General features: G+C 40.2%; 2 protein-coding genes across 4 annotated transcripts; one reads left to right on the forward strand and one right to left on the reverse strand.

Annotated features, from left to right (window-relative positions):
- Nucleotides 1–24,776: 24,776 nt before the first annotated feature.
- RBIS (ribosomal biogenesis factor) lies at nucleotides 24,777–31,162 on the forward strand. The gene is made up of 4 exons (XM_003269508.4): nucleotides 24,777–24,902; nucleotides 27,691–27,807; nucleotides 30,170–30,286; nucleotides 30,579–31,162. Exons 2-4 carry the CDS (start codon nucleotides 27,694–27,696, stop codon nucleotides 30,648–30,650), a joined length of 303 nt encoding a protein of 100 aa, XP_003269556.2. The 5' UTR covers nucleotides 24,777–24,902; nucleotides 27,691–27,693; the 3' UTR covers nucleotides 30,651–31,162.
- E2F5 (E2F transcription factor 5) lies at nucleotides 30,695–76,582 on the reverse strand. 3 transcript variants are annotated; one of them, XM_012496128.2, is made up of 8 exons: nucleotides 76,089–76,582; nucleotides 42,903–43,012; nucleotides 41,900–42,061; nucleotides 39,266–39,309; nucleotides 37,993–38,057; nucleotides 36,089–36,356; nucleotides 32,992–33,036; nucleotides 30,695–31,462 (listed from the first exon to the last, which is right to left on the reverse strand). In XM_012496128.2, exons 1-8 carry the CDS (start codon nucleotides 76,320–76,322, stop codon nucleotides 31,353–31,355), a joined length of 1,038 nt encoding a protein of 345 aa, XP_012351582.2. In that variant the 5' UTR covers nucleotides 76,323–76,582; the 3' UTR covers nucleotides 30,695–31,352. The 3 variants fall into 3 exon arrangements, with proteins under 3 accessions (XP_012351582.2, XP_003269554.3, XP_030651059.1); XM_003269506.4 differs by having other exon boundaries at nucleotides 32,992–33,039; XM_030795199.1 differs by having other exon boundaries at nucleotides 32,992–33,039; nucleotides 36,089–36,218; nucleotides 76,089–76,543.
- Between the last annotated feature and the right edge of the window lie 31,272 nt (nucleotides 76,583–107,854).

Below are 107,854 nucleotides of genomic sequence, written 5' to 3' on the forward strand. Positions count from 1 at the left end.
ATACCCAATAATAGTGGTTACATGAATGGATGAATGACTGAATAGACCAAAATTGTTAAATTTTGGTCGGTGGGTTTCAAATACTTCCCAAATTGTTACTTTTATTGCTTTGGGTACACACTTTGTAACCACCCAATGGCTTTACCTTGCCCGCTGTGAAGACACAGCTGATTTATCAAGACAGGGGAATTGCAATACATAAAGGGTAATTCATGTAGAGCCAGCTGTGCAGGAGACTGGAGTTTTATTACTACACAAATGAGTCTCCACAAACATCGGGGGCTCAAAGTTTTTAAGGACAATTTGGTGGGTGTGGGAGAGCCAGCAAGTTAGGAGACCTGATTGTTTGGGTCAGAGGTGAAATCATAGGGAGTCAAAGCTGTCTTGCACTAAGTCAGTTCCTGGGTGGGGGCATGGGATCAGATGAGCCAGTTTATCGATCTGGGTGGTGCCTGTTGATCCATCAAGTGCAGGGGCTGCAACATATCTCAAGCACTGGTCTTAGGCTTTACAATAGTGATGTTATTCCCAGGAGCAATTTGGGGAGGGTCAGAATCATACAGCCTCCAGCTGTATTACTCCTAAACTATAATTTCTAATCTTTTGGCTAATTTGTTAGTCCTACAAAGGTGGTCTAGTCCCCAGGCAAGAAGGTTTGTTTTGGGAAAGGGCTGCTATTTTCTTTGTTCTAAACTATATACTATGTTCCTCCTCAACGTTATTTCAGCCTATGCCTAGGAATGAATAAGGACAGCTTGGAAGTTAGAAATGAGATGGAGTTGGTTAGGTCTGATCTCTTTCACTGTCTCAATTATAATTTTGCAGTAGTGGTTTCAAGTTCCTTCTTGTTTAAGTTCATAGCGCAGTCTATATAATTTTCTAAAACAGCAACCTAAGTATTGGCAACAATCAAATTACCTTTCATAGGAAACTAGTTAGATCATCTGTAGAGCATTCATCATTCAATGGACTTCTTTTTTTCTTTTTTTTTTTTTGAGATGGAATTTTCCTCTTGTTGCCCAGGCTGGAGCGCAGTGGTGCGATCTCAGCTCACTGCAACCTCCGCCTCCCGGGTTCAAGCAATTCTCCTGCCTCAGCCTCCTGAGTAGCTGGGACTACAGGCATGCGCTACTACGCCCGGCTAATTTTTGTATTTTTAGTAGAGATGGGGTTTCACCATGTTGGTCAGGCTGGTCTCCAACTCCTGACCTCAGGTGATCCACCCACCTCGGCCTCCCAAAGTGCTGGGATTATGGACATGAGCCACCGCGCCCAGCTGCCATTCAATGGACTATTGTCTGTTTATAAAAAGAATGAAGATCTCCATGAGCAGAGCAGATGTAAAGTGAGTCCTGGGATGTATTGAGGATGCAGGGGCGGGGGAAGCAAAGGAGCAAAAGAGTGTATATAGTAGACTGCATGTTTAAGAAAAAAATAGAAATAAGAAACTGCACACATATTTTCAGATTTTTACCAAAAAAGTAGAGAATAAGCCATAAATTAATAAAAATGGTTCCTTATAGAGGATGAGTGTGAATGGGGTGGAAGTGTCAGAGGCAATGGAACCACAGCAACTCCATTCAAAGCTCAGTATATGCTAATTATAATGCATTCACATGCTAAAAGACACTCCCACCAGCCCCATGACAGTTTACAAATACCATGACAACATTTGGAAATTACCCTATATGATCTAAAAGTGGGAGGAGCCCTCAGTTCTAGGAAATTCCCACCCTTTTCCCAGAAAACTCATGAATAATCCACCCCTTGTTTAGCATGTAATCAAGAAATAACCATAAAAAGTAGCCAATCAGTTGCCCTTAGGGCTACTCTGTCTATGGAGTAGCCATTCTTTTGTTTCTTTTTTTTTTTTTTTTTTTTGAGATGGAGTCTCTCTCTGTCACCCAGGCTGGAGAGCAGTGGCACTATCTCAGCTCACTGCAAACTCCACCTCCTAGGTTCAAGCGATTTTTCTGCCTCAGCCTCTGGAGTAGCTGGGACTATAGGCACACCACCACACCCGGCTAATTGTTGTATTTTTAGTAGAGACGGGGTTTCACCATGTTGACCAGGCTGGTCTTGAACTCCTGACCTTGTGATCCACCCACCTCGGCTTCCCAAAATGCTGGGATTACAGGCGTGAGCCACCGCACCAGCCCCTTTTGTTTTTTTACTTCTCTAATAAACCTGCCTTTACTCTGTGGACTCACCCCAAATTCTTTCTTGCATGAGATCCAAGAACCCTCTCTTGGGGTCTGGATTGGGACCTCTTTCCAATAACAGAGGGATAGGGATGAGTGAAACTTCTCAGTGTATCTTTTTGACTTTTAATCATAAATATCATTAAATTAACTTTAGCCTAAAGCTGCCTCCTTACATATTTTAGTTCAGCTTGAAGTTTTCTCTGTATGTAGTGAACTCTAACCTAACTAGATGTGTAAATAGACGGTAGCCCACTCTTGTGCCAATCATTGAGTGTTGGCCAATCAAAGGCAGCCAACTGTTCAAACCCTGTTCAAATAAGGTAAACTTTGAGCTGTAACCAAACCAGCTGTTTCTGTACCTGACTTCCATTTTCTGTCCATCACTTTCCTTTCTCTGTCCATCAATCTAACCACACAGAAGTGCCGGAGTCTCTCTGAACCTATTCTGATTGGAGACGCTGCCCAATTTGCAAATTGTTCTTCACACAATTAAACTCTGTTCAATTTAATTTGTCTAAGATTTTTCTTTTAACATTGTTCTGCATTTTTAAAAAATAAAATTAAATCAAAGAGAATAAAAAAGCAACCCTGAAATTGAATTCAAACAGAAACAATTAAAATTAATTGTATATTGAATTGATAATGTAACCATAAAGAAAAAGTTAAATAGCATTCGAATATAGTACTTTTGCTATATATCCTTAGTAGGACATATAACATATTAAGAAGAAATGCGAGAAAATCTTGAACATTACTAGTAGGTTTGCTTTTGGTAGGATATTGGTGTTATGCTTCTGAAACCATTTTTTATTGGTTTGTTTGTTTGTTTGTTCTGAGATGTTGTTTCATTCTGCCACCCAGGCTGGATTGCAGTGGTGCGATCTCGGCTCACTGCAACCTCCACCTCCCGGGTTCAAGGGATTCTCCTGCCTCAGCCTCCCAAGTAGCTGGGATTAAAGGCACCCGCCCCCATGCCCTGGTAATTTTGTGTTTTTAGTGGAGACGGGGTTTAACCATGTTGGCCAGGCTGGTCTGGAACTCCTGACAAGTGATCCACCAACTTCGGCCTCCCAAAGTGCTGGGATTACAGGCATGAGCCATTGCGCCTGGCTGGAAACCACTTGTGTGAAAATCGTAAGATAGAGCAAATGAACAAATATATTGATAATCTCTGGAAGCATGATTTTCATTCTGGTTTATACAAAAATAGGTAATGACAGAAGCTAAGAAATAAACCCGTGGTGTTGCATTTGAACATTCTCTTCACTGAAAGATCCCCAAAACAATAATATCCCAATAATAATGAAGCTAATAAACCTTAAAATCTATAGCCCTTCACTGAGGGACCACTTCTAAAGCCATATACTAATTTTATAATTGTAACTTTGCGTTCCTTTTCTTTAAAAAAAAAAAAAGTCCCAAAATTGTAGTAGCTTCAGGTGCTACAAATCTGAATCTACCCCTTGCTATGAGACACTGAAACTGCTGAATGGATTCATCTTGCCCATTTCCTAGGCAGATCTAATTATTGATGAAGACGGGGGAATTGCAATAGAGCCAGCTAAATGAGGGACTGGAGCTTTTTTGTTTGGGTTGGTTTTTTGAGACAGGGTCTCATTCTGTCACCTAGGCTGGAGTGCAGTGGTGCAATCATGGCTCACTGCAGCCTCCACCTCTCAGGCTAAAGCCTCCTCCTGCGTCAGTCTCCCACGTAGCTGGGATTGCAGGCGTGTGCCACCATGCCTGGCTAACTTTTTTTTTGTAGTGGGGAGAGACATGGTCTCACTTTGTTGCCCAGGCTGGTGTCAAACTCCTGGGCTCAAGCAATCCTCCTGCCTTAGCCTCCTCCCAAAGTGCTGAAATTACAGGTGTGAGCCACCGTGCCCTACTCAAAGTTTTATTATTACACAAATCAGCCTCCCACCAAATTCCAAGGTTAGGGTTTTTCAAGAATAGTTTGACAGGCAGGGGGCTAGGGAATGGCTGATGCTGATTCGTTGGAAATGCAATTATAGGGGTGTAGAAAATGGTCCTCATGGGCCGGGCGCGGTGGCTCACGCTTGTAATCCCAGCACTTTGGGAGGCCGAGGCGGGCGGATCACGAGGTCAGGAGATCGAGACCACGGTGAAACTCTGTCTCTACTAAAAATACAAAAAATTAGCCGGGCGTGGTGGCGGGCGCCTGTAGTCCCAGCTACTTGGAGAGGCTGAGGCAGGAGAATGGCGTGAACCCGGGAGGCGGAGCTTGCAGTGAGCCGAGATCGCGCCACTGCACTCCAGCCTGGGCGACAGAGCGAGACTCCGTCTCAAAAAAAAAAAAAAAAAAAAAAGAAAATGGTCCTCATGAGCTGAGTCCACTTTTGGGTGGGGGCCACAGAGGAGTTGCTGGTCTGGGTGGGGCCATCTGGTCATCATAAATACAAAAGCCTGAAAAAACATCTCAAAAGGTCAATCTTAGGTTCTACAATGGTGATGTTATTTATGGGAGTAATTGGGGAAGTTGCAAATGTCCTGATCTCCAGAACAAATGGCTTTGGGAGGGGTTATTACCATTTAAATTATAAACTAAATTTCTCCCAAAGTTAGCTTGGGTCACACCCAGAAATGATCAAGGGCAGTTTGGAGGTGAAAGGCAAGATGAAGTTGGTTAGGTCAGACCTCTTTCACTGTTATAATTTTCTCACCATTACGATTTTTGCAAAGGTGATTTAAACACTAGCACCCAGATCTTGTTTCCTAAACACCATTCCCCATTCGAAGGAACCAGGGCTACTTGGAGAAGTGACTAGTTTTGTTAGCAGCTGCGAACCTGTACAGCTCTACAGCAACCTCAACTCTTGCCTCCTCAGAAGAAAGAATTTGACCAAGGGGCTAGGGCAGAATGAAAGACGAAGGCAAGTTTTAGAGCAGGAATGAAAGTTCGCTAACAAGTTTAGAGGGAACAAAAGGAAGTAAAGTACACCTGGAAGAGGGCCAAGCCAGCAACTTGAGAGACTGAAGTGCACTGTTTGACCTTTGACTTGGGGTCTTATACAGTGGCATGCTTCTGAGGTCTTGCAATCCTTCTTCCCTGATTCTTCTTTGGGGTAGGCTGTCCACAGGCATAGTGGACTGCCAGCACTTGAAAGGGGCTGTATGCACAGTGTGTTTACCAAAACTGTGCACATGCTCACTTGAGGGGTTTTTCCCTTACCAGTTGAGTGTTCCTAGAGGAAGGTCATATACCAGTTAAACTCTGCCATTTGCCTCTTAGTATGCATGCTTGAGACCACTCCACCAACTCCTGAGATCCTATCGGGAAGCTGCTGATCACCAACTTTAAGTGTTTCTATCTATTGGGAGACTGCCTTTTCCTGATGCCAGCTGCAACCAATTATTATTTTAGAGAAACAGTTTAATAACCACCTGACCATCACCTGGTAGTTGTCTGACATTCTTGGTTGGGGGGCAATAGGGGTTCTCCTGCCCTGCTTATGTCTGCCTGACTACATACATAACAGTTTCAGGTCTAGAGCAGAGAAAGACTAAGATGAGGCCGGGCGCGGTGGCTCACGCTTGTAATCCCAGCACTTTGGGAGGCCGAGGCGGGCGGATCACGAGGTCAGGAGATTGAGACCACGGTGAAACCCCGTCTCTACTAAAAATACAAAAAATTAGCCTGGCGTGGTGGCGGGCGCCTGTAGTCCCAGCCACTCGGAGAGGCTGAGGCAGGAGAATGGCGTGAACCAGGGAGGCGGAGCTTGCAGTGAGCCGAGATTGCGCCACTGCACTCTAGCCTGGGCGACAGAGCGAGACTCTGTCTCAAAAAAAAAAAAAAAAAAAGACTAAGATGAGCCTAGAACATATTTCTTATGCCAGAAAGCTAGAAAGCATTCAAACACACACACACACACATTCACACACACACACATACACAGATACGCACAAATAAGCTAGCTTGAAGGAGGATCTGCTGACAAATTCGGGATAATTTGATCATCAAAAGAAATAATGATAGTAATAGATTATAACTCCCCACCCACCAAATATCCATCAGTGCATAGTGATGCTGAGAGAGCATGAGAGATCTTCTTTATGTCCACTAGTAAATACAGATGAAATGATAAAATTTTAAAACCACCATTTTTGCAAGGCCTATATAATCTCTGTATAATCTCTGATTCAGGCAAGGATCAGTAATGGGTACTAAAACTTCTGGATGAAAGGTTATTGGGGAATAGGATATTCACACGGTCTAGGATTAAAAGAGACAAAAGACATGTAACAACCAAATGCAATGTAAGACACTTAATTAGATTCTAGGTTACATAAAAGCTGTAATAAATGTTTGGGGGACATTTGGAGAAATTTAAATATGGACAGCATCTATGTGATATGTGATATTATTAATTGATACTAATTCTCTCAGGTGTGATAATGGTACTGAGAATGATTTAAGAGTTCAACACTAAAGCTACAGAGCTGAAGTACTTTTTTTTTTTTTTTTTTTTTTGAGACTGAGTCTCGCTCTGTTGCCCAGGCTGGAATGCAGTGGCGCAGTCTCGGCTCACTGCAACCTCCGCCTCCCTGGTTCAAGCAATTCTGTCTCAGCCTCCTGAGTATCTGGGACTACAGGCACACACCACCATGCCCCACTAATTTTTGTATTTTTAGTAGAGACGGGCTTCACCATATTGGTCAGGATGGTCTTGAACCCCTGACCTTAGGTGATCCACCTCCTTCGGCCTCCTAAACTCCTGGGGCTGAATGTCTTGATGTCTGAAACTGACTTCCAAATGTCTCAGTAAATAATTGATTAATCTAGCTGAAGGATATTTGGGAGCTCATGATACTATTCTTACTATTTTTCTGTAGGTTTGAAATTTTTTCAAAAAAAAAAAAACTGAGGAAACAAAAATCTTTTACTTCTTCAAATCAATGAATCCATTAACTTACTAAATAACCTTTCATAACTATTTGTGTGGTTTCTCCTTAACAAGGAGTCTCTGTCTCCAGGCTCACAACCATTAAGTGTAATCAAGTAAAAGAAGACTAACACTGGTTGGGCACACCTGTAATCCCAGCACTTTGAGAGGCTAAGGCAGGAGGATTGCCTGAGCCCAGGAGTCCAAGACCAGCCTGGGCCACACAGTGAGACCCTGTCTCTGCAAAAAAAAAAAAAAATTAGCCAAGTATGGTGGCACCCACCTGTGGTCCCAGCTACTTGGGAGGCTGAGGTAGAAGAATCACTTGAGTCTGGGAGGTAGAGGCTGCAGTGAATTGCTTGAGCCCGGGAGACGGAGGTTGCAGTGAGCTGTGATCATGCCACTGCACTTCAGCCTGAGTGACAGAGTGAGACCCTGTCTCAAACAAAAAACAAAAATAAAAAGACTAACACTAACCAAATAACCCAGAAATGCTGACCCACGATATGGTCATCATCTCCATCTCAATCTTTTTTTGGTCGGTGGAGGTGTGTGTGTTTTTTTTTTCACTTCACTTTTGAACTGGTTAGATCCAATTTAAACTCCTTTAAGGAACAAAATGTGCCAAAGTCCACTGTCCTCTTCAATGACACTGTGTGTCATAATAAAGCAGCACTTGTAAATTACAAATGTAGCCATAAAAATATTTAATTAACACAGTAACATATTAAGGAAATATCAGAGTATAAGTTCATATTGTTTTATTAGGGCATGTATACAGAGTCTCCCTGAGACGCACATTTTTCCAGGTATTCTTTTTTTTTTTTTTTTTGAGACAGAGTCTTGCTGTGTTGGCCAGGCTGGAGTGCTGGAGTGCACCCTCTTGGCTCACTGCAACCTCCTTCTCCTGGGCTCAAGCAATTCTTCTGCCTCAGCCTCCCGAGTAGCTGGGATTACAGGCATGTGCCACCATGCCCGGATAATTTTTGTATTTTTAGTAGAGATGGGGTTTCACCATGTTGGCCAGGGTGGTCTCAAACTCCTGACCTCAGGTAATCTGCGTGCGTCGGCCTCCCAAAGTGCTGGGATTACAGGCATGAGCCACCGCACCCAGCCCCCAGTTATTATTTTTAAACTCTAAATGTGAACCACAGTAGCTATTATCATCTGATTTTTACCAAGCACGAAACTTAGATGAGCGAGGTTCCCCAGTCCCCTAGAGAGGCAAGCCACACGGTCAGGGACATAGCACCAGTCTGCAGAGTCCCAAGTCCAAGGTGCTCTCCAATTTGTGCCCAGCTTCCTTTATTCATTGAGTCCTGTGCTTTGTACAACCAGGACGTATTACCTACAAGAATGTCTTATCACTTGATATCTTGTGGAGATTGTTGACTTTATGGAGCTGATACTATATGGGGTTTCGATTTCTTTATCTTCTTATTCCTAAGGTTATCCTAAGGTTAGGCTTGTGTAATGCAATCTCCCAAAGAGGAATTTGAGACCCAAAAGGGTTAAAGGACTTTCTCAGGTGACCAAGGTTTCACGCCAAGATGAGGATTCTCAGATCAAAATTGAAAGGATAACTTCAATAAATCTCTTCTCCAGTCACCTCTCCAATGATAGCTTTCGGAAACTAGAGCCGAACATTTCTTTGTCCTATATTGTCAGATAAGAACACATTGCTGAAACCCAATTTCTACATTTTTGTTCTTTTGTTTAATTTTATACAGTTTTCGAATTGAAATTTATCTACACCCTATTCTGTAGTGTTTCATATCTTATTTGCGCATATTACAAAAGCAGGTAAAGTGTGAAAGAGAAAAAGGAAGCATTGAGACTATTTAAAAGGAAATACACTTGTATAAACATCAGATCAGTATTGAAAAGTCCTGATAATTCATGCCAAATTAATTCAGCTGTTGAAGAATTTTAGTAGTTCCTTGGCCTAGAATGAATAAGTCAACATCATTCTATTGCTGTCAACTCTTTGAAATATAACCACAGAGCGATATTAGGGGCGTGATGGCATTCTGTCATCAGCTCTTGTAAGGTTTATCTATTCCTTTCTGTCCTCTAGAAAAGGAAGGTTTGTTCTTTTTTTTTTTTTTTTTTTTTGAGACAGAGTCTCACTCTGTTGCCCGGGCTGCTGGAGTATAGTGGCACAATCTCAGCTCACCACAATCCCCACTTCCTGGGTTCAAGCGATTCTCCTGCCTCAGCCTCCTGAGTAGCTGGGACTGCAAGCATGGACCACTACACCGAGCTAATTTTTGTATTTTTAGTAGAGATGGGGTTTCACCACGTTGGCTTTGATCTCCTGACCTCAGGTGATCCGCCTGTCTTGGCCTCTCAAAGTGCTGGGGTTACAGGTGTGAGCCACCGTGCCCCTGGCCAGACAGTTTGTTCTATGAAGAGCAGTACCCATATCCCCATCTCGCCACCGAGGAAGGTGTGATTTACCCTCATTCCAAGAAGTTCTGACCTGGATGCCACCATTTCACTACTGAAAGCTTGCTGCACTAGCCCTATGTGCCTAGCAAAACCTTGCACTCTTGCCAAACATATACTATTTTATCCTTTATAGCCTCCATTGCCAACTCCATTCACTCTTCTTCATTATTGCCATCAGCATACTAACATGTTCTGGAATTTCTTCTCATTAGCAGGAAACCTTCTTCCTGAATTTACATTTTCCATTTGCTACCCACCCATGCTCTATGGAATTCCTTGGGTTCTTCTTTCTATACTCAACTATATTATGTGTTAGTCAGGGTTCTCCAAAACCATGCATAGGTATTGAGGGAGAAAATGAGATTTATTATTAAAAATGGCTCACTTCATTATGAAGCCTGACAAGTCCCAAGATCTTCAGAGTGAGTAGGCGAGCTGGAGGCTGGAGTCCCAGGAGAGCTGATGGTGTAGTTTCAGTCCAGAGCCCAGCAGGCTCAAGACCCCAGGTAAAGCCATTGTTTCAGTTTGAATTCTAGAGTAGGAAAAAGCCAATGCCCTATCCCAAAGACAATCAGGCAGAAGGAAGTTTTCCTTACTTGGAAGAGGGTCAGCTTTTTTTTTTTCTATTCAGGCTTTCACTGATTAGATGAGGCCCAGCTCCTTAGGGAGGCAGTCTGCCTTAGTCCGTCTACTGGTTGAAATGTTAATGTCCTCCAAAAACACCCTCATGTAAACATCCAGAATACTGTTCTACCAAATATCCGAGCACCTCATGGCCCAAACTGACACGTACAATTAATCATCACACCAACCTGTAAATTTGGGGGTTTGGGGCTTTCTACTAGAATCTCTCCTCTCTCTACACTCTCTTCCTAGGCCCTTCCATCAGTTCTTATGGAAGTAATCTACCTAGCTTAGACATCTATTCCAGAACTGTCCAAGTGCTAAGCATATATGTTACTTAAATTTTTGACTAGGTACACTTTAAAAACTAAAAAGGAAAGTGAAATTATTCTTAATGATATATATTATTTAACCTAATACATCAAAAATATCATTTCAACAGTAGTCAATATAAAAACAAATTAATGAACTCATGCCTGTAATCCCAGCAGTTTGGGAGGCCAAGGCAGGCGGATTGCCTGAGCTCAGGAATTCGAAACCAGCCTGGGCCACATGGCGAAACCCCATCTCTATTAAAAATACAAAAAATTAGCTGGGCATGGTGGTCGGTGCCTCTAATCCCAGCTACTTGGGAGGCTGAGGCAGGAGAATCGCTTGAACCCGGGAGGTGAAGGTTGCAGTGAGCTGAGATCACGCCACTGCACTCCAGCCTGGGTGACAGAGCGAGACTCCGTCTCAAAAAAAATAAAATAAATAAAAATTAATGAGTGCTTCAGTTACCAATTTATTGTCTTTCACGTCTAATTTTACCCTGCATTACCAGCTCTGTGATAACGAAGCTTTAAGCATTTCTTTTTCGCAGCAAGCATAATGTTAAGCTTTCTTCAGTGGAAGGTCATTGCTGGAGAAAGGAACTTCTCTTCCTAGTTCCTGCATGCTGTGTTTTTTGTTTTATTCTTGTTCCTGCTGGGCTGTTCTCAGCAGCCACATGTGGCCGTGTACAGAGACATCTGGGCACTCTGGTCCAGCAGCACACTCAGAGTATGCAGTCTCTCAGCAAGCTGACAACCCTAACCCTAACCCAGTGACCACCTCACTGCCCCTCCCAAAACAAATGCCACATACTCCAGGCCTCTTGCCACCCTATTGGCAAGCAGATGCCCCAACTTCCTCTGCATACCTGCCCACCAGCCTTAGTCTGCCTGCACCCCAAACTATGTTTCCCATGGCCTCCTGACATGACATTGTCCACTCTAGGCTATGCATCTGTCAGCCAGAGTTGTTCCCAATGCTTTGAGTCCCTCTGCACACCTGCAGTCTTGCACACCAGTCTTAGTCCACCTGTACCCTGTTTCTTGCTTGTCTAGTAACTGTGGACCAGCTTAGACCTGGACAACCCAGCAAGCTTCTCTGTTATCCACTGGGTTGCAACTGTATCTTCTCCAGCGATCTGAATCCTTTTGGAAAGGAGGCTGGCAACCAAGTTTGTCCCTCATTAGAAAATTACTTAGCCTTGGGATATTGTTTAGAGATATCTTTTACATCTTTACAGTTGCCCCATTATACTTAATAATTCTTTATAGTAAACTTTCCCTGTTCAAATTACTGTGTGATTTGTCTCCTGATTGGATCTTAACTGATACTATCATATGTTTTACCTTCTTTGTTCTTACAAAGAGTTCCAAATCCGGCGTATATTTTATTCTGACAGCACATCTCAATTCAGGGTAGCCACATTACAAGAGCTCAATAACCACATGAGGCTAGTGGCTACTATGCTGGCAGCACAGCTCTAGATCTACTGAATTATATCCAATGACTTCAACTTAAATTGTTCACATGGAATTATATACTTTTTCCCTGTCCCAACTTCCCTGTCACATTTCTATCTCATCCAATGGTACCTCCATCCACCAGATGCACAAACCAGAAACTTCATAGTCATATTAATTTCTGATTTTCTCTTTTTCTCTTCACCTCTAAATTTTGTCAGTTTTAACTCCTAAGCAATCAGTTAATTTCACACACACAAAAAAACACTCCACTATACTATAAGCCTAAAACAAAATTCAAAAGATGTATAATTTTAAAACAATCTGTATGCCCTTTCCTCCTAATCAAATTTTTTCTGCTTCTAAAAAAGTATCAGGCTGGGCACGGTGGCTCATGCCTGTAATCCCAGCACTTTGGGAGGCCGAGGCGGGTGGATCACTTGAGCCTGGGAATTTGAGAACAGCCTGGGCAACATGGTGAAACCCTGTCTCTAAAAAAAAAAAAAAAATACAAAAATTAGTTGGGTGTGATGGCACAATCCTGTGGCCCCAGCTACTCACTGAGGCATGAGGATCACTTGAACCCAGGAGATGGAGGCTTCAGTAAGCAGTGATCTCACCAGTGCACTCCAGCCTGGGCAACAAAGCGAGCAAGATCCTGTCTCAAAAAAAAGAAAAAGAAAAAAAAAAAAAAAGACTGGCCAGGTGCGGCGGTGGCTCACGTCTGTAATCTCAGCACTTTGGGAGGCCAAGGCAAGTGGATTACCTGAGGTCAGGCATTCGAGACCGGCCTGGCCAACAAGGTGAAACCCCATCTCTACTAAAAATACAAAAATTAGCTGGGTGTGCTGGTACGTGCCTGTAGTCCCAGTTACTCGGGAGGGTGAGGCAGGAGAATAGCTTGAACCCGGGAGGCGGAGGTTGCAGTGAGCCAAGATTGCACCACTGCACTCCAGACTGGGTGACAGAGCAAGACTCCATCTCAAAAAAAAAAAAAAAAAACACCAAAAATGTATAAACAATTTGTGTTAATGAGAATATGGCGAAACAGGCATGTTCATACACTATTGGTAGAATGTAGAATATATGATCTTTTGGAAAAAAATTGGCAATTTAAATCAAGAATTTTAAGTGTATTCATAACTTTAGATCCTATTGATAGACATGCTGCCTGAGAAAATATTAAGATATTCTGTCAAAGATTATGCAAAAGGATGTTAATTACAGTGTATTTATAACAGAAAAAAGATCTAGAAATAACAGAAGTAATGATAAGAAAAGAGTTGAAACAACTTATGTATATCAAAATGATAAAATTTTTGAAAGACATTAAATACCATATTTCCAAACCACTTATTAATGTGTATATATAGATATATAGATTATAAAATTGTATCTACACAGAAATTTTAATTTTAATAAGCAATATAGTATATATGCCTAGAAAAAAAAGATTGTAAAGAAATATATCAAAAAAGCTGGGTGCAGTGGCTCACACCTGTAATCTCAGCACTTTGGGAGGCCAAGGCAGGTGGACCACCTGAGGTCAGGAGTTCGAGACGAGCCTTGCCAACATGAAGAAATTCCGTCTCTACCAAAAATACAAAAGTCAGTGTGACATGGTAGTGCATGCCTGTAGTCCCAGCTACACAGGAGGCTGAGGCAGGAGAATTGCTTGAACCTGGGAGGCGGAGTTTGCAGTGAGTCGAGATCGCACCACTGCACTTCAGCCTGGGCAACAGAGTGAGACTCTGCCTCAAAAATTAATAATAATAATAATTAAAGAAAGAAAGAATGGGCCGGGTGTAGTGGCTCATGCCTGTAATCTTAGCACTTTGGGTGGCCAAGGCGTGCCGATCATGAGGTCAGGAGATCGAGACCATCCTGGCTAACATGGTGAAACCCGTCTCTACTAAAATACAAAAAAATTAGCCGGGTGTGGTGGCAGGCGCCTATAGTCCTAGCTACCCAGGAGGCTGAGGCAGGAGAATGGCGTGAACCCAGGAGGCAGAGCTTGCAGTGAGCCTAGATTGCGCCACTGCACTCCAGCCTGGGCGACAGAGCAAGACTCCATCTCAAAAACAAAAACAAAAGAATGATTTGAATTAATGAAAGCAAAGTACTTGCAAAGACCTGCAGAACCCTATGTGACCCCCTTCAGCCGTGCTGCTCTCTGTTCATTAATCATGCCATGCTCTCTCCTGCTCTTGGCCTTTCTGCCTGGAGCACCCTCCCACTAAATATCTGCAAGACCCACTCCTTCACCTCTTTCAAGTATTCTCTCAGTTTTTGACTGTCTGCTTTGGTCTGTGTAAACTCTGAAAATAACACTTTCAAATGAAACACAAGATCATAGTTGAGACTTAGATAGCTGAGAGTTTACATTATCAATTAAACTTGATAATTACAAAGCACTGCATCCTTTCATTTTTTAAAATTTAATAGCACACTACCTTCTTTGCCTTTGCCAACTTTCTGAGTTTTAAATATGCACCTGCTAAATATTTCACAGTTCCTCTAATTTTTAACCATTACTTGCATTTTAACCAAGTATCATAAAGAGTGAAAAAGTATGACGCATGCCCTTGGAATATTTTTATTGTCTTTGTGACATGTATTTGACCATTCTTAACCCTTGAATATTTCAAATGCAAGCCCTTCTTTGCGACTGTAATTAGTTCAGGTTCAAGATCCCTCGGCATTTGGCCAGGAGATTATTCTAAATCAAATTTGCTTAATTAAATTAATAGTATATTTGTGGAGCACCTATCACATCCAAGAAGCAGTGCTACACGAAGACAAAAAGTGTTCTTCTAGGTATATCTTGGCTGTGCTAACACTGATAGTGCTTTACAATAATTTTTAGTGTATGGCTACAAATCCTTGCCTATTTTTACATTTCAGGAAGTTTTATTTCATTCAGCAAATGCTTCTTTCACACCTCCTATGTCACAGAAGTATGTATTCATGAATGGAAATCCAAGGTGACTTTTTTTTTCTGGGCCCCGAAAAGAGCACGAGAGAAAAGCATGCATAAAAGTAACATGGCATTTGAATACAGAAACCATACCATGAAAAGATAAAGCCTGTGAGTCACCTCTTGCAGCTTCATAGCAATCTACTGATGCGAGTCACTTTTCCTTCACTGCAAAGCATTAACCATCTCTTTTCATTAACTGGTTCTTACCCTCCAGATAGTTCCAGGAATTTGACCTAGATAGAAAGGTGGTGGATCCTGTTTATTCTGCTGCATTTTCTTATATAGGCTGTGTCATAAATTTTCATTTATAGTCTAGAAATGAATGCTCCTGTCATTAGGGGGTTAAAAAAAGATTCCCCATTTCCACAGTCAATCATGAAAATGTTCATCTGATTGGTTCCTCATAAGAAATGTAGATTTCTCTTCCTTCTTTCCTTCCTTCCTTCCTTCCTTCCTTCCTTCCTTCCTTCCCTCCCTCCCTCCCTCCCTCTTTTTTCTTTCATTATTTTGAGGCAGGGTCTTGCTCTGTCACCCACGTTGGAGTGCAGTGACACAATCATGGCTTGCTGCTGCCTCGACCTCCCAAGCTCAGCTTCCTCCCACCTCAGCTTCCTGAGGAGCTGAGACTACAGGTGCACACTACCGTGTCCAACGAATTTTGTATTTTTGGTAGAAACAAGGTGTTGATATGTTGCCCAGCCTGGTCTCCAACTCCTGGGCTCAAGTGATCCTCCTGCCTTGGCCTCCAAAAGTGCTGGGATTACAGGCATGAGCCACTGTGCCTGGCCAAGAAATAAAAATTTCATTGGAAAGTAGCTCTAATATTTATTTGACCCATGAAGAAACTACACAGAAATGCAGACTGCATATAATTTTTATTGACTGTCATGCATTGGCTGCTCAGAGGAGCCATAGTGGGTGCACAGTCATCTAAGGATCTCTATCTCCTCGTTAGGCTTCATCACTTATTTCCTGAACCACTGCTCCCCTGCCTGCAACCATTCCTTCTTCTAAGCTACTTTCATGCAGCTAACAAAATTATTCCCTACAATAAGCAATCTCATGTGTGTTTTGGGGGTGGGTGTGGAGAGGAGGACAAGTCCTTCATTGCCTATAGAATAAAATCTCAAACTCTGCTATCTGCTTGTCTGCCTCCCTCCCTCTCTCTATTCCTTTTTCCTTCCTTCTTCAGTCTAAAAGACATTAGGTCTTATAAGGAGGAGAGAGACGGCATCAGCCCACGGAAAGCGAGAGCCTGAACAGGGTGGGGAAACCACCTATTCAGGTGGCAGCACGTGAAGATGGCAGCAGCCCAGGTGGATGATGAGAGTCCCTGGGGGTGAGGAGGACACCTGCATGTCATGGAGGTAGGGGAAGTAGGTGGCAACAGTGAAAGAAGACTGGTTACATACAGGAAGATGAACCAAATGAGTACATATATTTCAACTAAGGGAGCCAGGAAAAAATGACAAACATGGAAAGGTAGAAGACTAAAACCTTTGGTATTCAAATGAAATTAGAGCTATCAGCATGAACTCATGGTGTGTACATATAGAAATAAATACAGTTGGTGTGCTGTGTGAATACTGATAGATAGGTAGATAGACAAATAGTACATACATACATGCATGTATTTCCTAGCTATGCTAACTGCAAAGACATGGAAGCATCAACTTCCCAGATCTTGGTTTCTTTTCTTTTTTTTTCTTTTTTTTTTTTGAGATGAAGTTTCACTCTTGTCACCCAGGCTGGAGTGCAATGGCATGATCTCGGCTCACTGCAACCTCTGTCTCCTGGGTTTAAGTTATTCTCCTACCTCAGCCTCCCGAATAGCTGGGATTACAGGCGCCTGCCACCATGCCTGCTAATTTTTTTTGTATTTTAGTAGAGACAGGGTTTCACCATGTTGGCCAGGCTGGTCTCGAACTCCAAACCTCAGATGATCCACCCACCTCGGCCTCCCAAAGTGCTGGGATTACAGACGTGAGCCACTACACCCAGCCCAGATCTTGGTTTCTTTTCTTTTTCTTGTCTTTTTTTTTTTTTTTTTTTAGACAGAGTCTCACTCTCTCAGGCTAGAGTGCAGTGGTGTGATCTCTGCTCACTGCAACCTCCGTCTCCTGGGTTCAAGTGATTCTCGTGCCTCAGCCTCCCAAGTAGCTGGGATTACAAGTATGTGCCGCCACACCTGGTTAACTTTAATGTTTTTAGGGTTTTGCCATGTTGGCCAGGCTGGTCTTGAACTCCTGGCCTCAAGCGATCCACCTGCCTTGGCCTCCCAAAAAGTGCTGGGATTATAGGAGTGAGCCACCATGCCTGGCCCCAGATCTTGGTTTCTAAGTATCATTTATCACCTAAAGGAACCAGGGCTCTGTGGAGAAATGACTGATTCTAAGATTGGCGAAGCATAGGTCCAAAATGAGCCTGGAATGCTTTGTTGTCCCAGAAAGTAAGGAAGTGGTCAAAGAAGCGTAGGGATGGATCAAAATAGTGGGGAAGGTGAAGGAGCACTCACTGTCCAAATCTGGGTAATGTGAACATCAAAATAAATTATGATAATAAAAGACTATAGTGTGAGGCCAGGCATGGTGGCTCACCTCTGTAATCCCAGCACATTGGGAGGCTGAGGTGGGCAGATCACTTGAGGTCAGGAGTTCGAGACCAACCTGGCCAATATGGTGAAATCCTGTCTCTGCCAAAAATACAAAAATTAGCAGGCATGGTGGCACATGCCTGTAGTCCCAGCTACTCGGGAGGCGGAGGCAGGAGAATTGTTTGAGCCCGGGAGGCAGAGATTGCAGTGAGCAGAGACTGAGCCACTGCATTCCAGCCTGGGTGACAGAAGTAGACTCTGTCTCAAAAAAAAAAAAAAAAAAAAAAAGACTATAATCTGTTGAATAAGATGGCAACCTATGAGCTCATACTGATCTCAATAAATACATAGGTGGAGGAGAAAGCTTTTACTAGCAATAAAATGTCAACTGATGACTGCAGAAAAGAAGATGGGAATACAAAAATTAAAATTTGGCAATCATTATAGTTAACAATTCAGCCAAGAAACATCAGTGTGTACCAAAACTAGTATATGAAAGTTTGATGAATAATGGGATATTTACATAGTTTAAATTGGCTCCTAAAAAAATACTTACTGATTAAAAGAGGAGTAACTTTCTGGTTTTCTTTTTTTTTTTTTTGGAAATGGAGTCTCGCTCTTGTTGCCCAGGCTAGAGTGCAGTGGTGCGATCTCAGCTCACTGCAACCTCCACCTCCTGGGTTCAAGTGATTCTCTTGCCTCAGCCTCCCGAGTATCTGGGACTAAGGCACGCACCACCATGCCTGGCTAATTTTTGTATTGTTTTTAGCAGAGATGGGGTTTCACCATGTTAGCCAGGCTGGTCTCGAACTCCCGACCTCAGGTGATCCACCTGCCTCAGCCTTCCAAAGTGCTAGTATTACAGGTGTGAGCCACTGTGCCCGGCCTGAGAAAGGACAACTTCATGGGAGAGAAACCTGATAGATGTTGTCTTAATGCAGTGATCAAAATTCATATTTCCCTGTAAAGGGACAAATAAAATCATGTACCAAGTAGTAGGATGCAATGAAAGATCACAGCACTACTTCTCTGGTATTTTTGTCTCTCTTTCTCCCCATCACCCAAAACAGTATATACTAAATCTAATCATGAGAAAACAACAGAAAAAAAAAAATTATAAAACATTTCAAAAAATGATCGAGCGGTTATTTTCAAAAGCGTCAAGCCGGGAAAGCCAAGGAAAGATTGAGGTTCTATTCAAGTAAGAGGTACCTAAAGAGACATGACAACCTGATGCAACACTTTATCTTGAATAGGATTCTTTTGTTATAAAAGATGTTATTGGGGTAATTGATGGACTCTGAATGACAATTATGGATTAGATAGCAGTAATCTGTCAGTATCCATTTTTTGAGTTTTGATGGCTGCATTGTGGTTATGAGGGAGAATATCCTTATTTTTTGGAAATACTAAAGTATTTTAAAATACTAAAGTGAAATGAACCCTTCCTAGTTAAGGCCCTTCATTAGTTTATCTTACAGTCTCATCTTCAATAGCATCTCCACAACCCCATCCTCCGCCCATATTAGACCTTTCCCACAATCATAGCATGTCCATCTCTGGGTCTAGGGCTTGCTCATGTTATGCTGTATGTATATGTGTATGTACACAGATACATGTATACATCTTTTTTATTTTTATTTATTTATTGAGATAGAGTTTTGCTCTTGTTGCCCAGGTTGGAGTGCAATGGCATGATCTCAGCTCACTGCAGCCTCTGCCTCGCGGGTTCAAGCAATTCTCCTGACTCAGCCTCCCAAGTAGCTGGGATTACAGGCATGCGCCGCCAAGCCCGGCTAATTTTGTATTTTTAGTAGAGATGGGGTTTTTCCATGTTGGTCAGGCTGGTCTTGAACTCCTGACCTCAGGTGATCTGACCGCCTCGGCCTCGGCCTCCCAAGATGCTGGGATTACAGGTGTGAGCCACCACGGCCGGCCATATGTATGTATATCTACAAGGCCTTACAGTGCCATTTTTGCCAGTTAAAATGCTTGAGTTTAAGAAACATCATTGTGGGCATGATGACTCATGCTTGTAATCTCAGCACTTTGGGAGATCAAGGCAGGAAGACTGCTTGAGCCCAGGAGTTCCAGGCCAGCCTGAGCAACATAGTAAGACCTCATCTCTACAAAAAATAAAATTAGCTGGGCATGGTGGCACGCGTCTTTAATCTGAGCTACTCAGGAGGAGGGGTGGGAGGATCATCTGAGCCCAGGAGGCGGAGGTTGCAGTAAGCCTGTGTGTCTCCAAAAAGAGGATCATCATAACACTTCAATACTTGAGTATAAGTGTGCTAGAAACATCATAAAACTTAAAATTTTAGATAAAATTAAATCTGACTCTGATTTTCCCTTCTTAATTTGGCATAAAAATGTGATCTCAGTCTCAAGTATATGGAAGCGGGTGGCTTATCCAGTGCCCAGAAAATAGGAAACTTTCTCTGGTCTTCAATTCATCACAGCGGCTGCTGAGATGCTCAATGCCAAAGTCCAGATTACATTTAAAGGCAGAAAGCTCCATCCCTTCTGTGACATTTATTGGTGCAAGGATCTTATGCTATTGTTCCTAGGGCTGTGGTAGGGGGTGCCACAGGGATAGTCTCAAGCACTTGCAGAAAGCCCTTAACCGCCCTATCCCCAATAATTTCTCCAGTCTTATCTTCTCCTCTAGGATTAAGCCATTTCCTGTTTCCGCTTTCTAAGACAGATCCAGATGGAAATATCTTCTACATAACTGGGAGCTTCCATTTCTAGCCCGGAAGAATGTAAATTATTGATAACCATCAGATGAAAAGGAACCCAAATTCATGACATTAAGGTTTTTCTACCTTCTTGAAATGCTGGGAGGAAAAATTCATTTAAGCTGCCTATGTATTTGAGTATAAAATAGCAATATTCTGAATAATACCACCATGCTGCTCAACTCTAATATAGGGATTGGCAATGTTTTAAAGTTTTAAGTTGGTGGCTGGGTGTGGTGGCTTACACCTGTAACCCCAGAATCTGGGATGCCAAGGAGGGTGGATCACATGAGCTTAGGAATGCAAGGCCAGCCTGGGCAACATGGTGAAACCATGTCTCTGCAAAAAATACAAAAATTAGCCAAGCATGGTGGTGTGCACCTGTAGTCCCAGCTACTTGGGGGGTTGAGGTGGGAGGATTGCTTGAGTCCGGGAGGTGGAGGCTGCAGTGAGCAGTGTTCGCGCCATTGCACTCCACTATAGGTGACAGAGTGAGACCCTGTTTAAAAAAAAATTAGGGCTGGGTGCAGTGGCTCACGCCTGTAATCCCAGCACTTTGGGAGGCTGAGGCGGGTGGATCACCTGAGGTCGGGAGTTCGAGACCAGCCTGACCAACATGGAGAAACCCTATCTCTACTAAAAATACAAAATTAGCTGGGCATGGTAGTGCATGCCCGTAATCCTAGCTACTCAGGAGGCTGAGGCAGGAGAATCGCTTGAACCCGGGAGGCAGAGGTTGTGGTGAGCCAAGATTGAGCCACACTGCACTCCAGCCTGGGCAACAAGAGCAAAATTCTGTCTCAAAAAAAAAAAATTAAATTGGTCAAGGCCTAGGTAATAAATGTTTTAGGCTTTCCAGGCTATGCGGTTTCTGTCGCAAGTACTCAGCATTATCGTTACAGCATGACAGCAGCCAGATAAGATTGTAAACAAATGAGCATGGCTGTGCTGCAGTGACACTTTGTGGACACAGAAACATGAATTTAATAGAATATGCATGTGTTGCTATGTATCATTCTTATGTTGAGTTTCTCCCCATCTTAAGATGTAACTTCATTCTTAGCTCGTGGGCTATACAAAAATAAGTAGTGGGCTGGATCTGGCCCTTGGGCTGAAGTCTGCCGATTTCTGCTCTGAGACAATCAAATGAGAGCTTTAACATGAATGTTTCTGGAATTCGGAATTATCTCCACCCATAAATAGCATATTTTGTGCATTTATCATAGTTCTTACCATTTTCTGTCAAGAATCATTGCTCCCTGTGCATTTACAATCCAGACGATTGTGCCCTGAGAGATAGAAATGTGGTATGTACTTCCTTTGAGCACCTACAGAGCCTAGGTGTCCAAACTATTTTGACTTAATGAAACTGTGTGGAGAGAAGAGACGGAGGTTGAATAAGTAAGAGAAATTATGGAGTATCATCTATACAAGGCTGGCTGTGTTCCCTTAGAGGACTATGAGTTTTGTTATAGATGGTTTGTAATTTATGTGGTGTTCTCATTTTCTTCTTCTCCTTAATTATCTTTGTTTACTTGTTGAATTGCTTCCAAGACAATTATTTGAGGTCCAGGTCTGTATAAAGAACTCTGCATTGCTGAGTCTATCCCAGGAAAACTAAGGTTCCTGAAAGATTATTTTTCTTTTTATGATTTTATTCATCTTTAAGATTGTTAGAAAAACTGGAAATTTAATTTTTGCATGTATTTTTAAAGATGAAAAATCTTTAAGCTATTTTCTTTATGTATGGTTCATTTGGAACATGGGTAAATATGGCTCTTAGAAAATTAACATGATCCTTTCTTTTGTTTTAGTAACACTTTATGCTTTCATGTTTTATATTTCACTAACTCTGCACAATAATCCTGTGAAGTAGGTAGGACAGGAGTGGAGTCAAGACTCTTTCAGGTAAAAGTGACTAAAAAATAAAATAAAAACAACCCAAAGTAGTTTAAGCTCAAAGAAGGTAATATTTTAGCTCAGGTACTTGAAAAATGAAGGGATGGATCTTTCTTCCATCTGAGGCTGAATCCAAGGACTCAAATGATTCTGTTTTCTTGTGTGTGTTGCTTTCATTGTAGGAAGACTTCTTCCAAGTTGCTGGAGGAGATGGCCACTAATAGCCTTGATTTTATATCATCCCAGCACAAAGACACCAAATGCAAGAGACAGCATTTTCCACCAGCTCTAGCTGGAAAATCCTTAGAGGAGGACTGCAGTTTGATCAGCCCAACCAGGACCACTTGATCAGAGAAGAGTGGTTATCCAAAAAGGGATGCTGAGCAGATAATCAATGTTCTCTGAAGTGGGTATAATGACCATCTACATGCGTATGGGAAAGGGAGGCACAGAGAAATGAAGTAACTTTTCCAAGGTCACACTGTTGGTTGGTGGGAGAGGTAAACCAAAAACCCAGGCCTCCTCACTCAGACCTCTGCTCTTGCCTGGATAACCATGTTATTTCGCCACTTCAAAATAAAAGTGAGACCTACCAGTTTTCATAAGCACTGTAATGTCGTTCTGTTACATCTATTTCTTTGCTTTCTGTATATACATCAATAGCCTCACATTCAAAGAACCAAATAATTATACTCAACTTATTCACCTCAGTATTTGCGAATAACTCTGGCCTTATAAAAAAGTCTAACGGTTTTCTGTTTTTGTTTTGCTCTTACACTTTATGGGCATTTTATACCAGCATTTTTAGGTGTTTTTAACAGGTGGATCGTCAGAAAGAATATAAAAGTTTGAATAAACATACATTGGCAAGCAATTATTCCTCTCCCCTTAGTATATTCTATTCCTTAATTTTTTTGTGATGGGCATAAACATAATTAAATGATTTATTGCAAAAATTGCTTATCTTTCTGTAAGCAGGCAAGTGCCTGGTTTGTTGGAAACAGGACTTGACCAAGTGCTAACCAATGTGGATTTGCGAATTACTAAGTTTACAAAACCTTTTTAAAAATTGTTTTAAAAAAAGGCTTAGTTTTACAAAACCCTCTGGCTTTGTCAATTTCTAGTTAGTTGTGTGGCTGCCAGCAAACGGCTTAAACTCTGAACCTTAGCAGTATCATCACTTGCAAAAGAGGAGTGGTTTTATCACCTTATTTTGAGCATAGTATAGGCTGAAATCTTTTGTAAGCTACAAAATGGCATATAAATGTCAGTTTTACTGACAGAGCAGGAGCACCGTCATCTCGGACAAACACCGCCACTTTTAAGTTCCAGCTCCCTTTCTAGCCTCATGAATTTCAAGGAAATCACTTCTCTTCTAATTACAAGCAGATAGAAAGAGCAGTCAGTAAAACACAGATAAGACAGCTCAGGCACAGAGTGAAGTAGGGGGAAAGTCTCTTGGGTAACTACCAAACCTCACCCTCATACAATGGGCCCCAGTGAAACAGTGGGCCTTAATAAGCACATTCCTTTCCCTTCAGGTGTACTAAGATAGGGAAGCTAAAAGCAGACTTTTAGCTGCGGGTATGCCTGCAGCTGCAGACAGATGTATGGGAACAGACACGCAACTCTCCCTCCCAGATAAGCACAGCAAAGAGACACAGAAGCAGTCCAAGCCTCTGTTAAACTCTCCCACCCTGAATCCTTAAAAACTCTTAGTCTGTAAGACTGTGGCTCTGACCTAACTTGGCCAGCCGCCAGTCTCAGGTTTATTTAAAATAAACCTGTCCCTGTTGACTATAAAGCCACAGTTCGTGCTTCTCTCCTCTATTTAATTCTTACATCTACGTTTGTTTGAAATCCAGCTTTTCCTATGACCTCAACAAAATAAATAGAGGCACATGTGAAAACTTAGCTTTAACAGGGTTATTCTCTTGGAAGAATTGAGTCAATTTCCTTAAAGCAGAAAAACCTAGACGACGTTATGGGTTGAATGTTTTAAGTTCCTTGGTGCCTGTTTTATTTGTATATTTTATACCGTGCCTGGTTTCTTGTGCCTTTGCAGTGCTGTCAAAAATTCTCTTTTTGAAACAAGGAAGCTGCAATGAGAAAAGCATTTCTAACTTGCAGTGCATCACAAATCTTCCTTTCGGAGATTATAGCTCTAGATCTTTTCCAACCTCAAGTTTCCCTCTACCGCCAGCCGAGCCCTGGAAACCACCCAGAGGTGCACAGCGCCTCCTCCTGGGAGAGTGGCAGAGTCAGCCGGAGTCCGCGGCGGAGCGCTGACCTCCAGTGCAGCGGTCTTCACTGTGCAGTCTCAGAAGCACCTCGGGAAGTTTCTGCACAAGTACCCACGCCAGGAAGGGGAGACTTGGCTGGCTCTATAACGCCCCAAACTCGCTTGAGCTGAGGATAAGTCTGCAATACCGCGGAAGACAACGGATGCTAATGAGACTGGACTTCCGAACCTCGCTCTATGGGTGGGGCTTCGCTTTTTCATTGCACCTTGCCCCTTAGAGTTGGCTCTATGGGCGGGACTACGCCAGGTGGGTGGGAACGCGCTCTATGGGCGGGACTTCCGCCTGTGGACGGGGCTCCGTTCGGTGGGCGGGGCTACGGCTCGTGAGCGGAATCCTGACTGGTTCATTCTCCCCGGAACTTCCTAGACGCCGTACGTGCCAGATGGTGTCACTTGGAGCTTAAAAAGCTGCACGCAAGTATTAAATTTCTGGTGAGAGTTTAATAAATTAAGTTTTCTGGAGGGCTGGCGTGAAGTTTGCAGGGGTCGGGGTTGGATTGGGCCGGTCTCGTACCGTTGTGGCCCGTAGGCTCGGTTCCGTCGCGCTCTGCCTCAGGCAGCCCTACTGGGTAGCAGGCCCGAAACCCCGGTGCTTGTTGGGCTTTCATTTTGGGCTGTGTCTTTCATGATCAGTTTCTACGTGGTTTTCAGAGAATTTCCCTCCACTCGCACACCCCCACTAGTGTATTACTTTCTCCACGAACCTTGCTCAGGTCTACAGCTCTAGTAAACCTCTCCTCCACTTGAAGACTGTTCATGGTCCATGTGTGTATTATAGGTAGTGTCATGTACAATATACCTATCATGTCTGTGTATGTTCCGTATATATACTGTCATTATTTATGTTCCATATATATTTTTGTGTATAAAATATAAGTTCTCTACCATACCTGGCATATAGCAATTGATTAATATATACTAGATGAATGATTGGATTTTGGTTACTATTGTAATGATTTTAATTTTTATTTATTTATTTATTTTTGAGACTGAGTCTCAGTCTGTCGCTCAGGCTGGTGTGCAGTGGCGCGATCTCGGCTCACTGAACCTCCGCCTCCTCGTGTCTCAGCCTCTCGAGTAGCTGGGATTGCAGGCGCGCGTCACCACGCCCGGCTAATATTTATTTTTTTTAGTGGAAACGGGGTTTCATCTTGTTGGCCAGGGTGGTCTCGAACTCCTGACCTCAAGTGATCTGTCCGCCTCGGCCGGCCAAAGTGCTGGGATTACAGGCATGAGCCTCCGCGCCTGGCCTGGAATGATTTTAGATTACTTCATTTGAGGGGTTTTATTATGTGTGTTTTATTTTTTGCATCTTCTGTAATAACCATGTATTTTCTACTGCATTCTTTTTTAAGTAGGAGGAATACTGTTGGGGTTCAAAAGCATTGCTTTTTCAGTTAAGTAGTTCCTTAATTACTTACAGTGTTGTAAGACTACATTGAAGGAAGATATAAATTTCAGTCAAGGCTACGACTGAGCAAAGGAAAAAAAAGGAAGAATGTTCAAGGTGTCTGTGCAAGAGAACAATTAGACCAGGCTGGCTAGAGCAGTGTTTATAGAGACGCAACAGGAGATACGTGTGGCAGATTTAGGGTAGATTCAGCGTGCCAGTAATATGCCAAGCCAAGGCACGTTGCCCCTTATACATTGGGAAAACTGTTGAAAGTTTTTAACATTGGGAAGGTCGATCGCATAGCTTGGTGCCAGATAGCCACTGTGCAGATGGCTTAAGCCAGGGGTTGGCAGACTTTCTGTTAAAGGTAGGACACTAAATATTTTGGAGTTTGTGGGTCATAGTTATAGCAGGAAAGCAGCCATATCAGCACATGATTGAATGGACATAACTGTATTCCAATTAAACTTTATTTTTTAATTAATTAATTTTTTTGAGACAGAGTCTTGCTCTGTCACTCAGGCTGGAGTGCACTGGTGCAATCTTGGCTCACTGCAACCTCCGCCTTCCGGATTCAAGCGATTCTCCTTCCTCAGTCTCCCGGGTAGCTGGGATCACAGGCATGTGCCACCACACCCAGCTAATTTTTGTATTTGTAGTAGAGACAAGGTTTCGCCATGGTGAGGCTGGTCTCTGCCTTTGCCTCCCAAAGTGCTGGAATTATAGGTGTGAGCCACTGCGCCTGCACTTGGCCTCCAATTAAACTTTACTTACAAGGACAGGTGCTTGGCCTGATTTGGTCCATGGGCATAGTTTGACAAACAGTGGTTTGAACAAATGGACCTAGGGACTTCAGCGGTAACCCAGTCCTGAACTAAGCAATACTATACCATGTTGTTGTATAGCTTTTATATTTATACATGAAGTGCAATACCACATAACGTTAGCTCTGATGTAGTCTGCCTGGCTGTAAGTCCTGGCATCTCCTGGTTATTGACAGTGTGACATTGGGCAAATTAACTTCTCTTTGCGTCAGTTTTTTAATTTTAATCTTTAAAATGGGGATAATAGTACTTCTTACAAAAGGTTGTTGTAAGGAATAAATGAGTTAAAGCACATTAGTGTAGTGCTTGTACATATAATAAAAGCTCAATACATGTTAACTTAATATTTTAAAAATTATTCCTCATATACATTATTAAATGCAGATCTGAGAGATGTTTTAAGGTAGAATTTACTGGCTTAATGCATCTCTAGCTACGGAGGAAAGACAGTATCCAACATTTCAAGGCAAGGGCCATTCACATAGAGGTAATACGGAAGTCATAAAAGTAAATTAAGGGAGAGAGGGAGGTAGGAAATGGAGGATTAAGGACTGATTTTGATGGGATGCACAGGAGAGAAAGTGGGGAGAGTAAAAAGGAATAAAAAAGAAGTCAAGAAGGAGGCAGAATCAGTCTCTAAAGTATGATAGGAACCAGAATAGCATAGTAGTATATAGACTAACAGAAGGATGGGTGGTGAGGTACTGCTGAGAATAACAGTTATTGTGTTGATGATATTAGTGAATTCAACCAGCAGATATTAATTGGATGCCTCCTATGGGCCCATTACTGGGGATACAGGGAAGAATTACATATATAACTGTACTCAAAGAGCAGAAAATCTACTAGGAGTGAAAGACATGGAAATAATGTATGCACCAACTTTAAAAATAATCAAGAGTAAGATGGAATTTTTTAGATTTAATTGGTACCTTTAAAAACTTAAAATTGACTTACGGTTCATAAATGTGGGCAATTTAATTGAATTTATTTTCTTTTCTAGACAATGGCCAAGAACAAATTAAGAGGGCCGAAGTCCAGGAACGTATTTCACATAGCCAGCCAAAAAAACTTTAAGGCTAAAAACAAAGCAAAACCAGTTACCACTAATCTTAAGAAGGTGAGTATTAGTTAAGCACTCTGACTTTATTGTTTACAAGCAAAGTGTCCTTGTAAGCTGCTGAACAACTGTATGCTATTACTTTTTAAAAAGGTTCTTCATTTTTCCTAGAAAGGTAAGGATGGTTTCAAGCATTTGTCTAAAAAAAAATATAAAAAAAAGGAGGAAAAATAACCTCCCTTTCTTGAAAACAAATGTTGAAAAGAAATAGACATTTTAACTATAAATGTGTGAAACTTCAATTTAATAGTTTTACTGAAGCATATAACTCATTTAAAAACCATAGTATGGGAAACAGTTCTTATCTCTGAACTCAAATATAAGAATGTATTAATAGAGGCAAGACATGGGATGTCAGTGAGCACCCATTCTTTTTCTCCTCAGTAATTCTTGTCTCTTTGAAAACATCTGCAATTCAAACAAAAACCTGTAAAATGAAGATAAAAAATATTTATTGAAATGCACAATTTGAAAGGGGTTTCTTTTCTTTGTTTATATTTAAAAATACCTGAGAAATTTCTTAAAGATTAACTAAGTTCTTCTAAGAAAAATTTTTAAGAAAATGTTTTCAAGTTTCAGTAGTAGATGGAGTCAGCTGTCCAGGACTATTTAATTATAATAGTCCATAGAAATCTAACATTTCATCTTTCAACTTTCATGAGCTAGCTGAGTTAAGCTTTTTGGTTGAATAGTTTTATGATTTTATAAATGCTAAGAATGAAATTAAGCAGATGATGGGGGTTTTGGGGATGACAGTTTATATAGGATGGTCTTCATAGTTGACACATTGAAACCAAGACTAGAATGATAAAGAGCTAGCAATGCAAAGAGCTAGGAAGTGTTGGGAGTGGTGGGTTCGAGGCAGAGAAAATAGCAAGTGCAGAGGCCCTGAGCTAGGGAAAAGCTTGGTGTATTTAAGGAAGATTATTTTATTTGGACAGGAGGTACTAGAAGTTTTATATATGCCACCAGGTAAGATCTAAGAGAGAGATCTATGGGTAGGCAGCATAAGGTGCAAAGGAGATAAGGGTTTTGAAGGAGAAATTGTTTGGCAGCAGCAGTGAAGAACAAGAGCACCACCCCTACCTCTGTTAGACTCAAAAGAGGAGGACTGCAAGGGAAGCTGTCATCAGGGGTCTTCCATTAAGACAAGAAGGTCCAGGAAGGGTTCAGAGATGTACTGTTATGTTAGAAGGGACTAAAAGTATTTGATCCAGATTTCTTGTATAGAAGCGGGATGACAGCACTGTAGCCTAGAAAGATTTTGGACACTGTAAGGATACAGGAAAAAAGCAACTCTAGTTCTTATTCTAACTCTCATATGGTCACTCAGCACTTCCAATGCTAGATTTGTGGGGCGGTTTCCCCCACACCTAACAATTCTGCAGATGAATCTTCAGCAGGCAGCAGCTGGGTGTCCTTTAATTCAAATCTGACACTGCTGACCTGGAGATAGTGTCAGATTCCACAGGTTGAGAGTTGAGTCCTAAGCCTCTCCCCAACTTCCAGTGACAATCACAAGCCCCAGATGTTTTACCTGTGCTTCTCACCAACCAGCTATAAGTAAGTGTTCCCATGACCCCCTCCTTGGGTTTGATTAATTTGCTAGAGCAGCTCACAGAACCCAGGAAAATACTTTTACCAGTTTATTATAAAGGATATTACAAAGGAGACAGATGCGTAGCCAGATGGAAGAGGTGCAGGGGGCAAGGTACATGGGAAGGGGCATGGAGCTTCCTTGCTCTCTCTGGGCATGCCACTTTCTAGGAGCCCCCATGTGTTCAGCTATCCAGAAGTTCTTTGAACCCAGTTCTTTTGTAGATTTACGGAGGCTTCATTATGTAGGCATAATTCATTAAATCGTTGGCCATTAGTGATGGGCTTAACCTTTATCCCCACTCCTCTCTCTGGAGCAGAAAGTCCTAATCCTCCAACCCTGTATTTTTTATCTGACTAGCCCTCCTCCTGAAGCTATCTAGAGACTCCCAGCTACCAGCCATCTCATTAGCATTCAAAAGACACTCTTATCCCTCTTAATACAATAATTTAAAAAGCTGTATGACAGGAAATGAGGACAAAGACCAAATATATATATATCTTATTATGAATCACAATATCACAGTCACATATTTTGGCCTTCTGTACCATAAATGTGAGGCATAGCCACATAAATCTCATTTTTTAAAAACCAACAGTTTTTGTCTGTAATTTCCCAATAAGACTATAAGAATTTTTGAGTGAATTATCCCTAATTTGTTGGTAAGAGTTTTTAGATTTTAGATTTAATGGGTTAAGGTTGAATATATCTTATCTTTAATGGTTATGAGATCATAGATTAATGCTTTTTTTTCTTTTTTAAAAGATAAACATTATGAATGAGGAAAAAGTTAACCGAGTAAATAAAGCTTTTGTAAATGTACAAAAGGAACTTGCACATTTCTCAAAAAGCACTTCACTTGAACCTCTACAGAAAGAACTGGTAAGCAGAAATCATTTGCTTTTTTTTATGGCTAACAAATTGAGGCTAATAAATTAAACTCCAAGTTTTCAAAGCCTGTAAGTTGAGTGTAATTTTTAGTACTTGGCTCTCTAGTACTAGGCTCTGTAGTATAAATAGAATATTCAGACTCTAAAACATTGTCTGAATATACAGATTTATTGTTCTGCTTCCAAAGATATGACTAGAAAAATTAAATTGAATAGCAGCTTATGTAAGTCATTTGTCTGCTATTGTTGTCTACGTTTTTAAATATGATACTTTCTCCTTTCAGATTCCTCAGCAGCGTCATGAAAGCAAACCAGTTAATGTTGATGAAGCTACAAGATTAATGGCTCTGTTGTAATATAGTGGTGATGCATCTAATTCTCCACAAAGACCAATAAATTAAATGTTTTATACAATTTTATTTTTAAAAATCTTGTTAATGTACAGGCATTGGCACATTTTAAAAACAAACTACATAAACAGATCTTTCCTATAACCTAGGAAAGTGGAATGTCAGAAGTCAACAAAATGTGATAAACTTAAAGTGCTAAAACAGAAGGCACTTCACAAAATCTGTTCACTGAAACAGTTATATATCCTCGTTTACATCCTTCACTTTACAAGTGGCAGTGAATGTCTGTTTGGATAGAAGGACATACAGAAATACAGGCAGTTTAGTGGCAGTAAAAATATAAGACAAACAAGTAATGAGTCCTTGGCCAACATGTTTTTGATGACCTGTAGTGTCCTTTAACTTTCCTCTTGTAAGAAGAAAAAACAGAAGGATTCACAATTAGAAGAAAAGTTGAAATCCAGAATATAGTTACTTTTGGGAGTGGGGAGGTTTGTGGATATTAAATTACTTATCCCCTAAAGCAATCAGAGCCCTTTGTTTTTATGGTTGAAGTTTTGTGAAGTAAAGAAAGTATTAGGGAAGAACACTTCAGAATCAGTGAACTAAAAAAGGTGTTACATTCATTATTTTAAATACTTAGGTTATTAAGAAGTCTAAAATGTTACACAGTTAGAGGTAGATAACAGTCCCAAGTTTCCATGGAATCTAATAATTTAGTATCTGGACATCAAACAGATCACAAACTCCTTCATTATCATCTAAATTAAAGTTGTAGTCATCTGCCGGAGTAGGAGAAAGCCTTAAGAGAGGAAACACTGCAAACCAAAAACAAATTCAGTGTTAAAGATGGTTTCTACATACGGTTAATGATCTTTAACAAAATACTCTCAAATACATCATTCCAAATTAAAGACTTGTGTAATATGTATTTTGAAAGATTCTCATTTAGTAACAATTTATACATTGATTATTGATACTAGATTGAGAAATAGAAGTTAATTTTTTCTTTCTTTTTTTTTTTTTTTTTTTTAAGATGGAGTCTCCCTGTGTCGTCCAGGCTGGAGTGCAGTGGCTCTATCTCGGCTCACTGCAAGCTCCGCCTCCCAGGTTCATGCCATTCTCCTGCCTCAGCCTCCCGAGTAGCTGGGACTACAGGCGCCCGCCACCACGCCCAGCTCATTTTTTGTATTTTTTAATAGAGATGGGGTTTCACCATGTTAGCCAGGATGGTCTCAATCTCCTGACCTCGTGATTCACCTGCCTTGGCCTCCCAAAGTGCTGGGATTACAGGCATGAGCCACCGTGCCTGGCTTAGAATTTAAATTTTTTATTGGTTGAACTTATCAATAAGGTAATATAACTAAAAGGCAGTAATGAGGCCAGGTGCAGTGGCTTATGCCTGTAATCCCAACACTTTGGGAGGCTGAGGCAGGTGGATCACCTGAGGCCAGGAGTTCGAGACCAGCCTGGCCAACATGGTGAAACCCCGTCTCTACTAAAAATACAAAAAGTAGCCAGGTGTGGTGGCAGGTGCCTGTCATCCCAGCTACTCAGGAGGCTGAGCCAGGAGAATCACTTGAACCTGGGAGGTGGAGGTTGCAGTGAGCTGAGATCGTGCCACTGCACTCCAGCCTGGATGACAGAGGGAGACTCTGCCTAGAAAAAAAAAAAACACAACAGAACACTAATGAAAGTGTTTTTCCACTTTGCAAACAGAAGAATGAACTGGACTTACAAAGTCTGCTGATGTTCTCTGCTTCTACATATATGTTTAGTACATCTCTAGTTACTATAACATTTGCTAACTTAACTGCTACCACTTCGTAGGTTTCTACTATATTTGTTAGGAACTAGGACTCTGATCCAAAAGAAGGAGAGAAATTATTAAAGTAATTAGCATATTGTAGCTAACTGATATTTAATAATTTTTCAGGTTAGATGACAACATGGTTAATACTAATTCAGTGACTTCACATTGGCAGCTTGAAATTGGCCCAGGTAGGGGTATTTACAAAAGCAGGTGTTCAAATCACTTGCTGATTTAGACAAGTTATTTTATTCTTCTTGGACCAGATCCTTCAGGAGTGGAAAAGGCTAACAGTTTATTTTCAATGAAGGTGAGAAGTATCCCCATATGGATTCCTTTCCCTCAAAATGCAAGCAGAGAAAGATAAATTCTGAAGGATGCCTATTACTTACTGTAAGTGTTAAGGGAGAATTTACATGAATCTTCATAGTAAAGCAGGTAGCAAATATATGTTCATTTCTTTTAAATCATGTTTCACTTATAAATTCCACAAAAGCATTACTGATATATGAGTTAGTAAAATTTTAACCTACTTACCATCAGAAGACATTAACTCATCAATGATATCTCCACTAATAGATCCTGCTGGAAACAGTAATAAGGTTTTGTTACATTTCTGTTAACAGTAAAAGATACTTATGTTTAAACACAAGTAGTCACAGCAGCAGCTTGACTGACATGCACATTTATTTAAAGTACTAGTACTTTGTGGACAGGTTGTTTTCATGAGTACCTAGTCTGTGCCTGGCATTACTTTTAAACTTCCAAACTCAAGACGAAGACCGAAAGACTCATCTGTCAGGCGTGGTGGCTCATGCTTATAATTCTAGCACTTTGGGAGGCTGAGTGAGGCGGACGGATCGCTTGAGCTCAGGAGTTCAGACCAGCCTGGGCAACATAGTGAAACCCGTCTTTACAACGAATACAAAAAAATTAGCCAGACACTGGTGGCACATGCCTATAGTCCAAACTACTTGGGAGACTGAGGCGGGAGGATCACTTGGGCCCAGGAGGTTGAGGCTGCAGTGAGCTGAGATCACGCCACTGCATTCCAGCCTGGCTGACAAAGTGAGACCCTGTCAAAAAACAAACAAACAAAAAAAACCTCATCATCGTTCTACCAAAACTGACTCAGTTTTAGTCAGTAGTTTCATAATTCTCCCAGTTATTCAACCTTAAAACTTCAACATCACTTTCCATTCCTCCTGTTATCTCCAGATCTCACACATCAAATGTTATTTTGCCTACAGTGTTTCTCAAATCTGCTCGTTAATTTCTCTTCCCGATCTCACTGTAATCACTGTTTTAGCCTTTTTATTATTTATTTTGAGACAGGATCTCGCTCTGTCACTCAGGCTGGAGTACATTAAGTGCTGTCGTGGCTCACTGCAGCCTTGACCTCCCAGGCTTGCAATCCTCTCACTTTGGCCTCCCTCCCCAGTAGCTGGGACCACAGGCACATGTCACAGTGCCTAGCTAATTTTTAATTTTTTTTTTTTTTTTTTTTTAGAGATAGGGTCTCACTGTATTGCCCAGGTTGGTCTCAAATTCCTGGGCTCAAGCAGTGTACCTGCCCCGGCCTCCCAAAGTGTTGGGATTACAGGCATGGGCCCCACCACATTTGACCCTTGTTTTAGCCCTAATGTTCTCTCAATTGCATAACTGCAAACATCTACAGTTTCCATCGCCTCTGAATTCTGCTTCCCAGGGCCAAAAGCATCTTTCCTAATCATATTACTCCTGTGTACACCATTATAGCTAATTATGCTATTTCCTTGGTCACAGATCTTCACTGGTTTATTGGATAAATGTCCTAACTACTCTGAAATTCAAGGCCTGCTCTAATGTGGCCCAAAATTACTTTCCTTAGTTAGGATTTCCAAATATGAAACCATAAAAACAGAATACTCACTTTTTAAAAACACTTTGTTGAAGCCAGTGTGTTAATTGTGTCAAAGCTAACCCAGGTAAAACCCATGTAAAGCTTGCCTGCTTTATATCCTAATTAGATTGTAAGCTTTTTAAGGACTATATTTTCTTTCTTTTTTTTTTTTTTTTTTTTTTTTTTTGAGACGGAGTCTCGCTCTGTCGCCCAGGCTGGAGTGCAGTGGCGCGATCTCGGCTCACTGCAAGCTCCGCCTCCCGGGTTCACACCATTCTCCTGCCTCAGCCTCTCCAAGTAGCTGGGACTACAGGCGCCCGCCACCACGCCCGGCTAATTTTTTGTATTTTTAGCAGAGACGGGGTTTCACCGTGGTCTCGATCTCCTGACCTCATGATCCGCCCGCCTCGGCCTCCCAAAGTGCTGGGATTACAAGCGTGAGCCACCGCGCCCGGCCTCTTTTTTTTTTAAGATGGAGTCTTTACTCTGTCACCCAGACTGGAGTACAGTGGCACGATCTTGGCTCACTGCAACCTCCAACTCCTGGGTTCAAGCAATTCTCCTGCCTCAGCTTTCCAAGTAGCTGGGACTACAGGTGTGCGCCGCCACGCCCAGCTAATTTTTGTATTTTTTAGTAGAGACAGGGCTTCATTATATGTTGGCCAGGCTGGTCTCGAACCCCTGACCTCAGGTAATCTGCCTGCCTTGGCTTCTGTAAGTGCTGGGATTACAGGTGTGAGCCACCGCGCCCAGCCAGGACTACATTTTCTATTGTGCATCCTAATGGCCTATAGCATAGACATATTTATAGGGGAAGGAAAGGAATAAATGTGGGCAAAAAGAAGCAAAAAAACATTCCACGTCCAGTTAGATCTTGTTAGCGTCACTTTTAACCTGTGAACTCCCATTTTAGCAATGAGACACATCCTAGAGGTAAAATAAACAATTTAGATTATATACAATGTAGTTTTAAGTTATCTGCAATATGATATCTATATTGGCACAATTCATTCATTCATTCATTCACTAGTCACTGAGAGATTGCCTACCATGCTCCCTTTATTTGGAATCAGTAAGGTACTGCCAAATTAAGAGTTGTGCGCTCTACTCCTGATACCCAGTGTGAAACATTTTAGCTTTTTAAAATTTCATAAATGAAACAACTGAGGAAAGTAAGATTTCCTACATAATTGGAGTTGAGACCATTTATCACTTCTATAAAACTAAGCTTCCCAAATAAAAAGTATAACAAAAGAATATGGAGAAACAAGAGGCATAAGTCACTATGGTCTGTACTTAAAGATAGTTGGAACATATTTTCTTAAAGGTAGTTGGAATGTATTTCACTAATTTATCCTAGACTTACTAAGAGAGATAAAAGAACCTTACCAAGTAAACGTCAGGTAAAAGCTGACATCCATATATGCCACAAATGGAAAATTCCACACCTGACCTTGTGATAGGTTGCAGTCAAGCCACAGTCAATACTTTGTTTCATGCAAAAATTAAAACTATTGTATAAAATTATCTTCAGGCTATGTGAATAAGGTGTGTATGAAACAAATGAATATTGCGTTTAGACTTGGGTCCTATCCCGAAGATATCTTATTATGTATATGCAAATTATCCAAAATGTCAAAAGTGCTTGGGACATTTCTGGTCACAAGAAATGTCCCAGGTTGGATAAGAGATAGCCAACCTGTTTTTATATTTCTCCCTCTCTAATTTACAAAAGAAAGGCTCTGAACTCACCTGAAGATATATCTGTAGCTGATGTCTGCTGCAGAGCCTGGCTTCTTTCAGAGACATGTTGCTCAGGCAGATTTTGAGTTGCCATGCTGGATTTCTGTGGAGTCACTGGAGTCAAGGACTGGGAGGAAGGCTGTGTGAGGTCATCAGGTGGGGGAACAGGAAAAACCACGGGCTTAGATGAACTCGACTCTTTATTTATAAGCAGCACATGGATAGGTCCTGAATGACTCTTTAGATTGATCTGGTATTTCTTTTGTCCATTTTGACCCTTTGAAGTTATTGGGTATAAACAAATGTATAATTACTAACATTTCTAGCTAACTTAAAACAGTAAAATAAGACAGGCAAAGCTATTACGGACTTACTAAATTCACATAACACAATAACGTCATTAAGTCAAAACACAAAAGTAGAGACATAGAGTAGAATGTAATTTTGAGGGCTCTAAACCACTAGTTTCTAAAACGTAAGCTTTTCACAAATACTGATCATCAAAAACTCTCTGTTGTAGAATTCTGGCAACCATCCGTTGTTACCATGTGTGACTATATAATAGCTCAGGGCCCAGCAATGCTCCAGGTATTCTCCACATACAGGAACTTTATCCCCTGGAGTTGGCCACCACAGATGTGGTCAGTTCAACATGCTTCACAAATCAAACTCTTTTTTTTTTCCCATCTGCAAGCACAAAGACAACTAATTTTTCCTACAGAGAAATAAACATAACATTCATCCAGCTGAAAAAAGTAATCTGTATCCCGAGGCTTCAGACTCCAGTAATACAAATGCCTAAATGTAAACTTTTTGAATAAGGGGGTGCGGGAAGGAGGTAGATAATATAGTAATCTTTTTCTACTCCCTTTTTTGGTTATTGCTTTCAAATTAATTTGTTTTTAAAAATCTGAATCTGAAAACGAAAATCATGAAACTCATTTATAGAGTCAATAAATGTCTCTGACTTAATAAGCCAGACAATGTTTTGTAAAAGACCTAATTTAAAGGAATTGATTGTTGATACGTACATTGAACTTTTTCCTCAGTGGCAATTTTTATATTAGTTGTAGATGTGGTGTTGTTGTTGTTGTTTTGAGACAAGAGTTTCACTCTTGTTGCCCAGGCTGGAGTGCAATGGCGCGATTTCAGCTCACTGCAACCGCTGCCTCCCGGGTTGAAGCAATTCTCCTGCCTCAGCCTCCCAAGTAGCTGGGATTACAGGCGTGCACCATCATGCCTGGCTAATTTTGTATTTTTAGTAGAGATGGGGTTTCACCATGTTGGTCAGGCTGGTCTTAAACTCCTGACCTCGAGTGATCCACCTGCCTTGGCCTCCCAAAGTGCTGAGATTACAGGCATGAGCCACTGCACCCAGCCCAATGTGGTCATTTTAACTGATTTTTATAGATTATTGGCCATATCATTAGTCATTTCTTGACATCCTCTAACTTAAAAAATCCAAATTTAAAATAATCAAAATGTTAAATCATTTTAAATCATTTGGTTACTTGGGGATAGATATCTTAGGGATTAGGACCCAAGTCTAAACACAATATTCATTTGTTTCATACACACCTTATTCACATAGCCTGAAGATAATTTTGTACAATAGTTTTAATTTTTGTATGAAACAAAAATCACTTGATAAAGCATTCTGATTACTTTTTAAAAATTGACTTTATTTGAGCTAAATGATATCAATCAATGACTAAGGATATAGCCAATAATCTTTAAAATCATTTATGATTCATTTAGTTCTACAATTTTACCAAGGAATTAAAGACATACAAATTCAGGTATCAATAGTTTCAGATAAAAACTTGACTAACAGTGTTTACACAATTAGCTCACATTCAGCTAAAGAAAAGCAGATTCATTTTTCCCACTCATATAAAAGTTATCCTACGTACCATTTCTGGAATGGGTACCTCCAGTTGTGTACCAGAAGGTGCCTGAATGGCCAAAAGTGTATCACCTGGTCAAAAATAAATATAAAAAGTTACATAAAATACTGTTGATCATGGAATACAGTGGCAAGAATGTGGGCTCTGGAATCAGAATGTTTGGTTCAATTCCAAACTAGGTGACCTTGAGCTTTGGTTTTCAATTCTATAAAATCGGGGACACACAACCTACTGCATAGATTTATTTTGAGGATTCAATAAGATAATACACGTATTAGTATTATACATGGGTTAGCTGTATGATTCTCATTAACAAATTCAGCTCAAGTTGATTTTGCTTTCACTAAGACTCCTGTAAAGTCTGAGATTCTTAAAACCATTTAGCCTCAAATAATACTGTTCATTGGACTGAGGATTCTGGAGATTAGGTATGAGACAGTGAAATGTTGAGCTTAAATGATTTTATTATTTTTGAAGCCAAATTCTACAACAAATCTCTGTTGAGTTGCAGATGAACAGAAGTCTCAGCAAACTTCCTTAAAAAACTCAGGAAATACAGTGGTAAAATAGAACAATAGGCCCATACGTATTTCCAACATAGTCTTACATAGAAAGTCAGATTCCGCTTGATGAGGTACTTGGCAGAATCTTTTTAAATAGGTGGATAATACACATAAATTTAAATATGCACAATTTCATTTTACTTGTGCTGTAATTTTGGGAACACACGTCCCCCCATTTTAGTTATATTAATAACCATAATTATTAACATGATATTGTTATTTTAAGGAGAAAACACAGGGGCAGCAAATTGCATAGGAATAGGTTTCCTGGTTATGAGATGGATTCACCTAATTCTTTCCTCATGGTTTCTTTGGGTTTCGTTTGAGACCAGCATACTTCCTGCATGTAGTTTCATAAACAGTGCTGATGAGAACCATGTTCTAGTTTAAGTTTGGTCACTAACTCTGTGACTGTGTGACAATGAAAGTTGCTTAATCCCGCTCTGATTTAGCTTGCCCTCTGTCCCTGTCCCCTTCCCCTCCCACACACAGTTGATCCCTACCAGTGGAGCTAATGAACTGAATGCTGTGAGAAGCAGCTATTCTCACGAAAACAGAAACAAAAGCAGCCTATCAATACATGGCATGGTGGAGTGAGACACAATGTCCACAACTTCTGAAAATAATGACAGGATGAGGACACGGAATTCTGAATCACCCTCCACTAAATAGGCTGATGAGAGGAAGAATGCAAGGAAAAGTCTAATGGTACTTACCATTAAAGCAATTACAGATGTCTTCATGAGTTACATAGGAAAATGTACTGTCATAGGAGTTAAGGAACAACATTTATATCAAGCCGTAGGCATTTAAATTAAGGTAATACATCTGAAGGTCAAACTAACTAAATGACCATATGCACAAAGGGACTGCCACACATGGACAGATAAAAAAAGAAGTCTAGTCTAGAAAGGTAAAGACAATCAAAGGAGTTCCCATCCTTTGCTCTTAGAAGAAGCCATTCTGATTTTTGTGACATTTGAGGACCTTTAGGAGAGAGATGGAAAGCAGTGCACATTCTTCATGGAGGCAAAGGTTTCTGGGGGAAGGGAAAGGATGGGGAAAAGGAGGCCACCAGCAACCATATCAGCTTCCACATCAGGAATTTTCTGTGATCGCTGTTTTTTGTTCTTGTATTAAATGGTCAGGTATGGCCACAAGAGGACACAGAGGAAAAGAAAGGCTCAGAAAAACCAAGTATTATACTCCTAGGTCCTAGTGATGGGAGGCAAGGCAGGCTACTCAGGGCCACGTGGTTAAGACACCAAGGTGGTCAGGAGGCAGAAGTCAGGAGCAAGGGGAAAGCATTAGCCCAGAGCTTTTATTGGGGTTTCCTTGGGAAAAGAAATGCAGGGTGGCCGGGCATGGTGGCTCACGCCACCCAGCACTTTGGGAGGCCGAGGCAGGTGGATCACTTGAGGTCAGGAGTTCAAGACCAGCCTGACCATATGCACAGAGGTGCTGCCACACATGGACAGATAAAAAAAGAAGTCTAGTCTAGAAATGGTGAAACCCGTCTCTACTGAAATACAAAACTTAGCAGGGCATGGTGGCGAGTGCCTGTAATCACAGCTACTCCGGAGGCTGAGGCAGGAGAATTGCTTAAACCCGGCGGGGTGGACGTTGCAATGAGCCAAGATCGCGTCACTGCACTCCAGCCTGGGCAACAGAGCGACTCCATCTCAGGAAAAAAAAAAAAAAAAATGCAGGGCGGGGAGAACACTACAATTAGCTAGTTTGGATAATTTTGTTTTGTTTTGTTTTGAGACGGAGTTTGCTCTATCACCCAAGCTGAAGTGCAGCAGTGTGATCTTGGCTCACTGCAGCCTCTGCCTCCTGGGTTCAAGCAATTCTCCTATGGCCTCCCTGGTAGCTGGGATTACAGATGCACGTTGCCATGCCCAGCTAGTTTTTGTACTTTTAGTAGGGACAAGGTTTCACCCTGTTAGCCAGGCTGGTCTCGAACTCCTGACCTCAGGTGGTCCGTCAACCTTGGCTTCCCAAAGTGCTGGGATTACAGGCATGAGCCACTGCATTTGGCCTAGTTTGGATAATTTTGGTGGGCTCTAAGCTATGCAGGTAGTCCCCTAGTTGTCTGGTACCTGGCCCTGGGATGATTAAGGCAGAGGAATATTGCCACCTGGGGTGTATGGACTGGAGAGAGGAGGTCTGGACTTGGACTAGTTAGTTTATATATCAAAGGGATGCTCCTGGCTGAGCCCATGCTGTTTCTAAGAAGTGGCTAGTCCCAGGATGGGCAGTCTCTCCTCAGCCAGAAAGGTTTATTGAGATGTCAAAATACCATAATATACAGAAAATTGTATATATATCACACATAACCACGGCTGAGGCAATGGGAATGGCCAGCATCTTGTAAAGCAGGGCAGCGAAGTCCAAGATAAAATAGATTAATGGCTTTTGAATTTCAGAGCTCCACAGAACACAGCTTGAAAACTCCCATTGTTCTCAAACTGTTAAGGAGCTCTGATCCATAGAAAGGAAATAACAAATGAGATCATGGACTTGTTCACCAAATACATGAAAACGTGAAAAGTAAATTATATTGTATACATTAGTCAAAATTTCATGAGGTGCTACAAAGTAAAATGTGGTTAGTTTCTTTAAGAGTACAGGTAAGTTCATAAACTAAGAGAATCACAGATATCTAAGAGAAGACAGTGGTTTGTAAGAAACACATGGATATGTGTTTATATATATATATATGATAATGTTTTTATATATTATATATAAATATATATTATATATATATTATATGATGTTATATGTATTATATATAATAACGTTTTTCCCCCAACATATATTGGTGATAGGCACATGCGACTTAGACCCCTGTTCTCCAGTAGGAACTATTTTGGGGTTCATATTAGGCAGAAAGTATCAAGGATTGATTGTGGACACATGATATCTCATCTTTAAATGAAAAATTTTCAAAACTTTGAGAGCTGTTGAATTTTATACTTCAGAACACTGAACATAATTATTTAAAAATACAAATGTACTTAACAATGGCTTCTAATATTCACAGATTTCCTAAGCACACTGGCTAGCATACTGCATTCTATCAATAGGTAGACCAAAAGTCGGCTAATCTCTTTTTCCCCCTCAGTGCAACACAGGAATAACGCTAATGGATCCGTACTATATAACTTAAAAAGGTAACATTTAGAAAATATTAGTATATATTATAAGAATATAATAAAATTAAAATGTTATATTTACTTATAAAACTTAACTGTCTAAAAACAAAGTGAATGATCTTCAGACTGAAATAATTTATACATACATATTCCAAAGCTATACGTATATGCATAACTTATTTAAAAGGATATCTATTATTAATGGAATCGTCCATCACATTTTTGATGCTTTGCTGTAGCCACAACTTCTGCTGATCAAGTTCTCTTTCCTTCAGTTCTAGATCTTCAATTTCAGCTTTAAGATATCTTAATCTATCTATGACTTCTTTAGTATTACAGCCAGCACCTACACCTCTTAAAAACATATGAGAATTAATATCCTCAGTATCAGATTTAGGTTAATATCACTTAATTTTTACTGTAATAAAACTGACTTATTTAGTAATATATTCAAGACAGAAGTCTTTACACTCTTAAAATCAAGCACTAAAATCCTTAAAAATTTTAAACACCATACCTCTTGCTTAGAAAATTTATTGACAAGAACAACCAAATTACAAAAATTCTCAAGCTTCCCTACAGTGTTTTTTTGTCATCTGGAAGGCCAGACTGGTTGGTGACTGGGTACCATAACAGTGTGCTCAGCAGTCACACCTAGCAGTCTCAGGATGTGACTGAGGTGCTGGTAAAATAAATTACAACTTTTTAATGTTTTGGTGGAATTTTGGCTAAAACAAAACAAAACAAAAACTATGGTCAAAGGGGACACATTAGAAGAACAGAAATTGTTACATTCAAACGTATAACCAGGCCACAATTAATGACAACATGCATTTCAATCAATTACTATTTACAAAGTACAAATTCCTGTGAAAGTAAGTTCTTGCTCTCAAGGATGGCTAAAGAGTTAGGAAGAGATTAATAGAAGACAGTATGCAATGTGTGCCAAATGAGTAATAGCTTGAGGGAGAAAGTAAGATTTGAACTTTAAGAGTGAAAACTCAACATCCAAGAGAGCAAGGGAACACCCAACACAGGAGTGACAAAGAGGCCCAGAGAGGTGTGTTCAGGAAAAGCTGAGGGGCCTGGCTGAAATAGAGGATTTGGGAGAGAGAAACATTGGGAAGGTCAAATTTTACAGAGCATTGAGAAGAAAAATAAAGGTTTCAGAAGAGGGTGCTGGTTTGTAACTTACTTCCACTGGATACTGTTTTTTGACTTTTTTTCAATCAAGTCAATTCCCTCTAAGACATTGGTGATATCATAAATTCTCCTTTTTTGCCTCACAGCCAAAGTATCAGCAGCCTGTTTAGCAAAGACAACGAGAACAGTGAAATAAAGGGCAAGTCATATTTTAAAGCCAAAAAGGGTTGATTACTAAGTCCACAGCAAGTCCAGTCTCAAATTTGACCCAGTCAGTTGCTTGGGGACAATAGCTGAGCATGTTCAAAGCATCTCCCAAACACTGCAAATACCAAAGAAATTATTCCATTTAAAAGCTAGCAGATGTTGGAACAGAAAAAGAAATTAAGGTCATGACACAAAGCCTGCAAAAATAAAAGAACACAATAAGAATACTTTGTGTCACCTTATGAACTAATCCTGAGGAGGAGCTACTAATTGCCTATCCATGTCACCTCCTATCTTATTTCTCTGTTCATAAACAGTCTCATCTAAAGATGCATTACTTATTTTTTAAAATTTTAAAGAATTACATCTCAGCAATTTATGTTGGTAATTAAGACACTTGGAAATTCTGAACTATACGCACACTTATAATACCTTGAAATAAATATCTACATTTTTAAACTCATAATGAAAACAGAGGAATGAATCATGCCATCCTAACACAAAGCAAGAAATCAGAATCAATAGCTCAAGATTGCACTAGCAACTATTATACAAAAACTTGGTAGTTGCATTCACATTAGATAAGATCAACCAAAACAATATATGCTATCATGTTATGAATTCAGTAACACTGAACAATTCCTCTGATTAGTTCCAATTCACTTTTTTGATGTTTGTTCCCAAAAGAACAGAGAGAACCTCAAAGAAGTTTTCAGAGTGGATCAGACAATAGCCTATTTTGAATGTGGAGCCACATTTTAAGATTCATGGTAGTTACAAATATTTGTGTCTCTACTGACAATTTTCAGCACATTATCTAAAATATCTAAATGAACAGGATTTAGCTTCGCATAACTGCTAACAGCTCTCCCAGCTTCGCATAATTGCTAACAGCTCTCCCAGAGAGCATCACTACTTTCTTGATTCTGTAAAAACCTAACTCAGCACAGTGTTTGTAATCTGGACCTGCCTTCCCCCTGGAGAAGGTGCCACTGACAGCTATACTCACTGTACAGGCATTTGGGATCTTCTCTCAGACCCATTTTTTTGTATGTGCCACCAAAACCCCCAGGTTACTACTGTTCCATCATTCAGGTCTTCCTCAGGAAGGGGATTCATGCCTCAGTGGACCAGGAGAATAAGCAGGATGTGGCAGAAGAAGGAAAAGCAGGAGAGTGGGGCTCTTTGTTCTCCAACTCTAACTTGGCACTGTCCCTTCTAGAGAACCAGAAAATTAACAGCAGGACTAGCCATGGTTTGTTTCATTGATACCTTCTTCCCTTGTACTTAGCAATTCCCTTCTTGTTTTATCTACCTTCATAGAATTTTTACTCTTGACTTCGAGGCTGTTTTTATGAAGAGTAATACACGACTGCAAAGTTAACGGTACAAATCTGAAGCTGAGGTTTCATTTCTCACTTTCCTCTCTCTAGAGAGCTCCAAGCCATGGCTCTGTGTTATTGGTATCTATGTACTCACACACGAAAGCATTCACAGCCATAGCAACAGCACACTGGTTTTGGTATCAGAACATGTTTGTATGAACCAGACCACAAGATCTAGCTTAGGTCATTAGGCAAAGTGCCATGAGATTTAATTTTTAGCTTAAAGTTTTAAAAAGGTGTCTTGCTTATCATTTATATTTAATACTGCTTAACAATCACAACATTTAACCCCTAGTTTCTAAAACTAAACATTATTTCTCAAATACTTTACTATTTAAGTATGTAAACATATAAATGGCTAACATGTACAGATCATATGTAAAAGAATCTCCAGGAGGCTTTTATTTTAGAAAGTCCCATCATTCTTTTTTTTTTTTTTTTTTTGAGACAGAGTCTCCCTCTCTTGCCCAAGCTAGAGTGCAGTGGTGTGATCTTGGCTCACTGCAACCTCCACCACCCGGATTCTAGTGATTCTCCTGCCTCAGCCTCCCAAGTAGCTGGGACTACAGGTGTGTACCACCATGCCTGGCTAATTTTTGTATTTTTAGTAGAGACGGGGTTTCACCATGTTGGCCAGGCTGGTCTCGAGCTCCTGACCCCCACCTGGACCTCCCAAAGTGCTGAGATTACAGGCGTGAGCCATGGCACCCAGCCAGTCCCATCATTCTTAAGTTCTGAAGCTAAACACACTGAGATCCAATCCTAGGGCTGCCACTTCCTATCTTCAGCTGGCCTCACCATAAGCTCACTAAGCCTCATTTCCTTTTTCATAAAATGGTATAACATATACTGAAAGGAGTATTGTGGGAATTAAACTGGATAATCTTAGCACAATGTCTACTGCATAGTGATTACTTAAATGTTGGCTAGTCAGCCTCATCATCAAATACAGGCTGAAACGGATGGTGGGTAAGACTGTGTTTAAGATTGGTTGAAGTTTATGTGTATACAGACTTACCTTGTTTTATATAGTGTTTGAAAAAAGTTGTGTATGAATTCTTTAAAAACTAATTTGGGGCTTTAATACCTGACAGAATCGTACCATGAATCTCCACCACCGCCACCACCACTATCACCACTACCTTCCTCCATTCATTTAACACCAAAATGTTCCAGGCTTGGTTCTGGGTCTTAAAGATACAGATGTGACAGAACAAAGACCCTGCCCTCAAAGAAGAGAGGGAAGTTAATAATATACAAATACTTATGTTTGCAGAGAATGCAGGCAAGAGGAAGGTGCTATATCAAATAGGATTTTCAGGGAAAGAGCTCTCTGACAAGGTGACATTTGAACATTTGAATGGATTAGGAGACGCCTGTGAATGTTTGGTGGTAGAGCATTCTGGGCAGAGGAAGCAGCAAGCACGAAGGCTCTGAAGTGTGAGGGGTGCTTAGCTTCTTCAAGGAGAGGCAGGCAGGCCAGTGTGGCAGAATGAGAGGGAAAATGGAAAAAGGAGATAAAGACAGGAAAGGAGACCAACAAGAAGGCGATGGCAATAATCCATGCAGGAGATGGTAGTGGCTTGGATGGAGGGGTAGCTATGAAGATGGTGAAAAATGGTAAGATTCTGGATATATTTTGAAGGTATGGCAAGCAGCAGGTCCTAGAGAGGAATCAGAAATGACTTCAGTTTTTGATAAGAGCAATTACAGATAAGGTATACTACAGAAGGAACCAGTTTGGGGCACTGGAAATAAAGAAACTGGCCTTGGACCTTCTGATATCCACAGGGAGAAATCAAGACCACTGGACATGAGAGTGTGTGACTTAGGGGAGAGATCCAACCAAGCTAGAGATATAAATTCAGTAGTCTTCAGCGAATACACATTTTATACCACAAGATGGAATCCACTAGTTTGACATAGGAGGTGAGCATATAAGGGAAGGTTAAGAACCAACTCTGGGGCAGTTTAAGGTCCAGGAAATGAGGGAGCAACCTGCCACTGAAGTCAGAAAAAAATCAGAAAGTGTGGGGTCTTGGAATCCAAGGGAAGAGAGTGTAAGAAAGTGTGACCATATCAAGTACTGCTGTCAGAGCAAGTTAGTGAGAACTGATCAGTGATTTGCCTTTGGAAAGATCATGGGTGACTTTGATCAGAGCTGTTTTGGCAGAGAGGTGGGGCTGAAAGTCTTAATGGAGAAATTTCAAGAAAGAATGGAAAGAAAGCTAGAGTAGACAACTCTTGAAGAGTTCTGCTGCAAAGAGGTAAGGAGAAATGGGGCAATATTTTTAGGGAACTGTGGGGTCTCCAGGAAGTTTTTTTTCCTTTTAAAGATGGGAGCTATTTCAACATGTGAGTATGATGATAGGAACGATCTGGTAAAGAAGAAAGAGGAATCATTAACAATGCAGAAGAGAGAAGGGACGACTGCTAGAGATGGCCGTAAGTAGGCAAGGCAGGGTGTGAATTCAGTAAGTGAGGATTGTCCTTAGATAATAACAGGGCATATTAATAACTGAAGTCCAGCAGAGTACCTGGGTACAGATATAGGTACATTAGTAGACCAGGTAGGGAGAAAGGTTAGACATTTCCTTCTGGTTCATTTTTATTCTCTTATCAGCACTGGGATGGGGGAGAAAGGAAAGGAGCTATTAATGGTTGAGAGGAGAGGAGAAAGTACAAAATACTCATATAAAAAGCAAGACAATAGGTAGCATGGAAGGAATGCTGGACAGCACTACTGGCCCCTTTGTAGTTAGTGATCATGAATTTAAAGTGAGACCTATCAGCATTATTTTGCATTTTCCTCCAGCCCTGGACAGTTGCCTGGGTACAGACAAGGGGTAGGTGGAAAGCAAAGCAAGTCACCATTCCCAACCCATGCTTGCCACTGTAACTGTTGAATAAGTATATGCATTTCTTAATCACATTTACTTTAAAAGGCTACATTTACTCTCATAGGATTTTACCTATACAGCCATAAAGGAAGCATCTAATTGTATCACATTAACTCAGTTTACAGAAAAAAAACAAAAATATTCCTCTGAAAGAATTAGATCTCCCCTCCGAATATTAAATCCTGATCTAAAAATATGATAACCAAAGGTGAACAAAGCAATGTCTATAGGTGGAACAAAATTAAAGTTTGCAATGCTTCTAAGAGGTGCTCAAGACAAATGAACCAGGAAAGCTGAGATAGGTAGTCCATAAGTGCTAAAAACGGCTTTAATAATCATGAGGCCACATCCCTTCATTTGAACAAATGAGTCCACTAAGACCCGGTGTTAACTCTGGATAGGGAGAGACATTATGTGGTAGCTTTATTTGAGTTAGGATTAGCTGAGGCTCATTGGCTCAGGGTTGTTCTTCTGATGGACCATGATGTTGTATTAAAAAGGCTAATATCAAAACAATAATAGGAAACATCCTGTCTTTCAGGTTCTTCACCTGCAAAGCGGGGTACTTTATTTGCTGTCTTCCAGAGTCACAAAAGTCAATACATGTGCACTCAATAGTTTAGCTACTGTGATTCAGAAACGAACACTACGATGAAGCAGGCCAGAATCCCAAAATAAAAAATGTACAACAGAAGTACTATATAAAACCAATCAGTTCCACTTGAAAATAAGATGGGAAGGACCCCAACTGATGCTCCAAAATTGCCTATAGAGTATTTTAATGAGAATTAAAATAAAAACTGAAAGAACTGGCTTTCAACTGAGCCACATGGTACTTTATGTTGATCTATTTCATGATGAGGTTCGGACTAATTATTAGCTAATTTTAAACACTGTTAAAGATAACTTATATCTTTAGATGTTAATGCAGAATGTTTTATTTCAATCCACAATTAAGAGGATTCTTACTTTTATAAGCCAGTAACAGGATAATTGTGTAATAGAATCTTACAGAGACATTATCTAATTTAATGCTCATGGCAGCTTTAGTGTTCTCCCTGTTATATTGGAAACAGATTCACAAAGCTAATGAATGATCAAGGTGGAATTTAGCATTAACTGCATATTCATAAATACATTTGTGGTAAAACATTTTCAAATGGACTTATATAATTTCAAATGACCTTAAATAAATTTGGTGCACAGCCAAAAGTTTCCAAGTTATATAACTGCATTGAAGAAGCAATTCAAATAACAATGGTCTACAGGAAATTTCATATAAAGTGTATAAAATGGCCTGAAAAAACAGAAAGATCTTAATTTCCACTTATTATTGAAAAATAATAAACAGTAACAAAAAATTGCATACATGTCCAAAGCTCTGGGATTGTGACCAACACTTTATAGAATGAGGTTTAAAAAATGAAATAGTACCTAAAGTAGACAAAATGTTATAAGAGATAGAAAAATGAGAGATTACTTAAGGTGGGAGGAAATAGTTCCTGGAGGAGGCCACTATGTGTTTTCAATGGGTCTGTAGGGGCTACCAAATCAATAAGGAAATTAAATGTAAAAGAATAAATAACTTACTTTAAAGACGCAAAGCGCTCCCTCCAGAAGCCACATGTTTCAATTCCCAGTCACTACTCTACCACAAGGAAATCTCTCCTTAAAAAATCTTCAGGGGTTGTCTTGTCACTCCAAACTAACTGCTACTGTATATGATATTTTTGAAATGCATAAGCTTTAAATTTAAAAAAAAATTTTTAATAAACTTTGTATAAACTTTTAAAAAAGGAAATTCATTTCTATTGTCTTACCAATAGAAATCATCAAAGATGACTCAAATGAAAAAAGATATTTGATAAAGTGCCTATTTAACTAGGACAATAATGCTGAACCTCAGAAACCTATAAATTATTAAGATCTAGAGACTGCTTGCCTACATTTTCAATTGCATACTTTGAAAATTCTCTTGGCCGATGCAGTGGCTCATGCCTGTAATCCTAGCACTTTGAGAGACTGAGGTGTGAGGATTGCTTGTGCCCAGTAGTTCGAGACCAGCCCAGGTAACAGAGAGAGCTCCCCATCTCTACAAAAAAAATTAAAAAAATTAGCCAGACAAGTTGGTACACACCTGCAGTCCCAGCTATTTGGGAGGCTAAAGTTGGAGGATCACTGGAACCCAGGAGGTTGAGGCTGCAGTGGGCCATGACTGCACCACTGCACTCTAGCCTGGGTGACAGAGTGAGACCCTGTCTCAAAAAGGAAAAAAAGAAAAAAATAAATAATAATTCTCTTAAGTATTAACTTCCTAAAACAGGATAAAGATTAAGTGTGAATCTGCTATTTTACTACTGAGATTTGCACCTCCATTTTTTTTTTTTTTTTTGAGACAAGAGTCTTGCTCTGTTGTTCAAGCTGGAGTGCAGTGGCACAATCTCAGCTCACTGCAACCTCTGCCTCCCAGGTGCAAGCGATTCTCCTGCCTCAGCCCCCCGAGTAGCTGGGACTACAGGTGCATGCCACCACACCTGGTTAATTTTTGTATTTTTAATAGAGAGGGGGTTTCACTATGTTGGCCAAGCTGGTCTCAAACTCCTGACCTCATGATCCACCCGCCTCGGCCTCTCAAAATGCTGGGATTACAGATGTGAGCCACCATGCCCGGCCTCCATATTTTAACCTCGCCCTGTCAGTAACACAGCATAAAGCTTAGGAACATGGGCTCTGAGGTAGACCCTACTTATTAGCGGTGTGGCTCGGGGCAAGCTACTTAGCCTCAAATTCCTCATCTGTAAGATAACTATGACGATTTGAGGATTAAATGAATATAATATTTGAAACAGAAGAGTGTCTGGCATAGCCGGGTGTTGTATTAAATTCTACAAAAATTTTAAAAATTAGAAAAAAAAAAAAAAAAAAAAAAAAACAGGGCCAGGCACGGTGGCTCATGCCTGTAATCCCAGCACTTTGGGAGGCTGAGGCGGGTGGACCATGAGGTCAGGAGTTGAAGATCAGCCTGGCCAAGATGGTGAAACCCTGTCTCTACTAAAAGTACAAAAATTAGCCAGGCGCAGTGGCAGGCGCTTGTAATCCCAGCTACTCGGGAGGCTGAGGCAGGAGAATCGCTTGAACCTGGGCGGCAGAGGTTGTGGTGAGCCGAGATTGCACCAATGCACTCCAGCCTGGGTGACAGAGTGAGACTCCGTCTCAAAAAAAAACAAGAAAAAAAAAGAAAGAAAAACAAACAAACAAAAAAACAACAAAGAGATAAATGTATGCTAATCAGAAAACTACGTTATATACAAAACTTCATTGCCTGAAGGATAACAAATGCTGTCAGGAACCCAGACTTGTCATATTCAAGAAAAATGTACTAGACCGAATCTACTAGAATGCACATGGATTTTAAAATAATCTAAAAAATCCTGAAGAAATTATAGTGAATATGAACTATGATTTGAGTTTACCCTAACTTTCATGTTAGCTATCTTCATAACTGCCCAACAGCCCATTCTCAAAACTGATTAAAAACCCCAAAATTACTGGGCACACACATAGACAGACATACATGCACATACAGCAAAATGTCAAAAATTTCCTTCATGGGAACTTATAAATGTTACATATATAGAAGAAATAAAAAGATTTGACTATCTTAATAATTAAAACATATAAAAGAAAATATAAAAACCACAAAATAAAACATTGACAAAAGATAGAACTCACAAAAACAAAAAAAGTTAACATTCTTGAAAAAGTTTTCAAACTTTTAATGAGTTAATAAAGGAATAATAATCAAAGGAATACACATTAAAACATTAAAAATGTGTCTATACGAAGGCTTATACACGAATTCATAACAGCCAAAACTATATATTTAGTAGAGTAAATGTATTCATAAGCAAAGTGTGGTACATCCATAAAACAAAATACCACTTGGGGAGTGGAAGGAATGAACCGCTGGTACATGCAACAACATGAATGAATCTCAAAAACATGCCAAGTGAAAGAAGCTAAGCACAGAGTACATATGGTACAATTTCACTGACATGAAACTCTAGAAAAGAGTATTCTAATTCACAGGAAAGAAAGCAGAGCAATGGTTGCTTGGGATCGAGGATGAAGTTGAGGGCTGACTGGGAGGAGGGAAAAGGGAACTGTTTGGGTGATGGGAATGTTCCACATCTGGTTGAGGTGATGGTCATTCAGGTACAAGTATTTATCAAAACTAATTTAACTGTTTGCTTAAAATAGGAGCATTTTATTGATTGATTGATTGATTGAGATGGAGTCTCTTTCTGTCACTCAGGCTGGAGTGCAGTGGCTTATCTCCACTCACTGCAACCTTCACCTCCTGGGTCCAAGCAATTCTCCTGCCTAAGCCTCCTGAGTAGCTGGATTACAGGCAACCACCACCAGGCCCAGCTAATTTTTTATTTTTAGTAGAGGTGGGGTTTCACCATGTTGGCCAGGCTGGTCTCGAACTCCTGACCTCAAGTGATTTGCCTGCTCGGCCTCCCAAAGTGTTGGGATTACAGGCGTGAGCCACTGCGCCCGGCCAGGAGCATTTTAATATATGTAAATTACATATATGAAGTTGACTGAAAAAAAGGTACTACTCATTACTTTTCAAATTTGCAAAATATGAAAAAATTAGAATACCCAACATTTATTTTATGTATGTATGTATACATGTATGTAACCATAACTCTATGTATCTGTCATTTATCCAACAAACACTTCAATGTAGCATTTACTGTGTGCCAGATGCTGTTTAAGTGCTTTAAAACTAAAAACTCATTTTGATAACTTCTTTAATCATAACCACAGGAGGTAGGTAATATTATTGTCCCATTTTTGCAAATGAGGAAACCAAGGCTGAGTAACTTGCCCAAGGGCATTAAATATTATAAAGTCAGGACATAAACTCAGAGATACCATGCTACTTCTGATGCTGTGAGATGGTTGGTCACAATCCTATGCTGCTATTGCACTGAAAACTAATTTCATCTTTTTGTAATTTGACAACATTAAGTAAAGGACTTAAAAACGGTTATTATGCTCTGCTCCAGTCATTCTTTAGTATAAACTGTCTAAAAGCCCAAAACGTTTTCTGGAACATTAATTACCTCTGTTACTAAAACCAGTGGACACTATAAAGTCCTATTGCATCCTGTGTAGAACTCAACACTGGTTGGCTACTCCCTCTTCCCTAAAACATCATTCCCTGGTCTTGGCGTTACCATACCCTCAGGCTTTTCTCTTACTTTCCCTTTCTTCTGCCCTCTGCTACTGAACTACTAGTGTTTCAGAGTTCCATTCTTGTTCCTCTTTCTGCTAAAAACCATTTTCCTTATATAAACTTCATAAATCAACCATATCCAAGTCAAACAGGAAGCCCTCAACTTTATCTTGGGTTCCAAACCTATAATTCCAGTAGGCTGCCAGAGACCTACTCTAGGATGTCCCACAGGCATCTTATTCATGTCCAGAATTGAATTTACCATTCCTCTCAATTCTTTCTCCCTTTTGATAACTTCTAAGTGAAAATCACCACTATCTACTCCGTTTACCAAGCCAGCAATATGGCAGTCATTGATAATTTTTCCTATTCCCATGGACTCAGCACCAGGTTCCGTCATTTCCACTTTCCTATTCCCATAGACTCAGCACCAGGTTCTGTCACTTCCACAATGTGAAGTCACCAGAATCTCTCCATTTCTTATTGTCCCCGCCTCTGACCTAGTTTAGGCCTGTAAATCTGCCTGCAATCCAATATTCTCTTCATACGACAGTCATCTGGTCTATAGCCTCTCAAATACATTTGTTTTTGTATTTGTTTCTCTGCCTCTTGGCTCTGACATATAACATATACTGTCTTGCTGACTAGGAATGTCCTCTCACTTAACTGAAAACTAATAGCTATTTGTTGAAAGCTTATAATGGACTGGCTGGGTCAGCATTGGTAACACAGAAGACAGTCCCTGGCCTAGAGCGAAACATGGGCAAACAAAGGAATATATAATTCCATATTGTGATAAAGGATAGTAAGGCAAAAACCCAGGTTGCTGAGAAGGAGAATAAGCAGGAACCTACTTTAGTCACTTTAGATTAAGGAAACAGTCAGGAAAGCATCTGTATGCACTGTATTCCCTTAGTTTCCATTGTTAACTGTCACAAATGACCAGAAATGTAGTTGTTTAGGACAAAACAAATTTTTTAAATAAAATTGGCAATTAAAAATTATATATATTTCTTGTTTACAAAATGTTGTTTTGAAATATGTATACATTGTGGAATGGCTAAAGCAAGCCAGTTAACATGCATTATCTCACATACTGATCATTTTTTTTGTGGTGAGAACCCTCAAATTCTATTTTCTTAGCAATTTTCAAGAATGCAATACATTGTTATTAACTATAGTCACCACCATGCCTGTTAGATTTCTCAAATTTATTCTCGTCTAACTGAAATTTTGTATCCTTTGACCAACATCTCCCCAAGCTCCTGGTAACCACCATCCCATTCTTAGATTCTATGAATTTGACTATTTTAGATTCTATATATGAGATCATGTGTCTTTCTGTGCCTGGCTTATTTGCTTAGCAAAATATCCTCCAGGTTCATCTATGGTGTCAAAAACTGACAGGATTTCCTTCTTTTTTTATGGTTGAATAGTAGCACAAATTTATTATCTTATAGTTCTATAGATCAGAAGTCCAAAATGGATCTCACTGAGCTAAAATCAAAATATTGATAAGGCTGTGCTCCTTCTAGATGCTCTAAGGAACAATTGATTTCTTTGACTTTCCAGCTTCTAGTGGCTATCACACTTCCTGGCTCATGACCCCTTCTTCCAACAGCAGAAAGGTCATTTTCAAGCTTCCATCTCTTTGGTTCTCACTCTCTTCTTCCTTCTTCCACTTTTAAGAACTTTTTGATTACAACAGGCACAGCCAGATATTCCAGGAAAAATCTCCACATCTTGGCCGGGTGCGGTGGCTCATGCTTGTAATCCCAGCACTTTAGGAGGTCGAGGCGGGTAGATCACTTGAGGTCAGGAGTTCGAGACCAGCCTGACCAATACGGTGAAACCCCGTCTCTACTAAAAATACAAAAATTAGCTGGGCATGGTGGCAGGCACCTTTAGTCCCAGCTACTTGGGAGGCTGAAACAGGAGAATTGCTTGAACCCAGGAGGCAGACGTTGCAGTGAGCTGAGATCATACCACTGCACTTCAACCTAGGTGACAGAGCAAGACTCTGTCTCAAAAAAAAAAAAAAAAAGAAAGAAAAATCTCCCTATCTTAAAATCAGCTGATTAGCAACTTTGAACTTAGTTCCCCTTTCCTATGTAACTGAACATATTCACAGGTCCTGGAATTAGGACATGAACATCTTTGAGGGACCACTGTTCTGCCTACAAAAACATCTAAAAGAAGGAAAAAAAAACTGACACCAGATGGTTTGGAGAAGTGGCCAGTTGTGTGTTTGTGTATGTGTGGTGCAGTGGTGGTGGTGGTGTGTGCGTGTGTGTTCACACACATGCAAAAGTCCATTTCAGGCAGCAGGAAACACCTGTGCAGCAGCCCTGAGGCGGGAGGAGAGGGCATGTGAGAGTGCTGAAAGAAAGTCAGTGAGACTGGAGTCATCTAAGAGGGAGTGCATAGACGAGGTGGGAGAGGAAGGAGGGCCAGACTAGGCAGGATCTTGTAGGTGTCTGAATGTTGTTCTAAGTAGAGGTGTAATATAACCTTAAATTCTTAAATCTTATATATATTGATGACATCTGACTTTTGAGTCCCGGAGTTCCTAGGTCAGCTCCCAGCTACTTCCTGAAGCCTTTTATGGCTTTTGTATCACCAATCCTCAAGGCTCAGGTAGGTGCTTCCCAACACTCTTCGCAGTGTGAAAAGTGTGGAAGTGCCCACTTCTCTGACTTTTTCTGATAACTATAATCTGGAAGCTACTAAAATAAAGAACAATGGGGCACACATTTGTGAACACATATTGGTTGTATGAAATAGGAAAAAAACATAAAAAATTACATACCTACTAATAAGAATGGTTAATTCTGGGTAATATGAAAGATCAAAATTGTGAAGACATTATAAATCATGTTTACAATTTGGAAAAATAGGTTGGGTGCAGTGGCTCATGCCTACAATCACAGCACTTTCAGAGACTGAGGCGGGTGGATCACTTGGGGCCATGACTTCAAAACCAGCCTGGCCAACACGATGAAACCCCATCTCTACCAAAATACAAAAATTACCCAGGGGTGGTGGTTCACGCCTATAATTCCAGCTACTTGGGTGGCTGAGGCAGGAGACTCACTTCAGCCTGGGTGGTGGAGGTTGCAGTAAGCCAAGATCTCACCACTGCATTCCCGCCTGGCTGACAGAAACTCTGCCTCAAAAATAATAATAATAACATTAATAAGTAGGAATAATAAACATTTGATCTCAGCTATAAAAAGTTGCAAGAAATGGGAAATACTAAAAATTGTTGACAGTGGTTCTCTGTGGTTGCATACTGGGCAAGTTTTACTCTAGACTATATTAACCTTTTCCCCCAAGCTTTCTACTATTTGTATGTTACTTCAGTAATTGTATTTTAGGTTGTAAAAGGAACATCAGAAAGTATATCCTCACTTTCACAAAAATATTAAGATGTAAGAGGAAACTTACGGACTCGTAAGTGAGGACAGTCAGTCTTTACTGGTGAAATTAAAACAATGATTTATTTAGGAAGGGATGGAGCAAGATGGCAGAGTAGGACTCTTCAGCAATTTTCCCCAGCAGAAACATCAATTTGAACAAGTATCCATACTATAACATACCTTCACAAGAGCTAAATAAGCCATATGAGAGATTACACTATCTGGTTGCAGCACAATAATAAGAAAAGTCACATTGAAGAGGGTAAGAAGGGCAGTTTTATATTACCCCGTCATCCCTCCCTCAACCCTAGGAAGCACAGCAAGGAGAGAGACACCATCCCTTTAGCTCCAATGCTAGGATTGCCAAAGTAAAACCCAACACTGGTGAAACCACCACAACCCCATGTTCCAGGCTAGTACCCATGGACTGAAGCTCTAGATCCAGCCTGGTGCCAAGCAGGATCACGTAACCCCAGGCTTCAGGCTTTCAAGGCAAACTCAATCTCTGGGCTGCACCAATGCCAGGCTGATGTCAGCAGTCCAGGGCTCTGGACAGCTTACAACACCACGGATATCTCAGTGAACTTTGGCTTCAGAATGTACCACTCCTGTGCTGGCCACATCTGCCCCAAGCTTCTGGCCTGCCTCAGTGCTCAAAGTGCTGAAAGAAACCCTGCCAGCCAAGAATACCAAACCTCACAAAGCTGTCCTTCAGAAATGAAGAAGAGACAAAGCCTGTTCCAGAAAAACAGACAATGAGGGAGTTCATGACTACCAGAACTGTTTTACAAGAAATGGTAAAGGGAAGTCTTCAAGCTCAAAAAAAAAAAAAAAAAAAAAAAGGATGCTAAGGAGTAACACAAAACAATCTGAAAGTCTAAAACTCACTTAAAAGTAAGTACACTGACTAAAGATATAAGCAATTTATGCAGCATCATCACAGAATTGAAGTATTCTGGATTTTGTGTAAAAGTTAAAAGACAAAACTATTAAAAATCATAATGGCTGCCATAATTTTTAAGCAAGAGACAATATAAAAAGATAAAACTTGTGACATCAAATATTCAAAATGTGAGGAGGGGACTGGAATAAAAGCATAGAGGCTTTTTTGTTGTTAGGTTTTTGTTTGTTTGTTTTTGCAATCAAAGTTGTTATCAGCTTAAAATACTGCATTGTAAGGTATTTTTTTATAAGCCTCACAGTAACAACAAAGCAAAAACCTATAGCAGATACATAAAAAGGCAAGGAATCAAAACATACCACTAGACAACATAATTTAGCCACAAAAGAAGATAGAAAGAAAGGAAGAAAATATCTACGAAACAACTAGAAAACAACAAAATGACAGTATTAACTACTTACCTATGAACGATAACCCTGAATGTAAGTGGATTAAGTTCTCCAATAAAAAGGCAAAGTAGTTAAACTGATTTTTAAAAACACACAACTTATGCTGCCTATAAGAGGCTTGCTTCACCTGTAAGGACATAGACTGAAAATGAAAGAATGGAAAATGATACTCCCTGTAAACAGAAAACAAAAGAAAGCAGGAGTGGCTATTCATATATCAGATTAAATAGATTTTAAGTCAAAAACTATAAAAAGATACAAAGGTCACTATATAATAATAAAAGGGTCAATTCAGCAACATGAGATACAACAGTTGTAAATATGTGTGAACCCAATATTGCAGCACCTAAATATATAAAGAAAACACTAATAAATCTGAAGGAAGAGATAAACAGTAATACAACAATAGTAGGGGATTTCAACAGCCCACTTTCAGTAATGGAAAACAGCCCACTTTCAGTAACGGACAGAATGTAGAGACAGTAAATAAGAAAATATCAAACTTAAACTATACTCTAGATCAAACAAACCTAACATCCATCCAACAGTAGAATACACACGTCTCTCAATTGCACACAGAACATTCTCCAGGTTAGATTATATATGAGGCCAAAAAACAAATCATAACAAATTCTAAAAGACTGAGATAATTACAAGTATCCTTTCTGACCAAAATCATTAACAAGAGAAACTACAGAATATTCGCAAATACATGGAAATTTAAAACCAAAAAACATGCTCTTAAACAACTAATGAATCAATGAAAAAATATAAAGGGAAATTGAAAAATATCTTAACAAATGAAAATGGAAACAATATAACAAAATCTATGGAATACAGCAAAAGCAGTTCTAACTGGGATTTTTTTTTTAATGCTTGGATTGTTAAACTAAGAAGGAATTTATCTATATCTATATCTATATCTATATCTATATCTATATCTATATCTAATCTATCTATATATATACCTTAAGTTCTGGGGTACATGTGCAGAATGTGCAGTTTTGTTACATAGGTATACACGTGCCATGGCGGTTTGCTGCAACCATCAACCCGTCACCTACATTAGGTATATCTGTTAATGCTATCCCTCCCCTAGCCCCACAACCCTGAACAGGCTCCACTGTGTGATGTTCCCCTCCCTGTGTCCATGTGTTCTCCTTGTTCAACTCCCACTTACGAGTGAGAACATGTGGCATTTGGTTTTCTGTTATTGTGATAGTTTGCCAAGAATGATGGTTTCCAGCTTCATCCATGTCCCTGCAAAGGACATGAACTCATCCTTTTTAACGGCTGCATAGTATTCCACGGTGTATTTGTGCCACATTTTCTTTATCCAGTCTATCATTGATGGATATTCGGGTTGGTTCCAAGTCTTTGCTATTGTGAATAGTGCCACAATAAACATATGTGTGCATGTGTCTTTATCGTAGAATGATTTATATTCCTTTGGGTATATGGCCAGTAATGGGATTGCTGGGTCAAATGGTATTTCTAGTTCTAGATCCTTGAGGAATCACCACACTGTCTTCCACAATGGTTGAACTAATTTAAACTCCCACCAACAGTATAAAAGCATTCCTATTTCTCCATATCCTCTCCAGCCTCTGTTGTTTCCTGACTTTTTAATGATCGCCATTGTAACTGGCATGGGATGGTATCTCATTGTGGTTTTGATTCACATTTCTCTAATGACCAGTGATGATGAGCATTTTTTCATATGTTTGTTGGCTGCATAAAAGTCTTATTTTGAGAAGTGTCTGTTCATATCCTTTGCCCACTTTTTGATGGGGTTGTTTTTTCTTGTAAATTTGTTTAAGTTCTTTGTAGATCCTGGATATGAGCTCTTTGTCAGATGGGTAGATTGCAAAGATTTTCTCCCATTCTGTAGGCTGCCTGTTCATTCTGATGATAGTTTCTTTTGCTGTGCAGAAGCTCTTTAGTTTAATTAGATTCCACTGGTCAATTTTGACTTTTGTTGCCATTGCTTTTGGTGTTTTAGACATGAAGTCTTTGCCCATGCCTTTGTCCTGAATGGTATTGCCCAGGTTCTTTTCTAGGATTTTTATGGTTTTAGGTCTTACTTTTAAGTCTTCCACCCATCTTGAGCTGATTTTTGTATAAGGTGTAAGGAAGGGCTCCAGTTTCAGTTTTCTGCATATGGCTAGCCAGTTTTCCAACATCATTTATTAAATAGAGAATCTTTTCCCCATTGCTTGTTTGTGTCAGGTTTGTCAAAGATCAGATGGTTGTAGATGTGTGGTGTTATTTCTGAGGCCTCTGTTCTGTTCCATTGGTTTATATATCTGTTTTGGTACCAGTACCATGCTGTTTTGGTTACTGTAGGCTTGTAGTTTACTTTGAAGTCAGGTAGCATGATGCCTCCAGCTTTGTTATTTTTGCTTAGGATTGTCTTGGCTATTCAGGCTCTTTTTTGGTTCCATATGAAGTTTAAAGTAGTTTTTTCCAATTCTGTGAAGAAAGTCGTTGGTAGCTTGATGGGGATGGCATTGAACCTATAAATTACTTTGGGCAGTATGGCCATGTTCATGATATTGATTCTTCCTATCCATGAGCATGGAATATTTGTCCATTTGTTTGTGTCCTCTCTTATTTCCTTGAGCAGTGGTTTATAGCTCTCCTTGAAGAGGTCCTTCACGTCCCTTGTAAGTTGGATTCCTAGGTATTTTATTCTCTTAGTAGCAACTGTGAATGGGAGTCCACTCATGATTTGGCTCTTTGTCTGTTATTGGTGTATAGGAATGCTTGTGATTTTTGCACACTGATTTTGTATCTTGAGACTTTGCTGAAGTTGCTTATCAGTTTAAGGAGATTTGGGTCTGAGACGATGGGGTTTTCTAAATATACAATCATGTCATCTGCAAACAGAGGCCATTTGACTTCCTCTTTTCCTATTTGAATACCCTTTATTTCTTTCTCTTGCCTGACTGCCCTGGCCAGAACTTCCAATTCTATGCTGAATAGGAGTGGTGAGAGAGGGCATCCTTGTCTTGTACTGGTTTTCAAAGGGAATGCTTCCAGTTTTTGCGCATCCAGTATGATACTGGCTGTGGATTTGTCATAAATAGCTCTTATTATTTTGAGATACGCTCCATTGATACCTAGTTTATTGAGAGTTTTTAGCATGAAGGGCTGTTGAATTTTGTCAAAGACCTTTTTGCATCTATTGAGATAATCATGGGTTTTTGTCATTGATTCTGTTTATGTGATGGATTTATTGATCTGCGTATGTTGAACCAGCCTTGCATCCCAGGCATGAAACCAACTTGATCGTGGTGGATAAGTTTTTTGATGTGCTGCTGGATTTGGTTTGCAGTATTTTATTGAGGATTTTTGCATCGATGTTCATCAGTTATATGGGCCTGAAATTTTCTTTTTTTGTTGTGTCTCTGCCAGGTTTTGGTATCAGGATGATGCCGGCCTCATAAAATTAGTTAGGGAGGATTCTAAGAGTGAATTTTAAAGCAACAAATGCCTACATCAAAAAAGATCTCAAATAACCTAACGTACCTTAACAAATGAAAATGGAAACAACATAACAAAACCTATGGAATACAGCAAAAGCAGGTCTAACAGGATTTTTTTTTTTCTTTAATGCTTGGACTGTTAGAGAAAACTAAGAGGGAATTTCTTAGCAACAAATGTCTACATCAAAAAAGATCTCAAATAACCTAACGTACTTTAAGGAATTAGAAAGACAAGAACAAACTAAGCCCAAAGTTAATAGAAAAAAGAAAATAATAATGATCAGGGCAGGAACAAATGAAATAGAGGCTAGAAAAATGGATCAACAAAACAGTTGTTTTCTGTGTTTGTTTTGAATTTCAATCCTTATTTTAGACAGAGGGGATACATGTGCAGGTTTGTTACATTGGTATACTACATGATGCTGAGGTTTGGGGTACAGATCCTGTCAACCATGCAGTGAGCACGATAACCAACTGGTGGCTTTTCAATCCACACTCTCCTTCCTGCCTCTCCTCTCTAGTGGTATACAGTGTCTATTGGCCCCATCTTTATGTCCATCTGTACTCAATGTTTAGCTCCCATTTATAAATGAGAACATGCCATATTTGGTTTTCTGTTCCTGCATTAATTTACTTAGGATTATGGCCTCTAGCTGCATCCATGTTGCTACAAAAGGGCAGTTTCGTTCTTTTTATGGCTATGTAGTATTCTATGCCATATACACACCACATTTTCTTTATCCATTCCTCCACCTAGGTTGGTTCCATGTCTCTGCTACTGTGAAAAGAGCTGCAATGAACATGTGAGTGCATGTGTCTTTTTGGTAGAACGATTGGTTTTCTTTTGGGTATATACCCAGTAATGGAATTGCTTGGTCAAATGGTAGTTCAATTCTTAGTTCTTTGAGAAATCTCCAAACTGCTTTCCACAGTGGCTGAACTAATTTACACTCCCACCAACAGCGTATGTTTTCTCCACAGCCTTGCCAGTGTCTGTTATTATCTGACTTTATAATAACAGCCATTCTGACTAGTGTGAGACAGTATCTCACTATGGTTTTGATTTGCATGTTTCTGATGATTAGTGATCATAAGCATTTTTTCATGCTTGTTGGCCACTCGTGTATCTTCTTTTGAGAAGTGTCTGTTCATATCTTTTGCTGCTTTTTTTTTTTTTTTTTTTTTTCTGAGACATGGTCTCGCCCTGTTGCCCAGGCTGGGGTGCAGTGGTGCAGTCTTGGCTCACCGCAACCTCCGCCTCCCGCCTTTGCCCATTTTTTTGTGGGGTTATTGTTTTTTGCTGATTTATTTAAGTTCCTTATAGATTCTTTATATGGTTCTTTATAAATTCCTTATAGATCTCACCTTGTCAGATGCATAGTTTGCAAATATTTTCTCCTGTTCTGTAGGTTGCCTGTTTACTCTGTAGGCTGATGGTTTCTTTTGCTGTGCAGAAGCTCTTTAGTTTAATTAGGTCCCAATTGTCAATTTTTCTTTGTGTTGCTATTGCTTTTGGGGACTTAGCTAAAAATTCTTTGCCAAAACCAATGTTGAGAATGGGATTTCCTAGGTTTTCTTCCAGAATTTTTGTAGTTTGACATCTTACATTTAAGTCTTTTATTCATTTTAATTTTTTTATATGGTGAAAGGTAGGGGTCCAATTTCATTCTTTGGCATATGGCTAACCAGTTATCCCAGCACTATTTATTAAATAGAGAATCCTTTCCCAGTTGCTTTCTTTGGTTGGCTTTGTTGAAAATCAGATGGTTGTATGCGTACAGATTTATTTCTGGGTTCTCTATTCTGTTCCATTGGTCTATGTGTCTGTTTTTGTACCAGTACCATGCTGTTTTGATTGCTGTAGCCTTATAGTGTAGTTTGAAGTCAGGTAATGTGATGCTTCCAGCTTTGTTCTTTTTGCTTAGGATTGCTATTTGGGCTCTTTTTTTGGTTCCATATAAATCTCAGAGTAGTTATTGGTAATTCTGTGACATTGGTAGTTTGATAAGAATAGCGCTGAATTTGTAAATTGCCTTAGGTAGCATACCTATTTTAAAGATACTGATTGTTCCAGTCCATGAGCAGGGAATGCTTTTCCATTCACTTGTGTCATCTCTGATGTCTCTCAGCAGTGTTTTGCAGTTCTCCTTGGAGAGATCTTTCACATTATTGATTAGCTATATTCCTAGGTAATTGAATTTTTTGTGGCGATTGTAAACGGGATTGTGTTCTTGAGTCTCAGCTTCAATGTTACTGGTGTACAGAAATGCTACTAATTTTTTTGCATTGATTATTGAATCCTGAAACCCTGCTGAAGTCATTTATCAGTGTTAGGAGCCTTTTGGCAGAATCTTTAGGGCTTTCTAGGTATAGAATCATATCATCAGCAAAGAGAAATACTTTGACTTCTTTTCCTATTTGGATGCCCTGTATTTCTTTCCCTTGCCTGATTTATCTGGCTAGGACTTCTACTACTATGTTAAAAAGGAGGGGTGACAGTGGGCATCCTTGTCTTATTCTGGCTCTCAAGGGGAATGGTTCCAGCTTTTGCCCATTCAGTATGATGTTAGCTGTGAGTCTGTCATAGATGGTTCTTATTATTTTGAGGCATGTTCCTTTGACATCTAATCTGTTGGTTTTTGCCATAAAGGGATGTTGCATTTTCTGGAAAGCTTTTCTCTGTGTCTATTGAGATGATCATATAGTTTTTGCTTTTAATTCTGTTTATGTGATGAATCACATTTACTGATTTGCATATGTTGAACCCACCTAGCACCCTAGGAGTAGAGCCTACTTGATCATGGTGTATTAGCTTTTTGGTGTTCTTTTGGATTTGGTTTGCTAGTATTTTGTTAAAAATCTTTGCATCTATGTTCATCAGGGATATTGGCCTGAAATTTTCTTTTTTCATTGTGTCTCTGCCAGATTTTGGTATCAGGATGATGTTGGCTTCATAGAATGAGTTAGGGAGGAGCCCCTCCTCCTCAGTTTTTCTTCTTCAGTGATCTAACACTGCTAGTGGGGTGTTGAAGTCTGCCACTATTATTGTGTGCCTGTCTTTTTGTAGGTCAAAAAGAACTTGTTTTATGAATTTATGAACTTTTTTTACACATTTCTCAAAAGAAGACATACAGTAAGCCAATATGTATATGAAAAAATGCTTAATATCACTAATAATCAGGGAAATGAAAATTAAAACCACAATGAGATATCACCTCATACCTGTTAGAATGGCTATTATCAAAGACAAAAGATAACAAGTATTGACAAGGATGTGGAGAAAATGGAGCCCTTGCATACTTGAGACGAAAATGGAAATAAGCAGAGCCATTATAAAAACAGTATTGAGGTTCTTAAAAAAACTAAAATTAGAACTGCCATATGCCCCAGCAATCCCACTGCTGAATATATATCCAAGGAAAATGGAATCAGTATTTCAAGGAGATAGCTGCACTCCTGTGTTCACTGCAGCATTATTCAGACTAGCCAAGACATGGAATCAACTTAAAATATCCATCAGTGGATGAATGGAGAAAGAAAATGTGGTACATACAGATATACCTCTTTTTATTGCACTTCTCTTTTTTGTGCTAACAGATACTGTGTTTTGCACCAGTTGGAGTTTTGTGGCAACCCTGCATCAAGCAAGTTTATTGGCACCATTTTTCCAACAGCATGTGCTCACTTCATGTCTTGGTATCACATTCTGGTAATTCTTACAATATTTCAAACTTTTTCACTATTATTATATCTGTTATTGTGATCTGTGATTAGTGATTGTTGATGTTACTATTGTAACTGTTTTGGGGTACCAGAAACTGCACCCGCATAAGACTATGAACTAATCAACAAATGTTGTATATCTTCTGACTGCTCCACTGACCAGCCATTCTGTCTCTCTCTCTGTCTCCATGGGCCTCCCTATTCCCTCAGACAAAACAATATTGAAATTAGGCCAATTAATAACCCTATAATGGCCTCTAGGTGTCCAAGTAAAAGGAAGAGTCATATGTCTTCCATTTTAAATCAAAACCTAGATATGATTAAGTTTAGTGAAGAAGCCATGTCAGAAGCCAAGACAAGCCGAAAGTGAGACCTACTGAAGTAAACACTTATCCAAGTTGTAGATGCAAAGGAATAGTTCTTGAGTGAACTTAAAAGTGCTACTCCAGGTGAACACATGAATGATAAGAACGTGAAAAAGGCATATCGCTGATATGGAGAAAGTTTGAGTGGTCTGAATAGAGATAAAACCAGCCACTACATTCCTGTAAGCCAAGCCTAATCCAGAGGAAGGCTCTAACTCTCTTCAATTCTAAGAAGGCTGAGAGAGATAAGAAAGCTGAAGAAGAGAAGTTGGAAGCTAGCAGAGGTTGGTTCATGAAGTTTAAGGAAGACATTTCCATAACATAAACGTGCAAACCACAAGGGCTGATGTAGTGAAACCACAAGCACTGATGTAAAAGCTGTAGTAAGTTACCTAGAAGATCTAGCTAAGATTATTGATGAGTGGCTGGACTAAACCACAGATTTTCAATGTAGACAAAACAGCCTTCTGTTGGAAGACGATGGCATATAGGACTTTCATAGCTAGAGAGAAGTCAATGCATGGCTTCAAAGCTCCAAAGGACAGGCTGAGTTTCTTGTTAGGGTTGAATGCAGTTGGTGACTTTAAGTTGAAGCCAATGTTCATTTAGCATTCCAAAAATCCTAGGGCCCTTAAGATTGATATTAAATCTCCTTTGCCTGTGCCCTACAAATGGAACAACAAATCCTGGATGACAGTGCATGGTTTACTGAATATTTTCAGCCTGCTGTTAAGATATACTCAGAAAAAAAGATTCCTTTCAAAACATTACCGCTTTTTGACAATGCGCCTGGTCACCCAAGAGGTCTGCCGTAGATGAACAAAGAGATTAATGTTGTTTTCATGCCTGCTAATACAACCTCCATTCTGCAGCCCATGAATGAAGGAGTAATTCTGACTTTCAGGCCTTCTTTTGAAACACATTTTGTAAACCTATAGCTGCCATAGATATTGATTCCTCCGCTGTATCTGGACAAAGTAAAGCTTTCTGGAAAGGATTCACCATTAGAGATACCATTATGAACATTCATAATTCATGGGAGGAAGCAAAAATATCCGCATTAATAGAAGTTTGGGAGAAGTTGATTCCAACCCTCATGAATGACTTTGAGGTGTTCTGGACTTCAGTGGAGGAGGAAACTAAAGATGCAGTTAAGAAAAAAAAAAAGGCAAGAGAACTAGAATTAGAAGTGAAGCCTGAAGATGTGACTGAATTGCTGCAATCTTATGATAAAACTTTAATAGATGAATACTTGCCTGTTATGGATGGGCAAAGGAAGTGGTTTCTTGAGATGGAATTTACTCCTAGTGAAGATGCTGTGAACAATGTTGAAATGACAACAGAGGATTTTAAATATTTCACAAGTTTAGTTGATAAAGCACAAGAAAGCTTGAGAGGGCTGACTCCAATTTTGAAAGAAGTTCTATTGTGGGTAAAATGCTATCAAACGGCATCACATGCTACAGAGAAATCTTTTGTAAAAGGAATAGTCAACTGATGTTGCAAACTTCATTTTTGTCTTCTTTTAAAAAATTGCCACAGCCACCCCAACCTTCAGCAACCATACCCCGACTGGTGAGCAGCCATCAACATTGAGGCAAGATCTCTGCCATCAAAATGATTATGACTTAATGCAGGCTCAGATGATCGTTAACATTTTTAAACAATAAAGGATTTTCTAATTAAGGTACGTACACTTCTTTTTAAGACATGCTACTGCATACTTAATAAAGTATAGTGTAAATGTAACGTTTCTATGCACTGGGAAACAAAAAATCTGTGGGACTCATTTTATTGCAATATTCGTCTTATTGTGGTGGTTTGGAACTGAACCCACTATATCTCCAAGGTATGCCTGTATACACAATGGAATACTATTAAGCCCTTTTAAAAAAAATCTGAAAATTCTGTCATTTGCAACAACATAGACAAACCTAGAGGACATTATGTTAAACAAAATAAATCAGGCACAGAAAGAGAAACACCACATGATCTCCCTTAAATGTGGAATGTAACAATGTTGATTTCATAGAATTAAAGAGTAGCATGATGGTTACCTGGGCCTGGGGTGGGGCAGGGAGGAGTGGTTGGGGAGGTATTGGTCAAAGGATATAAAATTTCATTTAGAAAGAAGTTCAAGCAATCTATTGTAAAACATGGTGAGCGTAGCTCATAACATATTGTATTAGGTTAGTGCAAAAGTAATTGTGGTTTTTGTGATTAAATTGCAAAAACCACAATTACTTTTGCATCAGCCTGTACTGTGCTAAGAAAAATGCGAGATGTTAGCCTCGTCAAATACGGAAGAGAAACAACCTGTAGTCAAAAGGGAGTGATTTGTTAAGTGGTGCCCGTCTATCTCGTAACTAGACATACCAACCAGGGAAGGTCAAAGGATGGAAAGGGGTGACTTTTGTGCTTCCAAAGTAGCTAAGCAGAAGTGGGGAAGCAGTTTAGGAAGCAGTTTAGTCAAATGATCTTTGATTAGGCAAATACTGAGTTTTAAAGAGGCTGTCAAGTTGAGACCACTTGGTCCATTAGCTGCTGCAGCAAGACCACTACTCAACATTTTCACACTGCCACAAGATTGCTCCTCTAATGGAATACTGTCCTAGTTTCTCTGAGATGCTATAAGTGGCATGATGTTACCTAAGGCTTAGACTTAGCTTGATTTCTGGGTCCACTGTATGTGTTCTTAAGATGCCGACCTGTTGCTTTTTTTTTCCATTTAAAAGGATAGTACCTGCTCCCTCTAACCACCTCACCCCATTCTTGAACGATGTTTTATCCTTTGGAAAGAACAAGGCTATGATGTAGTGACTATCGTCTGTGTCTCCTGTGTGTGTCTGTTCTTGCCACAGATGTATTTGGGGACGTTGGATGCATTCATTATCTGTAATAAAGTTTTTTAATCACTCTTCCCAAAAAGTAAAAAAAAAAAAAAAAAAAAGAAAAATGTTGGATGTTAAGTGTTCTCACCACAAAAATCATAACTATGTGAGGTAATGCATATGTTAATTAGCTAGATTTAGTTATTCTCCAATGTATATATACTTCAACACATCATACAGTATATGATATATACAATTTTATCTATCAATTTAAAAAATACAAATAGAAAACAATAAAGAAATATTTTTAAAAATACCAATATTTATCATACTAAAGAAATGGCATAATACAATATACATACCCAGTCAAATATATATGTAAGCACACTGATAGGTATCTCATCCAAACATTTCGTGGCCATGTTCACTGATGGGAAGTGGCAGGATAAGGACCAAAAACTCAGAACTGGTGTCTTAAAGTTTTAAGTCAATTTATCTTGTCCAGAACTAGAAAAATGAGATGGCTGACTCCCTTTCTTCTTTTCTCTATTAAAGTTGTTTTTTCAAATCATGCCAAAACTTCAGGGCTGGGAGCAGTGGCTCACACTTGTAATCCCAGCACTTTGGGAGGCTAAGGTGGGTGGATCATTTGAGGTTGGGAGTTTGAGACCGGCCTGGCCAATATGGTGAAACCCCATCTGTACTAAAAAAAAAAATACAAAAATTAGCCAGGTGTGGTGGCATGCACCTGTAATCCCGGCTACTCAAGAGGCTGAGGTGGGAGAATTGCTTGAACCCAGGAGGCGGAAGTTGCAGAGAGCTGAGATGACACCACTGCACTCCAGCCTGGGTGACAGAGCAAGACTCCATTTCATAAAAAAAAAAAAGAAAAAAAAAAAACTTCAGAGGTTGGTATACCATTTGCTTAGCATGTTGGTTCATGGCATCAATTTTGGCATTAGACTACTGGAGTTTGTATTTCACTTACTGTGGATATCATGTACACCATTTAACTTCTTTATGCCTCGATTTCCTAATCAGAAAATGGAGATGTAATATCTCCTTTATACTTCTGCTATGAGGATTAAATGAACACAAGGAAAGTACCTGGCATAGTGCCAGTCATTTAGTAATAGTATCATATTTTTTACTATTATATAGCTTTTGTCTCCTGAGAATTATTTCTTCCATTTAGCCAAACGCCTTGCATTTGATAGATGTTTAATGATTAGACCCTGGAATAGATGTATCTTTATCTATGTATTTTAATAGGCTTCATATTTTATTTTAGTTCTATTTCCACAGGTAACAAAGGCTTTGTATTTTTAAGCAGTTTTAAATTCCATCAAAATTGACCAAAATGTAGAGAAAGCTCCTATATGCCACGGCCCCTGCTCGTGCACAACCTCCCCCATTATCAACGTCCTGCACCAAAGTGGTACGTTTGTTAAGCTGATGAACCTACATGTGATTATCATCCAAAATCCGTAGTTTACACTAGGGTTAACTCTTGCTGTTTTACACTATGAGTTTTGACAAATGCATAATGACATGTATACATCATTATGGTACCATACAGAATAGCTTCACTACCCTAAACATAGTCTGTGCTCCATCTATTCATCCCCCCCTTCCCTCTATCCTCTGGCAACCAGTGATATTTTACTGTCTCCTTAGTTTTGCCTTTTTCCGAATATCACATAGTTGGAATCATACAGTTCACAGTCTTTTCAGATTGGCTCCTTTCACTTAGTAGTATGCATTTAAAGTTCTTCTATATCTTTTCATGAATAATATTACATCGTCTGGATGTACAACATTTATACTTTTACCTGCTGAAGAGTATCTTGGTTGTTTCCCAAGTTTCAGCAATTATGAATTAAGCTGCTATGAATATCCACGTGTAGGTTTCTGTGTAGTCATGAGTTTTCAACTCTTTTGGATAATACCATGGAACACAATTACTGGATTGTGGATTGTATGGTAACAGTATGTTTAGTTTTCTAAGAAACTGCCAAGTTGTATTCCCAAGTGGCTATACCATTTTGCATCTTCATCATCAATGAATGAGAGTTCCTGTTGCTCCACATCCTTGCTAGCTTTTACTGTTGTCAGTCTTTTGGATTTTCACCATTCTACTCAACATGCAGTGGTATCTCATTATTGATAGTTTGTGGAAAAATACATAAAACATCAAATTTATCATCTTAATCATTTTAAATATACAGTTCAGTAGTATTAAGTACATTCTCAACATTGTACAACCAATCATCAGAACGCTTCATCCTGCAAACCTGAAACTATACACATTGTATTAGTTTGCTAGGGCTGCCAAAACAAAGTGCCAAAGGCTGGGTGGCTTAAACAACAGAAATTTATTTTCTCACCATTCTGGAAGCTAGAAGTCCAAGATCAAGGCATTCATTGGCCCATTTGGTTTCTTCAGAGGCCTCGCTCCTTGGCTTACAGATGATCACCTTCCTGCTGTGTCCTCACATGGTCTTTCCTCTGGGTGGGAGCATCTGAGGTGTCTCTTTGTATATCCAAATTTCCCCTTTCTCATAAGTACCCCAGTCAGATTAGATCAGGCCACAGCTTAATTTTAGCTTAATTATCTTTCAAAGGCCCTATCCCCAAATACAATCACATTCTTTTTTTTTTGGATTTTTAGTAGAGACGAGGTTTCACAGTGGTCTCGATCTCCTGACCTCGTGATCCGCCTGCCTCGGCCTCCCAAAGTGCTGGGATTACAATCACATTCTGATGTATGGAGGTAAGGCCTTCAACATATGAATTTTGGGGGACACATTTCAGCCTATAACATCCATTAAGCAACAAATTCCATTCTGTCTTCCCTCATCCCCTGGTAACCACCCTTCTACTTTCTGTGCCCACGAATTTGACTACTCTAGGTACCTCACATAAGTGGAATCATACAGTGTGTATCTTTTTGTGACTGGCTTATTTCACCTAGCATTATGTCCTCAAAGTTCATCATGTTGCAGCATATGTCAGCATTTTCTTCTTTCTAAGGCTGAAGAATATTCCGTTGTATATATACCACATTTTGTTAAGCTACTCATCTATTGATGGACATTAGTATTACATCCACATTTTGGCTATTATGAATGCTGCTGTTATGAACACAGGGGTATGCATACCTTCTTGAGGCCCTGCTTTCAATTCTTTGGGTATACACCCAGGAGTGGAAGGGTCCTGAGAATTTGTAAGCATGCATTAAAGTTCTCGCTGTCCTATTCACATATCTCTCCTTAGGCTAATTCTACCTTAAAATGTTTGCCTGGTATTACAAACTAGGGTCTATTGTTGTTGTTGTTGTTGCTGTTTTTTGAGACGGAGTCTCGCTCTGTCACCCAGGCTGGAGTGCAGTGGCGTGATCTTGGCTCACTGCAAGCTCCGCCTCCCAGGTTCATGCCATTCTCCTGTCTCAGCCTCCTGAGTAGCTGGGACTACAGGCGCCAGTCATCACACCCGGCTAATTTTTTTGTATTTTTAGTAGAAACGGGGTTTCACCGTGTTAGCCAGGATGGTCTCGATCTCCTGACCTCGTGATCTACCCGCCTCGGCCTCCCAAAGTGCTGGGATTACAGGCGTGAACCACCGGGCCCTGCCAAACTAGGGTCTTAAATTATTTATTTATCCCAGGATGTATCTAAATCAGGCTATCATAAACGGGTATGCATCAGAGACCTGTCAGATAAGACGCACCATACTTTATCACATTAACTCAGGTATAATTCAGGTAATTTATAAGTTAAAGAATTATAATAAAAGAGATATGCAATCTTCATCATGCTTAAAAAAGCTCAAGGTGACACCAAAATGGCAAATAAAATGTATAAATTTAGTTATAACTTACATTTAATAGGAATTTTCAAAACAACATACAGATACATAGTCATGACTATCTTAACAGTTGTTCAAATTCTTAACTGTGAACAAGTGGAATCCTAGTTTAATTTGTGCAATAATATAGAATTTGTCACCAATACCTTCATTTTCAGGAGCACCGTACCTCTCTCTTTTCCACCATGGGCAGAGGAGTAAGAATAATCATGCATTTTTCCACGCCCTTACACAAATGGAAACCTACCTAAATACATTTATTTTTGAAGACTATGGAAAGATGGTATAACATAGAGAATAACAATAAATGGTCTAGTTTCAAATCTTAGCTCTCACTTTCTACTGTACAACATCAGGCAAGTTATCTAACCTATCTTGGCCTACTTAACTAGCAGTTTCTTATGCTGTGAAATGGGGCTGTTTTGCCGAAATGTTCACTGTTGTTAAGAGGATAACATTAGCTAAAAACATGTAAAATGTTTTGCATATGGTAAGCTCTTGATGTATATTAGCTATTAACAGCATAAACTGGCAAACTACATAGCTTGAAATAACCATAATTTCTTATCTCACTGTAATAAAGAAATAATAACTATCCCACTTCCACTATTGTAAATGAGACTATATGGTGTAGGTGAAGCTGCAGAGACAATGAATAAACTTTCCTCATATCACTTTCAATGTCTTTCTATTGCCTCCTAATTGTTAAGTTATACTACAACAGCTTTATTAAAATTGATTTTCTGTGTTGAGCCATGTTTTTTTTTTTTGAGACACAGTTTTGCTCTTGTCGCCCAGGATGGTGTGCAGTGGCGCGATCTTGGCTCACTGCAACCTCCACCTCTTGAGTTCAAGCGATTCTCCTGCCTCAGCCTCCCAAGTAGCTGGGACTACAGGCGCCTGCACCATGCCTGGCTAATTTTTTTGTATTTTTAGTAGAGACGGGGTTTCGCCATGTTGGGCAGGCTGGTCTCGAACTCCTGACCTCAGGTGATCCGCCCGCCTTAGCCTCTCAAAGTGCTAGTATTACAGGCGTGAGCCACCACGCCCAGCCGAGCCATGTTTTCAATTAGTTATATTATTAAGAAGAAATGGCCGGGGGCGGTGGCTCGCGCCTGTAATCCCAGCACTTTGGGAGGCTGAGGTGGGAGGATCATGAGGTCAGGAGATCGAGACCATCCTAACATGGTGAAACCCCACCTCTACTAAAAATACAAAAAAAAACTAGCCGGGCGTGGTGGCAGGCGCCTGTAGTCCCAGCTACGCAGGAGGCTGAGGCAGCAGAATGGCGTGAATCCGGGAGGCAGAGCTTGCAGTGAGTAGAGACTGCGCCACTGCACTCCAGCCTGGGTGACAGAGTGAGACTCCATCTCAAAAAAAAAAAAAACAAAAAAAAAAAGAAGAAATGTGTCACTAAGATACAACCTTACATTCTTATTCTCCAGCAGCATAAGATAGAAAAGAAATAGCATCTATGTGGTCTAGGATACTTTATGATATCCAAAATATTTGGATATTTTACTTGAAGCTTGATATACTTTTTTATTATTTGGGATATTCAAAAACTGTTTCTTCAAGGCCGGATGAGGTGGCTCACGCCTGTAATCCCAGCACTTTGGGAGACCGAGGTAGGCAGATAGCTTTGAGCTCAGGAGTTCGAGACCAGCCTGGGCAACATGGCAAAACCCTGTCTCTACTAAAAATATAAAAATAAGCCAGGCATAATGGTGTACGCCTGTAGTGCCAGCTACTTGGTAGGCTGACGCAGAAGAATCACTTGAGCCCGGGGAAGTGGAGGTTACAATGAGCTGAGATTGTACCACTGCACTCCAGTCTGGGCGACAGAAGGAGACCCTGTCTCAAAAAACAAACAAGCCCAACCAAAAAACCACACATATATAGTTTCTTTAACTGCGTTTAAAAGTCAAGTGTACAACTTAAAAGTTTCAAAAAAATTATGCTGAAATATGCCCCCACCAAAGTAAGAATACAAGAAAAATAGAAAATGTGTCTTTATAATTTCAAATTAGAGGAAATTTATAATTGTCAGTGTGAGTCCATCTTTAATATGTATTATCAAACATGTCTTAATGGGCTGGGTATGGTGGCTCACACCTGTAATCCCAGCACTCTGGGAGGCTGAGGCAAGCAGATCATTTGAGGTTGGGAGTTCGAGACCAGCCTGGCCAACATGGTCAAACCCCATCTCTACTAAACATACAAAAATGAGTCGGGCATGGTGGCAGGCACCTGTAATCCCAGCTACTTGGGAGGCTGAGGCAGGAGAATCACTTGAACCCGGGAGGCGGAGGTTGCAGTGAGCAGAGATCATGCCACTGCACTCCAGCCTGGGTGACAGAGCGAGACTCAGTCTCAAAAAAAAAAAAAAAAAAGCCAAAAGCCTTTACTGATCTTTTACTATGGTGTATAATAAGAAATATCATTGGAAAGATTTCAATGTAAGATTTTTACATACATAAGTGTATATAAATAAATGAAAATATACATAAAATACATAAAACATATGTTTTTCATACATATATATGAAAACTAATGACATTCAAACTCTTTTCTAGGAGTATAAAGTCATTAATATAATGAGACAGCGTTATTGTAGAAACCTTTGAATTTTTAGGAGAGTTCCAGAATGAATAAAGCAATTATTGTTATGAAATATCGAAGTTTACATCCTACTCACTGCCTCTGTGACTTCTGTAGGGCAATTATATAGCCACAGATAAACAGGAGGAAGCTAAAGAATTTCAAGTCAAGAAAGGGCAAAGTTCCACCATATCCTGAGGCAAGCTGAGGGAGAAGCCCTCAAAGTCCAGCCGTCAGAGTTGTTTTATCTGGAAAACCCCAAACTTCCTTGATTTTCTTACACCAAAGTCACAGGCTACAGTTGAATTTCTAGACTTTGAACAGCAGTTTGCCACCCGTGCTTTGTAACATTCCTGGCTTTTTCTGATAACTTCATGACTTCCTGTGAAATTCTTTAAACAGAATCCATTTTAATTCACTACAATTTAAATACTACACATGCCATAAATCACTTTCAGGGAGAGAAAGGAAGAAGGGGCTGTGGTGGAAAAAAAGAGAACAAGGAATTTCCAGAGGTGGGAAAAAATTCCAGGAATAACATTCCAAAAAGAAAATAGTAGAAATTACTTACCAAAATGCAAAATACGTGCAGCATGCCTCAGCTGTATGAAGTTGAACAATTTAGATACTTCAGTTTAACAATCACTGATTGAACACCAACTACATCCAGGGAAAGGAGAGGGCACTGAAAGATCTACTTCCCCTTGGGCTACACGGGAGGAGGGCCTCTAGCAGAAGAGTTGGCCCCTGCAAGTCTTGGTCCTAACATTCAGGGAGCTGCCACTGCTTTATGCAGAGCCTTGAGGATGCAGTGACACTCTCAAGCCAGGTAAGGTGGTCCAGGCACTTCCCTGTGTGCTGGGGCCAATCCTCCAAGTAAGGCCACATTTAGGGAGTCAAAGGGGATTTGCAGTGATTACTGACCGGTTAGTACTTTCTGTTTGTTTCTAAAACTTTGGTTCTTAAACTTCGCGTGCAGAGTGACCACATTCTCATTATCCTGAGCGCTGCTGAATTCTTCCAAATCCTTCCTAGATCGGTTAAGTCATTCTGTATGACAGAACAGCTTTTGATGCCTGCTCCTGTTCGAAAAATCTGAACGCAGTAAAGGACGACGCAGGGAGAGAGTTTACTGAGCACTTCCACCTCTTTGGGTGAAAGTTGTAAAATATCCCCTTTTCGTGTGACAGCAGATCTCACTTTTAGAAACCCATGACACATGCCAAATGAAGTCACAAATCAAATACCCCTCCTAACAGGGTGATGAAAGAAGTGCACAAGGAAGACTTCATACTATTTTATCGGGGAGGGGCGTGGAAAGAAGTACTCTTTTTTTTTCTTTCATCTGGTAGAGATGGCAGACTGGGTTTTGTTTTTCCTCCTTTTTATTTAAACTACAGGAACACGGTTCCAACTGGAATCGCCTATTAAAACCATCCATTCTTAACAGCAAAATCGATATCCACGGTGTCTCCGGGCAAAGCGCCCGTTACCCCGTGAGCCTCTGCCACAGGTGGACGCAAAGCAACAGACACTCGGTTACCCTCAGGTCCCTGCGCCCGGAGACAGAAGCCACGCGGGCGCGCTCGAGGTCCTGGGCTCTTTGTCGAGAGCCCGGCGTGGCGCCGGGCCCCATTGGTTACGCGTCCGCTCGGGGCCATCCTGGTCCCTCGTCCCTCCCCCATCCCGGCGTCCAGGACCCGGGAGCAGGCCACATGGTCCTCGGATTGCCCGGTCCCGGGTCCCCGCAAGGCGCGTCTACACCACGCCGCTATACCCACGCGGCGAGGGGCTGGGCTTCCCCGGGGGCCACGGGTTCCGAAGTCCGCCCCCGTCCCCGCCTCCGGAGCTCACCGCTTTGAGATCCAGAACGCCGTCCTTGGCCTCCTGCAGCAGCGACACGAACTTGGTAGTGAGCAGCCCCAGGCTCTTCTCGTGCCTGCTGCTGCCGCCCCCGGCGCCCCCGAGCTGCGGCGGAGGCGGCGGCTGCGGGGCTTGCGCCTGCGGAGGCTGCGGCGGCGGCCGCTGGCCCTGCCCCTGCCCTGCCGGCGCCTGCTGGCCCGAGCTCGCGGGCTCTGCCGCCGCCATCGCGTCCCGCCCCGCGGTGGTCGGGCCCCCGCGCACTTTCGCTCGCCGGCCCCACCCGCGGCCACCTGCCGGGTCGGCTCCGCTGCGGCCGCTTCCCCGCCCGCCGAGAGCGGTAGTGCGGGTCGCTGGCTGCTGCAAACAACAGGTGTGCGGCGCCCACCGGAGTCTGGGCCGCTTGTCACGCCGGGCCTCCGCCCCCTCCCCAAGCCCGGGGAAGCGTGAATGAGGCCCACGACCGAGGGGGGAGGGGTGAAAACGAGGAGAAGGGGCTGCGAGGGGTGGGGACCTGAGTTTAAATGGCAGGAAGTGACGCCGCCGCCCGCCGTTGCCTAGAAACACATTTTTCTGGAGGAAGGAGGAGCGCAGGAGGAGGAGGAGGGGTGTTGGCGCGTGTGTTTCACACTCGCCTCCCTGGCGTTCGCGAGCTGACCCGAGGAGTGGTAATCTCACGCGGCAAAGCAGGGAGGAAGAAAAAAAGGAGACAAAAGAAAAAAAGTCTTTTATCTGGGCAGAAAGTCACAGTGCCTAGCGGCCAAACGTTTGTGAGCGGTGAAGTTGGTTGACGGCTCAAGTTTGCAGAGCTTTAGCAGTGGGTTACTTTCTCTGGACGGTTTCTGCTATCTTGCTCTTTTGGAGCTATAGCATCGTTTGCAAATATTTCAATGACTTGGACCAAGTGCAAAGTTTTACTTCATAGCTCATCCTTTTAGATTCGGAGTACAGAAAAAGGCATCGTGGAGTTTTAGGGTTGGTTTTCATCAATCCTTTCCAAGGCCTTTGCTTTCTACATGGAGAAACGTGTAGAGGGAGAGGTTGTGAATTGCCAAAGACATGCCGTTAGATTCCAGATCTCCTGTGTTTGACCAAAGTTCTTGACCAAAGTTCTTAATATCTTATTTGAACCAAATTATATTGTATTTGGAATATTGGGTAGCCACAGGCCCTTGGACTTCAGTGATATCCAAACTATTGATGGCAAATGACATTATGGAGATCTGAGTAAAAGAAAGTCGTTGGGATTTTTTCTTCATTATATTACAAACTCTTGAGAATCCAGACTAAATTTTAAATGACTTGGTGTCACACTCAACACTTTGAATATAGTAGACAATAAAGATTAGGCGAATGAGAACAGCCTGTAATCCCAGCACTTTGGGAGGCCGAGGCAGGCAGATCATTTGAGATCAGGAGTTCGAGACCAGCCTGGCCAACATGGTAAAGCCCCGTCTCTACTGAAAATACAAAAATTAGCTGGGCGTGGTGGTGCCCACCTATAGTCCCAGCTACTCCAGAGCCTGAGGCAGGAGAATCTCTTAAACCCAGGAGGCAGACGTTGCAGTGTTGTAGTGAGCCGAGATGGCACCACAGCACTTCAGCCTGGGCAACAAAGCCAGACTCTGTCTCAAAAAAAAAAAAAAAAAAAAAAGATTAGGTGAATGAAAATTCTATGTGGCAGTAATTAATCAAGATTTCATGCAAGAAAGATTTTGCTTAATTTTAAATAACAATAAACTAACAAAAAAGGTCACTGAAGTGACATCAAATACCCCAGCAGCATTAACTAGTAAAGCTGAACACACCATTTATAACACATCATAGGCACAGAACTTTATAACCTTTATTAATAACCTATTCATAATAACCTTTATTTTAATCAAAGAAATCTATAAACAAATCTTAAAATTGAAAATCTGAAGTAAAACATGAAAAATTCAGTTGATACAACCATTTTCCAACAACCTATCTAAGAAAGGCTATCTCTATTTGATTTGACATGGGACACATCGTAGACAAGTTTTGCAAATTTATTTTATTGATTATTGTCAAATAGTATTTTTTAGAACATACTGAATTAGGAAGATTCTAATTTGTTTTTAACTTTATAACAGAACATTCTGTTATATGTGCAGGGACAGGGATTAATAAAACTAAATGTATTGATATTTTTAAAACTTACACTTCTATGGTGTCTTAGTTTGAGAAAGTACCATAAACTGGGTGACTTAAACAACAGAAATTAATTTTCTCACAGTTCTGGAGGCTGCAAGTCCAAGATCAGGAGGCTGCCATGGCTAGGTTGTGGTGAAGGCCCCCTTCTTGGCTCTCAGATTGTGGCTTTGTCATTGTGTCCTCATACGGCAGAGAGGGAGAGAAAGACAGAACAGAGACAGCATAAGCTCTCAGATTTCTTATAAGGGCACTAATTCCATCTGAGGGCTCAATCTTCACGACTTCACCTAAACCTAATCACCTCCCAAAGGCCCCACCTGCAAATAACCATCACATTGAGGGTTAGGGTTTCAACATACAAATTTTGGGGAGATATAGTTCAGCCCATGGCATGTAATCATATTTTATAGTAGCTATCTTGGTAATTTTTAAAAACAATATTTTTTAAATTTCAGCTTTAAAAGGTTTCCTACAAAGCAATTATATTATTAGTGATTCTAAAAGGTCAATTAAAAATTTATTTTGCACTGTTATTTGTGTTTTTCACATGAATTTTTCATCTCTTTAGATTGCCTGGGGTTCAATTAGAAATTATTCACAAATTAGCTACCATTTTAATTAGCATTCAAAATCTTATGTCTGTCTGAAGAGCTAAAAATCGCTTATACCAGTGGTTCCCAGACCTTAGGGTGAAAAATCATCTACAATGTTTGTTAAAAATCTACATGCTTGGATCCAAACCCCAGGGATCAAAATTAGCATTCGATATGAGAATATGACCTGTGAGTCCACATTTTTCACAGTTCAGATAATTTTCATGCACAACATAGTCACTCTTTGAGAAATGCCAAATAGCACAATGAAAAATAATGCAATATATATTTTCCTAAAAATCGACAAAGAACAGAGATTGATAATGCAAAAGTTTTTTAAATATTGCTAAATGTTTAAAAATTCTATTTTTTAAAAAAACTAAGAAATATGATTTTTTAAAAGTTATGATACAAATAATGTTTAAGAACATGATATTGATCAGTTTTGTAATCTAACTTTTATTTCTGTATCCTTTTGACTATAAAGGAGGTAACTCTCAAAAGGCTGTAAATTCCTACATCAGTTCTTTGTGCCATTTCTGACAAAGGCTTAAAAATTATTTCCAACAAAAGTCAAAGCTGGCTGGGTGCTCACGCCTGGCCGGGCACTCACGCCTGTCTGTAATCCTAGCACTTTGGAGGGCTGAGAGAAGAGGATTGCCTGAGCCCAGGAGCTCAGGACCAGCCTGGACAACATGGCAAACCCCATTTCTACAAAAACTACAAAAATTAGCCGGGTGTGGTAGTGCACACTTGTAGTCCCAGCCACTAGAGAGGCTGAGGTGAGAGGATCACTTGAGCCCAAGAGGTCAAGGATGTAGTGACCTGTCATCCTGCCACTGCAATCCAGCCTGGGTGACAGAGTGAGAATCTATCTTAAAAAAAAAAAAGAAATCCAATTGAACTAAACTATATTTCATTGACCTATAAGGGTAATCAATGCATGAGAGTAATCCTTCATTAAATTCAAATTACGCTGATTAGTTGGGTAGATACTATTATCAATTATAATATTGCTTATATGCCCCTGATTAAATTTTCTTTTTTTAAATGCATTTTGGAAGTGCAGCTCCTTAGCTAGTTCAGGACTAAGAGGGAAGGCTTAAATATTTCAAAATAGAACGATTTCTTAGTCCACAGCTCATTAAACTTATAGTATCTAACATTTGTGGAATTTCACAAACGCCATTTTTATAGAGATTCAGGATCAATTTAAAATATGTACAGTTTTGTCATAATCTGGTAGTTAAATATTTAAGAAAATCTAACGCAATTTTATTTGTTTATTGATGATGGCAGACTGATATATTTTTTTTTTTGAGATGAAGTTTTGCTCTTGTTGCCCAGGCTGGAGTGCAATGGTGTGATCTCGGCTCACTGCAACCTCCGCTTCCCAGGTTCAAGAGATTCTCCTGCCTCAGCCTCCCTAGTAGCTGAGATTACAGGCATGCACCACCACGCCCAGCTAATTTTGTTTTTTTTAGTAGAGATGGGGTTTCGCCATGTTGGTCAGGCTGGTTTCGAACTCCTGACCTCAGGTGATCCACCCACCCTCGTCTGCCAAAGTGTTGGGATTACAGGCTTGAGCCACCATACCCAGCCATGCAGACTGATTTTTTAAGTGCATTAGCCCATTCAGTGATCATGAATGGTTGGAACTTTAGACACTCAGATGCCCTTTGAACTAACAAATCTCCATCAAAAGGCTGCTACATCAACCCTAATACCTCCTTCTTGTAATCTAAGTTAGTGAAAATAAAATACAGTTTTCCATTTTTCCTTTCAAAACCTTGCAACATACAGGCCAGGCGTGGTGGCTCGCAACTGTAATCCCAGCACTTTGGGAGGCCAAGGTGGGTGGATCACCTGAGGTCAGGAGTTCGAGACCAGCCTGGCCAACATGGTGAAACCCTGTCTCTACTAAAAATACAAAAAATTAGCTGAGCATATTGCCATGCGCTTGTAATCTAGCTACTCGGGAGGCTGAGGCAGGAGAATCACTTGAACCTAGGAGGCAGAGGTTGCAGTGAGCCGAGATCGCACCATTGCACTCCAGCCTGGACAACAAGAGTGAAACTCTGTCAAACAAACAAACAGACAAACAAAACCTTGCAACATACAAACATCTATCTTCTGCACTTTCTATGTTACAAAAATAAAAAGATACGTTTCAAAGATTATGAATCCTTTTATTATGATAAACAACAACATTCTTTGCCCACTCATGATATGCTTGGTACAAAACTATGAGAGAAAATGCATAGACTTTGTCTTCAGAAGTTTGTACCCTATAAGTAGAAACAGGAAATGCAGATTACACTCAAGCATACATAGAAATATAATTCATACACTAGAGAGATTTCAGGTTTTATTTAGCAACTTGTACTCTACCTTTTTGCAAAAATTTATGAAGAGCGCATCACTAAAGAGAGCAAGCACACAGATTTAGTAAGTTCAGTAATGTTTACAAAATAATAGGTGATGCATGCCAACATTGTTAATACTGAGATTGGGAGGGGCTTTCCAGGACTTAAGTTACAAATCAATGTTCTCTTCACCACTATTCAGGGAAAAAAAAATCTGACGATAAAAGAAGCCCCTCCTCACACCACCAAAGGTTTAAAGACAACGGAAATAAGTGGTATAGACAGATCCTCAAAGCCTCTCACCATGTCCTATTCTCAATGAGACATAGCCTAAGAAAACAGAATCTAAAAGCAAGACAGATACATTACCAACAAATACAGTAGTACGTAGATGAAAACAAAAAATGATTTGACAAAGATAAAATAATCCACTGAAAGCTGATACGGGTTTGGAGGTTTTGTCCTGTTCAAATCTCATGTTGAAATGTGGTCCCCAGTGTTGGAGGTGGGGCCTGGTGGGAGGTGTTAGGGTCATGGAGGCAGGTCGCTCATGAGTGTCTTGGTGCCATCCTAGTGGCAATGAGTGAGTTCTCACTCTGAGTTCAAAAGCTGGTTATTTAAATGAGCCTGGAATTTCCTCCTCTCTCTCTTGCTCCGTCAATCGCTGTGTGACACAGTGGTTCCTCTTGCCTTCCATCATGACCAGCAGCCTCCTGAGACCCTCACTAGAAGCAAATGATGGAGCTATGATTGTACAGTGTGTAGAATCATGAGCCAAATAGCCCTCTTTTCCTTATAAATTTTCCAGCCTCAGGTATTCCTTTACAGCAACAAAAATGGGCTAACACAAAAACTATGGCACTACAAGAGCAGACTATGGCAGGGTGCGACTGGGTAGGAGAGAAGGAATCATAACCATGAAGCATGTTGAAAGAATTGTCTACTAGAGGTAATATTGCCAGGCTGTGATTGAAATCCTCGAAAGAATTCAAAGATTCTTATAATGTTGGACCTAGACCCCCAAATTCTGAAGGTGGTAGAAACAACTATTTCATTAGGTTTAAATAAAAAGATATTCCAATAGTTTAAAGAAATGGAGAAAAATCAAATTGCATCTATAAATCACATGCTTATTTAATCTATGTGTATAATGACTGCAGTTGGTACGTTCCTTGAAGGAAGACAAGGCAAAATTTAGTCTAATTGCAGATGTAACGACTTTTCTTCTAAATTTCACTTTTACAAAACCTGGTAGGAGCCCTTGTGGAAAACTGCACAGCAACCCCTTGGTGGAAAGAAACCGATACAATGTATTCTTATGAGAGAATAATGTTTTGCTTGGGTGAGTCTCAGATAAAACACCACAGATAGATGCCCCTGTAATTCATTCTCAGTATATGTATAAACCAGAGGGAGGGTGCCTGCTACAGAAAGGATTCTTTTCATCTCTTTAAAGCCTGAATATATGCTCAACAAGACTCTGGGGCAAGGATCAGGGTGTTTATATTTGATTCTAGCCTTTGTTTCATAAGTTCTAATAAGTAGGTGTTTGTTTTGCTTTGTGAGTGGGTATCCCTGTATGCCTGAACCAGCAGGTCTTTCAGGAAGTAAGAACTGGGTGAGAGATTTGGTAAAGCGCTCTAGGAAAGATAAGGCATGAGCTATCTGATGGGAAGAAATTAGATCAGACTGGGACTTATATCCCAAGCTGTGACAATAAATGTTGGGAATACCAGCATGACTGGGACATAATTAAAGAATACAGTCAGATTCTAGGGACCTTCTAACAGCTGTGTTAGATTTATGAATTCCAGAGGAGGCACATCGACAAAAATGGCGATTGCATCCACCACACTGCATGGAATGTATAATTATGAGTCAAGCCTTAGGATTAGGCATAGTGAGTGAGACCCCTTGTTCTCCCTCTCTCCACCAATATTATCAAGGAGTAGCAATACTATATCTCCCAAAGAAGTTAAAAAATAAGATGATAGGGATCGCCATTAGAGTTCCATTCTATCTCTTTTGAATCCTCCAGTTATTTATGATTATCTCATAAATCATAAATTAGATGGGATATCAAGACTTCTCGATGAAAATCTACCAACTGAGTTAAGTAGTCACAATATTGGCATCTTTACTTTCCTACACCTGGAACATGTGGATTCATCTACTATTTGTCAGATTTTTTTACTGGGACTTGCAATGGCGATATCAACCTAAGGATATTTACTTTTTTTTTTCGAGACAGAATCTCACTCTTTTGCCCAGGCTGACGTGCAGTGGCGGAATCTTGGCTCACTGCAAAACCTCCACCTCCTGGGTTCAAGTGATTCTCCTGCCTCAGCCTCCCGAGTAGCTGGGATTACAGGCCTGTGCCACCATTCTCCGATAATTTTTGCATTTTTAGTAGAGATGGGGTTTCACCATATTGGCCAGGCTGGTCTTGAACTCCTGACCTCAAGTGGTTCACCCGCCTCGGCCTCCCAAAGTGCTAGGATTACAGAAATGAGCCACCACGCCTGGCCGGGTATTTACTTTTATCCATTCCACGGACAATATTTAATGTTAATAGAGTTTAATAAAGGAAGCTAGCAACTTTTCTTTATCCCCTAATACCTCAACAGAAAAAGAAAGGGGTTAAACTGTTATCCCCCAAAAAACTCAGGGTCTGGCCATGTGAGTGACCATACTGGGACCCCAAGGGATGACAGCAATAGACTTTTTTCTAATTATCTTCCAGAATATTAAACTGGAAACTGTTTCCCTAACATCTCAACCTTGAAGGAGCTCAGCAGTCTTGGAGAGAGCATATCTTGACTTTGGGAATTTCGTGAGTTGTATGCACACTAGTGCACAAGCTGGAAAATAAATGCATAAACATAAGTACATAACAGTACATAAACTGAAAGACTAGGGACTTTGAGTTGAGATACTTTTATTTATTTATTTAGACAGAGTCTCGCTCTGTTTCCCAGGCTGAAGTGCAATGGTGGGATCTCAGCTCACCTCCGCCTCCCGGGTTCAAGCCATTCTCCTGTCTCAACCTCCAGAGTAGCTGGGACTACCGGTGCCCGCCATCATGCCTGGCTAATTTTTGTATTTTTAGTAGAGACAGGGTTTCACCTGATTGGCCAGGCTGGTTTCAAACTCCTGACCCCAGGTGATCCACCCGCCTCAGCCTCCTAAAGTGCTGGGATTATAGGTGTGAGCCACCACACCTGGTGTGAGGTACTTTTAAATCAAGATTTTGGATTAAAGGATAGGATGCAGAGTAAGCAGCCTTTCTTGGAACCCATGACCCAGACAGCCAAATGATTTGTAAAACCTCTGCCATCTTTTGAATCATCTCTAGGCAAACTGCAAGCACACGCATATAGCATGGGTCAATATAATGCCAACTTCCCTGTCACACAATGACCTGAGCTGCCTATTATGAACTGAGGGCTATCAGCACCTCTTTGTCACAGATAAATGAGCCTAATACTTTGTCAGGAAATATAAATGGAATATTCAAGATTATATAAATGGTAACTAAGTTTCGCAGAGTGTTTGCTACCTTAATGCACAGTAAGGATTCCACAGGTATACTCATGTGTACATATCCATGTGATATTAGAGAACTACTCATTCTCTCCAGTAGGCTGAAGTAGACATAGATTAAACAGCAATAGAGAGTGCCATTGAGAGTGCCACAAGGAATCCTGGATCCTTATCTATTTATGGAATACAGCTAATATTATAGCTAAGTGGTCAGAACTGAAAAATTGGGAGTTTTAGGAATTGGTTCAGGCAAAAATTGGACTCATTGTCAGATCTTACTCGAATTCATGTGTCACATATAGATGGACACCTGAAAAATAAAGGATAGGAAGCATATAAAATAATGTTGCCAATTTGGCATGGCCAAATACAGATGAGTACAACTTAACCCGAAGTAGACGCTATAACATTATTTTATCTATCGTAGTTTTGAAATAGTACCAAGAATGGATGATGTGTTAATAAGGATGGCCTAGATTATGTTACAATAACAAATAAGATCTCACATCTCAGAAGCTTAAAATATCATCATCTGCAGTGAAAACGTATTGACCAGAACTAGTTGCAGGGACCCATCCAGCCACAATGGTGCCATGAAATGTGCCTCAAATGGAACGAAACTCAAATACTTACAAACAGCACTAGTGATGGCATGTTTGTGAAATGAGACGGCATAGACACTGCTGTGGCAAATCACTTCAACTACCAGCAAAAGAAGTCGGACTTAAGGAATATACCAGAGAGGTAAACAGGCAGAATTTGGTAAGAAAACTACATAGGAGCTCGCCAGCAGAGAGGCCTATAAAGGTCTTATCTAGGGTAGATATTTAGTAAGAATTTTAATTTTCACACTCAATGATAAGGTCCATAGCTGAAGTAAACTGCAGATAGCTCTAGGCCATTACTACTCAAACTTGAGTGTAAATCTGTCACCTAGTGCACTTGTTAGGAATGTAGATTCTGGTCGGGTGCAGTGGCTCATGCCTATACTCCCAGCACTTTGGGAGGCAGAGGCGGGCAGATCACTTGAGCTTAGGAGTTCGAGACCAGCCTGGTCAATATGGTGAAACCCCGTCTCTACTAAAAATACAAAAAATTAGCTGGATGTGGTGGTGCAGGCCTGTAATCCCAGCTACTTGGGAGGCTGAGGTGGGAGAATCGCTTGAACCCAGGAGGCAGAGGCTGCAGTGAGCCAAGATGGCACCACTGCACTCTCGCCTGGGTGACAAAGCGAGGCTCTGTCTCAAAAATAAATAACAGTGTAGATTTTTATTAAGCAAGTCTGGGATGGGGCCTGAGAGTCTGCATAATTAAGAAGCTTTCACGTTATGTAAATGCTCCTGATTCTCTGATCACACTTTGTTTTGTTTTGTTTTGTTTTTCTTCAGCTTTTATTTTTAGTTCAGGAGTACACGTACAGGAGGTGCAGGTTTATTACATAGGTAAACATGTACCATGATAGTTTGCTGCACAGATCATCTCATCATCCAGGTATTAAGCCCGGTATCCATTAGCTATTCTTCCTGATGCTCTCTTTCCACCTGATGGCCCTCTTCCCCCACAGGCCCCGGTGTGTGTTGTGTGTTTTTCCCCACCATGTGTCTATGTTTTCTTATCATTCAGCTCCCACTTATAAGTGAGAACATGCAATGTTTGGTCCTCTGTACCTGCATTAGTTTGCTGAGGATAATGGCTTCCAACTTCATCCATGTCCCTGCAAAGAACATGATCTCATTCACTTTTGTGGCTGCAGAGTATTCCATGGTGTATATGTACCACATTTTCTTTATCCAGTCTATCAGCGATGGACATTTAGGTTGATTCCATGTCTTTGCTTTTGTGAATAGTGCTGAAATGAACATAACACATGCACATGTCTTTATAATAGAATGATTTATATTCCTTTGGGTGTATACCCAGTAATGGGATCTCTGGGTCAAATGGTATTTCTGCCTCTAGATCTTTGAGGAATCACTACACTGTCTTCCACAATGGTTGAACTAATTTACATTCCCACCAATAGTGTAAAAGCGTTCGTTTTTCTCCACTACCTCGCCAGCATCAGTTTTATTTTTGACTTTTTAATAATAGTCATCCTGACTGGCATGAGGTGGTATCTCATTGTGGTTTTGATTTGCATTTCTCTAATCTCTGACCACACTTTGAGTAGCCGAAGTCTAAGCTGTTAAAACACACCATTATGTTGTTTTTCCAGAATACTGCTTCTGGTTATAGACTCTATTAAAAGAGCAGGCCTATCAATGGGGAATCAAATCACAGTATTATTTGTACTTACTGCCAATGGGATCGTGGGATGGTATACTATAGAGACATGAAGTTTCAAAAGCCAAAGAAATTAACACTGGAAAGATTACTACCCATATTATAAAAAGTAGAACATGAATTAAATCAAATATACTTTCAGATCTTAATTTCAATTAGGACACTAGTGTTCCTTCAAAGGGTAAAAATCTCCCTGGATACCAGTTTTCTTTCTCCCTTGGGCATTTACGTGTGTGTGGGACTATATTGAAATGTTGAAATGCTAACGGTGTATCAAAATGGGACTCAAAACCTGGTGATACAATAAAGGTCGTGGAGGACAGGGAGGATAGAATGGAATAGAATTGACTAATTCTATAAATACTATTTTAAAGTGGAATGCAGAAGAAATTTGTGAGCAATATGCCTACTGGCCTCTGCAACATCTGAAGGCATTTGGAGGGTGGTTGTCATAGCAGGAGAACAACCATTCCAAGAAAATATTTCATGAGGCCGGGCACAGTGGCTCACACCTGTAATCGCAGCACTTTGGGAGGCCGAGGCGGGAGAATTGCTTGAGCCTCAGAGTTCAAGACCAGCCTGGGCAACATGGTGAGACCTCATCACTAAAAATAATTTTAAAAAATTAGCCAGGCATGGTGGCATGCGCCTGTTGTCCCAGCTACTGAAGAGGCTGAGATGAGAGGATCATGTGAGCTGGGGCGGCTGAGGCTGTAGTGAGCCAAGATCGTGCCACTGCACTCCAGCCTTGGTGACAGAATAAGACCCTGTCTTAAGAAAAGAAAAGAAAGAGAGAGAGAGAGAGGAAGGAAGGAAGGAGGGAAAGAAATATTCATTAAACTCTAAAATATTTGCAAAGGGATATTCTTGGGTGAGGGAATTCACCATCAGGAAACAGTACCATTTATACTAAGAAAGCAAGAAAGGGTCTAAAGACTTAGATGGTACAAGTAGCAGTGCAACATATATTGGAATAACATACGAGAGAGCAACTGAAGTGATGAAATCACCAAGTTGAGTGTTGCTATCATTCTGGAGGGCTAAAGTAGTGGTCTTCTAACATGAAAGTACTTCCCACTTTCACTCCGAAGGTTTGTTCTTGGGTAGTGTACTTCTTCCCAGTCAACAAAAATTTCAATGGTTTAAAAGCAGCTAGGTATAAATTGCCATAACCTTGAAACAGATTCCAGGTGGAGTACAGTAAGTTGCCTATACATTCTGTAGTGGTGGCTTAAGTAAAGCAGAAATGTTATGTGTAAAATATGTAGAAATAAAGATTCTAAGTTGGTATCGTCTTTAAAACATCACTTTGTAGATTGTTGGCAGTCAAAGTGGACAAAGAATGGGAGAACTCTAAGTATTGCCCTGGATTACTGGATCATCATCTAGAGGTTGATGAAAAATCACATGGCTTGACCAAATACAGTTGGCCACCAAAGGATAAAGTGTTAAAAGATAATGATGCTGACACATTTAATCCAGAAAGGCACACAAAGGTACAAGTTCTCATTGATAGTTAGCTTGACAGTGCCTATTGTGGACAAGAAACTATTAAGGAGGAGGAAATGCACCACAACCATCTACCACTAGCAATATGGCCAGAGATGATATTTGATATCTCATTTATCTTAGTGGTTCAAAGAGGAAATCCAGGTGGTCCTGGCCATCCAAGTCAGCCCATTCCATTGATATAGGTGTCTCAGGTAGTACAGATTGGGGAGATACTTATTGCCAGGTGTTATTTTTAAGTTATGGCTTCCAGAAATTATCAGCATACTGCTAACCACATAGGATGAGTTTGGAGGTGTTTCCTCCATCTCCACTTCTGAAAGACTTTAGGTGGGGACTGGTGTGATGGCTTATGCCTGTAGTCCCAGCATACATACTCCCTGCCTTGGGAGGCCAAGGCAGGAGGATTGCTTGAGGCCAGGAGTTCAAGACTGCAGTGAGCTGTGATTGAGCCACTGCACTCCAGCCTGAGTGACAGAGTGAGACACTGTCTAAAAATATATAAATAAATTTTTAAAGGAAGAGCTTAGCTAGGATTGGTTTTATTTCTTTTTGATATCATTTATATTTGTTTTTGATATCATATCAAATTTGATATCATATCATTATATTTATATTTCTTTTTGATATCATTTATTTCTTTTTGATATCTTTTATAGCAGGGGTCCCCACCCCCAGGCCATGGACCACTGCTGGTCTGTGACGTGTTAGGACATGGGCTGCACAAGCAGGAAGTGAGCTGTGGACCAGCCAGCAAAGCTGAACTCCATGATCAGTGGAGGCATTAGAATCTCACAGGAGCATGGACCCTACTGTGAACTGTGCATGCAAGGGATCTCGGTTGCACACTTCCTGTGAGAATCTAACTAGTGCCTGATGATCTGAGATGAAACAGTTTCATCCCAAAACCATCCCCAACCACCGTGCCATCTGTGGAAAAACTGTCTTCCACAAAACTGGTTCCTGGTGCCAAAAAAAGGTTGGTGACCCCTGGTTTATAGAATTCACCAGTAAAGCCATCTGGACTTGAGCTTTTCTTTGTGGGAATTCAGTTTCTTTACTTGTTACAGGTTGATTCAGATCTTCTATTCTTTCTTGAGTCAGTTTCAGTAATTTGCATCTTTTTAGGAATTTGTTCATTTTAACTCAGCCATCTAATATGTTCTGTAGAGTCTAGAGTTGGCAATGCTGTTTCCTTTTTATCCCTGATTTGGTAGGGTTTTTTTGTTTGTTTTTTAAGACAGAGTCTCACTCTGTTGCCCATGCTGGAGTGCAGTGGCACGACCTCGACTCACTGCAACCTCTGCCTCCCAGTTTCAAGCGATTCTCCTGCCTCAGCCTCCCTAGTAGCTGAGATTACAGGCGTGAGCCACCATGCCCAGCCATCTGATTTTGGTAGTTTTTATTCTCTCTTTTCTATTGTCCAGAGTTGCTAAAAGTGCATCAATTTTGTTTATATTTTCAAAGAACAAATTGTTGGTTTCATTGCTTTTCTCTACTGCCTTTTTGTTTTCTATTTCATTAATTTTAGTTCTCATCTTTAATATTTCCATTCTTAGGTTTAAGTGGCTCCTATTTTTCTGATTTCTTAAGAGGGAAAATTAACTTATTGATTTGAAACTGTTCTTTTTAACATGGGCATTTAAAGCCATACATTGCCTTCTAAACATTGCTCTGCTGTATCCTATACATTTTGCTATGTATTATTTTTATTTTCATTTAATTCAAAATATTTTCTACTTTTCTTTGTGCTTTATTTCTTGACTCATAGGTTATTTAGCCATTTACTGTTTAATTTGCAAATATTTTTGTATGTCTCAAATTTCTTTCTGTGGTTGATTTCTAATTTGACCACATTGTGGTTTGAGATAATACTTTTTATGATTTAAAACTTTTTAAGTCTGTTGAGATTTGTTTTGTAGTCTAGCATAAGATATATGCTAGATAATGGTAGATATCTACTTAAAAAGAATGCATATTTTGCTGTCTTTGAGTGGAGATATCTATAAAATATCAGGTCAGATTAGTTTTTGGTGTTGTTCAAGTCTTCATCACTTGCTGATTTTCTGCAGGTTGCTCTGTGAGATATGAAGAGTGAAATATTGACATTGGCAAATACAGTTATTGAATGGCCTGTTTTCCCTTTAATTTTTGCTCATGTGTTTTGTGGCTTTGTTGTTAGATGCACATAATGGTTATATCTTCACCATGTATTTGCCTTTTGTCATTATGAAATATCCATCTTTATTTCTAGTAATATTTCCTGCCTTAAAGTTTATTTTGTCTAATATTAATATAGTCAACCCAGTACTCTTACGGCTGCTTTTTAAGCAGTAAATTGCAGTATAATTTTCATACCATAAAGTTCACCCACAATTTAAGTGTAAAATTCAATAATTTTTATAGACCTAAAATGTACAGAGTTGTGCAAACACCATGACAAAGCAATTTTAGAACGTTACCATCACTCCAAAAAGATTCCTCTAGCTGATTTGAAGGCATTCACTCCCATTTGTATCCCTGGCCCCCGTCATCCACTAATCTGCTTTCTGTCTCTATATACTTGCCTTTTGCAGACATTTAATATAAATATAAATATTAATATAAATGGGATCATACAATATGTGACCTTTTGCATCTGGCTTCTTTCACTGTGCATATTGGTTTTGAGGTTTGATATGGTTTGGCTCTGTGTCTCCACTCAAATCTCATCTCGAATTGTGATCCCCACATGTCGAGGGAGGGACCTGGTGGGAGGTGATTGGATCATGGGGGCGGTTTCCCTCATGCTGTTCTCATGATAGTGAGTAAGTTCTCACAAGATTTGATGGTTTTAAAGTGTGTGACTTTCTTCACTCTCTCTCCTGCTACCATGTAAGATGTGCCTTGCTTCCCCTTAGCTTTCTGCCATGGTTATAAGTTTCCTGAGGCCTCCCCAGCCATGCAGAACTGTGAGTCAATTAAACCTCTTTCCTTTTTAAATTACCCAGTCTCATGTATTCTTTATAGCAGTGTGAAAACAGACTAATACAAGGTTATCCATGTTGTAGTACTTGTTCTTTGTTTCTTTTTATTTCCAAGTAGATTTCCACTGTGTGAGCATACCACATTTTATATATCTATTTACCAGTATATGGACATTTGAATTGTTTTCCCATTTTGGCAATTATGAATGATGCTACTATGAACATGCATACAAATCTTTGTGTGGGCATGTTTTTATCTTGAGTAGATTGCTAGGGCTGGAATTACTGTTTCTATTAACATGTAAAGAAACTGCCAAAGTGTTTTCCAAAGTGGCCATACCATCTTACACTCCCACCCTGTGCATTCCAGTTTCTCCACATCCCTGCTAACATTTGTTATTGTTAGTCATTTTTATTAAAATCATTTGGGTGGGTGTGAAATGGCATCTGACTTTTATTTTAATTTTCATTTATCTCAGCCTAATGATGTTGATCACCATTTTTGTGCTTATTGGCTGTATGTATATCTTTTTGGATGAAATGTTTATTCAGATATTTTGGCCTTTTTTATATTGTGCAGTCTTTTTTTGGAATTGTACACATTTTTGTGTATTTTGGATATAAGTGTTTTATCATATGCATAATTTACAAATATTTTTTATCAGTCTGTGTTTATCTTTTCATTTTTAATGGTGTGCTTTGAGGCACAAAAGTTTTTAATTGTGGTGAAGTCTAATTTATCAACTGTATGTGTATTAGTTTGCGGGGCTACCATAATATAATTCTATAGACTGAGTGGCTTAAATAACATAGATTAGTTTTTTCACAGTTCAGGAGGGTAGAAGTCCAAGATCAAGGTATCATTGGGCTTGATTTTCCTGAGGCCTCTTTTCTTGGCTTATAGATGGTCACCTTCCCTGTCCCTCACATGGCCTTTCCAAAGTACATGCACATCCTTGGTGTCTCTCTTCCTTCTTATAAGGACACCAGTCAAATTGGATTAGGGTCCGTCAGTATGACTTCATTGAACTTTAATTACCTCTTTAGAGGCTCAGACTTTAAATACAGTCACATTATGAGGGGTGTTGGGGGTTAGTACTTTATGAATTTGGGGTTACATGATCAGCCCATAACATTATGGATCATACTTTTTCATGTCTAAAGAATCTTTGCCTAACCCAAGGGCACAAGGATTTTGTTTCGTGTCGTCATCTTTTAAAATATACAAATATTTAATTGACAAATAAAATTGTATTATTGAAAGTGTACAATGTGATGACTTGATATACATTATACATTGAATATTGTTTACCACAATCAAATGAACACATCCTCATCACCCATAGTTATGTTTTTTTGAGTGTGTGTTTGAGGAGAGGTGAGGAGGCTTAAAATCTACTCTCTTATCAAACAATGCAGTATTATTAACTAAAGTCACCATGCTGTACATCAGATCCCCAGAACCTATTCATTTTCTGAGTGAGAGTGTATACATTTTAACTAACATCTCCCAATTTAGCCCCACCCCCCAGCTCCCAGCAGCCACCATTATGTTCTCTGCTTCTGTGAGTTCAATATTTTTAGATTCCACATATAAGTGAGATCATACAGTTTTTATCTTTCTGTGTCTGGCCTTATTTTACTCAGTATAATATCCTCCAGATTCATCCATATTGCCGCAAATGAAATAATTTCCTTGTTTCTTATGGCTGAATAATATTTCATTTGAATCTACCATTTCTTAAAATCCATTCATCCATCAGTGAACACTTACGTTGTTTCCATGTTTTGCCATTGTAAATAATGCTGCAATGAACATGGGGACGCAGATAACTCTTTGAGATACTAGTTTTATTTCCTTTGGATATATACCAAGAAGTGGGCCATAAACTTCTATAAGTTTTATGGTCTCAGCTCTTATATTAATTCATTTTGAATTATTAAAATGATTGAAGGCTTAATCTATCTTTTCTCATCTTTTGGCTATCAACCGATTTGTGTCTTTGAGTCTAAAATGTGTCTCTTATAGGCAAAATATAGTTGGATCTTGACTTTTTAAAAAAATCTAGTCTGACAATCTCTGTTCATTGACTGGCATATTTAGATTAGGGATCAGCAAACTTTTTCCATAAGAGAATAGACATCATATTTTAGACTTTTCAGGGAGGTCTCTGTTGCACTCATTTAACTTTGCTATTGTAACACAAAAGCAGCAATAGAATATGTAAATGGATGCGCATGGGTGTGTTCCAAAGGAACTTTATTTTTCAAAACAAGCAGCAGAATTTGGCTTGCAGCCTGCATTTGCCAAGTCCTTGTTTAGACGATTCACATTTAATGTAAATATTGATATTATTGGATATACACCTGGTACTTCATGATTTGTTTTCCATGTATCTCCAATGGTTTTATTCCTGTGTTCTTACTTTATTCCCTTCTTTTGTCTGAAATCAACAGTTTTAGTGTATTATTCAATATTGAATTCTTGTTAAGTTTTTTCATTATTGAGATATAATTTACATAGTACGTAATTCACTCATTAAAGTGTATCATTTATTGATTTTTAATATATTCAGTGCCCCCCAAAAAACTAAATGTTCCTTTCCCCTCAAACTCCCAGCCACTGGCAACCACTAATCAATCTACTTTCTGTCTCTATAAATTTGCCTATTCTAGACATTTGCATATTGCAGTTTGTATCAGTATTCATTTCTTTTTATTGCCAAATAATATTCCATTGTATGGATATACCACATTTTGTTTATCCATTCATCACATGATGGATATTTGGATTGTTTCCACCTTTTGGCTCTTTTGAATAATGCTCTTGTTAACATTTGCATATAGGTTTTTGGGTGGACAAAATTTTCATTTCTCCTGAGTATGTACCTAGGGATGGAATTACTGGATTATATAATAACTCTATGTTTAACCTTCTGCCGAACAGCCAGAATGTTTTCCAAAGTGGCTGCGCCATTGTACATTCCCACTAGCAATGTATGAGGATTCCTATTACTACATCATTGTCAACACTTACTATTGCCTTTTATCTATTTATTTATTTGCATTTTGTTTTATATAATTTTTTTGAGACAGAGTCTCACTCTGTCACCCAGGCTGGAGTGCAGTGGCTCACTCTTGGCTCACTGCAACCTCCGCCTCCCTGGTTCAAGCAATTATCATGCCTCAGCCTCCCGAGTAGCTGGGACTATAGGTGTGCATCACCATGCCCAGCTAATTTTTGTATTTTTAGTAGAGAGGTGTTTCATCATGTTGGCCAGGCTGATCTGGAACTCCTGACCTCAAGCGATCTGCCCACCTCGACCTCTGAAAGTGCTAAGATTACAAGTGTGAGCCACCACACCCAGACAAGTTGATTTTTTTATATGGTGTCAGGAAGGAGTACACTTTCACTCTTCTGCATATGGCTAACTAGTTATCCCAGCACCACTTATTGAATAGACAGTCTTTTCCCCATTGCTTGTTTCTGTTAACTTTGTCAAAGATCAGATGGTTGTAGGTGTGCAGAATTATTTCTGGGCTCTATATTCTGTTCCATTGGCCTATATGTCTATTTTTATTCAAGTATTATGCTGTTTTGGTTACTGTAGCTTTGTAGTATAGTTTGAAGTCAGGTAATGTGATGCCTCCAGCTTTGTTATTTTTGCTTAGGATTGCCTTGGATATTTGGGCTCTTGATTCCATATGAATTTTAAAATAGCCTTTTTAAATTCTGTGAAGAATACATTGGTAGTTTAATAGGAATAACATTAAATCTATAAATTGCTTTGGGCAGTATAACCGTTTTGACAATATTGATTCTTCCCATCCATGTACATGGAATGTTTTTCCATTTGTTTGTGTCATCTCTGATTTCTTAGAAGAGTGTTTTATAATTCTCATTATAGAGATGTTTCACCTCCCTGATTAGCTGTATTCCTAGGCAGTTCATTCTTTTTGTGGCTATTGTGAATGGGATTGCATTCTTAATTTGGCTCTCAACTTAGATGTTGTTGGTGTATAGCAATGCTACTGATTTTTGTACTTTGATTTTGTATCCTGAAACTTTGGTGAAGTATCAGATTAAGAAGCTTTTGGGCAGAGACTATAGGGTTTTCTAGGTAAAGAATCATATCGTCTTCAAACAGGGGTAGTTTGACTTCCTCCATTCCTATTTGGATGCCCTTTATTTCTTTCTCTTGTTTGATTGCTGTGGCTAGCACTTCCAGTACTATGTTGAATAGAAGTGGTGAAAGAGGGTGTCTTTGTTTTGTTCCGATTTTCAAGTGGAATGTTTCCAGGTTTTGCCCATTCAATATGATGTTGGCTGTGGCTTTGTCGTACGTGGCTCACATTATTTTGAAGTACGTTCCTTCAATGTCTAGTTTTTTGAGGGCTTTTACTGATGGGAAGTTGAATTTTATCGAATCTGGGTGCTCCTGTGTTATGGGCAAATATATTTAGGATTGTTAGGTCTTATTGAACTGAACCTTACACCATCATGTATCATCATTGTCCTTTTTGATCTTTGCTGGTTTGAAGTCTGTTTTGTCTGAAATTATGATGCAACATTTGCTTCTTTTCTGTTTTCCATTTGCTTGGTAGATTTTTTTCTGTCCTTTTGTGAGCCTATGGGTGTCATTGCATGTAAGATGGGGGTCTCGAAGATAGCATACTGATGGGTCTTTCTTCTTTATCCAACTTGCCACTCTGTGCGTTTTTAAAAAAATTATTATTATACTTTAAGTTCTAGGGTACATGTGCACAATGTGCAGGTTTGTTACATAGGTATACATGTGCCATGTTAGTTTGCTGCACCCATCAACTCATCACTTACATTAGGTATTTCTCCTAATGCTATCCCTTTCCCAGCTTCCCACTCCCCAACAGGCCCTGGTGTGTGATGTTCCCTGGCCTGTGTCCATGTATTCTCATTGCTCAACTCCCACTTATGAGTGGTGTTTGGTTTTCTGTCTTTGTGATAGTTTGCTGAGAATGATGGTTTCCAGCTTCATCCATGTCCATGCAAAGGACATGAACTCATCCTTTTTTATGGCTGCATAGTATTCCATGGTGTATATGTGCCACATTTTCTTAATCCTTTCTATCATTGATGGACATTTGGGTTGGTTCCAAGTCTTTGCTATTGTGAATAGTGCTGCAATAAACATACGTGTGCATGTGTCTTTATCATAGAATGATTTATACTCCTTTGGGTATATAGCCAGTAATGGGATTGCTGGGTCAAGTGGTGTTTCTAGTTCTAGATGCTTGAGGAATCGCCACACTGTCTTCCACAATGGTTGAACTCATTTACACTCCCACAAACAGTGTAAAAGCATGCCTATTTCTCCACATCCTCTCCAGCATCTGTTGTTCCCTGACTTTTTAATGATCACCATTGTAACTGCCGTGAGATGGTATCTCATTGTGGTTTTGATTTGCATTTCTTTAATGACCAGTGAAGATGGGCATTTTTTCATATGTTTGTTGGCTGCATAAATGTCCTCTTTTGAGAAGTGTCTGTTTATATCCTTTGCCCACTTTTTGATGGGGTTGTTTTTTTCTTGTAAATTTGTCTAAGTTCTTTGTAGATCCTGGATATGAGCCCTTTGTTAGATGGGTAGATTGCAAAGATTTTCTCCAATTCTGTAGGCTGCCTGTTCATTCTGATGATAGTTTCTTTTGCTGTGCAGAAGCTCTTTAGTTTAATTAGATCCCATTTGTCAATTTTGGCCTTTGTTGCCATTGCTATTGGTGTTTTAGTCATGAAGTCTTTGCCCATGCGTATGTCCTGAATGGTATTGCCTAGGTTTTCTTCTAGGGTTTTTATGGTGTTAGGTCTTACATTTAAGTCTTCAATCCATCTTGAGTTAATTTTTGTATATGGTGTAAGGAAGGGATACAGTTTCAGCTTTCTACATATGGCTAGCCAGTTTTCCCAGCACCATTTATTAAATAGGGAATCCTTTCCCCATTTCTGGTTTTTGTCAGGTTTGTCAAAGATCAGATAGTTGTAGATGTGTGGTGTTATTTCTATCTGTTTTGGTACCAGTACCATACTGTTTTGGTTCCGGTAGCCTTGTAGTATAGTTTGAAGTCAGGTAGCGTGATGCCTCTAGCTTTGTTCTTTTTGCTTAGGATTGTCTTGGCAATGTGGGCTCTTTTTTGGTTCCATATGAACTTTAGCTTTTCCCAGTTCTGTGAAGAAAGTCATTGGTAGCTTGATGGTGATAGCATTCAATCTATAAATTACCTGGCACAGTATGGCCATTTTCACAATACTGATTCTTCCTTTCCATGAGCATGGAATGTTCTTCCATTTGTTTGTGTCCTCTTTTATTTTGTTGAGCAGTGGTGTATAGTTCTCCTTGAAGAGGTCCTTCACATCCCTTGTAAGTCGTATTCCTAGGTATTTTATTCTTAGTGGCAATTGTGAGTGGGAATTCACTCATGATTTTGTGCTCTGTCTATTATTGGTGTATAGGAATGCTTGTGATTTTTGCACATTGACTTTGTATCCTGAAACTTTGCTGAAGTTGCTTATCAGCTTAAGGAGATTTGGGGCTGAGATTATGGGGTTTTATAAATATATAATCATGTCATCTGCAAACAGAGACCATTTGACTTCCTCTTTTCCTAATTGAATACCCTTTATTTCTTTCTCTTGCCTGATTGCCCTAGCCAGAAGTTCCAACATTATGTGGAATAGGAGTGGTGAGAGAGGGCATCCTTGTCTTTGCTGGTTTTCAAAGGGAATGCTTCCAGTTTTTGCCCATTCAGTATGATATTGGCTGTAGGTTTGTCATAAATAGCTTATTTTGAGGCACGTTCCATCGATACCTAATTTATTGAGAGTTTTTAGCATGAAGGGCTGTTGAGTTTTGTCAAAGGCCTTTTCTGCGTCTATTGGGATAATCATGTGGTTTTTGTCGTTGGTTCTGTTTATGTGATGGATTACGTTTATTGATTTGCATATGTTGAACCAGTCTTGCATCCCATGGATGAAGCCAACTTGATTGTGGTGGATAAGCTTTTTGATGTGCTGCTGGATTCAGTTTGCCAGTATTTTACTGGGGATTTTCACATTGATGTCCACCAGGGATATTGGCCTAAAATTCTCTTTTTTTGTTGTGTCTCTACCAGGCTTTGGTATCAGGAGGATTGTAGCCTCATAAAATGTGTTAGGGATGATTCCCTCTTTTAATAGAAATTGAAATTGTTTCAGAAGGAATGGTACCAGCTCCTCTTTGTACCTTTGGTAGAATTTGGCTGTGAATCCATCTGGTCCTGGACTTTTTTTTGGTTGGTAGGCTAGTAATTATTGCCTCACTTTCAGAACTTGTTATTGGTCTATTCAGAGATTCAACTTCTTCCTGATTAGGCTTGGGAGGGTGTATGTGTCCAGGAATTTATCCATTTCTTCTAGATTTTCTAGTTTATTTGCGTAGAGGTGTTTATACTATATTCTCTGATGGTAGTTTGTATTTCTGTGGGAGCAGTGGTGATAACCCCTTTATTTTTTATTGTGTGTATTTGATTCTTCCCTCTTCTTTATTAGTCTTGCTAGCAGTCTATTTTGTTGATCTTTTAAAAAAATCAGCTCCTGGATTCATTGATTTTTTGAAGGTTTTTTTGTGTCTCTAACTCCGTCAGTTCTGCTCTGATCTTAGTTATTTCTTGCCTTCTGCTAGCTTTTGAATGTGTTTGCTTTTGCTTGTCTAGTTCTTTTAATTGTGATATTAGGGTGTCAATTTTAGATCTTTCTTGCTTTCTCTTGTGGGCATTTAGTGCTATAAATTTCCCTGTACAAACTGCTTTAAATGTGTCTCAGAGATTATGGTACGTTGTGTCTTTGTTCTCATTGGTTTCAAAGAACATCTTTACTTCTGCCTTCATTTCGTTATTTACCCAGTAGACATTCAGGGCAGGTTGTTGAGTTTCCATATAGTTGTGCAATTTTGAGTGAGTTTATTAATCCTGAGTTCTAATTTGATTGTGGGTCTGAAATTGGTGGGTTCTTGGTCTCATTGACTTCAAGAATGAAGCCGAGGACCCTCACGGTGAGTGTTACAGTTCTTAAAGGTGGTCTGTTCGGAGTTTGTTCCTTCTGTTGTTCAGACGTGTTCAGAGTTTCTTCCTTCTGGTGGGTTCATGGTCTTGCTGGCTTCAGGAGTGAAGCTGCAGACCTTCTCAGTGAGTGTTATAGCTCATAAAGGCAGTGCAGACCCAAAGAGTGAGCAGCGCCAAGATTTATTGCAAACAGCGAAAGAACAAAGCTTCCACAGTGTGGAAGGGGACCCGAGTGGGTTGCCGCTGCTGGCTCAGGCAGCCTGCTTTTATTCCCTTATCTGACCCCACCCACATCCTGATGATTGGCCCATTTTACAGAGAGCCGATTGGTCTATTTCACAGACAGCTGATTGGTCCGTTTTACAGAGAGCTGATTAGTCCGTTTTGACAGGGTGCTGATTGGTGCATTTACAATCCCTGAGCTAGACAGTGTGCTGATTGGGGTATTTACAATCCTCTAGCTAGACGTAAAAGTTCTCCAAGTCTCCACTAGATTAACTAGACACAGAGCACTGATTGGTGCGTTTACAAACCTTGAGCTAGACACAGGGTGCTGATTGGTGCATTTACAAACCATGAGCTAGACACAGGGTGCTGATTGGTGCATTTACAATCCTTTAGCTATACATAAAGATTCTCCAAGTCCCTACCAGATTAGCTAGATACAGAGTGCTGATTGGTGCATCCACGATCCCCAAGCTAGACACAGAGTGCTTATTAGTGCATCTACAATCCTCCGGCTAAACATAAAAGTTCCCCAAGTCCCCATCTGACTCAGGAGCCCAGCTGGCTTTGCCTCGTGGATCCTGAACAGGGGCCACGGGCGGAGCTGCCCACCAGTCCCGCACCATGCGCCCGCACTCCTCAGCCCTTGGGTGGTCGATGGGACCGGGGTCCATGGAGCAGGGGCCGCCGGCACCCGTTAGGGAGGCTCGGACAGTGTGGGAGCCCACGGGGGGTGGGGGAGGGTCAGACATGGCGTGCTGCAGGTCCCGAGCCCTGCCCCGTGGGGAGGCGGCTGAGGCCCAGCGAGAATTCAAGCGTGATGCGGGCGGGCCAGCAGTGCTGGGGAGCTGGTGCACCCTCCACAGCTGCTGGTGGTGCCGGACAGCTGCTCTGAGTGCGGGGCCCACTGAGTCCCATGCCCACCCAGAACTCACACTGTCTGGCGAGCACCATGCGCAGCCCCAGTTCCCACCTGCACCTCTCCCTCCACACCCCCCCACAAGCAGAGAAAGCCAGCTCTGGCCTCGGCCAGTCCAGAGAGGGGCCCCCACAGTGCAGTGGCGGGCTGAAGGGTTCCTCGAGCATAGCCAGAGTGGATGCCAAGGCCGAGGGGGCGTGGAGAGCAAGTGAGGGCTGCTAGCATGTTGTCACCTCTCAATTGCACTGTTGTCTGAGAGACAGTTTGTTGTGATTTCTGTTCTTTTACATTTGCTGAGGAGTGTTTTACTACCAATTATGTGATCAATTTTGGAATAAGTGCAATGTGGTGCTGAGAAGAATGTATATTCTGTTGATTTGGGTTGTAGAGTTCTGTTGATGTCTATTAGGTCCACTTGGTGCAGAGCTGAGTTCAAGTCCTGGATATCCTTGTTAACCTTCTGTCTCATTGATATGTCTAATATTGACAGTGGGGTGTTAAAGCCTACCATTATTATTGTGTAGAAGTCTAAATCTCTCTGTATGTCTCTAAGGACTTGATCTGGGTGCTCCTGTATTGGATGCATATATATTTATGATAGTTAGCTCTTCTTGGTGAATTGATCCTTTACCATTATGTAGTGGCCTTCTTTGTATCTTTTGATCTTTGTTGGTTTTAAATCTGTTTTATCAGAGACTAGGATTGCAACACCTGCTTTTTTTTTGCTTTCCATTTGCTTGGTAGATCTTCCTCCATCCCTTTATTTTGAGCCTATGTGCATCTTTGCACATGAGATGGGTCTCCTGAATATAGCACACCGATAGGTCTGGACTCTTTATCCAATTTGTCAGTCTGTGTCTTTTAATTGGACCATTTAGCCTATTTACATTTAAGGTTAATATTGTTATGTTTGAATTTGATCCTGTTATTATGATGTTAGCTGGTTATTTTGCCCATTAATTGATGCAGTTGCTTCATGGCATTGACGGTCTTTACCATTTGGCATGTTTTTGCAGTGGCTGGTACCAGTTGTTCCTTTCCATGTTTAGTGCTTCCTTCAGGAACTCTTGTAAGGCAGGCCTGGTGGTGACAAAATCTTTCAGCATTTGCTTGTCTGTAAAGGATTTTATTTCTCCTTCACTTATGAAGCTTAGTTTGGCTGGATATAAGATTCTGGGTTGAAAATTCTTTTCTTTAAGAATGTTGAGTCAAATGGTATTTCTAGTTCTAGATCCCTGAGGAATCGCCACACTGACTTCCACAATGGTTGAACTACAGTCCCACCAACAGTGTAAAAGTGTTCCTATTTCTCCACATCCTCTCCAGCACCTGTTGTTTCCTGATTTTTTAATGATGGCCATTCTAACTGGTGTGAGATGGTATCTCACTGTGGTTTTGATTTGCATTTCTCTGATGGCCAGTGATGATGAGCATTTCTTCATGTGTTTTTTGGCTGCATAAATGTCTTCTTTTGAGAAGTGTCTGTTCATGTCCTTTGCCCACTTTTTGATGGGGTTGTTTGTTTTTTTCTTGTAAATTTGTTTGAGTTCATTGTAGATTCTGGATATTAGCCATCCCATTACTGGGTATATACCCAAAGGACTATAAATCATGCTGCTATAAAGACACATGCACACGTATGTTTATTGCGGCACTATTCACAATAGCAAAGAGTTGGAACCAACCCAAATGTCCAACAACGATAGACTGGATTAAGAAAATGTGGCACATATACACCATGGAATACTATGCAGCCATAAAAAATGATGAGTTCATCTCCTTTGTAGGGACATGGATGAAACTGGAAAACATCGTTCTCAGTAAACTATCGCAAGGACAAAAAACCAAACACCGCATGTTCTCACTCATAGGTGGGAATTGAACAATGAGAACTCATGGACACAGGAAGGGGAACATCACACTCCGGGGACTGTTGTGGGGTTGGGGGAGGGGGGAGGGACAGCATTAGGAGACATACCTAATGCTAAATGACAAGTTAAGGGGTGCAGGAAATCAACATGGCACATGGATACATATGTAACAAAGCTGCACGTTGTGCACATGTACCCTAAAACCTAAAGTATAATAATAATAATAAAAAAAGAATGTTTAATATTGGCCCCCACTCTCTTCTGGTTTGTAGGGTTTCTGCTGAGAGATCTGTTGTTAGTCTGATGGGCTTCCCTTTGTGGGTAACCTGACCTTTCTCTCTGGCTGCTTTTAACATTTTCTCCTTCATTTCAACCTTGGTGAATCTGAAAATTATGTGTCTTGGGGTTGCTCTTCTCGAGGAGTATCTTTGTGGTGTTCTCTGTATTTCCCGAATTTGAATGTTGGCCTGCCTTGCTAGATTAGGGAAGTTCTCCTGGATAGTATCCTGAAGAGTATTTTCCAGCTTGGTTCCATTCTCCCCGTCACTTTCAGGTACACCATTCAAACGTAGATTTGGTCTTTTCACATAGTCCCATATTTCTTGGAGGGTTTGTTCATTTCTTTTCATTCTTTTTTCTCTAATCTTGTCTTCTGGCTTTATTTCATTAATTTGATCTTCAATCACTGATATCCTTTCTTCCACTTGATCGAATTGGCTATTGAAGCTTGTGCATGCATCACGAAGTTCTCGTGCCTTGGTTTTCAGCTCCATCAGTTCATTTAAGGTCTTCTCTACACTGTTTGTTCTAGTTAGCCATTCATCTAACCTTTTTTCAAGGTTTTTAGCTTCCTTGTGATGGGTTAGAACATGCTCTTTTAGCTCTGAGAACTTTGTTATTACCGACCTTCTGAAGCCTACTTCTGTCAACTTGTCAAACTCATTCTGTGTCCAGTTTTGTTCCCTTGCTGGCAAGGAGCTGTGATCCTTTGGAGGAGAAGAGGCACTCTGTTTTTTGGAATTTTCAGCTTTTCTGCTCTGGTTTCTTCCCATCTTTGTGGTTTTATCTACCTTTGGTCTTTGATGTTGGTGACCTACAGATGGGGTTTTGGTGTGGATGTCCTTTTTGTTGATGTTGATGCTATTCCTTTCTGTTTGTTAGTTTTCCTTCTACCAGTCAGACCCCTTAGCTGCAGGTCTGTTGGAGTTTGCTGGAGGTCCACTCCAGACCCTGTTTGCCTGGGTATCACCAGCAGAGGCTACAGAACATCAAATATTGCTGCCTGATCCTTCCTCTGGAAGCTTCGTCCCAGAGGGGCACCTGCCTTTTTGAGGTGCCTGTCGGTCCCTACTGGGAGGTGTTTCCCAGTCAGGCTACATGGGGTTCAGGGACCCACTTGAGGAGGCAGACTGTCCATTCTTGGAGCTCGAACGCCATGCTGAGAGAACCACTGCTCTCATCAGAGCTGTCAGACAGGGATGTTTAAGTCTGTGAAAGCTGTCTGCTGCCTTTTGTTCTACTATGCCCTGACCCCCGCTCTGTGCCTTTTAATTGGGGGCATTTAGCTATTTACATTCAGTTTGTATTTACATGCCTGGATTTGTTCCTGTCATCATCCTGTTACCTGATTTTATACAGACTTGTTTGTGTGGTTGCTTTAGAGTGTCACTGGTCTATGTACTTCAGTGTGTTGTTGTGGTGGCTAGTTAATGGTCTTTCCTAACATTGTTTAGTACTCCCTTCAGGACTGCTTGTAATGCAGATCTGGTGGTAACACAGTCACTTAGCACTTGCTTGTCTGAAAAGAATCTTATTTCTCCTTTGCTTATGAAACTTAGTTTTGTTGGAAATGAAATTCTTGCTGGAAATTGTTTTCTTTACGAATGCTGAATATAGGCCCCCATTCTCTTCTGGCTTGTAGAGTTTTTGCTGAAAGGTCTGCTGTTAGCCTGATGGAGTTTCCCCTGAGCTGCCTCTTTTTTCTTTCATTTTGGCCTTGGAGAATCTGATGACTTATGTGTATTAGGGATGGTCTTGTTTAGTATTTTGCAGGGGTTCTCTGCATTTCCTGAATTTGAATGCTGGCTTCTCTAGCAAGGCTGGTGAAATTTTCATGGATATGCTGAAATATGTTTTCCAAGTTGCTTGCGTTCTCTGTCTTTCAGGGATGCCAGTGAGTCATAGGTTTGGTTTTGTTACATAATCCCATATTTCTTAGAGGTTTTGTTCATTCTTCATTGGTTTTCTTCCTTTTTGTCTGACTGAGCTATTTTGGAGAGCAGGCCTTTGAGCTTTGAATTCTTTCCTCAGCCTGGTTGATTCTGCTATTAATATATGCAGTTGCATTCTGAAATTCTTGAAGTAAGTTTTTCAGTTCTATCAGCTCAGTTAGGTTCTGTCTCAGAATGGTGATTTTGGCTTTTATTTCCTATATGATTTTATTGTAATCCTTAGAATGCTTGATTGGATTTCAACTATCTCTTGAATGTTGATGATCTTCAGTCCAATCCATGGTCTAATCTCTATTTCTGTCATTTCAGCCATTTCAGCTCAGTTAAGAACCATTGTTGGGGAACTAGTGCTGTTGTTTGGAGGGAAGACATTTTGGGTTTTTGAGTTGCCATAGTTCTTGGTTCCTTCTCATCTGTGTGGGCTGGTGTTCCTTCAGTCTTTGAAATTCTTGTCCTTTGGATGGGACTTGTTTGTTTTGCTCTTATCTTCTTTGATATCCTTGGGGGTGGGGGTCTGATTGTGGTATAAAGTGGGTTCAGCCAACTAGCTTTGTTTCTGGTAGATTTTTTGGGAGGTCAGGACTCAGCTGAGTATTCCTGGGCTGCATGCTCTTCTGAGGGGCTGGTATTGGGCCCCTGACTTTATTCTCTGGTCCTTTGAGTTTGTGAACTCGCTATGCTGGAAGTACGAAGCTGTTCCCAGACCGCTGGCCACAACACTCTTTAGGGTGGTTTCAGCCAAAGCACTTTATCAAGTGGTGGCAGCGGGATCCAGGCTTGTTAGTTCATGCCAGTGGCAGTGGCAGCACAGCAGAGTGTATAGTTGTTGGCTGTGGTGGGATGCTGACCAGCTGGGGCTGCCGGCCTCCATGTGGGTGTTGGAAGTGGTGGCAGCCTTAAATGTTTTTGAGACGGAGTCTCGCTCTGTCACCCAGGGTGGAGTGCAGTGGTGCGATCTCAGCTCACTGCAACCTCCGCCTCCCCAGTTCAAGCTATTCTCCTGCCTCAGCCTCCTGAGTAGCTGGGATTACAGGCATGCACCACCACACCCGGCTACTTTTTGTATTTTTAGTAGAAATGGGGTTTCACCACGTTGGTCAGGCTGGTCTCAAACTCCTGACCTCGTGATCTGCCTGCTTGAGCCTCCCAAAGTGTTGGGATTACAGGTGTGAGCCCCTGCTGCCAGCCAGCCTTAAACAATTTTTAAATTTCTTTTGTGATTTCTTACTTGACCCATTGCTTATTTAGAAGTGTTTTAAAATTTTCACATATTTGTAAATTTCCCAGTTTTTGTTGTTGTTATTCTAATTTCAGTCCTTTGTGGTCAGAGAACGTGCTTTGTATGACTGCAGTGCTTTAAACTTTACAGAGGTTCATTTCATGGCCTAGCATGTTATCTATTCTGCAGAATGTTCTATGTGCTTTTGAGACAGATATAACCGTATTCTGCTGTTGGGCAGAATGTTGTATAGATGTCTGCTAGGCTTAGTTGGTTTATAGTGTTGACGTCTTTTATTTTCTTGTTGATCTTCTGCTTAGTTGTTCTATCCATGATTGAAAGTGTAGTACTTGTCTCTATTATTGTTTAATAACCAGTTTCTCCATTAAAGTCTGTTTTTGCTTCATATATGTTGGGGCTCTGTTGTTAGGTATCACTGATTATAACTTCCTGATGGATTAACATTTTACCATTATAAAATGTCTTTACCTTATGAATTGGGGAAAAGGTAATTGGGCTCCTGGTACTCTTGGCCTGCCCTATGCATGGAAGGAAGAGAGCCCGCTACAGTTTTGTTATGTGTACCAGGAATTTAGCCTTTGTTGTAACTTTTTTGAAAGACACAAGGAATGCTCATGGCCTGCCCAGCTGGTGAGATTTCGTATTTGACTGTTAGTGGAGAGGAAATCTTATCTTCTTTGCCAGGAGCTCCACCTAGTGTGGAGCTGCCATCAGGCTGAGCTGAGGGTGAGAGATAATCTTGGTTCAGTGCCACAGGTTTTTGCCATTCTTACTGAATTTAAATTTTTCTTGAATAAATGGTTCTTCTTTTGCTGTATACCCTAAGGACAATTTTCAGTGATTTTAAATGGCTGTTTTAAAGAACTTTTCACTAGTTATGGTTGTTTTGGTGGGAAACAGGTCTGCAGAGGTCCTTATTTAGTTATTCCAGAAGTGGAATCTCCAGCGTTCATTTTTAAGCTGTATTATTTTCTTAGTGGCTGTTCTAGTGATGACAATATGCATTTTAATTTAATGCAGCCATCTTTAATACTAATTTCATCTGGTAAACTTTTCTAAAATATAGCTCTATTTTCTTCCCCCAACTTTATGCCATTTTTGTCATGTTACATATTTTATAAATTCAACAATAGTTATCATTGCTTTGTGTCTTCTAGCTAAAAGAAGAAAAATACATTTAGTCTTTTATGTAAAAATTTATCCACAAATTTTACTTTTTATAATACTAATTCCTTTCAATGGATTTGAGTCACTTTCTGGTATTATTTCTTTGAAGCCTTTAGGTTTTCTTCAGCTTTTAAGGCAGGCAGGCTATCAATACACTTTCTTGGTCTTTATTAATCTGAGAATGTCTTTATTTTGCATTTACTTTGAAGAACAGTTTTGCTAGATGTAGAATTCTAGATTGACAGTTTCTTTTCTTCCAGCATGTCAAATATATTGCCACTGCCTCTGGCCTCCATTGTTTGTGATAAGTCAGCTGTTAACCCGTTGTTCCTCTATATGAGAATATTTTCTTGCTCCTTTCAAGAGCTTCCCTAACAGTTTCACTATAAAACATATCTAGATGTCATTCTATGTTTACCCCAGGCTTTACTGAAACCTTGTATTTGTAATTTTTTAAATTTGTTTGTGCTTTAAGAGACAGGGCTCACTATGTTGCCCAGGCTGGTGTCTTAACTCCTGGGCTCAAACAGTCCTCCTGCCTCGGTCTTCCAAAGTGCTGGAATTACAGATATGAGCCACTGCACCCAGCCATGTAG

Source organism: Nomascus leucogenys, chromosome 16 (assembly GCF_006542625.1).
Source record: "Nomascus leucogenys isolate Asia chromosome 16, Asia_NLE_v1, whole genome shotgun sequence".
Classification (NCBI taxonomy): Eukaryota; Metazoa; Chordata; class Mammalia; order Primates; family Hylobatidae; genus Nomascus; species Nomascus leucogenys.

Excerpts from the sequence above, each read along its gene's own strand:
- RBIS (XM_003269508.4), top strand. The coding sequence starts at position 27,694 with ATGGCCAAGAACAAATTAAGAGGGCCGAAGTCCAGGAACGTATTTCAC. Across the intron at positions 27,808-30,169 it reads TTACCACTAATCTTAAGAAG|ATAAACATTATGAATGAGGA; the intron begins GTGAGTATTAGT and ends CTTTTTTAAAAG. Across the intron at positions 30,287-30,578 it reads AACCTCTACAGAAAGAACTG|ATTCCTCAGCAGCGTCATGA; the intron begins GTAAGCAGAAAT and ends TTCTCCTTTCAG.
- E2F5 (XM_003269506.4), bottom strand. The coding sequence starts at position 76,322 with ATGGCGGCGGCAGAGCCCGCGAGCTCGGGCCAGCAGGCGCCGGCAGGG. Across the intron at positions 39,310-41,899 it reads GACGATTCCATTAATAATAG|ATTTTCCTATGTAACTCATG; the intron begins ATATCCTTTTAA and ends CTATGACAGTAC. Across the intron at positions 33,040-36,088 it reads AGCTACAGATATATCTTCAG|CAGGATCTATTAGTGGAGAT; the intron begins GTGAGTTCAGAG and ends TACTGTTTCCAG.